General features: G+C 38.6%; 2 protein-coding genes across 2 annotated transcripts; one reads left to right on the forward strand and one right to left on the reverse strand.

Annotated features, from left to right (window-relative positions):
* Positions 1-4,661: 4,661 nt before the first annotated feature.
* Positions 4,662-59,898, reverse strand: ngfb (nerve growth factor b (beta polypeptide)). Its single transcript, XM_041783428.1, has 3 exons — positions 59,762-59,898; positions 10,811-10,965; positions 4,662-7,192 (listed from the first exon to the last, which is right to left on the reverse strand). Exon 3 carries the CDS (start codon positions 7,179-7,181, stop codon positions 6,576-6,578), a length of 606 nt encoding a protein of 201 aa, XP_041639362.1. The 5' UTR covers positions 7,182-7,192; positions 10,811-10,965; positions 59,762-59,898; the 3' UTR covers positions 4,662-6,575.
* Positions 59,899-132,620: 72,722 nt separating this feature from the next.
* On the forward strand, positions 132,621-135,005 carry LOC121507090 (potassium voltage-gated channel subfamily A member 3). Its single transcript, XM_041783240.1, has one exon. It carries the CDS (start codon positions 132,621-132,623, stop codon positions 134,169-134,171), a length of 1,551 nt encoding a protein of 516 aa, XP_041639174.1. The 3' UTR covers positions 134,172-135,005.
* Positions 135,006-144,179: the final 9,174 nt, after the last annotated feature.

A 144,179-nucleotide genomic window follows, 5' to 3' on the forward strand; every position in this document is an offset into this window, starting at 1 on the left:
AAAAAGCTACTTCACATTTTATGGCATTCACTGCATGACTATGGGGCCAGGATTGTAGACAGTGTACAGGATGGCTAAGATAATGGCATATTGCACACCAGTTTTGAGAAAGATCTGACCAATCATGTAAAAATGAGAGATAATGATTCCGAAATAGCTAGTTCCTTTTTCTATGGCATTTACTGCATGGCTATGGCGACAGGGTTAGAGGGAGGTCTCAGAGGTTTGGATTACAAGATGGCCGAGGTACTGAGATGTTGTACACCAATTTTGAAGAAGATCTGAACAATCATGTAGAAATGAGAGATAATAATTCAGAAAAGCTACTTCCTGTTTTATGGCATTCACTGCATTGCTATGGCAACAGGGTTGGAGGCAGGCCTTAAAACTTTGTATAGGATAAGAAAGGTAATGGGATATTGCACACTAATTTTGAGGAAGATCTGATCAACCATATAGAAATGAGAGATAATGATTCAGAAAAGCTACTTCCTGTTATATGGCATTAACTTCATGGCTATGGCGACAGGGTTGGAGGCAGGCCTTGAAATGTTGGAGTATAGGATGGCAAAGGTAAGGGGATGTTGCACACCAATTTTGGGGAAGATGTGACCAACCATGTAGAAAAGAGAGGTAATGATTCAGAAAAAGCTACTTTTATGGCATTCACTTCGTGGCTATGGCAACAGAGTTAGAGGCAGGCCTTAAAACTTTGTACATGATGGCAAAGGTAATGGGATATTGCACATTGATTTTTAGGAAGATCTGACCAACCATGCAGAAACAAGAAACAATGATTTCAAAATTACTTTCTTTTGAATGCAGTAGGGACTGTCACAAAAATGAAAAATGTTCCATATGAATGTGTCCAGACTGGGAGTGCTATCGTAGCTGTGAAGTCTGGTGATGATTGACATAAGGACTGCAGAGTTATGATGAATTATATTTTTGGAAAAGGGCCAAGATTTGTCCTTAAACTTTGGCTCTATGTTGTGGCACCATCCTAAGGTGAAAACTCGAGCTTTGCATATTAAGATCTCCCACTTGTCTAGAATAAAGGAAAAAGTCTGGAGTCAGTCAAATAGATTCCCTCTGAGGAGATGCTTTGGATTCGACAACCCTGATTTGGCCTAAAATTATTAAAAATTTGACCTTTATTATCTCATCTCATGCACTTTTTTTTTTTTAAAAGACAGTAAATTTGCTGTGTTTGTCTGGACATGATACATATATGAACCAATGTTCATGCATGCAGCTTAAATCATTGGGAGAGACTATCCAAAAAGGCTTCTGGGGAGTGCTTTGGCACCAGTTCTAGATGCACATGCAAACAAAACCCCACCAAAATATGTAAATTTTCCATATGTGTGCAAATTTTGGTGACTTTTAGGACATGTCAGTCTCCCTCAATCAGCAATTAATTCACAGGAGAATAATAATTCCTTCAGTTTCAGTAGGTTCTTCACTCTGACGTCAGAGCTCAGGCCTAATTAGACATTGAGCACCCCTATATTAATGAAATGGAATGATCCTTCTTTTATAAGCAGGTAACTGACCAAAAGACTGGTAGCTGTATGAAACCCTTGTTATGTAATTATCTGTGGTCAACCTATGTTCTCATTTTAACACCTAATCCCAATACTCCCTAATCCAGTTACTGTCAGATTTGAATAAGTGTTTGAGCCTCTGACCACTAGAGGGCAGTGTTAGCTATCATTTTCAGGCAGTGTTGTGGAGATGACTTTGTGTGAAGTAAACATTCAACAGTAAACTAAACAAGACGTCTCTGATAAACAGTATTTACAGTTGGCAGGTACACGGCTTAGAAGGAAACACTTGTTTTTAAAAGTCAAATTTTCCACTAACATCATCTCAGCTGCGTCCTTGTTTCTGTTTCCACTTTACCTCCGAGCTCTCTGGACTCCCATCAGACATTTTAAATGTCAGCACCGGTACAAAATCAGACTTAAAAATATCTCTACTGATTCTGGGAATGCCTCAAGTAGATTTTTCAGTGCTCTGCTGAAACTGAAATGTCACTGCAGAGACAAAGAGGGCCATGATATTATCAGGCTGAGTTAGCATGAGAAAACAGAGCGTGCGCATCTTATTTGTGTGTCTTTTTTTTGCACATTAGCTGTAGAATAGAGCGCAGGAGGAAAACTCATCACAAAGCCAAAACACCAAATGAATTTACAGTAAAATGAATCCATATGGGTCTCTGCTCATTTTTCCATCCAGGCCAAATAGCTCAACAGTGTTTTCTGCAGGAACGACAGGCCAACAGTCCAAACAATAAATCTTCATAAAACACAAACAGTGCATGTATGTAAGTGTTTAATAAATAACAAGATCAACAACAACATTTTACAAAACTTTTGCTTATATCAGACCTGAGTCAAACTGTGTTTCAGTCTACTTGCAGAGGGCTGTGCTGAAGGAAAATAGAGCAGCGGGGAGAAGAGCTTGATAATTAACGGGAGCGTGTTGTGATGTTGAAACTCTCAGCAGTTGTTGCTTTGTTGGTAGCTTAGCAGCAGTTAAAGGTTTAAGATGGGTGAAACGTGTGCTGTCATGCAGTTTTTAAACACAGAGGACTACTTTAAATCCTTCTCCTGTCCTATAGGAGCCACCTACATGCCAATATAGATTTAAAAAGATCAAATTTTTGGACTTAAGCTCTAGAGGCTAAAAGATGCCAAAAAATTGTGGCACTCAAGTCTAAATGATCAAATAAACCCTAGGCTGGTATATATTTGATTTGAAAATGTTTGCATTGGTTCTTATAGGTATATTTCAAGCTGCACTTTCAGCTGTATCATAATCTGTACTAATAAAATACCTGAAAGTGAGGCTATGTTAAAGATACAGGACAAATTTACAGAAATAAAAAGGAAAGAAACCAGGCACTTGTAGCATGAATAATGCCCTTTTTATGAAATGCATTTATTTCCCTGTGTTTCCCAGGAGCACCCAACACTGTTTCACATTTCTTCTACTTTGGCCAGAGCAGCCAGTCATCCCGCTTTGTTTTAATCTACAGAATTACAGATTTGAGTGATTGGTGACAACAGTAAAGGAATTTTTGTGTTCTTTTGATTTAACTTTGCATACAAAACATGTCAAACTCTTCTTAAAAAAATATATGACACGTAGTAATGTCTAAGTAAAGATTTCAGGATTAAGCAAAATTTTATTGTGTTGAAAATGGGATTTATATTCTTGTAAGCTGCATCACAACCATAAGGTCCTGAAGACTGCAGTAAATACTTTTTTCATTGCCTTGTTTTTATGTTAAACTTCTTAAAACTACAATTTTGTGTGCATGAGTGGGTGATGAATGTTATTCTTGTTGTGTTAGAGAAGCACAGTAAATATATCTTTTATGTTCGTATAAATGTAATCCTTAATGATAAATAACTTGATAACTAAAGTAACATTTATATTTTACAGTAATGGTAGTTAAAGCATGTGATTAGATACAACTTTATTTATATTTTGCATTTTTGAGGGTTTGAAGCTCTGATGGTCTGCAGAATCATACTTATTGTACATACTTTGAACCATGATTAAAACTACAGCTATACAACTGTGACACGTTTGTAGGGATATTCTGCATGAATATAAATAAGGTCTTAAGGTGTTATAATTTTAGTTGTGCCTTTTCATAAAAAGTTTGAAAACTGATGATTTAATCCATATTTATCAGTCTTTTATTTCAGAATCAGCGTCTTAATTTTCAGAACTAATAATAGTATCTGGGGTTAGAGTTTGCAGTTTTACATTAAAAAGTCAAACGTTGTATCTTCTTTTCCGAGGTCGAACTATTACCCAGACATACGTTAGCATCCTGTATCTGCTGCCCTTGTTCTAAACAGAAATATGATCACAATTAATCATTTCTACAGTGCATCGCTATGTGGATGTGGATGATTTTGCATCAATATAGTGACAGACTCCAGCTGCATTTTCAGCTGCAGCTGCAGCTACAGTTTATGTCAGGGGTGTCAAACTCAAGGCCTGGGGGCAAAATCCAGTCTGTGGTACAGTCATACCTGGCATACAAGATGATATTATAACTGGCCCACTGTAATGAGGTTTGCAGATTTCCTCAAGAATAAAAATATAAACTTAACCTTGATGTTTTATTATATCCTGGTCCTAAAAGTCATAAAAATGTGAAAGGAGAGAGTGAAAATAATTACATAAAGTCAGGTTTATGGAAAAATAAAATTAATTTGCTTTCATTTCATATATTCAATTTTGCATCTCACAGTTATGACTTAAACTTGTAGTTTTGACGTTTAAATTCATATTTTGACCTTCTAGATTCAAATTTTATCTCATATTTTGATCTTTTCAACTCATGATTTCAAATTCTATTTCATATTTTGATTTTTAAAACTCATAATTTTGAATTTGATCTCCTATTTTGACATTTAAATCTCATGATTTTGACTTTCTTTCTAATATATATTATTTTGATTTTTAATTTCACCTTTTTAACTAATAATTTTGACTTTTTTATCTTAGAATTTGATCCTTTCAATTTATCATTTAGACTTTTTTTAAGCTCAAAATAATTTATCACCAGTTTTTTTTTTTTTTAAATAAATAATTACTGATGAAAACAAGGTTGACAGTTTATAGTTAAATGTTGACCGTGTTAGGCTCTCAGGTTAGACCTAAATTCAGAATCCGGCCCCTGCTGTGATTGAGTTTGACACCCCTGATTTCTGTGTTTAGGTTTACAGAATAAAGACATTTCTGTCGACATTAATTCCTAAAGCACTTTTCTGAATATCAAAGAGAGACTTCATGTTTATCTGACATTTTCACTGATGAAAAAGTGGCTGTATGCTATAACACAGAATATTGAGTATGCAACCCACCATAATGTGTTGTGATATTTAACTGAATCAAGTCGTTGATGTAATGCTTGTAATGAGGGCTGTCAGCATCAGTGCTTTAATCGCAATGTAGTTGAGGTCCACGACTAATTTCTTAAATGCATTAATCACATGCTTTCAGCACTAAAGCCACTGCAGCATCTCCCTGCAGCCACAGTGATGTAAAATAAATCCACCACGTCTCCTTGATGCCGATTTCATTTAAAAACTCACAGACAGCTCAGTGGACATGTAAAGTCACCTGCTTCTTGCTATATCAAGTATTTGACTTTTTCTTATTTCATTTCCAGTCCATTACAAGTTCCTTTTTCTGTGGTTAAGTTCCTGTTGAAATCTTTCATCAACTGAAACTCCTCATTTCTTTCAAAAACCAAAGAGGATCGAACCTTTGAGGTTGTAGCCTTGACTCTTTGGAACTCTCTTCCTTTTAGTTTACGCTCTGCTGCTTCAAATGAGGTTTTGAAAAAGCAGCTGAAACACATCTCTTTAAAATGGCTTTTGATCAATTGATGTAATGTTGTATACTTTTACTAATTCTGTCTTTTATTCTTGCTCTTTGTATGCATTTTTGCTGTTTTATTATTTTGTTTTGTAAAGCACTTTGTGACTTGCTCTGTGAAAGGTGCTGTAACAAATAAAATCGACTTATTTAATAACTTAAAAATAAAAGCAGGTCTATACCCAAACAGGAAGTCATTTACCATTAGTTTAAGACAGTAAAAAATGAAACAAAACTATTTTAAGATACAAAATAGTGGCATTTAAAAATGTAGCAAGAGGGAGGTTAACCATTATTACCTAAATAAATTCTCAGATAAATCATGATTAGAATTTTGAATCCTTTAATTCCCAACCTAATTGTTATCAAATCAGATCATGAAACCAAAGAAGGTGCACAACCCTACCTTAAAGTTTATGCTTATTCTTTGCCATAATATGTTTTTGCTAATGCTTCCCTCCCTGCAAACATTATTTTCAAAAGTTTCCTTTTTAGGATTTCTTAAACTATAAATTCACTGATAATGCTTTGACTTATGTCTTGTTGTCAAATTGATGCAACAAGACCAGAGACGCTCTCTTTTTTGACTCCACATTTTCATTTCCTTGTCAAAAAGCGCCTACATTACCCATAATGCAACATCAGTTCAGTTGAAGAATCAAGTTGCGTAATGAACTTGGGCATGAGCTGCTTGCACTCATGAGAAACAGGATACAGGAGTTATCTTAGCTCACGTTTTTTCTCAATAGCCTGACAATTTTCTAACTTGTAATCTCAAAGTGACTGACATGGACGCTCCCCAAACATACTTTGATGGCTAAAAGTGACGGAGTTCCCCTTTAAAGTATGATTATCAGAGGAATGAAAGATGAGATAATAAAAGACTTCAAAACTACAATCATGTCAGACTTCCTGTAAACTAAACCTGTCATAAACTGCAGCTAACTGACAGATGCTAGGTGCCTCAGCAGCAACAAGCCCTCAGTGTTTTTACTCCTATACAGCTACGAGCTGCAGATACTGTTTGACCCAGGCCTGGTGTTTATACATGCACTTCTGATACTTTCTCATATACCAATAATTTATTTTGTGCAGAGGCTGGTGAGTACATCTGACTTTGTTCTGGTTTAGTGATCCTGTCGGTGTGTGGTTTGTGTTTAAAGTCTTCACTGTCGCCATGACTTTCGGCTCAGCACACAGACACAGGCCACGTTTATGCGTATGAGCCTCCAGGCCACTAGGTTCTCAAAGGAGGTCAGCGCTCGCACAAAAGTGTGAGAGTTGGTGCAGTAGGAGTTCCAGTGTCGGGCATCAATCCCCAAACAGCCGGAGCTGCCGGAGCGTGCGCTGTGACACGTCGTTTCAAAGAAGTACTGCTTTTTGTTGACATTGTTGATATTCACGTCCGGCAGCACTGTCACCTCGTTGCCCGAGATGTCCGTCGCTTTGGTTTTGTTGCCCACCCACACGCTGATGCTCTCACACACGGAGTAAACCCCTCTGTGCTGAGGCTTTCCCGCTCGCCTTCGGGTCCTTCTGCCGGGACCTTGTGATAGTCCGGGGTCTGCATCAGGAGGTTGAGCGCTGAAGAGCACCCGCGGGGAGAGGTAGCGCTTCTTGGTGAAGAGTTTGGGGTCCACTGTGGGGATGGAGTTGGGGTCTTTACTTGGATCCTGCTGCTGGGTCGTCGTGGCTGCACAAGAGTCTGCTCCGATGGCGGCCACAGCCCGGGCACTGAAGAGGAGGAGCAGGACCAGCATGGGCGACCTCATGGGCACACAACCTGAGGGGGTCAACAAGCACAGAGAGAGATTAAACTACTGATATACTACATCTAAAACACTCGAGTCCAAGAGAATTTAATTGGGGGGGGGTGATGATTTTCCTGAATTTTACTGTATCATATTGTATTGTGTTGTTGTATCTCATCTGAACATATTATATCATATACCAATGTGGAATTCTACTTAGTCGCATCATGTCATATTGTATTGCATCTTATCCTATAACATTAATAATATCATATAACGATGCAGATTCCACCCTGGCCAAGGGACAATGGACCAACACTTTACCCTTGCAGGGCTCCTTGAGGTGGCATGGGAGTTTGCTCGATGTGTTTTGTGTATTTGGAGAAAGAATACGACCGTGTCTCTGCTTTTTGAAGATGATGTGGTTCTGCTGGCCTCTTCAGCCAGAGACCTCCAGCTGGGGCTAAGTGCAGACACAGGATGACAGTCACCACCTCCAGGTCCGAGGCCATGGTTCTCTGCTGGAAAACAGTGGACTGCTCCCTCTGGGTGGGAAGGGCCCCAAGGGAAGTAGTTCAAGTACCTTGGGGTCTTGTTCATGAGTGAGGGCAGAAGAGACCGTGAGATCGACAGGCAGATTGGTGCAGCCTCTGTGGTATTGCAGACGTTGTATCACGCCATTGTGGTGAAGAGGGAGCTGAGCCGGAAGGCAAAATTCTCAATTTACCGGTCGATCTCCGTCCCAACCCTCACCTATGATCATGAACTCCGGGTAATGACCAAAAGAACAAGATTGTGGGTTCAAGCGATCGAAATGAGATTCCTCAGGAATGTGGCTGGGCTCAGTGAGGAGCTCGGACATCCAGAAGGATCTAGAAGTCGAGACCCTGCTCCTTTGCATTGAAAGGAGCTAGTTGAGGTGGTTAGGGCATCTGATTAGGATGCCTCCTGGTCGCCTCCCTGTGGAGGTCTTCCGGGCACGTCCAATGGAAGGGGACCTCTGGGTAGATGCAGAACTCACTGGAGGGATTATATATCTCATCTTGCCTGGGAACGCCTTGGATTCCCCCAGGAGGAGTTGAATAATGTTACTGAGCAGAGAGATGTCTGGTCTAGAATAATCCATCCCCTCCCCATCTCTCTTTCTCCAGCTTTCAGAAATGTGTGCTGAAACAAGCCGTTCTCAGATTTTCCCCTAATTATGTCATGTGGGGAGTTAGCCCTGCCCCATTTCCTGAGAGGGGCAGAGTCAGACAGCTCATTAACATTTAAAGCCACAGACACAGAAACAGCTAGCTCTGAGCAGGGCTGAAACAGAGCGGTTTTTAGACATAAAAAAACCCAATACTGGAGTGTTTTTTCAGCAACAAACTTCACAGGCATGTTTTGGGGATCTCTGAGACCAATAAAAACTTGTCTTAAAGGGGTAAAATATGAGACCTTTAAGCCAAGTAAAAAGTAACAAATAAATACAAATTAAACATTTTTAATTTAAGATCAAGACTGAGATTTAATTCAACTTAACTCCTTCTTACAGTTTAGCAGCTTTAATCCAGCTCAAAGATACTCCCCAGTTTTCCTTGAAGTGTTAAGGTGAGACATGTAGAACAGTGAGATTAACCTTAACAGGTGCATGCATGCTGCAGCCTCATCTTGTTTGCGTCACAATAACAGTTTATACACTAGATGTTAACATTAAAGTCTGCAGCAAAAGGAAGCAGTGTCTCCTACTGGAAGCTCTTCTGTCATTGTGGCTCATTCAGGTAAGGAATATTCTGTGCCATTGCTGCACGTCCTGGCTGTATGACCATAAGGGGTGGGAATCACTAGTGGCCCCACGATACGACATTTTCCCGATACTTGGGTCACGATTTGATAGTATTGCTTTTAAACATTTTGCAATACTCTGAGTATTGCGATACCATATATTGCGATATATTGTGATCTATACCATTTTTTCAAAGCTGCTTTAGCATTAATCTTGCCCTCATGTTTGTCATACTTCTGCAGTATTTTATTTCATGTCACACTTCTTGCAAACCTCATGTGTCGGGTCCATCTCATTCATGCCCCGCTTGCATTCCCATTGTCCTTCCTCTGGTTATTTTTCCTTCATCAAACTTCAGTATATACTAGCAATTAATTTGAAAAAAATCGATACTTGGTTTGATATATCACCAGACAAAATATTGCGATACTATGCTGTATCGATTTTTTCTCCCACCCCTAATAGTAAAGCTGTGAGCCTAACTAGACCATTTCTAGCTGTTATGCTGTTTTAACTGTGTTGTTTTGTTTTCATTTGCATGGTTTTATAAATGAATAAATTGAACATGAAGCTTGAATATCCATCAGCTTCGGGAACAGTCCTCTTCTTGATTCCAAAGATTTAAGCTGAGCCCCTCTAAGCATGCAGCTTTATATGATCCTCAAACCGTATTCAAGGACATGGAAAAGGAAATCCAGGAAATGTTCCTTGGTGAGAAGAAAAAAAAAGTACAATTCTTGAGAAACAGAGCTGATTCCTCTTTGTGAGACACAGAGAATATCAAATAAATGAGCAGATGTTATTTATCTGCAGAAAAAGGTGTCACATTATAAGAGACATTGTTGTGACGTCCCGTCACTTTGATACTGCTCTCCTTTCATCACACAGTGACGGCAAACACCACAACACAACATCTGTCTCTGGTGGCTGGCACAGACTGACAGGCTGTGTTCTGTATTTATCAGAGTACAGCAGGCGTGTTAACACCTGTAATTCCTCCGCTCTCAGGCTCCGTCAGGTCGCTTTATTATACGCTGTGATGGCCTCAGGTGGCAAGATGGGCGCTCATGGATCACGACTGTTGGCACAACAAATCAACAGTGAAATTCCAGCCTTCAGTAGAGACCGTTTAATGTCGATTACAGCAATAAACACTTGTGAGGTCTGCCCAGCTCAGATTAGTGTCTGTCGTCACCCCTGCTGCTCTGCTCGAACACTTAGTATGGTGAAACATCAATAAATCATCATTACCGGATCAATTTTAACATGATTATTTTAATTCCTATAAACAGATAGGAACATCACAGTGGAGGATGCTGTTGTCTCTTCTTTTCTTTTACATTTTGTGCCCATTTGTACCACTGCAGGGCAAACAGGAAGGTTGCAGGAAACAGGAATTTCAGTGGAAAAAACGATAAAACAAAGACAATGAGAGGAAAAAAAGGAAGTGAATGAGCACAGATCCTCCCAAGTGATAACATCTATTTTTTCAAAAGTGAGTAACAGTTTTTAATGTAGAGAAACTAAACTAAACGGTGACACCTCAATGAAAAAGACTAAAACTTAATCTAATTTTACTATTTACACTTTTCTTTAGTTTGATGAATGTTTGTGTTTTGTAATAAATGCCTGGTAAATAAGTCTGCAACAATCAGACAGCCTAAATAAAAATAAATAATTATCTCTCTAATTATTTAACCCATATGCATCTAATCTCAGGCTTAATATCAGAATCATTCTGATATTTTATCATCACTCAATCATTCTGAACCATTCTAGCACTTTTTCTTGGCCCAGCACTTTATATATTCTTGACAGGCAATAGTTCCAAGTCCCTTTTTATGCATTGTCTTCTTTTGGACATACAGAGTTGTCTCCTTACCTTCTCAGTGTCTCGCTGTGAACTGTAGCACCTCAACTCCTCCTAGAGGACGTGATCAGAGCTCTCTGTGGTCTGGGCTCCTGCCATCAGGCCCGGCTGTGGACCCCATCCCGCTCCCCTCTGTATGCCCTCCTCTGCCTCGGCTCGGTATCCTGCTGAGAGACAGGCAGAGAAAGTGTTTCACCCGGCTTGTAAACCCACTGTAAACACATTCTTTGTGAGGCCGATACTGGAAGAGAGACTTAATGTGTTATTACCAGAACCTAGCATGCTGAACATACCAAAACAAAGCAGCAGACCTGCCTAATGTAGGTTATCTGCAGTGGAAACTGTGAGACTTAAACACCCCTGTCTCTTCAAAGACAGATATATAGCAAGACAATTAAAGGTTTAATGGTTATTTAGGAAAAAGTAGAGACCAGACCATTCAGGAATTTTGTGTGTGAAGCCTTATAAACTGAACACAAGAGTTAAAAAATATGTCAGCATGCATCAGAATATAACGGTTAGTGAAGTTTTCCTATATTGATTTCTGCATCCGCTGTAAGCGTTACTTTGTGCTATGATAAAACCCAGAGCTTTCAGAGTGAGATAATCCATCACAGTAAAGCAGCAGCGGTGATTTTGTTTTGTCATTTTGTTTCATCATTCTACCGCTGATCTCAAGTGTGCTTGACTTAAGAGTCAACAGACAGTGTACACCTCTCTTAGTGTCAATCATCTGACATCTCCACAGAAACAAAGTCCTCAAAGCTGTGATATATTTCCTGAAACATCTAATCTTAGGAAGTGTAATCATCTTGTATAATTTGAGATATCTTGTTGCAGCCTGGCTGAGGAAGACAAGGAAGTGAATCAGTAGGTCATGGCTGGCTTGCAAAATGAGAGGAATGTCAAACATATATAAATAGAAATAAATGGGCTGTAAATCTACAGGACAGCAGTGTACACCTTGAAAATATGCACTGGCACAGGAAATGCTCCTGTTTTATGGCACTTCAACAGCGGTGGTCTCTGGCTGTCAGCAGCTTTAAACCTGCCGTGACCTTTTTAGTCAACAGATTGACTGTATTTTTATACTGTACTTTTATTTTTTGTGCTCTTTAGCTGTTTTTTTAACCAGTCACACATCTTGCGGCAACACAATGCACTCAAGAGGCGACAGCGAGCTCAAGTAGAGCATTTCGGCGTTGCAGAAAGGTTGGACATATGCGGTTAACTTTGTGGCTCATATCCTGACCAATGGCATACATTCGGCAGACAGCACCAGATGCCAAACGCTTGTAACACTAGTACCACTCATCTTTAACCTTGTTGCATATGTGAATTACTTTTTGTTGTACATATGATGTGATATTACTATGTAGATGAGGTATCTCTGTGGATTAATAACTGTAACTGACCATTCAGGGCAACTTGCAGTGCTAGTGTTTCAAGTTTGTATGTCCATCCATACGGCTATTCTTGTGAATGTTATATCTTAAGAATTCTTTGAGGGATTTCTTCCAGATTTGCATAAATGCCCACTCCAACTCAAGGATGACGTTACGAAATTTTGAAAGATGCAGATCAAAAGTTGATGTCCATGGGCCTCAGGTTCATTCCTCAACTGAAGGAGAAGTGACTGGTCAGACTGGCATAATATTGCCTATATAGTGACCCTTGAATCCAATGTGGGATTGCTCTCTCTCTCTTTTTGGTTCTTTTTGTGAATGGTGGCTACAGTGACGAGGTAAACTCTGTTAGCTGGGATAAGCATTGCTATGAGCTTATTGTTATCACTGGCAAGGATACATTAATAAGACTACTTTAATCAGAAGGATAAAGAGGAAAACATTTTTACACACATTTTCATCATGCATTAATTTACATATCCCTGGTGTTGATGGTGTTTTTTTTCATAGATCACTGCTATTGGTCAACCTTTACATCTGCAAGTTGCCTTTAACACATTTTAAAGCAATAAAAGTGTCAAAAACATGTTGACTTTGACTTAACTATGTGGGAAATACATACACAGACACAAGTAATATGCAACATGGAGGTGGAAGGTTGATGGTACCACTGTGATGGACAGCTGGTGTCTGGCACAGGCCCCTAATGGTATATGATTGACAATAGTGGTGGGCAATTCATTGAAAAATAATCAAAACTGACATTTGGAGCCTCTGACATAAACCTAGCCTGTCAATTATTTCAATGTTTTTTCTTGTAATTCTCTCTCAACTAATTCACAACCCCCCTTAAAAACAAAATACTGGCCGTGTAGTCATGTGACAGGCAGCCATGTGTCACAAGGCATGTAGCCTGCCAGAGAAGTAGTAGTCACATGACACTGCCCCATCCAGTCAGCTAAAACTCAAACACGGAGCCAACTGCCCAGCATGAGCAGCAAAGTTATTTTCTACTCTCATACAATAGTATGAAAATAATTTATTCGTTGGCAAGAAATATTTTCTACTTTTCTAGGAAAATGTGATGTAAAAAAATTATCATTTCAGCTGATGTATGTTTTGATTTTAATAAATAACCATAATTGTTAATCGGTGCATTTTCCTTTCAGTTATTTGTTAAATTAAACAAATATTTACAGCACAGAGTCAGATAATCGTAAATCAATCGTAATCGAGGTGAAAAGTTCAATTAATCGTGATTTTGATTTCTGCCATAATCGCCCAGCCCTAATTGACAATGATAAAAGCCACAAAAAGTTTAGGAAAAAAAAAATGATCCAATGTGTGAAGACCTTAATGTGATACATTTTGAAAACTTCCTCCAGTATGAAATTAGCTCTCCTTTCATACTTTTTTCCATCCCTTAAACTGTGTAGTATTTCCTTTACCCCCTGTTTTGTTCCTGCACACTCTTTTTATGTGTCCCACTCTTCCAGTTGTAACATTTTTCATTGGCAAACCTGCTGTCTTTGGCTTGGTGGTTTTCTCCACCGCATCTGTAGCATTTTCTAATGTCCGGCTGGGGGTTTGATCATGTGGTGCTAACCTTGTTCAACGACCCCACTGCTCTGATCAATTTACTAGGTTCTTTCATGCCACAGTGTCTCTGTTTGCTGCCTCCATTGTTATGCAAACTTGAGCACTTTTTCCAAAGTCAGTCCATCCTCCAACAGCAGCCTCTGCTGTATCCTGTCGTCATTTATGCCACAGATCGATTCCTAAACATAATTTTCAAAGAAACACCAAAGTTACAGTCCTGCGCCAGCTTTCTCAGTTCTACCCGAGCGGCAACCTCTGGTTCTGAAAAATGAAGCTAATGCGGAAGTGCAAAAAATTGCAATAGTGCAAGTGTCCACTTGAGGCTGGCTGCAGGAGCACTGAAAGTCTCATCTAAACACCTGTTAAACAGCTGGTTTTTACACTAGATATAAACTGGTTTACAGCCTGGTTAAAAAACCAAACGTGTCTCATTAGCTAATGTCTTAATGTGTTCTCACTGTATGGGGTGAATTTTTTTGTATCACATTGGTTTAGATTACGTTTAGGAAAACCCTCACTGCTGACTGATTGGCACGTCTCATTTGATTGACAGATAGCTCGACAGACAGAGACTACGTTTCTGTCAACCAGAAAGCTAGCTAGATTGTTGACAGGAAGTTGCGCTTAGTGGGCAGGCCTTTATGTTGATCCAAAGTTCGGTTGAGACCACGATTTCAATATGGAAGCCGCCGCGGATTGGCTTCAAGAGCTGTTGGAGTCCGCCTATCATAAGCAGATGGCTGACGTCACACAGGGTTTGTCCAATTCTTTCTACAGTCGATGGTTCAACCACATAATCATCCACATTTTGCATATTACTCTGGTGCCCTCTGCTGGCACTAAGGGGCATCAACATTACACAGTCACTTTGTGAAGTGATGACATTTTAGAATTTTATAGAAAATCTGTACATATTTAAGATATTTTTATGGCACCAGTTTTGAATCAGTACATCCAAGAAGTCTTCTGAGAGGTATTAAGGACCATTGGAGCAACAGTGTGGCACGCAAATCATCACAGACACGCCGTAAATTATATGAATTGGGAAGCGTGCTGATTGTTTGTATTAGTTGGCTAAGGTGGCATAGCTAAGTAGTTATTCAACTGTGAAAAGAATATTTTGCGGGGAGGCTCAATAAGACAAGGGTAAACATTAAACATATAAGACATATAATGTGAATGGAAGCCCTAACCTCACTGTCCACAGAATCCATCTCAGCAATGTTCATCGGTACCACTTACTCCATAGCTGACTGTACTCTTTCTTGTCAATACTTGTTTCTAAGGCATATGCAGCAAACTGTCTTCAGTGTGAGTCAGAAGTCCTACTCTGCTTGCTTCACATGAGATAATCACTCAGTCTATCTTAGACAGAGCCGCTTAGAGCCAGTCCTGTCAAGATGAACGGAGCAGATCAACTCAGAAAGGAAGTCAGACACCAAAACACTCAGGGAATCTGGTCAATTACAAAATATAACCCATATACAGCTGATCATATATTCTGTCAGGATATAAAACAAAAGCAAATGAACAGCAAATCACCCTCAGAAAGACAATATAAAGAAACTACTTGTTTGTTTGTTGTCTTTTTTGATTCCTGCTTGAACTTGTGAACTCATGTTCCAGCTACTCTGGGCTCCGCTGTGCTCCACTATGCTTTAAAACAGTCAGAGTTTAGGAGGACATGCACCGTCAGATGGAGCAAAACCACAGCTCTGACGGATCCTGTGGGCTTCAGGGGTCAAAGGTCATTTTACCTGCATAGCAGAGGATGTGCTTCCTGCAGGTGAAGAAATTCAAGTTGCCAACGGCTATGATGGTGCACTTCAACACCTCCATCACTGAGTCCATCCTCACCTCCTCCATCAGTCTTCTATGCTGTTACTACAGTGAGGGACAGGATTACCCTGCAGTGAATCATCCGCTCTGCAGAGAGGGTGATTGCCTACAGTCTTCTATCCCCCATGACCTTTACACATCCAGGACTCTTAGATGTGCAGGTAAAATTGCAGCTGACCTCCTTCACCCTGAACATGGACTTTCGAGGCCTTCTCCTCTGGTGAGAAACTGCAGTCTATCAGGACCGAAACCTCACGCCACAAGAATGGTTTCTTCCCCTCTGCTGTTAGCTTCATGAACAATACTCTGGCTCTACTCCCTCGCCTCACATGACAGACTCTCAATGAGCCTAAGACCCAGCAGACATAACAAATGCATTATTTAACAGACTTTATACCTTACATTAACACACCAGACTCAATCCTTTCTGTTTACTACTGCTGTTTCTGTTCATTCCTTTAGAAATTTGCACAATAACTTAATAACTAACAGACTGGCACACCTATGGCTCCTCCATTGCACCTTCTGCACATACTCATTCTCTTCTTTATGTTCTATGTATCTATGTTCTAATTTTCTCTATTGCAATTATTTTTTTTATTATTAAGCCCAGGGTCCCTGTCAGCAGAAGAGCTACTGTTTTTATTGCCTGTTGCTCTTTTACAGTAAATCGTCTTCTGTATTATTTAGTCTAATTCCTTGCAAATGGAAATGTGCTTGGCAATAAAATTAAATTTACTTATCTTGTTATCACAAGATAACAGTGCTGGTAACTCAACAATAATGAGCTATTTTCTTAAGATCTTCTGACCTCCAGAAAACAACAAAAGTTAGTTATTCTGGGAGGACAAATGTTGTTGTCCTAAGACAACGATACATATGTAGGTTGAGTTTTGGAAAAAGAACATTTACTTGTTATTATGAGAAAATGAGGTAAACTATAGCATAAACAGTAGATGCATGTCCTCTTGGAGCTTCCATAAATGTAAAAAAATAGAAATATAATAAGGATATTGCCAAGATCAAAGACACAGTAGTAATGTTTTTCTTTTTCTTTTGTTTTTTTAAACAATGGATATTTGAAAATGTGTACATTCAGGGTTAAATACATTCAGTTTAGGCTGAAAAAGAATCACGTTCCTGCTGTGTATTACTCACTACGGGTACATAACAACTAGGGCTGAACGATTTGAGGAAATGATCTAATTTAGATGATTTTTCTGTGATTTAATATGCGATTATTTTTTTTAGTTCCTCATCCTATGTATTTTCAACAAACACAAGCAAAACATCATTCTTTTTTTAAACAGCAAAATATGAAACCAGGGTTGAATCATTTTAGAAGAATACTGATTTACAATTACTTGAACTCAAATTACAAACTCAATATGAATTGTACTGAAGGGAATAATAATACTTGTGTCTCATTTTGATTATGAAAAATTAACAAGGACATGATTTTTTGTATTTTTTTTTAAATCACATATTGATGTTTACATGATATGTAAATCAACATCTCTGCAGAAAAAATAAATGAATAAATTAACTGATATATTGACTGACTTTTAGGTAAAATAAATATTTTTTTATGCCAAATGCCTACATTTTCTCTTGTGTTTGACCATGAAAACATACAGTTGTCTAACAGGTCTGATAATGTATGAGGTGTGCTGCTGACCTCTTGGCCAGGTCACCCTTGTAAAAGAGATCTCAATCTCAACAGGTTTAATCTGGTTAAGTAAAGGTTAAATGTAAAAAAAATTTGCCCAATAATAACTCTTCTTCCTGAATCAGTGGTTAGGTGGGCTAAATGCATTAAATCAATACAACACAACAAACATCTACTACTGACCTTGGTTCGTACCTACATCTTTTGCTGATGGTCAATGTCTGTCTAAAGGGTCGATATATTCCAATACCGATGTTACAATGATGCATACGTGCATCCCTAACTAGTGCTATAACAACAAATAAACTGTCATACATACAGAATAAGTCTCTGTATGCAGTTATCTTTGAATAAAATTGAATAAAATTAATTTGAATAGAAACACATATTATTTCAAACATCAGATTTCTTTCTTGACCTTGAAAATCTAACACTCATAAGTTGCCAACTCACTATTAACTTTTGCAACGCTTTCCACCCGTATCACAGTCTTCATCAGTGACGGAGTTTGACTCTGTTGTTGTGGTGATGGATTTGTTGACATCCAACATCATAAGCACTTTCAGATCATCTGTCCCAGGAGAAGTCCTCAAAATGTGATGGATGAGACTGTAAAAGCTCCTCAGCATGCATGTCAACAGATTACTCTACACAACCACTGAGCTAACTCTCTGCTCTCTGTGAAGTGGTTATAAAGCTGACTGAAAGCTGTAAGAGGACTCCAGTCTCTGAACATGGAGCCTGAAAAAATATCCACTAATATCGACACCTCTTTTGATATCATGGCAAGAAGTTCAAGATAACAAATAGTTGATCATTTCTTGTTTTAAATTACCAAATTTTGGAAGAAAACTCTTACACACTGTCTTTATTTCACAAATATGTTGAACATTTTTGTACCAATCAATTTGTGCGGTTTCGTCCTCACAGCAGCTCATTGATAAATATGACTGAAGACCTTGAACTTCTTGTACTTTTAAACACTGAAGGTCTTTATAAATATGGTGATTATATTGTTCCAAAATACATAGTAAATCTGAACAGTTCGGGAAAAATAGCCTTATTGGGATGATTTTTTTCCTGTGTTGCAATTGGGATTTAATTTGCAATTATTTTTTTTGAAATCCTCATTTTGTGTATTTTTCGACACACACAAGCAATAGTGACTTTATATTCCAACCATCATAATATTAGCTAGATCTACCAAGAGCTGAATAATACTGGAATAAAATCTAATTGTGATTATTTTAATGTTTATTACAAATTCTGTATTGACTGCTGTTTTATAGGTAGTGAGCATTTTATATATTTCCCTTTTATATTAAGAAAAACACAGAAATAAGGAAGTATATATATATTTTTTTTTTTTGCATTTTTATGCTCTAAATAATACACTTAAATGTTTGCATGATGTCTAGAGCACATCTAAAGAAATGATCTGAGGTTTTAAATATTAATATTAGTTTTGAAGATACATTAAGATAATCTGAAACTTTTTTAGTAACTTCAATGGTGCTGCTAGTTGACTTCAGCAGCTGAAATGATCCAAACTATATAACATCTATTCTAAGCATCAGTTAATGCATTAGAAAAAGCACAAAGAAAGCACTTGTAGGAGTCGTTTAATGCAGAATGCCTATGGCTGATGTACAAATCAGAATGGAAGTTAAGACACCATGTCTGTGCTTTCAACCTTTTATTGATGTGCTATTACTTTGAAGCTGCTCAACAAGAAAACTGCCATATCATTTGATCCAAAACCACAATCTTGTTAATAGAAAACAAATGTCTTACTATTTCCAGGATCTAATTTTGGCCCTCCACACACAGCTGTACAGTAACATCTTTACTCAGTGGTGAAGAGACTTGCAGTCAGCAGTCTTATCCTGGGTTGAGAGGAGAATAGCAACATTCTTTCAAGCTACTAGGTGGGCTACAAATATGCACATAACACCGCTGCACAACATTAGTGTGCACTGGGGCATCTCACATGTACTACTCATTGAGGCTTGAAGCAGATGGGCTGCAGCAGCATACGACCACCTGATGACTGAAGGGTGGAAATATGCTGCTCTGTCAGATAACAGGGATGGATAGTAAAACAGTGAAGGGAAGGAAGTGCTACTTTTTTGGCATACCTTATGCAGTTCTCTGTATATTGATGCTTTCAGCCTCTAACACCTAACCCAATAAAACACCACTGGGGTGATGTTGGACAGGGGATTTGCAGTAAATGTGCCAACTATCACACCACAGGAATAAGCATGGACAAGATCCAGGTGGAGGACTTCCAAAAGCTTTTGAAAATTGTAACTGGGACAATTCGGGTTGTTCTGAGGTCATTCTGTGCCTCTCGATAAGCGAGAAAAGTGCAGAAAAAAGTGAAGTTTGTATCTGCTGCTAAAAATGTAACAGCCTTACAGTTTATCATGGTGCATTCTGCTTCGTGCCTCAGTTTATTACTATAAGCTGAATAAGAACCATATATTTTTCAGACTGACAGCACAGCACGCCGCACTTACTGACTCTCTCTCCGCGGTGCAAATAATAAAGAGAGAATTTTCCTACATTGAAGTCAAATACCAGTCTTCTGATAATTGATTTATGGGTCTTTGGGATAGCAGAAAATCAAGGCAATCATATTTTTGGAGTGGGCGATAAGAACTGTGTACGTTTAGCACCAATAAATGAATACGACGTTAGTTGTATATTTTAAGTAATGTACTTAACTACATGAAAAAAATACTTAGTAAAAAAATAAATACTTAAAGCTACAACAAGGAGGTCCAAGCTTTCTGCCAGTACCATCAAAATGACCAGTCGTTTGGCTTTCACAATCACACGACGGTCAGTACATGTGAGAGAAAGATTCCACATTTCCTCCCAAAAATAAATGTTGCATTGTACTTTATGTTAGGTAACAATTTATGATAAACAACCAGGTTGGAGATCCATATTTAGGGCCAGAGCACTGACCTCAGAGCGAGGAATCTATAGTATCTGTGGGCATCAGCACACGAAGTTGGCATTTTCAATGCTGTCTGCCCATTTCACTCTGTTTAACTCTCACTTTTTTGCCCATGCAAAGATGGCGGCCACGTAGTCTGATAGCGAACGCGGCATCTACGTCTTGATATCCATGTCTTCAACTGTGAACTACGTCTTCAACCGTCACATCTGGCCAGAGAAACTGTGTTTGGATGTTATGGCTAACTCCCACTTTTACAATGCAAATACTACATCTTCTCTTCATCAAGCAAGGTAAGTTTCTGCTGCTGCTAACATGCTAACAAGCCTATGGGGACTTCTTGTTTTGGCTTTGCTAAATAGTTTGTCTGCTTCACATGCTTCAGTGGCTGTTTTGGCTTCTGCTGGGTACAACTATCCATCTTGTACAATACAATATTTTCCTTTGTATAAAATTAAGAATTCTTTCTTTGTTTACAGTAAAATTGTTTTCCCATTTTAATGCATTATGCTTTTTTATCTAGGCAGTTTATCATGAACTCAGTCAACATGTTTTACATGAAGCAATTTTTTATTAAGGAAGTCTACAAGCTGCCAAAACGAGATAATAAAGGGTCTAATAGCATTAAGAGAGAGAACATTCCTGACCATTGTGCTTATTGATGGGCTACACTGATTTTGTAGCATTTACTCTCTTTTAATAGCTTGTTCTTATCAGCACATTTTCCATTAAAGCCCCTGTGAGAAGTTTTCAAATGGTTATGTAACCTAAATGAATACTGACGTCTTTGTGACCCACAAAAGGAAAGGAGACCTTCAACAACTGAACAATGTCTCTATTTCAGTTTTATAATGTTATGGAGCCTGGGTTTGTTGAAGGTGGCATTGCTGTTTAGGCTGTCTCCATGTTCACATGGATGGTGAGAGCTGGCATAGAAGGGGGTGGGTCTGGGATGCTGGAGATCATTGTTCAGCCCTCTGGAGGTGTCATAGGACTAACTGGACGAAACGCTGGCGAAGGAAGGTTGCCACTTGACAACCCTGGCAAAGTGCTGGTTTCTTGCTACCCATTAGAGATGGGCGATACCTACAGTATGTTTTTTAATTCGATATGATACCGATACTTTTTGATGTAATTTTATCGATACTGATACCGATACAGATACTTTTGAAGAAAGAATAAAATATTTGGCTTGCAAACTTTCAAAAATTACACATTTCAGGCAGTTAAAAAGGTGTATCAAGGTCATTCAGAAATTCATTTAGGGGGGAAATTCAATTAAATTACAATGTTTAAGCATGTAGAAAATAAAATAAACTATAATCATAGCACAAACTTGTATATAGAATTAAAATATCCACAACATAACCAATTTCTTTTCTCTTTAAAAATTCAGATAGAAGGGTTAGCCATCTATACCCACTAATTTTAAACAAAAATGTAAGAAATACAAGTCATCAAAGATTTTCTTGAAAATATTTATCTTGTTATGTTTCTACAATTTGTTCTTTATACATTTTATAGTATTGGCACATGTTTTCAGTATTTTTTATGTTTTCTTACAATTTTGAAATTTACTGAGGGACCACATTGATTGAGAAAGACAGCCAGGTTCACATCACAGACTATAAAATGACTTCATATGCGAGCAAGTGGAGTTGCTGAAATCTGTTACTCATTAATGATTGGTCCTCAAAGTCACATGGTACGGCAGGATCGACATGTCCGATCGGTCCTTAAAGCCATGTGACACGGACAAGTAGGTAAGGCATGTTTGATTGGTCTCTGATTGGAAAGCCAAAGCAGTCTGGAAGAGAGAGAGGCAGGGAGGCACCCGATGGAGAAGCGGTGGTGAGACGTATTTTATAGTACTTATTTGGTATCGATACTTTCATAAAGGGATCGATACCAAAAGAGTACTTTGTAAATATCGATACACTGATACTTTAGTATCGATACCCCCACCACTGCTACCCATCAGTCTGCACAGTTGACTTGTGGAGGAAATTAGTAATGGATTAGGGTTCTCTTCACTGAGCACTGATCCTTATAGTAGGCCACAAGCATCTGGTGTTTATTCCGAATTTAGTGCCTGTAACTTCTGCCACAGGGTACATATGGACCAATCCTACAGCTGATTTGTGGGCGCAACCATCTTGAGCAGCCGCCATTAATGCGGTGGAACTGCAGTGTCCACTAACACCTGTTGGCTGTGACAGCAGCAGATATGTTTGGAATAAAAACGTTACAGAAGCACATGGGAACTGTAATCGGAGGGCTAAGACTGTAGTTATATTTTACAAATTAAATATATTTTACCCATGTCTCACATCTATTTTAGAAATACAGTAAAGACGTGAATTTAGGTCTTGAGTTCACGCTAGACTCTCATAGCTGACCGACCTCCATAATTCCACTCATATACAACAAACGGACATAGCCAGCATTAAAAGCAATAACAGACACAAACACTGTGATTCAGTATCATGTCAAGACAAAAGCCTCATATTCTAGCCAAATATTCTACACAGAAAACACAAACAAATCGCTGTACCAAACCGCTAACCTGCAGCAGAATAATGTCAGACATTGTGCCTCAAACTCTGCATTTTAAATTAACTTTGTTGCTCACCTAATTGGTGATTTTAATCCTCATAAGCTGATGTATTCAGCTGCAACCGCTGTCAGCTTACGACTTTAAAATCCAGCTATCCTGGTTCTTGGAATAATTGAAGAAAAAAACGTCCCCTGTTGACAGTTTAGTGTTGTCCTCTCCTTGTTTATCCCTCCAGCAGCTGAAGTTATGTCTTCACTGCTGTTAGCCTGCTGCTAGCCCTGATCATGCTAACAAGCTTCATGTAAACAAGTCTGTGCTGTCCTCCACATCCAAAAACATCTGTGCCTTCCTGCGTGACTTAAATCCGTTTTAAGCACTGTCCCATATTTTTGAGAATTTGCCACAGCTAGATTTACCTACATTAAATTTAGTTTCAAAACATTAAAAAAATTCAATTTCAAAGAAAATTAAATTAAGTTTCAAAGCAAATAAATTAAATTTCAAAACATTAAATTCAAATTCAAACCATTCTATTAAAATTCAATATCATTATTCAAATTCAGTTTCTAGTGGCACAAATCTCAGCCCATACCTGACGATCATGGGGGCGTAGACCGACTGGAGCCTCGTCGCAAAAAATTATTTGTCTGAGTAGTCGGCATGTGTGTGGTGTCTACACAATTCATTTACTGCTCCAAATCACATCCTAGCCTCTCAGACCCTGAATCGTAAATATCAAACATGTTTGATATTTACAATTCTAGGTCGTAGTACCGCTGACAGAGTACCCACAACAACCAATGAGAGCGAGCACACTGCTAGCGTCACCAGATGAATCATTCGTACTTTCACCGCTCACAACCATAAACACAACTGTACCTTACTTCCAGCCAGGATTTTGTCCCGAGTCTTTCCCCTGTTTAATGATTGTTGCTGCACCTGTAACACATGCCAGGACAGCCTGCTGTGGAGAGACAGCAAGGCAGTATCGACAGACATCCGTGTTCTGTTTTTGTTTTTTTCTGAAGTCACGTGAAGTCGTATGCAGGTCGGCAGGTGTGTGGTTTCCAGTGATCTGACGGTCTGGCTGAGTCTTCTAGTGTGTGCGTTCAGAGGATTAAAGAGGAAAAATCTTTGGAAATCGTCCTGAAGTCTGTGGTCTCTCACAGTTTTAAAATCATTTCAGATTAAAAATTGTCTAGTGTTTGGCCGGACTAAGTTGTCTTTTTATCAAGCAGCCACATTGACTGTCAGGAAATTTATCAGCAATTTCCTTTTCACAGCTTACTGCCAGACATTTCCTGGTTCCAGCTTCTCAATCTGAAGGTTTGTGTTTTCTGTGAAAATAAACCAAATACCGTTTTGTCAAGGATTGTTGGTTTGGCCAGACAGGCAGTATGCATTTAAGTGCATTCTTGGACTTTTTAATTTTTTCTGATATTTTGCAGACAGACAGGCAGGTTGGATAATTACTTTTTAAAATAAAAATTGTTGTGGCTTGTATCCTTCTGCAACTGTGCAAATATGCAAATATGTGTGGCAAAAAAAACACAAAAGGAGGACCCAAATGCAGGCAAAATAAACTAAATTTAAGCAACAAAAATCCAAGAGAACCTACAACATCAAGACTAGGTTAAAACCTAGTATATGGCTGACTGCAACTATCTGGGATGCCTGTTGAAATGCCTGACTGGCACCTTAAAGTATATACAGTAGCTACATGCTGTCCTCTCTCTGTCTGTATCGCTTAACAAAACTCCCTTTTACACTAACAATAAAACACTAACTGTTAGTGAATGGTTTAGTTTAGTTTTTTTTTTTTTTTTTTTTTTTTTTAAGTTTATTTAGTGTATTTGTGTCAGGGACAATGTACAAAAAATTTACATTAGTCTCAAAAGAGAAAAGATGTATTGTACCAGATTTACCTTGCTAGCTTATTTCCATCTGTAGTCCCTGGGCAGGTAAATATTTCTTATTATTTATTCCAAAAATAAAATAAAAACTGCTGCAGGTTTCATGAACATTTCTAATTCTCACAGAGACAGATGTGTAAGGGTCTTCATATGTGTAAAATTAAGCTCCTGGACTCCTAAGTTACTAATTTATCTGTTAAAGATCCTTATCCATCTGTCTCTGGTTCTCACTGCCTCAATAAACATTACTTAAAGGTAGACTATGCGGTTCTTTTTCCACTAGGTGTCGTAGGAGAGCAAAGCCTTGAAAATGTAAATAAAGAGGAGTTTTTGAAACACCTCCGCCACTTTGAAGCCTCCGCCTTTAGCCACTTTAGCTTCAGTTGACCCTAAACACCGATCATATACAAGTTTATATGTAACGTTCAAGGCAACCTTTACTGCTACTATCTTTTTTCAGCTGCAGTAAACCATTTCACGAGTTCTTCTTATCCTGGCCAGTTATGTTATAGCCTCAATTAAACATGAAAACATCAGCTTCAAACAAGACTTGGGTGATTTGAGATAAACAAAATCTGAGACACTACCTGGTTTGAGTAGAGCTACCTCCGTCTGCAGCCTCCATTTATGAGCAGCAGGCTAACATTAGCACGCCTAGCTTCCATTCATTTTTACCCGACATTTATTTCAGCCGCGCTATCACACTCAGCGTAAATGTCCAACCATTAGAATAGTGCTGTGTCAATAAATCAACACTGGACTGAGACAATGCGCACAATGAATGAAAAGATGTAGCCTACTTAGGCATCCACGAGAAGCAAAGCCAGTTCTGAGTCATGCGAGAGCTTTTTGGCATTGTGTAGGGCTCGCCACCGAGGAAAAGCAAGTCTGACATTAACTCTAGTTTTTCCTCTCGCTTTGTCGGAGGGTTTCCTAGACAAATGTTGAGGCTTTTTAGGTGAAGGGGAAAGAAACATTTACCTGCAGCAGCTCTGCTGCCCCTGGGGGCGCATCTAGGAGGAGGGGGGCGTGTGCCAGAGAAGAAGGTTACCGCCCAAATCCGGTCCGGACAGAGTTATAAACATCCCATATGATACTGTACTCAGAAAAACATTTACATAGCATATGTTTGATTTTTATTACATTTAAGTGTAAAATGTAAGATATTCTACTTTTAAAGCGGGGTACACACATAAGGATTTTCTAAATCTTCAGAGATTTTTAATCTGTTAGAGACCCCACACATAAAGATAAACAAATCAGGCATTGAACAGCTTTGATCGTACTGTGTATGGTGTGCTCCGATAATCTCAGCACAGCACACACATCGTGATTCTGTCACACCACCGATCTAGAATCTTTTCTCCAAGCCAGAAATCTCGCGTGATCACACGTGATCTAACAAAAACGAAGAAGAATAAACATAGCAACAACACAACACGCAACATGGATGAGGACACACAAGAGGAGGGAAAGATGGTGTTCTTGGGTATTGACTATTTTTAACGGAAAAATCCCGAACTAAAAAAACTAACTTTATGATGCTTCAGCAGGTCAGTCATGCTTATTTTTATTTATGCCTGCTTCCTTGTTCCTCAGTCAGCTCGCTTCTTGATTGGCTACATTCCTTTCCACGTCACAATTTCCCCACACTTTCCCCACACACATGAAGATTTTTGGTCGTAAATTTTGAACAAGTTTAATATTTACAATCATCAGCCTGGCCGTTTGTGGAGCCGATTATTGGGACAAATTCATTCTTAACACGTCTCAGACCACAGGATAATCTTATAGGATAATCTTATAAGACATAAGATAATCGGGCATTTGCCGTCGTTGGTCGGGAAGGGGGAAAATCGGAACAAAAACAGCCCGATTATCTTTACGTGTGTACCCTGCTTAAAGTTTCAGGTGATTGCTGCTGCACAGCAGAGGGGGTGTGGTGCAGCAGAGGAGAGTGTGTTAATTGTAGACACCTGTGAGCTGCGTGAGGGGAAGAAGGGAGATATCTGGAGGGACTGTGAAAGAGACCAGAAGGAGTGCAAATACAAAATAAATAAATAAATAAATAAAAAATAGGGTAAAGAAGTGATATATCTGCCAAAAGTTGGAAAAGAGAGCACATAGGAAGTCCAGACTGGGTGAACAACTAGCCTTTTTACTTTGGAGCATTCTAAATATGTGGACCCTGAAGTCCTGGAGCGGTGTGAGATCCTCCGTCTGTGGTGGCACTGAAGTCTTCTGGTGGCCGGACTACCCTCCAGTCTTGGATTGTTAACCTCCTGATCCTGACTCAGACTCTTCTAACCGCAAGTTTACCCCATTACCCTCTCTCTCACACCTATCTTTCACCTTTTCTTTCCCCTACATTCCTTGACACACACAACATTTTGGTTTTGGCTGAAGAGGCTTTGACCATTGAACTTTGGGTTTTGATTTTGTTTGAACTTGAGGATTATTTCATTTGGTTTTGCTTGAACTTGGGGGGGGGGGGCATTTGATTTATGGACTGTTTGCACTTGAGGAATGCTTGATTTATGTATTGGTTAAGTATCGGGAACACAGAAATTATTTTGTTTGTGCTGCGGGGCATTTGAATTCTACTGAACTGTTGGGACATTTGGGGCATTACCTGAGCGAACTGATTTATGTTATAAACTGATGAAATGCATGGAGAAATTTGCCTTCATTGAAAAGTGTTGGGTTATTGTACTGTTAATCATGTCCTTAAAGGATTAATGTGTTCTGTTATCCTGTGTTCTGGTTAAAGGAAAGACAAAAGGAATATAACCGATTTTGGCCTTCATTACTTTTGTAGCGGAATTGTGGTTATTTTTTACTTTAGGCCTTAAATATATTTTCCCCATAATCATATAGTATTGAGGGAATATTTACCAAATATTTTGTCAACGTAGCACACACCCCTGGCTCACGCGGGCGACAAAGAGACACACAGCTAGAGCACACACACACACACAGTGCTGGTCCTCCATGGTCAGAGAGGAGCTTTAAGAGGAGAAAGTTCTGGTGTTTGTCCTCCAGTATTCTGAAACTTTTTCCTCAACAGATGGAAGTCTGAAGTCTACCCTACAGACATGTTAGCGTGTTTATCAGTGTAGGTGTGGGCTCAAGCGTTGTGTTTGTGTGTGTGTCACTCTTATGCAGCATGAAAGCAGGTGAGGATGAGAGGAAAGCAGCTGACGCTGCTGCGTAAAAGACGCATGAACAGTCGAAGAGAAAGGTACGATACGAGAAAGATTGACAGGGAGACAGGAGATCATGATGGAAAATCTTAAAACCGAAGATTGTGCAGGAGTCTCAAATCACGAGTCCTAATCAAGTACAAGAACAGTGGTCCAGGTCGGAGTTAACTGCAGCGGTCCTACAGCAACATCCAAGCTAAAAGCTAGCAGCTAACGCCGGACAATATTGGATAAGCCCACCGCCACGATCAGAAAGCTGTGCCATAACAGACCGGGAGCAGAGCAAGAACATTTTTTTCTGTCACAGAAAGCTTTATGTGTTGCTCTTTGCACTTGTTTGGATGAGACACGTTGTCTAGTTCAGACAAAAGGGCTGCTGAGTCCCAGCTAATGACAGGCCTGCTAGAGTCATTAGCTGAGACACAACTCATTACCTGTCATAGTTCTTAATCCCTTTTCTCCAAAGTGTACAGACGGGCAGACATTTTGAAAGTTATCCTTCCTTCATATAAGTCCACATGACTTTCTTCTAAGTTGCAGAACTGTAACTGAAAGACGTTTATGCGACGACCAGTGAAACACATCCAGCTACCTAGCTAGCACCTATGGTGAACAGAACTGTCGTTTAAAGATAAAAGGTCACCACGGGTCACGCGAGATTACAGAGGCTGAGCCAGAGCATGGCGGAACAGGCTATGAAAACAAGCTGCAGAGCCTCAATGAACCAACCTCTAACATTAAAACTGGTACAAAGACCAGTTTGTGCTGCATTTTTACAGATCCAGGGCTCCGTGGACCCATGCACTCAGACCACTGACGTCAAGATCGGTTAAATGATCCATATCGGATTATCTTTACACCACTAATGTATATTTATTAAAACACTGATGCTTAAGACAAGTCCGAAGAAGAGCATTCTGGCTCGAAACATCACCTGATGGCTAATGAAGGCCTGACACAGGACCTCCTTGGTACCCTATCCTCTGATGTGCATGTTCCACCTTTTTCTAAATTTTTCTAAATTTTTCATTTTTTTCATTTTTCATTTTTCTAAAATACTAATCATGCACCACAGTAATCGCAGAGGGCCATACAATCTCGGTAAGCCTTGCATAGTGAACAAGGTAATGACTGCAGTCATTGCAGTCAAAAACTCGTGCACAAGCAAATTTAGCAGCACACCATGTGCCAGTTTGGTGGCACATGGTGTGCCATTAACCTAGCACAGCAGATGGATATGCCCGTTTCTGTGTTTTTCACTGGCAATCCATCTTGCAAAGCTCCCGTCCCGGTTAGAAAGTGGCAGGACCAATCAGTGACGAGGGGCAGTACTTTCAGGCTGCTAAAGCACCAGTTTTATCAGAACTTTCTTTGTTAAAAGAAGAACAAAAACAGCAGTGAGTTATTTTCTTTCCAGAAATGACAAAAGTCATGTACTGACATGTCTATAGTCGCCATGGTTCATGTTATGCAGTTCTGTATGGAGTTTAGTCCTCGGTAGGGGTGCAGCTTGGTAGCAGCTACGTCCAATGTTTTGTTGCTCTGATCGGCCTGTAAAGATGCGACAGACAGAACGTCATCCAGTCACCCCCAAATTTTTTTCAAAGCTTCTGCCCTTTCTCAATCGCAGTCTATGAGTGGTTTTCCAGATGGATGCGTGAAGGATGTGTCAGGTTAGTGTGCCATAAGAAAAGGCAAACGTCTGAAAAGGTACCACTTTTTGGGGGCAGATCCAGAAACTCAGACATAACGCAGTCACTCTGATTTTATCGTCCTGATAGTCCTGAAAGCAGAGGCCACCCACAACCACTGACCTACAACTCATTAGCTCTAATGGAGTCAGTTTATTGAGCCCCGTCTTGGATGACTGACAAGCATCCTGTGCTGGCACACAATCCAATCTGCAGACCACGAACAATCTACCTCCCTCTGAAAAACATGGCAGTGGCTTCATTCATATGGTAAAAGTCACACAGGCTGCTTTAGTAACCTGATCCATCTACAGGCTGGCTCTCATTCAGAGAGGAAGGGAGGCGCAGGTGACTATCTGAAAGCCACCAATGGGCTTTGAATGACATGCCGCTCATTACACTGCTGTGGTCACAGGTGCACAACTGAAGTTTAGCTTTGCCTTTGTGCTGAGCTCAAGCCTTCCTGCTTCAAAGTTCCTCGACAGCACACAAAAATGTTGAGATCCAAAGCAAAGGCAGAAATGCCATCATCGTTCCACTGAAGATGATAGAAACCTCCTTTTAATATTTTGTTTGTATCACCAGACTGCCTTCAAGTGACATATCAGAAACATATTTTAAACTGAGAAAACATGACAGTTCTTGAAATATAGCTTCAGCCTAAATTCAGAAGTTTAGACATTTCTAAAAAACAAAATCTTGTCATGCTTTAGCTCTGAAGCAGTGATCACCAGCCCTTTGATATTAACAGCAAAAGCTAGATCTGCCAGTACTAAGACAAAATAACTAATATTCACTTTTCAGTTGATACCATTTAATTTGTCCCACATTTAAAGATAATGATTTAGATAAAACTTTCTGCAAATTTTCTGCAAGAATTTCATCAAGTAATAAATACAGCCAAACATTTTGAAAATAATCCACATTTGCAATGACATAATGTAGAGTAACACAAAGCCGATCTCAGGAGATCACACTTTCTTTTTTAATGAACCATCAGTGTTAAGTGTGAAACAGTGTGAAAAAGTAATACATTTTCATCTGTTTTTACTTTTTTGTCATACTATGGCACCATGTCAGACTGTGCAACACAAAGCTTGGCCTGTCTTGGTCAACAGACCGGCAACACTTGAAGAGTGATACTGACCAGTCATCACATGCCGTCATTATGACTGTCTTTGTGACTGTTTAAGATCATGATAGGAGAGCTCTGTGTGATGCTACATAGCTAGAGCTATGCTAGCTTCACTTGGTGTACACAGAAAATCCTTGGAGGGAAAATTTAATTGTATAATGTCACTCTGATAGATGACAATACAAAGATAGGGAGCAAATGTCCTGTTGGTGGGCGTCTGGATACACAACTTTGACATCAAGTCAGGGTGCCAAACTAGACAGAAGATGCAACATAAATTCTGAACACCAGTCTTAGTATCAAAGGTTTTGGGGCATCTTAGATGCATCATTGACCACACTACTAAGGCTGGCCACACTCTAGACAGTTATTCAATCTGAAATTATTTTAAAACCATAAGAGACCACAGATTAAAGGACAATTTCCAAAGATTTTTCATCTTTAATCTTCTGAACGCACACACTATACGAGTCAGCCAGACTGTCAGATCACTGGAAACCACACACCTGCCGACCTGCCAATGACCTTGTGTGATCACGTGACTTCAGAAAAAACAAAACAAAACACAAATGTCTGTCGATACTGTCTTGCTGTCTCTCCACAACAGGCTGCCCTGGCAGACATTACAGGTGCAGCAAAAATCATAAAACATGATTCCATCCCCCGGGATGAAATCATGGCTGAAATTAATGTACAGTTGTGTTTATGGTTGTGAGCGGTGAAAGTATGTATGATCCGGCTGTGATGCTGCCCCGTCTGCTCTCCATGGTTGTTGTGGGTAATCCGTCAGTGGTAACCTGACATCCCAGATGGATTTGTTTCACACATGCATCTGGGAAAGCTTCAGTAGGAAACATTTGAGAAAAGGCAGAGGATTAGAAAAAAACTCAGTGTGATTGGATGAACGTGGGCCAATAAGAGCAACAAAACACGTGACGTAGCTGCTATCAGGCTGCACAGCTACTGAGGAATAACGTGAAACATGGTGACTATAGACATGTAAGTACTCGACTTTTGTCGTTTTTGAAAAGAAAACAACTCACTGTTGTTCTTTGTTCTTCTTTTAACGAAGAAATGTGTTCAAGTACTGATAAAACTGGTGCTTTAGCAGCATCCACGCTAATGTCTTCCTCCATAACTGCACCAGCTCTTGCTGCTGCTTGTTTATGTGATGACTCTGCTGCGCCTGAAAGTACTGCCCCTTGTTGCTGATTGGTCCTGTCACTTTCTGACCGGGCCCAAATGGTTCAGATGGGAGCTTTGTGAGATGGATTCGCCAGTGAGAACCACGAAAATGGGCATATCCGTCTGCTTTGCAAGGTTACGTCAGCGGCACTATGACCAAACATGTTTGTTATTTACGATTCAGGGTCTGAGAGGCTAAGACGTGATTTGGAGCAGTAAATGAATCGTGTTGACACCACACACATGCAGACTACTCAGACAAATGATTGTTTACGACGAGACTCCAGTCGGTATATGCCCCCACGATCGTCGGGGGAGTCAAATCTTGGCTAAAATTGGGCTTAATATCCTGTAGTGTGTGGCTGGCCTTAGACCTAGAGCAAATTGGCAGTTTAAGATCTGTCTGAAATGTCTTAAACTACCAGCAGATGGCAATCTACAGGTTGGTGACACCTGCTCCTACAACCTGGCGTCCACATATGTGGAAATCACATTTTTGGTTGTCTGCACTATAATACTTAATTCTGTGTAACTGGAACCTGATGTACACAAATATGGCCACTTACACTGCCATCTGGTGGTGTCAGAAGAGAAAAACACCTCACAGAGTAATTTCAAGATGGCAGCAAACACATCAGTAAAGTCAGGTGGCCACTCCCGACCAAAACGTCAAGGAGGTAAGAAATCTAATAAAATTTAATCATCAGTTCTTATTGAGTTATGCATAATACTGTTATATGTTTGATATGGCATGCAAATTTGACAAAGGTTTCTAACAGTAAAAAGCCACTACGCCTCTAAACTTGAGGTCCACTTTTGTGGACAGCAGGACTTAGCTTTGTTGAAAATGTAAATATGTTAGCTAAACGTTAGCAAAAGATTTAAGTGTTAAAATGTAGTTTGGGAAGATTTAGTTAGAAAACAGTTGTTTACAACAATATAAATTGAAATTGCATGTATGGTAAATAACTTTACATTGATTTTTATTTAACTTTTCTCATGATATCATTTGCAGAGTGTATTTCTCTGTGAAAGGCATTGGAAATGATACTGGGGACAATTTCTGGGGACAACTCAGAGGTAGAGGAGTTGTCTGACATTGATGAGCCCATCGAAGATGCTGATTACCATCCTCCACAACAGGAGCCAAGCAGCAGAGAGGAGGAGAGTACTGGGGATGAGGACCCCATTCCACAGCCCACTGAGGTCAGCTGGGGACGTAAGCATTTCTGTCATGAAACTGATGGTAGACCAGTGATTATGTATAGTTAAGCATGTTCCACCTAATTATCACAGTAACATTGGAAATGTAACATGCACTTATACCAAAGCCCAAGATGCACTGTGTTATGCCATTGTTGTGAGAGGTTAATTTACAACACCCATCTTCAGGTTATCGTTCAGACCGAAGCATTGCCATTTTACGCACTTCAAGACATCAGACTCAGCAGGTTGAGTCTGAAAGCTCAAATGATGACCCTGAAGAGCCAACACTAGGACAAAGCCTTCAAGGACAACCCAGCAAGCAAGGTACTTGTGTCCAATGTATGGGTGCATGTGTAAACTTGCTTTGCAATAAAGAGTATTGTAATTCTTGGAAAAGCCTTTTCCTAAAGCTACTGACTTAATTGCAACAGATGATTGTAGTAAAATTGTTAAAACAGTTTTCCAACCTGATGCCAAGAACTTAGATTCTGGATTTAGAAGTTCTAATTCTGATTCTGATTCTGCAGGACATGAAGTGCACTGAAGGGCTACTCAGTTGACACCAAACCTAGCCCAGTTTGAGCCTGAGGAGGAAACTGAGCAGGACAGGGAAGGCTGGACGCCACTGGACTACATGAACCAGTATATTGACAAAGCTATGATGAAACCTATTGTATACTGCTCCAATGCCATGGCACTGGCTAGGGTACCCACTCAACACATCAGTTGATGAGATGTATCATTTCTTTGGTGCCTCAATTTTGATGTCAATTGAGGCACCAAAGAAAGCAATATTAAGTCTGGAAATAAAAGAGACTTGCACTTTATTACACAATGGTGTCTTGATCATGTTCTGAGGAATCTCAGACCGAGTGTCCACATATGTGGACATCTTTTTTTCAAAAATAGCTTAATGTTCAAAGGTAATATCTGGTTATTACATTTATTGGTTCCTCCTAGCCCCAAATAGCTAGAAGAAATCTAAAATACAATCCAAACCAAAGCCCGGGTCTTAGGAGGTTAAAGTGTTACTAGATGAAATGTAATGCGTTGAAATTCAAAGATTAAGACTATTAATTCATTCCATTTATGTGAAATGTGTTTGCACTGGATGATGCTGAAACCATGTATCTTTAAATAGTGATTTTTTTGTACAATTTTAATCTATTATAACATGTACAATTAAGAAATTCATATATTTAATTTATTTTTAATATTTTTAAGGTCACTACTGTCTGCTTGAAGATTAAACTGTATAAGGATAATAATGAATTCAAGTTAAATTTAACCCCAATTTCAGTCTTCCTTGAGCTATCCTTTTTATTTAAAAAAAATGACCCTCCTTTCTTCAAGCTTGACTTTAAATGTTATTATCAAAAACTTTGGATCTCAACTGATAAGGCAAAAGTCCATGTTGTAGCAAGATGCTGTCTCATGAAAACCTGACGCCATTAACACTGAAGTGGTATTCAGATACAAATCCCCCTGCTTCTTAAGGCCCACCTGTTGACTACTCGTAAGGACAAGGGTGTCCAAACATTTTTGACTGAGGGCCACATCCAGAAAAATAAAAACGAAGACTGGACCACTTTGGAACACCTCACTTTTAGTGTGTTTAAGTTAGTAAAATGGATCTAATGTACTTTACAGGAGTGTTGGTGCTTGAAGATGATTAGCACAATATTCTTCATAAACCAAAGCAGAACAAATAATGCAATTCAATTCTGGTTGTCAATATGTCTACCATTTACACTACCATCTCAGTTTAGACATCACAAAAAGACCGCCAATAAATTTGTTTTGTTAAAATTTTTGTTTACAGAATTAGCACAGCACCACTGCCTAGAGTTGAAACGGAGAAGTACAATACAGTCAAGCTCAAGTTTCATGCTCTGATGTGGACCATATTTCATTTTAATTCTAGAATTTGCTGCAGGCCAATAAAAATGAACCACAGGCTTTCAGGCCATAGTTTGAACGCCCCTTCTCTCAAGGATGGCTGTTTACTTTTGTGATGTTTTTAGTCAAAGATCCAAATTGCAGTTTTCTTGTTTAATAATGGTCCAAAATTCTGTTCCCTGTTGTTAGAAGTAGTGATTGGTCCAGATGCTACAAATGATGTTTGTTTTTTAGTCATAGTTTGAATGTAAAAAGACAGTTTAAACTGTAAAGATTGGCGTTGTTTTTTCATAGATTACAAATATTCCTGGGAAAATCTTTTTTGCCTGTAACCTTACATAACCTGACAGTACCTTCTAAGAAAGTAAGCCTGTAAAGCATTTCAGTCGCTCCAGTTGTTACAGCTGTCCATGTTCTGCTTCTTGAGCTGCTCACATCTTAATTGATCAATGGGAACGTTAATTACCCGTGCAGGCAGCGCTGCAGGGATGATTTCATAGATGTACATCAGGGCTGAACAACAGGGTTACTGAAAAATCTGGCATTCCAGTATCTTTCCTTTGTTCAGTATGTTTTGCAATATTACAAAATAGAGAAAAATATCCCATATAAACGTAGTGAGTTTATGTAGGTTAAAATAAAATTAAACTCTATGTCAGAGTTGATGTAGGCCTCCATAAAATTTAAATTTCAATAATAAAATCAAATCTGATTTCATTTCTAGTCTGCACAATATGATAAAAAAAAGATAGTTTAGTCTAGTTTATTCATTGCACATTATAAAACAGATAAGAACAAATATAAAATAATGAAAGAAAGCATCACACAGTGGAGGTTTGGAGGTTAGAAGCCAAAAAGGCTTGTCGAAATGCTTTCCCCTGATATAACAAGAGTTACTCTGGGCAGCAATGCAGGTTAACTAAAAAAAAGAGCCATAACAAGGACATTTACAACTACATTACAACACTGCGATTGCAATTATCATTACGATATGATACATAGTATATGGTATCATGAGTCTGCTTGCATTGTTGTCAATGAAAATGCAGACAATAAGTGATCATTTTGAAGCATGTATTTCTCACTGGAAAAACACAATTACTAAGAAGCATTGAAAAATACAACACCTGAAGGTTTTTTGTTAAATGAAGGTTCTTGTACAAAGTGCAGCAGTGACACTACTGTAAACCTAAAGGTCTTTCTGTAGGCATTTTTGTAAACTTCTCAAGTACAACTTGATACAGTAAATGCAGCCTTTTATGCAATTATGTAATTGCACAGCCTAAAATTGTGATTTGATAAATTATGCAGCACTAACAATAATAATGTTTTGTATTTTAATAATGCACTTCATCCAATGAGAGCATAGCCATCACATGCTCTGCATTCAATAAGTAAAATGAACATATGCTGACCATAGAAGAGAAGAAACAAGTGCATACATACATATTTTAATAATAGTGATAAATTCAGACTTCTGCCATGTTTTTATGCAGAATATTGCAGTGCTTATGTTGCAATACTTTATCATTTCATGCCTAATATGCATAGATGAACAGACAAAGCTTATCTCTAACTTGAAAATTGTGTCCAGTCAAAGTTAAACTAGGCATAATTTTGTTGCTATAGCAACAGTAGAAATGTTTTCTTTCCTGAGGCTATTTTTTAGAAGCACCACAGAAAGTAGGTAGAAGGAAAAAGTGTTAAAATTATTTGATAACCACAGGAACTTCAAAAATGTAAGACACAGCTTATGCACAGCTATAGTCTGCTTTACCATGAAACAGAGGAAGACTTTAATACAGCCACCAACGACTGTTCCTCATTACTGAAATACTTCCTGACTGAAGTCCAACACAAAAAGGTGAATAACAGTTCAGCTCTCATTCATACTCCCATTGGAGGAACGCTGTTCTCTCAGAACTCAGATCTTGCATCAGGCAGCCTTTGTTCAAATCTGAGTCTGTTTGACAAAGATCTGCGCGCACCCACACACACCGACACACACCAACACGAACCAGCCCACAGCACAGCAGCAGGTGATGGCTGGTAATGAGCTAAAGACACTGAAACACAATAGGAGGAAAATGTGTGGAAAATAAAACATAAAGAGGCTTGTCCTTCACCAAAACAAAGATGTTCTTATATAACCTTCTTTCATAAAATAATTCTGATACCTTGAGTGATGGCTGATATCAGTGCAGCCTCTGATAGTTGAGAAAATTGAAGAGATATAAAATATTGAAGAAAACATTGAAATTGAGAAGAAAATTTTACTGCCTATCAGCTATACAATGCTGATGTATGATGCTTCCCAGTCACACTTAAACTGGAACATGTTGATTTGTTTGCAGACTGATTGATTCTGGTTTAGTGGTTTCTGATCAGTGTACTGGTTGGCATACTCGTCTATCCTTATATCCTCCTGATTACAAGTATTAGAGGTCATTACTTACACAGGTAAAGGTATTAGAGCAACTTTGCATTGAAACATGTTTTCATTGAGTCGATAATAAACATAATTTTTGCCCATCCATTCTCAACCAAAACTGGTAAAATAAAGCAGATTGTTCTGTGGCATACTGTCTAACAACACGCCAGTCTAAAAGCCCCTCTGGTTTATTTCTGGTAAGATTACGATGCATGGCCATCATGCTTAAGATGTACAGTCAGTAGTTCCTGTAGAAGTACGGTGACATTAAACTTCAGGAGCCTTCAGTTCCTCACACAGAGCCTGGTGTTCAATGTTTCCCATGCAAATCTAATAATAATTTTACTTCTTTTTCTCACGTTGCATAACCTGACTTAATTCTTACCAAGGACCATGATCTTTTCTTCCAAACACAATGAAATACTTTTGCTGCTGCAAACAAACCAAACAGTTTCACAATGTTAATGTTGTATTTGTTTTACATCCAAAGCCATTAAAATGCAGATTGTTCTCAGTAGGCTTCTTTTTTAATCTAAATATTTATGTGGCCTATTTACTTCTGCTGACTTGACTGTGGAGCTCTCTGCTCTTTCAAAACTGATGCCAGTAATTTTCAACAACTGGGCCACTGACCAAGCCTGTTGTATTTTAGGACTTCAGGCTGAGAATTTCTTCTGCAACAGTATCGCTTAGTATGCTTATATACACAGTAAAACTGAGCCATGGTTATAGCTTGATCAGGCCGTTTAATTGGACTACCAGTGTCCAAGCAGCAGGGGGGAATGGATTTGTTGATGGTAGTATGAAGTATATTTACCCAGGTAGTAGTGGGCCTTCTTCCACTTTTATAACAAACAAGTTAGCAAGCCACAGACTTGTTGTCTGCCAAATGGTGAAAACAAAAGCAATCTGTACACAAGAGTATTAATTTAGCACTGTCATACTGTTACGACCATCTCGTTGTGGGTAAAGGAAGTAACATAAAACCAGATGTAGTTGGTAAATTAAAGGTATTTATTACAAAAGTAAAATTGTGCTTAACAAAAGTGAGGCAAAATCAAAGGAACGACGAGTGCTGTTCAACTAAGAACCAAATAAAACAGCGCCTAACTAGTGTTTTAAAACTAACTAATTGGTGATACAAACTGAACATAACTCCTAACTAACTACACTAACCAACCAAATCTAATAACAAAAGAACAGCACCCATAAACCTAATGTGACTAAACAAATTACAAAACCTACATGTGAGCTGGTCGTAACACATACTATGTAACTAGTCTTTTTTGTTGCCTAAGCATGGGCAGGACTGAGCTGGACAGAGGATTATAAGACGTAACATGCAAACAGTGTATACTGGTCTGCCTAAAAAAATTACAATATCATGAAAAAATTAATTTTTTCCCCTGTAATTTATTCAAGAAGTGAAACTTCCATATCGTTAGCCTCACCACCAAACTTTCAGGGAATGTTGGGATAGTGACAGGAAGGAATCGATTAGTTTTTGGTCATGATCCGCGCACCCGTTCGTTTTTTCTCTGACTTTGAAATTTTGAACACCATAGTAATCAATGGGAGCATCAGTTCGTCGGTGGCGCTGTTTAGGCGTGGGTCTGCCGCCTCAGACGGCCATTCTAGTTTATATTGTAACAGTAAGTCGACCAGATGTGTGAACAAGTTTCTTCAAAAAGAAAAGCCACAACAAGGACTACATAACAAATAAAAGTGACTTAATAGATGAAAAGATAACAATTATTAGATGACTTAGGCATATAGTCCTCAGTCCACTCCTTGTGAAGTTCCACTAAGTTCTTGAATCTGCTTTGTTTGACAGTCCTCTGAAGGCTGAGCTCATTCCTGTTTCTTGCACACTTTTTTTTTTTTTTTTTTTTACCACACTTTTCTCTTTCAGTCAACTTTCCATTAAACTGCTTTTATACAGCACTCTGAGAACAGCCTGCCTTTTCAGCAGTGACCTCCTGTGGCTTACCCTGCTTGTGAAGGGTGTCAGTGACTGTCTTCTGGATGTCTGTCAGGTCAGCAGTCTTCCCCATGATTGCGGTTCCGTGTAATGAAGCAGAATGAGAGAATGACGGCTCAGCAAAACTTGGACTTTTCCACAATATTCTAATATTTTGAGAGGGGATTTTAGATTTTTGTGAGCTGTTATCATCAGGAGAACTTTGAACTTTTTGAGATGCAAGTGTACATGCTGGAGTAAGTTGATCTCTGACAGCTTTACCTCTGTGTTCTTCTGACTCAGAGAGGTTTGACTTTGGTTGGACTAACAGGCTTTCAAACATTTTAAAGGACAGTTTTATTTGAAATAAAACAATAAATCAGCTTTGTAATTGTACTGACTAGACTGCAGCTCAGGTTTAGGATGTGGTCAATAAATGTCAGTCATGGTCAGTTTTCAAACTAATATCCTTCTCATCATATTGATGAAATATCAAAGATATCGCTTTCATTCCAGGATGTTAGCCTGTGTAAGAGTGAGTTTGATTTTATGTTTATTTTCTTCTGACAGAATGAATAACTACTTCATTACTGAGATGTCAGTATGAAGTATTTTAAAGCCAATATTTTAACACTACTATGGAAACAACCAAATACCACAATAACATGATGTAACTGGATAAATCTGTTGTAATTCAACATACTTTTTAACCACAGTCACATGTGTTAATAGCTTGCACATGGTTATCATGGCATGATGCAATGAAAAGTGAACATTAAACATTACAATGTTCAAGGCCTTACATGCAGCACATTTATGATTACATTTAAGCGTTGCTTCAAACTGCCTCAACTTGTCAAAGAGTCACATAGAGAGGAAATGTCTTGTTTTGTCTTTTGGCAACTAGTCAAAGGAAACTCGTTAAAGGGGATAATTGCACAGAATTTCCCATTTTTCTCTCACTGCTATCCTGCTAAATCTAGTTGAGGTAATTTTCTGTTTGACCGTTATCAGACAGCTAAGTGGGACCCTGTTTTCTAACAAAATAGGACCTTTGCTTTTGAAATGGGGTATCTGCTGGCAGTTGGTCGTGATTCGAGGCAGATGTGTGAAAGTTTACTTGGCGCACGGCAGGTCCAAACTCAGTGAAACCAAAGATCAGGGATCACCACTCTGTCTGAGCTTGAAGATTAGACTTTAAAAGCTTTTAGTGATGCAGATATATCACAATGAAGAAAGAATTTGATTGCAACATCTGGATGGCAATTGCAGCCTTTGTTTCCTGCAACAGGGTCCACAATCTGTAGAAATTATATCTGAGTTTTTATGTTTACAAGCCAAACATTTCCCAATAGAGGACTTAAAATACTTCCTGTTGACGGCTAGGATTATAGATGCTTCTCCAGACGCACGCTACAAAATCTCCTGAACTGCAAGACCGCGAAGATAAGTGAAAACAGCAAGAGAAAGAATGTGTCATAAAGAGCTCAACATCTTTCTTTACGTTTCTCGAGCTCGAAGACACAAAACACAATCACTGACTGTGACAGAAACAACCACGCGAGGATGGTAAACGCAGATTTAACAAGGACAGTTTCATTACTCACTGATGCCTGTGTTTGGTCTCAATGCACTGAAGAAACACAGCTGACCCCAGTCTCCATACAACACTGTAACCAAACACAACACAGAAACAGGCCCCACTTGGGTCCGCCAAATTACTTAAATACACTCTTACAACACTGACTTGAGGGGTTCAGCGTGTGTGATGTTCTCTGTTTTCATCATCTGGTGGCACATGCTCAAAGCGGAACACAGCGGAAGTTTAGTTTGTGATCAAACCTTGGCAGAGCTCCGTCTCCTGAGATGAACTCTATATAATCATTCAGGTCTACATGTGAATCGGATTTGGCACACTTAAAGCTGCGCTCCAAAGCAGCCTCTGTGAACTGTAGCTGTGTCAAACTCTCCTGATGATAATGGTGTGTGTTTTAAAAGATTACAGCCAGTTCAATAATTGGAGGACGTTCAGCAGCAGATTCCAGATCAGATATGGTTTTCAACACTTGGACAGAGTAGCTGCTTTGATTTCTCTTAAGAAAATTATTTGGCCAGACGTTTTTTTATATCCTCTGGTGTTCAGACTAGACCTGTGATGACACTTTCACTGTCAGGTAAAAAGTCATGCAGGTCCTTAAGAAATAACTGCCAGACACGCCTTTGACATTTCAGGAATTCTGTTGGAAAACATTTCAGCCCGTTCAGTCAAATGTTGTGCTTTGCACTTGTCATTTAGGGTCCCCATGAGTCCTGGAAAACCTTGAAAGCAGTTGACAATTTTCCGGTCATAAAAAACACATGGAAAATGACGTATAAAATAAAATGCACCTGACAGTCTTGTGCTCTCCTGGAAAATTATTTAAACATCTGCCTGATTTCATATCAGAGTTTCGTAAAACACTTAAAATGATCATCTAAAAGGGCCAGAATATGTCAAGAATCATATCAAATAGTGATGGTAGTTCATGGACAATATAGTTTTAAGGATAAGCTACATACTGTAAAATCTCCATGTGTCATCACACAGTGGCATACGGGGTCTAGGTGACATAAAAACTGTAGTAGGTATATGCTGGATTTTGCCAACATCCATTTCGCCAAACTTTACATTTTTCAATATGAAGGAAAAAGCGGGTCCACTTTTTTATTTTAGTGTTGTTTGTCTTAAAAACAAGACAAACAACTTGGGGCCGACCAATTATTGAGACCAATATTTGTTTTTTTGGCAGATTATCGGTACTGGGATTTTATTTTAACAGTAATCAATAAATTAATTCATCATAAAAAGCGCTACTTTTGCTCCACTGCAAGGTGTGCCTTTCTCTATTTCCACTCTCCACAGTCTCACCAAATGTCCTGCATACAACACAGTCGGCTTGGCTAGATGTTTCATGAGTGCAAGCCAACCAACACTTAGCCTGGGGGTCACTGACACAGAGGGCATGTGGAACCACTTCCTGTTTTCCTGCTTCTATTGTATGTTGCTCTGTGCTGTTTTTCTCATGCTGATAGAGCTTGGGTTAAAATGTTTTATATTTCTGAATTCTTTTGATAATGAAATTTCACTTTTGCCACATTAAGTACATTGTACATCATAATAAATCTGTGTTGTTCCAAATATCAGTTATCAGTCTTATGGACTATTAATAATCAGTATCAGCTTGGAGAAAACAATATTAGCCAGCCTCTACAAACAACAGTGGATTTTACAGTTACTTAGCTGTGAAACTGACTAAAAATGTTGTAAGGCGTCTGTATCCCTATTCAGCTAAACGCCCTTTAAAATAGCCTTTAACCAGCTAGTCTAAAGAGGATAGAATAGTTGGAAAACAGTCATATTCATCACAGGGTCGTTGTGTCAATTAGTATGATGTGAGCCTAATATACTCTGTGGAGCATGGCTAACATTAGCAGCTAGCTCCGCCAGCCTTTATTCCTCTTTGCAGATTACGTTGTGTTTTGATATGTGGCCTCTTTTCATTTTGGTTGAGAAGTCTAATGTAAGTTCAACCCTCAACAGCCTACATACCACTTTATTTCAGTTTTCTACTTAAAAAAAGATAAATTTCCACTATCCTCTAATGGGAGGTGTGTGTAAACTGGAAATTTAAAATTGCACTGAACCAAAGGTAGCAGACCTTTTCCTTGTAACATATCAGAAATTACAAACATAAAGATTTCCTTTTTCCCAGAGGAACAGCTGATATTCTGAATCTTGCTGTCACGTGCTGCATGTCACAGTTTCACCTTTTTGTTCCTGCTATTTCACAGAATTAACTATGTAAATTATCATCGATTATCAATTATCTGACATTTATAAATAGATTCAGAATCTTCCACCTCCACATCACGATGCATCTAGAATCGATTTTTTTCTCCAACTCTACTAGACACTAACTACGAGCTTCTCACATTTACGTGGTACAGTGCCGGGCAGTGGCCATTAACTGAAGCTACATTGGCTTAGAGTGGCAGGAGGTTCGTTACAGTGTAAAAGAGCATTAGACTGGAATTTCAAGCCCGTATTTAAAAAAATAATGATAGGTAATTAGTTTCACCCAGTTTTAAATCTTTCACCAGCTAATTTGACCTGTGGATTTCACTGTTTAACCACGTGCATCCTTAATTCAGACCTTAAACTTAAGTTTCAGCGCTTTTTAAAGTTTTAGGAGTGGTTATGAAAAAACAGCTGTGGTAGGTCTGTTGTTTCTGTTTAAAATCAGACAAACGTAATAAACTCTTAGTAAACTTAGGACACTGGGAATGCAAGCAGGGCACAAATGGGATGGACATGACACCTGAGGTTTGCAAGAAGTGCTACATAAAAATAAAATACTGCAGAAATACGACAAACATGAGGGCAAGACTAATACTAAATCAGCTAAACAGCAGCAAAATGGTATAGATTGCGATACATAGTACTGCAATACTCACTATATTGCAAAATGTTTAAAATCGCAATAATATCGAATCGTGACCCAAGTATCATGATAATATCATATCCTGGGGCCACTAGTGATTCCCACCCCATCTTTTAACACAGTCCGCTGAGGTCTAAAGTAAACATCTGCTGGGCTCTGACTGAACTATAACACAGGTCAAGCACCAGAGGAGGTTATAAACCAGCTCTAGAGAGATTTTCTCAGAACATTCAGTTTTGGTCTGGCTCATTAAATGGTCAAGGCTTTGTCTCACCCAGCCCTCTCTCCTATGGGTGTGAAGCTGTGTTGTTCCATGTCTGTGGGTGAAGATATAGGTGAGGGCAGGTGTTTTTATAATGACTCATTGTGATGTCACAGTAGGCGCTGACTCTGAACACATTGTTAGACTTTTCAGACTCTGGCAAACCATGAACAAAGGAATGGGTTGGCTTATTAAACATTTTAGAGTAGATGCTACAGATTCCCAAATATAAGTGCAAACATACAAAAAAAGTTTTTTTTTCATGATAGATCCCCTTTAATGATCAGCATTTTAAAACCTGTATCTGAACAGTTCATCAGCTAACACCCAGAGGAATATAAGAGGCCCAGAGGCCAATTATATGTAAAACAGTGCATTTATTGGCATATGGGCATGATGCAGTCCCATCATACCAGTTGAAATGTCTCTGAAATGTAAAGTTCTGGAAAATTATTTTTCAAGAGAGGACCCTGTCTTTAATGCTGTACATGTCTGTCGTGAAGGGCGCCAGTCCAATCAGCTTCAGATTACATTTTTTGTTTTTTCTTTCAGTCTGAAAATATGACCCACACCATATTAAATTGTGGTCAGTTGTGTTTGCAGTGACTTCTTTTTACCCAGCGTCCATAATGCAGTTTTTTTAAACAAATGAAAACCAGGACACAGAGGGGCAAAAGAGGCCTTTAGTGGGTTTTTGTGAAAATAACATTTGTGAAAGAACTTCATCTTAATTTCAGAAGCTTGATTCCTCTGGTTGTTTGTCCATTTGTCTTTTAATTCCTCCCTTTACAGCCTTTTTCACACATGCACTACAGAAAATTCCAAGAACATTTTACAACAGGGAAGGTTTACAGCTGCTCCTGAAATGTTCCTGGCTTGGTCACATGAACCTCAAAGTGAGACTTTCCCAGCAGGACTGAGGGGGTGTCTCTTAGAGAAATGCCTCACTAGAGCCCTTCCTACACAGCATTATTGACCCAAATACTTTAAATTTAAGTAGTGCTCTATGCACTATTTAATAGGGTTGTTCCAATTCTGATACCAGTATCAGAAATCCATCCGATACTGTTTAAAATGCAGGTATTAGTATCTGCGAGTACACAAGTTTTTGCACCAATCCAATACTGTCTGGTTTAGTTTTAGATTTTGCCTCGTTGTTGTAACAGATTGTGTTATGTGTTCCATGAGTTATGAATGGTTTGTTTCTTATTAAAAAAAAAGACAGTAGGAAGTCTTACAAAAATAATGGTTCACATGTCAACCAAAGAAGTTACATTTTCAATGCATACTTTAAAAACAGGATTTTCTATTATTATTAGAGGAAAATAAAAATTAGACTCCAGTGTTCTACCCACACATATTGGGCTGAAATAATTTATATATGCACAAATAGGGACTGAGAACATACTTTAATAGAGAAATACAAGAGTGAAGGTGATGCTAACATGGGGCGCCTAAAAAGGTGGGGGTTCGATGCCTTGCTTAAGGGCACCTTGGCAGCCCTCAGTAAGTATTATGGCACCTCTCCAGCTACCAGACAAATTTCCATAACAAGACTTGAACCAGTGGTACACCAGTTCCAGACCCAAGTCCCCATGGACTAGGCAGCTGCCAAGCCTTTAATAGAGCTTATGGCTTCAGATAATTTTATGAGGTTTTATAAAACAACAGATGAAACTTCCAGAACATAATGCTGGTGACCATCGAGATTATGCAAGAATTGTCTTACAACATCATAAATCAAAGTCCGAGGCTTAGTCTGAAGATTGGTCCACAAACCAACATTTGTCATTTGGCCAGTGTCTCCAATTTCTGTATGTGACATCTCATGACAATCTGGTGGAAGTAACCAAATATCTGCTGTAATTGTTGGACTGAATAAGTGATAGTGGTCAGTGCATCCATCCTTTACTTGTGATATAATATGTCAACAATATCTGGGAATTTGATCAAATATTGTTAATGTTTATTTTCCTGTAAGCAAAGCGTTATATAATTGGCATATGATCAGTGTATGATCACCACGTTCTTGTCTGCATTTTCAAGACTGCTCATCGGGCCATAACACGATCTGCAGAGAAACAAAGCTAGTGAAAAACACATGCATAGATTTAAAATGCAACTTGATTGGTTGGACAAGACATACAGCCTTGAGGTGGCAATTTAAGTTTGGATATGCTTTTGACTTTAGCAAGTGTTTCCCCCTTTTTATCCAAAACCTAATCCCCTGTGAGTGCCTGTAACAATAAAACAGTCTAAAGTCAGTCTAAACTTTCTCTATGTTTTGTCACCTTGTGGAAAATCAGACTGTTTCCTCTTTTGGCTGATGTTTTGATCCATGCTTTGACACTTTGTGGCAAACTCTATCCAAATTGATTATTTTACAGGCTTGGTTCACGAAGCATATGATTATATCATCATTTTACGACCAAGCAAACAGCGCCTCACAGACCCTCCAACATCTTCTGCAGCTCTTTTTCCACTGCAGCTATTGTTTATGTCGCTGAAATTTTGCTCATTATGGTTACACCTTCTCCAAATAAATTCACCCCTGCTGTTATATGACGGGCCATAGAAGTGTTGTTGTGTACGTAAAAATGCATACGTGGTGACTTCTGTTCCAAGAAAAAAATCTGGCTGTTTGTATCCTGTCACTTTTAGCGGTTGTCTGGGCGGTTGTAGCCTTATTTGTGTTTACAGCCTCTAATCTCAAGAAGTTTCCTTTCAACAATTAGTTTGTCCTCTAAAATTCTGCTGACTCAGGCTAATTAGTAGCTTGAAGAAGTTGGGTTGGATTACAAATTAGGATGTTGGACAAGGCAGTTGTTTAGGCTTAAAAAGCATATTTAGATGAGAAGTTGTCCATATAATACAGTACTGTGAAAAAGTTTTCCCCTTCTTGATTACTCAGATATTTTGCACATTTGTCCCACTTAAATGTTTCAAACATCAAACAAATTTTCCTGTTAGACAAAGATGATTTGAGTAAATACAACATGTAGTTTATAAATGATTATTTCATTTATTAACGGAAATAAACTTCAAAACCTACCTGACCATATGCCCCCAAATCATATATTAACTTAGAAAAAACACCTTTTTTTGGGAAGCTGAGTTTAAGTTCACTAGCACACCAAGGGCTGATACTACCAGACCTACTAAATTAAGAAATCCCTTAAATAGAATCTAGGCAAAAAAATCTCAAAAAGCAACACATCATGCCAGGATCTAAAGAAATTCAAGAACAGATGAGAAATAAAGTCATTGACATCTGTCAGTCTGGAGAAGGTTTCATTGCAATTTCTAAGACTGTAGTGAACCATAGTGAGAGTCATCATCCACAAATGGAGAAAACTTGGAACAGTGGTGAACCCATGCAGAAGTGGCCTGCCAACTAAAATTACTCTAAGAGCGCATCAACGACTCATCCAGGAGGTCACAAAAGAACCCAGAACAACACCTAAAGACCTGCAGGTCTCCACTGACTCAGTTAAGGTCAGTGTTCATGATTTAACAATAAGAAAGATACTGGGCAAAAATGTCCTCCACAGGAGAGTTCCAAGGCCAAAAACCACTGCTGACCAAAATGAGCACAAAGGCTCGTCTCACATTTGCCAAAGAACATTTTGATGATCCCCAAGAATTTTAAGAAAATATTGTGTGGAGTGACAAGACAACGGTTGAATTTTTTTGGAAGGTGTGCATCCAGTTACATCTGGCATAAAACTAACAGACCTAACTAACGGAGAGATAATGTCCAGCCATCAGTTTGTGACCTCAAGCTAACTTAGGTCATGCAGCAGGACAATGATCCAAAACGCACAAGCAAGTCCCCCTTTGAATGTCGGAAAACAACAAAATTAAGTTTTTTGAGTGGCCTAGTCAAAGTCAGGACTAAAATCTAATTGAGATGCTGTAGCATGACCTTGGAGAGGCCATAATAACCCTCCTGTGTGGCTGAATCAAAACAACTCTGCAAAGAAGAGTGGGCCAAAGTTCTGCCAGATCAAGTAGTAGCATCTAAATGTGCACAGTAAGTCAAACCAAATGTCATTAACCTTGCTCGTCAGCTCCAATACTACTAGTTGACTAAAGCCAATTTTATTAATTCAGACATGATGCTAGTCAAATATTGTGACTGACTCTGGCCGCATGATAGCTATAAAAGCTGTTCATGCTTAAAACCCTCCTGTGTGACTAAATTAAAACAATTCTGCAAAGATGAGTGTTCTAAAATTCTTCCACAGTGATGTGAAAGACTCATTTCCACTTATGGCAAATGCTTGCTTGCAGTTGTTGCTGCCAAGGATGGCACAAGCAGTTATTAAGTTCCAAGTTTTCTCTATTTGTGGATAATGGCTTTCACTGTGGTTCACAGAAGCCTCAAAGCCTTAAAAATGGCTTTGTAACCCTTCCAAGGGATTTCTTGATTTAACATGTCTAGCAGTAATCAAGCCTGAGTGTGGCTAGTAAAACTGGACTCAGTTTTCTGAAAAACAACAGTGTTAATCACATTTTATTCATGATTTAACAAGGAGTGTGGCAATTACTTTTTCTCTTAGTAGGCAGGCTTGGATGGCTTTTTTCCCTTAATAAAACCATAACTTAAAACATGTGTTTTGTATTAACTCGGGAGATCTTTTTCTAATATCAAAATAAATTTTATGAAGTGTTTTAGTGTGACAATTAGAAAAATAAAAGAAATCAGGAAGGGAGCAAATACTTTTTTCACAGCACTGTATGTGAACTAAAGCCATTCATTTGCAAATGTCCCTTCTCATGATGCCGTAGATGAAGAGTTACTTGTATCTGAAGCAGAGAAGTTACTCATGGATGGACGGGTCAACAGGTCAAGTTGTAGTTGGCGTGCAGAGAGAGTGAGTCACAGTTCACTTACTTTGTGTGTGGCCTTATTGTAACTCTCACTCTGGAGATGGTGAGGTACTCCCGCTAGCACTTCACTGAAGAGAGGAAGTACAGCTCAATCACAGGCACAGGCTTGTTGGATCTCTGCTGCTTCCACTTTTTATTCAACATTGTGATCTGCTCTCTTCAGCTGTAACTCCTGAATGTGTACTAAAGACCTATATCAATGTCCACTCTAATATCACTCACAGCACCAGATCTGAATCGTTACATACTTGTTCCCTAATGCTGTTTTTCTTTCCATGATGTGTAAGTGGGTACCATGTTCTTTGAACTGTGCCTGAGGCTGTGAGAGATGATGGGACATGTCTGTGTGGAAGGATAGATGCTGATGCAATTATATATGAAGGCTGTCTAATCTGGTCTGATGCCAGTGAGGGGAGGATTAACACAAGCTTCTCTAAATGCAGGCAATTACAGTCCTGTGTTTTGGGGCTGTGGGACAAGAGGGGAAATATCTAGCCATCATGAGATAGTCTTTACAGTTGTCAAATCATTCCTCATGCTCCTACTTGTGCCTCTGGTTTCTTCAGCGGCTACATGGTCGTCAAGAAAGCGCCTGATTTCTCCTTTGTGTAGTATGCTTTTGTAATACCAGATCCTCTCAGGATTTACTGTCATTGAACCATTTTTCTCTTTAAAGGAATTGTGGCAAAAATAACTGAACATCCCCGAGGTGGCAGCCCAAACATTTTCTCATTTTCTCCTTTTTCCCCTCATAATTTCTTGTAAGCTGAGACCCCTTCTCAGTAAGTGCACAATGTTGATGCTCGCTTTTTCTGTTCCACACTTCTGGGAATCAGGCAAAAATGGAATTTAATCCAAAGGTCAGGAGGAAAAACAAACCAAACCAGTTTAAACACCAAAAGCTCAAGTTTGATGTTTCACAGGGTGGAAATATTTTTTTCATGTTGTGAGCCAGATGAGACAGCACTAATCTGATTTCCTACTGGATTTGGCCTGAGTTCAAAACAAATTTACCACAAAATTGCTTACCCCCACATTGCGCATACAGTGTTAGTGGAAATTAACTTTGGTTGTCTGTTCACTCATTGAATGGACCAACTATCAGGTCTTACACCAAACCATTCATTCTCTGAGTTTAGAGACTTCTTTTAAAACACTTAAATGTAAATCCATTTAGAAAGGGCTGAGCATCTCCAGTCTGTAAGGGGGGCAAGAAAAGTGTTTTAGGTCATGCAGATGCAAGTGCAAGATAGTGACACACAGTATTATCGGCATGATATGAGTATCAGCAAAAAATTTCTGCAGACATTTACAACTGATATATCAACTGTAAATATCAGACTATATTGAGTGTAATCAGCAGCTGGATGTTTGAATGTGTGTTGATTTTTAGGCTGGACCAACAGACCTATGTCAAATGAAGTCCTGTTCTTTGTTGGCCCTCATTCCATCAGTTTAAAGGTTTTTTCAGGACTAAAGTTTAGGTCTGTACTACATTTATATATATATTGGTATCTACATCAGTATCAGCTAGAATAAATTTGCAAATATCAGCATAGTAACAAAAATCCAATACCGTGCATCCCTACTCAAAGACGGAGCAGATAAAGTATAATATATAGCCAGTAGGAGTGCAAAGGTTCATGTGTTTGTACTGTATTTGTTCAGTACAGGCCTCTTGGTACGGTACAGATGTGTACTGAATGCATATATGTGGAGTGAAGCTCATATACAGACAGAAAACCAGAGAACAACTCACTGCCCTGGCAACCACACAACCACAGCAAATGAGAGCAACAGCCTGAGTATTCCCAGATAAAAGGGTCCTGTTTAGGAACACTTTGTTTCCCAGCAGTGCTAAAAATGTTCGTTGACAGTTATCCTCAGATTTCACACGGCTCTAACCTCTTTATCCACCAAGATGGGCTGTAAAAAGTTCTCCTAAACTTTGTAGTACACCGTATTCCACATTGTTATGCAAATTGGATTTTAGTGTCATAAACATTCAGTTTTTTGTTTTTCATTTAAACTCGTGGATGGTATTGTGTCTCAGGGCTCTCTGGATCACTGAAATCAATCCCAGACACCTGTGATAATTAGTTTGCCAGGTGAGCCCAATTAAAGGAAAACTACTTACGTAGGACGTTCCACTTTATTAAGCAGGCCACAGGTTTCAGCAATATGGGAAAGAAAAAGGATCTCCCTGCTGCCGAAAAGCATCAAATAGTGTAATGCCATGGACAAGGTATGAAAACATTAGATATTTCGTGAAAACTTAAGTGTGATCATCGTACTGTGAAGAAATTTGTGGCTGATACAGACAAGTTCGTGCAGATAAAGGCATAATGAGGAAGGTTTCTGTCGGACAAATTCATCAGATTAAGAGAGCAGATGCTAAAATACCATTACAAAGCAGCAAACAAGTATTTGAAGCTGCGGGTGCCTCTGAAGTCCTACCAACCTCAAGGTGTAGGATCCTCCAGAGGCTTGCAGTCCGGCATAAACCTACTATTCAGCCACCCCTAATCAAGGCTTACAAGCAGAAATGGTTGCAGTGGGTCCAGAAATACATGAAGACTCATTTTAAAAACAGTCTGTTTGACTGATGAGTGCCGTGCAACCCTGGATGGTCCAGATGGAGGAGTAGTGGATGGTTGGTGGATGGCCACCATGTCCCAACAAGGCTGCAACGTCAGCAAGGAGGTGGTGGAGTCATGTTTTGGCCAGAATCATGGGAAGAGAGCTGTTAGGTCCCTTTAGGGTCCCTGAAGGTGTGAAAATGACCTCAGCAAAGTATGTAGAGTTTCTGACTGACCACTTTCTTCTATGGTACAAAAAGAAGAGCAGTGCTTACCGTAGCAAAATTATCTTCATGCATGACAATGCTCCATCTCATGCTGAGTCATTGGCTGCTATGGGCATAAAAGGAGAGAAACTCATGGTGTGGCCCCCATCCTCCCCTGATCTCAACCCTGTTGAGAACCTTTGGAGCATCCTCAAACTAAAGATCTATGAGGGTGGGAGGCAGTTCACATTATAACGGCAGCTCTGGGAGGATATTCTGGCATCCTGCAAAGAAATTCAAACAGAAACTCTCCAAAAACTCACAAGTTCAATGGATGCAATGGTGAAGGTGATATCAAAGAAGGGCTCCTATGTTAACATGGAACTCGGCCTGTTAAGATGTTTTTGATTCAGATAGCTTTTGATTTCAGTAATTATGACCTCCTAGTGCTGCAAATTCAACATATTACTATTTTCAGTTCTTTTCAACCTATAAAATGTTTTGAAACTCTGTTGTGCATAATAATGTGGAGCAGTGCATGTTGAATTTTTTATTTTTGAAAAAAAAATCGATATCCTTGGGAGGTTTGTTTAACCAAAATTTGAATTCTGCTCAAACAATTGATGACTTGAAAATTATACTGTTGTTGCATTGACTATTTAGGAAAATCAGAGAAAAATGTCATTTGCATAATAATTTGGAACGTGGTGTAGGTCCCATTGGTTATAAAATGAATCCAGTGCTGAAGTCTGGGTTGAAATTGGCAGGATAGACGTTAGTTAGCATACTTAACAAGCTAACTTACGGTTGTATGATGATATGTTCAAGTTGGCTGGGAAATTTTAGTGTTTAAAGAATGGGTATATAAATATGTCAATATATTAATTAAAATAACCTAGTAATTCAAAAATGTATTTTTTTGTATTTTTATTAGTTGAAGACCTTTTGGATGGAGGTTGCAGCATCATTGATGATTTAAATGTAATTTATTCAGCCTATTTATTTTAATACAGTAAAAACAAAAAATCTGTTATTTTTTCGCTTTAATTACTGTACTGAAAACGTACCGAACCGCAAACCGAGATGCTGAATTTTTTCGGTACTAGTTACACCCCTAGTAGCCAGGCCTTGACATTATTGCCAGCTACCCCACCAAACGTGGGTGGATATTTGCTGTGGCTGGTACCAGAGTGACTCCAAGTAGCCACATTAGCAGGTTAAACTTATCCGTATCACAAACTCTGCTTTATTCTAACTGTGCTTGGCTGTAAGTGGCAGTGTTTAATGAAATGGGAACTGCAGTAAGGTCAATCTGGGGGAAATTTTCCCTCCCTGGTTGATGAAGGATTAGGGCTTGTGAAAAAGCTGGAGTAGGTAGCTAGTAGGAATGGGTGGTCATACAGGACTACCATATCCCGGGGTATTTAAGAATAGTCATGACATTGCCTTAATTACCACAATGAAGATGTTGCTTTGTGATGAGCGCATTTTTACAATAAATGCCTTAAGAATCTGTTTCCTCCAGCAGCACCACTGCCTTGTATGAAAATGCTTTAAAAATTATAAATACATTTCCCACAGCAACATGAGTTTAAATACATTTTAATTCTTCTTTCTGTGTGTAGATCTGTGATGAGAAATGATGAAGTTTGGGCTATCTATAACCAAAAGAGCTGTAGCAGCAATGTCAAGCACAATTAAACTGCAACAGTTAAAAAAAACAAACAAAAAAAAAACCATTTAAACCTGTTTTGATCCCTTTTACCTGAAATGCAGATGAAATTTACTGGTACATTTAGGTTATTTAAGGCTCTAAAGTAGTCTATAACTCATTAATAAACTTTGTGTAAAGTAAAATTGTGGCAGGGCGATGCTTGCCAAAGCTGATCTTGACCAGTTTAGAAGCACATGGAACATAATTTCACATTCTTAGATATTGTATAATAGTTGTGGATTATCATTTCTCATGATTCCCCTAAACAATGGGGGTGAAAGGAGTGCATAGGAAGTGTTACGCAGAGAGAGAAATTTTAAGTTTAGACTAGTCTTTTTGTCTAAACTGGTTTTAAAAATCGTCCTCAAGGAACATCCATAGTTCTAACTCAAGAACCAGATCCCATTTTTGTCAGTCGTTTTGCTTTTATATCTTGTATACTACGACAGACCTCCTTCCAGCAAAGCTAAACCGAGCTAAGCAATAAGATGTCAGTTGTCGTGGTAGCCACCTAGAATGCATCAGTGAGTGCATCAGTGTTGAATTTCCCCTGTGGGATTAATAAAGTATATCTCAGTGTTGTTTTATTACACCATGTGTCTATACATTGGCCATCTCTCTTCTTATTCGTTGCTTGTTGGGAGATAAGTATCAATGAGGGATATCAGCAGACGGAAGCCTGCGCACCCTGGTTCTGCTCAGATAGACCGTAGAGCATCTGTAATCTGTCTAATCTACATCTGTTCATCCACCTGTGGAACAGATTTCAGCAGCAAGGAATGCTGGGCTGAGGTTTTTTTCTGATGTACATTTCTGTCTCGCATACCAGAAGAAACACAAAATGATCAGACAGACAGTAGAAAACTTTTCAAACTGAAAGTTTTGTAACAGAGTCTCATACCGAATAGACAATAATCTGTTCATGTATATGAAAATGTTAGGGCAGAGAGAAATGTCAAATACTGGTTTGGCAAGAACTATCAGTCATATATTATTTCCACTGGACACTTTCCTACACTTAGATGTCTTTAAGCCTTCTGTCAGATGCCGGCATTAAAACATCGGACACAAACAAAATGATTTATGTAAATCTGTACAGTATCATTCAGTACACATTTTCAAACGGCTTCAGTCATGTGGGTCTTTGTATGAATTAATGATTGGTGTTTCTTCTGGATGGAGTAAAATAGGCTTTAAACAAAGATGACAGATAGACGAATCAATGTAATTATCAATCAAAGGGTACTTATGTTTGGACAGAATTTATATTTCCATATGCAACCAGATTTTTTTGTTAAATATTCTCTTTTGATGATGTTGTACCTTTTCTGTTGAGATCACAAAATTAACTACTACTTGGTGGATTACTATGTGTAAATTGGTTTGATTTTTTTGTTTACACTTTCATTGTCAACAAAACCAAAAGTCCTTGGAAGGCGCTGCCTAATATTTGTTTTCAGGGCCAATACCGATACCAGTTGTTTGTAGTTCTTGACAGAAAAACAGCCAAATTAACAATTTAGCATTACTTTAACACAAGCAACTACACAAAGCAACTCAGAGTGGCTCTCTGCCCTTGTTTTAATGAAGAAATGTTGTCCAGTTCTCACAGAACTGCTGCCAAAGCTAAGTCTGAGCTAGTAACTCCACTAGCAGCCATTGTATGTACCCATTCACACAACAACTAACCCCTTTCCTCCCCGTAATTCTCACAAACTCACACCGAAGCAGGTCGGAAGAAGAGCATAAAACATCTTTCCCATCATGAAAAGCTTTTACTGTTGTTTTCATTCTTAATTTCATACAGAAACATGGTCCAGTTCTGGTAAAACCAATGCTCTACTACAGCTACATCCGAGTCAATCACCACACTGGAGGCAATCACTGCAAATGACTTCGAGTCCAAATATATCCCGCCCATAGCTACCGCCTCGTTCTCCTCAGATGACACTGATTGGTTGGAACAGTTTTCAGTTTGGCACCAACGTTGTGGACTGAAGCTTTTTAAGTTGGACTTGCCTGATAACAGAAATGGAGTCTGGCAAATCCAGATGTGGGTATCAGAGAGATGGTGTAAAACCTTGAAAAAAGGCATAATACCCTCTCTTTAAAGGTTTTAAAATGACAGTTGAAGGAAAATAAATCATTTTCATGTGTTCAAATGTAATTACATGATAGGGAAATGTAAGTCTGGGTGAGAAATTTCGGTTGAGTTAATGTCCTAGCACTAGGGATGCATGATATTACCGGCAGTATATCGGTATTAGCCGATGACTACAAGGACTTTTTTTAAGATAAAGAATGACAAAACTTTGTGCCAGGGAAAACTCGTCAACAGCCTCTACTTAAGTCATTCAACAAAGCTAAAAAGTACAGCAGAGACCACCCAAAGGTAAGGAGCTGAATAGGAGCCCCGCTATGTTATACCTAGTGGGCGCTTATAGCCTTACCTGAACGGCAAAGCTTCATTTTCAGTCACGTAGAGGAGCTCCTCGTTAAAGCTAAACATATTATTAAATATACCCCAGATATATGGACGTCAAGTGTCCATCCTGCATGTTGATCCTCACTGCCTCAGTGGATAGATGAGGATTTCACTCTTTAAAAGTCTGTCCTACCCTCACAGGAGTTCTCACTCAGCAGCCATAGTTGCAGTCGCTTTTGATAACATGTTTTGGATATGGAAAATAGAGATAAAGAACGTACATGTTGTGCTAAATGACAGTGTGCGAAATATGGCAAAAGCAATGACGGACTTCTGTGTGCCAGGTCTGCAGATGTGGCACACACTCTGCAGATATCCTGTCTCCAGCATTGGAGATGTAGGTGTCACTGTGTTGTTACAGAGCTGTTTACAGTGAAATGCCCGTTAAACTTGGTTTCTTAGTTAGTTTGGGCTGTTTAAAGCAGAATCAGGAGAGCTACCTCAGTTGAAGTTTTATTTCTGTCTTTCACCTTGAGTCTCAAAAATTTAAAAGCGTATTTAAGCTCTGAACTATCAGAATCTGTCTCTTTGTTGGAGAATCAATCTACTGTAATTTCCGGACTATAACCTGCTACTTTTTTCCCATGCTTTGAACCCTGCGACCTATACAACGATGCGGCTAATCTATGGATTTTTACATAGATTAGTTACAGCTAACGGCCACTAGGGGACCTTCTAAATCTATGGATTTTACAGGTTACGGTCCCCCACCTTTAAACTCTATGGGCTCTATGGCCGGTCCACATCCCCCACCTTTAAGAGGTGGGCTCCAGCAGGAAATGCTGGAGGCCGGAAAAGAGTGAGACAGGCAGTTCGCGTGAGCAACGAAAGCAAAAGTGGAACTAAATGCAGTACAAGAGGCAGAACAAGAGCAAGACAGACGTTACGAGAGCGAGACAGTTTGCGCAGAGGAAGTTTTCATGCACAAACCCTCATTATGGAAAACAAATGAAGAAATGCATATGATGCAGCTTTTACGTTAAAGGCAGTCGATCTGGCTGTCAAAGAAGGAAGTAGAGCTGCTGCACGTACCCTTGGCATCAGTGAATCAATGGTGAGACGTTGGAGACGCCAGCGTGAAGAACTGGCTCAATGCAAAAAGACGAAAAAAGCTTTCAGAGGTAATAAAAGCAGATGGCCCGAACTTGAAGACTTTCTTGAAGATTGGCTGAACACACAGAGAGCAGACGGCCGAGGTGTTTCCACCGTGCCACCGTTCCACCTGCGGCTTATAGTCCAGTTCGGCTTGTATATGTACACATTTGTTTTTTTCCCTAAATTTAGCTGGTGCGGCTTATATCCTATGCCACGAATGTGTGAAGCAGTCTTTCTGATGCAGTTATTCATAATGGGCTATTTAAAAAAATAAAATGATTTTTTTTTAAATAAGTGAAATAAGGAGAGTGGTCTGCAGGGTTTTGCCAGCGTTAATCCTCTCCAAATCACCTGTCTCATAAAATGCATATAAATTTAGGGTACTTTCAGTATGTTCTGATAAAATCCATCATTAAAATAACAGAAATTTTATCACTTTAAGCACTGAAAAGGTACCTCTGTTGTTGAGGCAGCTAACTGCTTCAGGGACAGAGCGTCTACATGAGTTCTGCTCTTACCACTGAGGCCCCTTCAGCCATGATCTCTTCATGAAACTGTCAAAGAAAATGAAAACTTTCCAAGAAAAGGAAACGGCACACTGTGACACCTGACAACTATGTCACCCTTAGGTGATAAACTCAACTTCGAGGAAGTCCTGATAACTGATAATAACGCTCTGTGACACTGTTCGACAGAGCTTACGGCTCAGTTTTTCAACTTTCAAAGTTTCAGCAAGACATGTCAGCTAAGGACGAGCAACGGGAAAACACCTCCCAGCATGCACCTCCACTTTAATATGCACCTTATTCTGGACATTTCAGACACACTTAAATACAGAACTATAAACTCAGCATATCAGTCAGATAAAGAGGAGCATGCATGTCGACACATGTGGAGTATGATCTGTCATCTGTAAATCAAATGTGTAAGCATACAGCTGATAATAAAAGAAAAAAGATCTTATTTTCAAAATTCACATACTCGGCATACTTGACATTGCGTTCTGGATATCATATTTCTCATCTGGCCTCTCACTGAATTTCTGCTTCTGAGGCTTCTCTTTTTATTATTAGATTGTCTTTTGTTTACTGAGTTTAGAAATAAAAAGCCTAATTGATGAATCACTGTTTTGTAATGCAAAACTTTCCAGCATAGATTTCAGAAAGTTTAGTTTCATAAAGCGGTGTGTTTAAGCTTTCTTGAATTAATGATTCTTTTATTTAAATGCAAACAATATGAAACAATCATGCAGGGCTCCCTTTTTTGCTGCCAGTAGTGCAAGTTTTACCGCAACTGCCAAACTGTGTGCTCAAGCTGCCTTTGAAGGCAGCATGGAGCATCAACCGCACAGAGAAGGGGCCACTGCTTCAGAGATGACTCAAAACACTGGATGACAATGTCTGCAGAGAGAAAAACGTCCTGGAACTCAAACTTCTATGTAATGGAGGAACATTTGATAGTCATTAAAAGACTGGACCAAGCACAGATGCAGTCAGAGATGCACTGGAGGAAGAAAGTTATATCTGACTTCAGTATGCCCCCTTTTCTTTAAAAGGTACCTTTATTCAAGCATCCAAACCAACATCCTACTTTAAGCCCACCCCCCTCTGATTTCATCACTGTCTTTGTCATTGTAAACTGACTACTGCCTCTTTTGTGTGAGAGCAGAGAAGCCTCCCTTTTGATAGTACTGTATTTTTCATGCAAGGTGATAACAGCCATATGGTTTAGTTTAGAATGAGAGCCATGTTCCAATATTTCCCATGCAGCTTAAATGCAGACCCTCTGTCTGCAGACGTTACGCCTAAATACTTAAAAATGTTAGAGTGGCTTGTGCTTGGGTGTTATATGTCTTTTTTAATGATAATGTTCTATTCAGAAGGGAGCAATTATTCCATTAAGATAAAACAAATCGGTCAAACAAAAAATAGCCATGAACCCCTGTTCCAAAATAACAAATAAAAAGTGAAGTCTCTTATCAAAAGAGCACACAGTCTCCCCGAGTTTAATCACCTGCTATTATGTCAAGAATGCAATAATTTGTTTTAACTCTGTGGCACACATAATTTGGGAGAACTACCCCGCAGCTAGCTCCTCGGTTGCCAACTCAACATGCCATACAATACAAGAAACTTTGCAGGAATGCTTTGAGAATTTAAGCTAGCCCAGGGAGAAGAGTGCAGGTCTGATGGGTGCTATTGTAACCTGATGAGCCCTGAGGCCAAGCTTCAACAGTTTCAGAGGGGATGGAGGAGATGATCAGCTCACTGTTGTGGCTGATCTTCAACCCTTAAACCCTCAACTGTCTGCTGCAAAACCACAAACGTTGTTATGAAATCAGCAGGCAGCTTTGATGAAATGTGAAGACAAAAGTGTCAAAATGCTGCATTTAAAAGACTTCAGCTTTGCTCTTAACTACTTTTCTCTTTTTAGATCTTTTACTATGATTCTAAAACATGTTCCCTTTGACTTGAAATTAGTATAATGCAATGCCAGCAATGTCTCTCTACATCTTTCAAGTTGCATTTGATACATGAAGTCAGAGTAAGTTTCATGCAGTAATTGTAAAGTTAAAACAGTCCTCTACCTCTGCACAGGCTCTTCTCTCTCCTCTGACGTCAAACTCCCAGGGATTACTGATAAATATTCCACTTTGTGTCTAATTCCACAAGATGCCAGGAAGGAGGAAAACAAATTCCTTGTAGATTATCCCAAACAGTCCTTTCTGAGTCTTGCACTTGTTTGAAAACTGTTCACAAAGTAAGGGAGAAGCGTCCCAGAGGCTGCAGACTAGTTCTGACAGTGTGACTGCTGCGGTCCTAGTGCCTGTCTCACTACGAGTCTACTGCTAAAGCTGGTTATTCACTTGGTTGCATATCTGAGTACAGCTCATGTTCAGGAAAGCTGCCATGCTATTTTTACTCTTCTCATAGTAAGTTCTAGTTTCTATTGACCCAGTAGTTGGTTCACCTGGAGTTAATCCACTGCTGTGAACTCATTTCTACTATTTTGGGCATTTATGTCTTTATTTCCACAGCACAGTAAATCGAGTTGGAAGCCAAGGAGAGAGTTGGGAATGACAAATGGGAAAGAAGCCTCAGGCCATATTTGAACCTGGTTTGGAAAGGGCAAAAACAGGCAGAAAGAAAGTGGTGAAAAGGGTTTAAAATTTGACTAAAATGGGTTTTGAGTGGCAAAAATGTGCCAAAACTGGCAAAATTGGTCTGGAAAACGTGATGAAAACAGGTAAAAATCTGGCAAAAATGGTTTAAAGTGGCAACAGTATAATTTTTTAAATATTCTTTGTTTCTTTAAGGCATCTGGAGACCCCCTCACAGTGTCTCACATCCCCCAATGGGGTCCCAACCCAAGGTTGAGAACCACTGGATTAGACCACTTTAAGCTAAGCTTGGCTCTAGGTACAACAAGTTATTTCTGTCAGTTGGTCCATAACTCTAGTCCTCAATAACAACTTAAACAAATAAGCATAAAATCCAGCCATATCCATAATTTACATCCTGATCATTTGCCTCAGTAACTTTTCATGTAGCATCCTCCTCATTAAATATTTCTGTGAAAATATTTATTAACTCTTTCTTAACACTGCCATGATGTTTGAATTTATGGTTTTATGTAGATGGTTTCCACAACTATTTGATGATCTGGTTTAAGCATCATCTTTAGGAAACTCTCCAGTGTCATACCTTTAAATAATTTAGTTTATACCCTAATATGTTAATTTCAACATATAAAAGTAGTGCCAAAGTCTGTCTAACAGCATAATGACTTTCAACAGGGAGAATTCACAGAGTGCCTCGGTGCCCTGTTTTTAGGACAATGTAACTCTGGCAACTTTTGCAAAGCACTTTAAGGCAATGAATCACAATCCAGCCTTCAGCTAAGAAGAATCCAGCTAGACTGTTTTACTGCTGTTTGATACAACGACTGAGGTTAAGACAGAAAAACACATGACTGTGTCAGTCATCCTTTTTTGCATGTTACATATGATGGACCACAATTTTTGGCATTTAGCTGGGCATCCTATCGCCCAAGCCCACCCACATGATTCCTTTTTACATCATATTTTGTTATCGTTTTGATTTACAGCCCCTGGAGGTGGAATTTACATTCTGTGCATTTAAAGAGTTGGCATGTTAGGTTTGTATACGGGGTTTAAACTGTAACAAATGAATATTTGCACATTTTTTCTGAACATCTTAAAATACTTAGGTTAACAGCTGAAAACAGAACTCACAGAACTGCACCTGCATGGTTGTTGACTCTTCATATTGTTGCTGTTCTTCAATCCTTTTGATACAGTTTAGACTGTTTTTCTTCCCATTCTTAGTGGGTATGGCGATGCTAGTTCTGCACATTGGGTGTAGCTCTACAGTAGTTTATAATAAAGGTTAATATTGATTTTTGCTGCAAAATGGTTTTAGCCGATACCAGTATCAATACAATATTTGAATTTAAACATAGCACAAAAGATGATGACATTTGTGTTTGGTAGATTATTTCTTGTTGTGTCAATGAAACTTGGCAATAAATCTCATACTGTTAGAAAGTCTGTTTATTTTCCTTTAAAACAGTGGTAAGGAACATGCATTTGTGGGATGAGCGGCAGAGCTGAGTATGTGGGTTGTGCCCATGAAAAATTTCCCCAAACTTTCCTGCCAATGTCAAACAGCTTGTTCTGCTGTTGTTGTTGACTCTTATTTGAGCTTCTGGTGCCCTCAGGTGCTGACAGTCAGATGCCTGATTGTCATCATTGGAGGTAATCTCCACGCAGAGAGATATTGAGATGAGATTCTGCAACCAGTGGCAATCCTGTACCTCCACAGTCTGGGACGAACTCTATCCTCCAAGATGACAAGGCTTGCCCCCACAGGTTGGGGTCTATTAGAGTCTTCCTTCAGAATTTGGGAGTGGAGAGGGTGGAATGGCCTGCCAGCAGTCCTGACCTCAACCCCACTGAACACTTGTGGGAGCTTGGGTGTGCTTTTTATGCCAAAGTGACCAACACAACCATGTTGGCTGACTTGCTACAAATGCTGGTTTAAGAATGAGCTGCAATCCCACAGCAGTGTGTGACCAGCATAAGGAGGAGGTGCCAGGCTGTTGTGGCTGTGTTTGGATCTTACACACTACTGAGACTCCTGTTTGTTAAATGAAGACACTGTTAAATTGCCAATATGTCTTATGTATTCAGACTTCAATCCAATCCACTCCAAACAAGAGTCAATGGCAGAATAAGTTAGGTATGGGCAGAGAAGATTTGGCTAATTTTTCATGGGTGCAATCCACATACTCAGCTCTGCTGCTCATCCCACAAACGCATGTTCCTAACAAATGTGGCACCATTTAAAAGAGAAATAAACAGACTTTCCAACAGTGTAAGATTTATTGCAGAGAAATATTTTACCAAACACAAATTTCCTCACTTTTTTGCTATGTTTTGTTTACACCTAAAACTTCAGTCCCGAAACATGATACATGATATAAAGTTAGAGAATGAATAAATTACCAGATTTTAAAGGGTAAGGAATGATGATGAGGTGAAGCAGGTCCGTTGGGCCAGCCTAAAACTCTAATAACTTGTCTGTACAGTCGATGTTAACAGCTGATAAAGGCAGATTATTAATAATATTGGCTGAGATTTGCTGATACAGACATCACACCAATAAATACTGAGCATTCTTAACAATTTCTTTTCATTATATCTAACCAAAATAACAACTGTATTCTTTAATAATCTCACCATGATAAGCATAGTCTTTTGCATAGAAGATGGGCATTTTTTTGTGGAAATATGTATGCAAATGTCTTTAAAGATTGAATACATTTATTACTCCTGCCAAATCAGTCTTTATTTGAAAACACTTGAAATGACTAATTGAATTAACCACATACGACATTTTCTGTGCTGAGTCTGGAAGCCCACATGTGGCGTCTATCATTATTATTTATGACTGCAGACACATATTCTGGCTATAATGTAAGACACTGAAAAGGCGCTAAAGCAAATTGTTTTTTGTCTCTTGACAATTTCCCTTGAGTGTTTTTATTTCAAATGATTAGCCTGTTTTGAACCAAACTTTTCTTGTTAAAAGCAGCTGCAGATGTTACACAGAGACAGATGTTTATGAGATCATCTTTTAGCAATTAATTTTGATGAGAGCCCTTCCAGTTATCTTTCATTTCTGAAGCATTCACTGGGCTGATATTGACGTCTGTGTCAGAGGACTTCTACAGCTTTTATTCTGTCGTCCTACAGCATACATGCTTATTTCGTCACTTGAGTCAGTCCAGGTGTTTGTGTTCCCCCAAATTGGTGAAATTGTTCAACTTTTTTCAAACTTATGTGATTGTCGACACCAGGTTGTACATAGTATAGAGTTACAGAGTATTTGGAGAGTGCATGGTGCTAATGTTTCAGGAAAAGATTTGAGCTTGGAGGTGAGACGGCATAAACTAATCCAGGTGTGGAAAAAAGTACACATAGAGATCTGGGTGTCCTTTTTCTCTCATCTCAACTCTAACACAAGGTCACTGGAGAGTCTATGTTTTTTGTTCCCCTTTCCTCATAAATTAGATAATGGTTGAGATGTTTTTTTTTAAATAAGGGCTTCAGTGTGTTCGTATTTATGTCACTACCACTTTCACACATCTGGATCCCAACAGGAACACATGGAAGCAAAATGTTCTTACCATATTACACGAGGATTGTACTCCTGGCTTTGATTATTGCTCTGAACTCTTCATGGTACGGCTGGTATTTTAAGAGCGGTCATGGCCATGTTTTAAGAAGCTGCCTTCTTGTTTTCAGCCTGTAGTAGCTCTTGCGTGGATTAAACTCAACATGCCTTCTTTGAATGATTGTTGCCTAGAGAATCCAAAAGACCAGACACAGAGTTAGTGTTGGAAGTTTCCTTCTTTGGCACCACAGGGCTTTGGGGATTTGAAACCGGGCCTCCCACTCATCTCCTGTAAAACTCGTTTGCAGGATCCCATTTAGGCAGGACCAGACTCCTCTGCTGTTCATCACACATTTTGGACATCTTCAGTCATGGCCGGGAATTAACGTAACAAGGGAGGAAACATGACCGGGAATATCTGAGGTGGTTGTTTTTGGAGACAGACAGCTTTTGTTCCCAGGCCTCAGATGTGATTTGAAGCCCACAGGCGTTTAACCTGAAAATATTCTTGAGGGTGTGGGTCATTTTAATGTTAGTCTTGGTATTGTAGGATCTTGTGTAAACACAAACAGTGTTGAAATCAATTTGGCAGTAGCACACAGATGGTCCTCCTCCATGGGAAAGTATGAGTCTCATTAATGAGGAGCTTATTTTCCAGTAACTGTTCTGTTGTTTGAAGATAGGGACGGGGATACTTTTTTAACTTTATTTTATAATCTGTGTAATGGGAGCATACTGATGTCTGACAGTCTCTGTTTTATAGGGCAGGATAACTTATTCAGTATGTGCTCTTATATGGCTTATGTTTATCATAGCTCTCAAGAGAAGAATGATGAAGGACCTGTAGCTAAAAGGAAGTGATCTTTTTCTTACGTTAGCCTTACTGAAAACAAGGAGAATGTGACATTCAGAAAAAGGTAAAACAAGGATTTAACAAACATTTGCATCATCCTGTTAATATCTCATCTCTGTGATACAAAATGTCTTACCTTGTGTTGTTTTAATTAAAATCATGTTTTAATTGTTCCCAGTGGGGCAGAAGTAGCAACATGTTCTGACTCCATGTCCTGGAAAATAAGATTGTCAAATGTTTTACTCTTCAGAGCCACATGTTTAAGAGTTAGAGTGTCTGAGCTAATGATTGGTAATAATGAAAAACACAGAAACTTTACCAAAAAAAGACCTTTATTTAATGGCAAAAGTGTGTTGGAGAGGATTGAATCCAACAGGAATTGCAGACAAAAGCCTGCAAAACAACAATTACATTTCCAAGGCTTGCCTTTGCAAGTGTTTTTACAACTTTAGGCAGTGTACGAGGGGTGTTATGAGACACTTGGCTCATGAGATGTGATGTGACAAGACAGGGAAACAGAGGATCAGCTGTCCTCTGTTTCTTTACCAGCTGCAGCGCAAACTATTTGAGAGTGTCAGGGAAAATTACAATGGGCGATCCCCAGTTCAGTTGGACTACTAATGGGATCCGCTGCTCTGTGTCTATGCACCTTGTTAATATTGTAAGACATTTCTCACCTCTGTGAGAAAACTCATGATGTTTCAGTTTCGAAGGATCACATCTGGGGATGGAGATCGAAACCTGGGTCCGTACAGACCCGGTTCTGTGTTTTTCAAAAATCCAAAAATCAATCATGTTTCAGCTTATAAATACTGCTATCGAATCTCACAGGCTCTGTGACATAGCGTCATTTTAAGATACAACTGGTGTTAAAAATACACCAGTTCTTTCAAAGTGGATTATAAACTAAAAGCACATCGATAGTATGCATCACCAGAACCCTTCCCATGTAGCAACAACAAACACCTGACAAGACAAGGAACATTAAATACATTGTTTATCATCACAGGGAACAACAGACAAGTCATCCTGAGTACAAATTGTTTAAAGTAACAAAAGTTACCTAGAATTTTCACAGACTTATCACAGCTGGTGACCTGGGTGTACATACACTTATTGTTGAGAAATGAGGTGTTTCGACCTTCATCCTAGAGGGCAGAAGGAGGGAAAAAAAAGCTGAAGGATGGTGTTAAAAGCTGAATCTTTAACATGAAACCTTTAACAGTGCATTTATGTGTTATGAGTTGACTCCTCTTTAATGCAGGGACGTATTTATGTATGAATTCAAAGAAGAATAAATAGTCAGACATAAAATCCAATTACATGTTGCAGCTCTGTCCATGGCCTAAGCTTCAAAATGTGACGATCCTCATAACAAGTCCAGTATTAGTAAATGAACTACACACCAGGTCACATTTTCAAAGTAGTACTTGCAAAGATATATGCTTTTAAGATTTTGAAACAGTGTCAGCTTGGTTTGGTCAAGGCATAGAGGTAGTTGGGAAAAGCTCAGCATTTTGGTTTGGATGAGAACCAACATATGCAGTTAGTATTGTAACCAAGCTCTACACCACACATAACTGTCATATATATAACTTTACTAACATACATGTACTTCTGCTGCGCCATAACAGATCATCCATGATGAGACATATTGTACATTTTTGTATGACATAATAGTGGTACTCTCCAGGTACTCCAGCTTCCTCCCACCACCAAAAACATGCTCATTAGGTTAATTGGTGACTCTAAATTGGCCGTAGGTGTGAATGTGAGTGGGCCTGGTTGTCTGTCTCTATATGTCAGCAATTGAGTGGTGACTAGTCCAGGGTGTATCCTGCCTCTCACCCAATGACAGGTGGGATAGGCTCCAGCCCCCTCTCGATCCCTAACAGGATAAGCGTTATAGACAATGGATGGATGGATAATAGTGGTATCAGTGATAAAGCCTCTTAGCATCTACCAAGCACTAAATGCAGGTAAATTTTGTTAGATGGGTTATGGGCCACATGGCTTGTGAATGTGAATCAAAATAGTCACTTATAAGACATCTGAGTTTTAAACGTAACACACAAGTAGAGCCTCTGTCCCTGTAGCTCTTTAAAAATCAAGGATCAAAAATGCCCTTCATTTTTTGCAGGGATAAATGCTGTTGCCTACAAGCTGCAGTAGCTGGTGAAATGTTGTTAAGTATTTTTCTGTGCCGTGTATAGAATATATTGTTGTAAATTTCCTTTAAATATAGTGAGGCTGTAATGCCCACCCCTAATATGTACATGATATAACAAAAATGTTAGTATAAAGGAGGTGAAGCTCGTAAATGAAGTCAACAGTGTAACCAAGTCTGCTAAATGGAAGTCCCATGTCTGTTGGACCTGCATTTTACCCCTGAGCCCATCCTGAGCAACGTTGCATTCTCTAGACTACATGCTGTATTTGATGACTTGGAAATGAGAACAGTCTGGAAGCAGATGCAACATCCCCCATGCCTTTACGATGACGCTTTGATAGTCAAGCTCATGTTAGAAAAATTAAAACCAGAAGCAGAATAAAAAATAATACGACTGGTACTAAAACTGTTAACTCCCTTCCAGACCTAAATGAAGGTGCTGCCTAATTCTGTCTGAACTACTAACATATTGTTAGAATGGTGTTACGGGGCAACCACAGATCAGCTCTTCTTGTAAGGAAATGCTTTGACTCTCAGTTTCTCTGAAAAAGAAAACGTGCGCGCTGCTGTTAAGATCCACATCTGGCCTTCATCAGCCACATCAGCCCTGAACCAGCGTTTGAAGAGACAGCTGACTTCGTGGAACTGAGCAGGAAGTAAGGGCTTAATCTTGATTCTATGAAACATTCAGATTTGATTAGCGCAAAGATGCAGCAGAGAGACATGCGAAACAGTTCATCTTTCTTTGTCAGATTTACCTTCTCTGTTCGACAGTAGTTGTATTACTCATCAGTTAGGATGCCAGTTTGAAAACATGAGTGCTGTCCTAATTAGATAAGCAGGAGCTGTCCTCTCTTCTGGATGATTACAAAACTATATTACACGTGAAATAGCCTATCTAAGTAGCCTCGGTTAACTCTGACATGTGCTGACTCCAGAAAATTAAAGGTAAACCTAAATAGTTAGTGCTTGCCTGGCTCAAAATCTAAGTCTCATTTTAGACTTATGATATAAAATGCTGAATTTTTCATATCAACCTTCATCAGTCAACTACCAATACTTCACAGGATGTAAGTAAAAGAAAAATCCAGTTTTTTTTTTAACATGAAATCTCTCTTGTAGAAATAGAACTCTTGCACCATATTTCTATTTTCTTGTTGTATCATGTTTTATTGCTGACTGGGGTTTGGACTAAAAATTTTAAAATTTCGTTGCACAGTACTTGTATTCTGCAATGACAGTAAAGGTTTAGTCTAGGTTTATTCTATTCTAAAATTTCAATACGACAACACATTTCCCGTCCTAACTGCTCTGATGCAATTACTCCATTGTTGTGTCAAACATAGATAATCTAATTTTCAGAGAGTAAATAGATTTCACTGCTAGTTTTTCAGCCAATGTCACCACTTCTCCTCATTGTGGTGCTTTTGCACGAATGAGGTCAATATGAAATGCAAGTTAGTGGCCAAAAATTGACGGCAGCTTAAAGAAGAAGAAAAATGTGCTGAAAGAAGTCATTTGACCCCCAATGATCAGAAATTGCGTTTTATCATCTTATGATTCTTTTGCAGTCTAACAGTCAGTGCAGAATCACTGCTACAATACATAGTACAATGTAATACAATTGAAGTCATAGACCTTATATGTTTGATTGCATATTACTCTGCAATTTCCAAGCCTATAGTTGACATAAATTTAAAAATTCGGACCTCAACATTGTTCAGTCTGCTGTAGCTGGCTTTAATGCAACAAGCAGTATACTTGTCACAGATTAAGTATTTTGTGTTATCAATTTTAAATGACAATATAAATTCAAATTCTTCAGTTTCTATCATTATTGTCATGGAAAAGTGCAGAGATCAGACTTGCACATGGTGAGATTAATCCCTTTAAAAAATAAGCATGTGATTTGTTGTGCACATTTAATATAGTATCAACAGTGTGGTTCACAGGAAAAAATGTATACATTTTCTCCACAGTAGGTGTGATTATCAGCAATAATGTCAGAACCATCCAGAGTAGATTTAGCACAAGCTACATGAGTGTGAAATGATAGTATATGCACCTATAGAAGATAAAAAAAATGTGTATATCAACCTTCTTTGTGGTGCTTTACAATACATCTAATCCCAGTCACAAATGCAATCATGATATCAGGCTGTGCAGCTACATAATCACAGAAAAGGCTGCAGTTATTTTTAAGTTGTACTTTAAAGGTTTACAAAAAATCCTGCAGAAAGGCAGAAAGTTTACAACAGTGCCACTATTGCACTTTTTAGAAGAAGCTTTATTTCATAAAAAGGAAAAATTTGGTACTATGTACTAGTACAGTACTAAGAAAAACTCCAGGTTTTGTATTTTTATACTACTTAATATTGTTTTTAAATTGACAAAAGCACACTTCAAAACTATCATTATTCTCTGCATTTTCTGTGATAACAGAGCAGGAAGACTCATGATACCATTTATGGGTTATCAATTGCAATCGCAAACAACTGCTATAAGCTCCTTCTGCTTTATAACTACTTGATCTGTTTCTGCAACACACAAAGCACTTTATTCTATGAACTTTAAACCATGGGTCACATTTAAATGATTGCATTTAAATATTGATCTGTGCAAAGTTTTTCTAAGTTCTTAAGACACAAACCTAACACGACATAAAAGTGCCTGTAAGCAGCTCTGTGTTGACTCTTCTTGACTCCAGGTTGTTTAATCTGATTTAAATTCAGTCTTAGAAGTTCTCTACTTCCTCCTCTGAAACAAAGTAAGCTCTTTTTCAGATTATCTCAAGCAAATTGAGCACCTGACCTGAGGTAGAGATCTGACAGAGCTGCTCTCAGACCACCAGCCTAAACCAGGCTAAGCATGTGACCTCTGACCTCCAGTCCATACAGTCTAGATTAGCCCAGGGCAACAAGGCAGATAGCCTTTCAGGAAAAGGCGCCCTGACTCAGGGGGACAATGGTTGTGTTGTCTTTGACAGAGAGGATAATTTCTGCTTTGGATTCAGTTTCTTATGGAACAGAAAAATTCAAACAATTTCACTGCAATTATGTCATAACGGTTGAGTTTTTACCTCCTACCAGTATAGTTTCCCCCAACAATGTTCATCTAAATCTCCATTTATTCTTTGCTGCTCTCTCTGTTTTTGTACATTTTGGCCATCACATTTAAAATTGATGACGCCAGTTCTTGAATGTGTGGTGATGATTTGTTCAAGCCCTACTGTATTTCCTGTTCAGCTTTGTCTGTTTCTGTTACAATTTTCCACACATCTGTGTTTACAGCTGTGTGAGGATGATCGGGGGATTTATCCTCTGTAGTTAGTGTTTGTTTATAGAGGGTTTGTGTCTGTGTTGCTTCTTAAGGACTGACCGCTGACAGATGAAATCTCATTTACCAGATTTGCCAGAAGGATGTTGAACTGAAGTTTCAGCGTGTCAAACCAGGACAGAATTTCACTCCCTTCATAAAATGTAAATGACTGGTGTCAGCTCACATTAATGTAATTTGCTGTTGTTGGGTTCAATTTTCATGCATCTCAAGTCTGAAGTTCTCAGTTCAGTCTTTTTCCAAGTTTAAAATGTTTCCACAGTAGAAATTCAAATTTTATAACCATTTATTCAAAACTCTGATCTGTGGAGATGTAAAACCTTGTCATAGTGGAAAAACTGGTCACTTCTGACAAGATGTTAGTCCTATCTATCTGCATATTCATACATCCTAGGGGTGCCCGATAACTATCGGGCCGATAATTATCAGGCTGATAACAGGAAATTATTACGTCATTCCGATAAGTCCGATATCATAACGACGAGCCCCGATAACACATATACTTTTGTCAGCATGGCAGTGCTGGCGTTCGTTTTCTTTTTCACAAGACTACACATTCTGAAACGGCAGGTGTACACGACCCGCTGTTAAGCACCAGAGAAGAAGAGGAAGCAGCCCCTGTGCTAAAATGCTAACAACACAGTGGCATTACTCAGTATTTACAGGGAGGATAACTCGACCGTGTGTGTAGAATTTGCCCTGCAAAGGTCGCAAAGAGTAGAAAGAAGTCCTCGACGGATCTTAGAAGTCACTTAAGAGTCATCATCTTCACGATGTTAAAACGAAGCAGCAGCAGCCACTAGCCTCAGCTGCTTGCTTCTCCACCTCAGATAAGTAAAAGCAGTTTCCCTGGCATCCAAGGCCTCCAAATATTCTACACTTCAACCAGAAGATGGCGCTTGATTTCTTCTTCTAAGCTGCTATTTCGCAGCCAAGATTAACAGAACAGCTTAGATCTCAGTGAAACACTTCAGCTGGTCATGTTGGTGATGAAACACTGATGTAAATTGCTATGGTGCATTGTATCAAGGTGTTTCTGGCCACTGCCAGAGTGGGTTTTGACAGAAAATAATTTAGGCAATTGTTTGGACATGCGTTTAGGTGCTTCTGTGCTAAAGAGTTATTTGCAATTGAGAGCATGGCTGATATGACTGACAGGTGTGTGTTGTAGCTGTTAACCAGGAGGCTTGTGTCCTTTTTGCCCATCACAAGTTCACCACTGATTAAAAGATTTTTAAAATCTAAACTATTTTTTTTAATGTGAGACCCCACTCATGGCAACACTGAATGACAGATTTAACTGTTTTGTTCTCATAGAGTCAGATGTGCAACAAGATCACCAATGCAGCACGCCACACATGAACAGAATCATTCACCAGCAACCAGTCTTCAGTCTCAAAACTCCAAACCTTGCATGGTCAATCATGACTTTAAAGTAGGGCTGTCAATAGATTAAAATTTTTAATCGCGATTAAAAAACACACAAATTTTTCACAAATTCCATAGTTAACTCAGGATTATTCGCAAATTAATCACACTTTTTTGTCTATTCTAAATGCACCTTACAATACTATTTCTCAAGATTTAAATACCCTTATCAACACAAGTGGACAAAAATGCTTTCTTTAAATGTTTGTTCATATCAACAACCCAAAACAACAACAGATAAAGTCCAGAAAATTCTCTAGTCTGAGCTCAAAGATACTGAACGCTGCAAAAATATGCTGAGAGCATAACAAAAGATGGAGATCCTGACCTTAATGTAACATTACTGAATAATACCACAATGTAGAGTCAAACTTTAGACTTCTAGAAGTTAACTCCTCTGTTCTCAGCAGCTGAACACCAAACAACAGATCTCCTCATCCCACATGGACATAAAGAAGTCAAGTCTCTGCTGAGAGCTCAGCAGTAAGGCACATCTAATGGTGTTTCACTGTTCTGATGTGAGTAAGGTGGACACATCTGCCCTGCTCAAGAGAAAAAGCAAGTAATTACTTTAAAAATGTCTGCTATTATTTATCATATTTTTACTTTCAAACTAAAAAATTTAGTCTAAATGTAAAATAAATGCTGACAGTAAGAAATGACTGAGAAATTTTAAGGTGTACTAAGAGGACTTAACGATCTTTTCATTCTTCAGATCATAGAAGAGCTACAGATTTAATCTAACACCATTTTTTTCTTCCTAAACAAAGGAGACCCACAGTCTAATAATGCTTTCAGCTTATATTATGATACTCTACAGAGCTCATTCACTAACCTCTGCTCTCCTGTCACACACCAGCCTCTGCTGCTCTGTCTCCTCCTCCTCATGATGCAGCTGTACATTCACTATGCATCAGACAATCTCCTGCAGTGTCTTTGACATTTTTGCAGCATCTTGATTGACTGTTATTTAAATTTGGCGTTTATTCACAGTTCCAGTCGATCGTTTTAGTAAGTTTCGTTTTTTCCGAATACTTTCACTTTCAAGCAGGAGCTGCGTGGGGATGAGAGCGGACCTTTAGGAGACGTGATCGGACCAGTCAGCGGTCAATAGCGACGCTGTGGTGCCGGTTCATGGCAGATATAATAGCCTAAATAAATGAATAAATCATACTGGCCCAAAAGTGCGTCGGCACACCGGGAAATGCCCGATATGCCAGACTGCGAGTCCATCCCTGCAGAGTTGTCTGAGTGTCTCCATTGTAAACAAATCCAGCATGGCGAGGGGGGCGGCTCTCTGCATTAGCGGTGTGCATGGCCAGCGAGTGGTGCGGGTTATATAAGACTACGAACTTCCTGTAACTCCGTTCATGTCGACAGTAGGAGAAAATAACTTCAGTCTTATCTGACATGATCTGAAAGCTGAAGCTGTCATTCAAAAGTCTCTGTCCTTTATCCATTTCTGCTCGGTTGTGCCGCATCACGACGGCGCCGCTTCCTGGTCTGGCAAACTACGGGATGGGTCGAGGGTCATACAAAACGCGCATGCGTTAATCGTGCAACAAAAAATTAAATGGCGTTAAAAGTAATTTGAGTTAACGCGATATTAACACGTTAAATTTGACAGCCCTACTTTAAAGTAAACAAGATAATGTGTGAGCTGTTTGCTACTTGCTTCGTCTGTTGCCGAAGAAATTTGGATCCAACTCCCTCCCTTTAAATTTGACTATCGTGGCTGTGTTTGTTGCACTTCCTTCTGTGATCAGCTTGCGACTCCTTTACTACTCATTTGTTCTCCATGTTCCCAAAAACAACACGATTTCCGATCACCAATGTAAACACGTTGAATATTTACGATCTAAAGTCAGAACAGCTCTTCAGTGCAGATCAGAGAGGTAATGATCACTCTTAACTCGGGATGCATGATCGTGGATTTTTGCCAATGTCTGACATGCTGATATTCTCAAAATAATTGTAACCGATACTAGGGCTGGCCGATTATGGCAAAAATCAAAATTACGATTAATTGAACTTTTTACCTTGATTATGATTAATGAACGATTATTCCATCCCCAACCTCTGACTCTGTTTGTTCTGTAAATATTTGTATGATTTTAAAACAAACAACAGAAAGAAACAGGCACAGATTGACAATTTATGGTTATTGAAATTTTTGAAATCAAAACACACATCAGCTGAAACCAAAATGTTTTTTGTAAAAAGTCACATTTTTCCAAGAAAATGGGAAAAAAAGGAAATAATTGACACTGCAGGTTTACATCAGTTAGAGGCTCTAAATGTCTGTTTGGATTATTCTTCAATTAGTTGCCCAGCTCTAACTGATTCTGATATCAGTGCTGATATTTAGATATAGTTCAGATTCAAAACTTTAGTCCTTAAAACACAAAATTTAAGATTTTAGGATGAACAAATTAGCAAATGTCATTTCAAAACACCCTTTAAAGTGTAAGGGATGATGATGAATTAAAAAAAAGAGTTGCAGTAGGTCTGTAACCTTGCAAAGCAGGCAGATACGCCTGTTTCCGTGTTTCTCACTGGCAAATCCATTTGCAAAGTTCCCGTCTGAACTATTTGGGCCCGGTTAGAAAGTGACAGGACTAATCAGCGATGAGGGGCAGTACTCTCGGGCGCAGCGGAGTCGTGACGCAAGAAAGCAGCAACAAGAGGCCGGTGCCGTTACGGCGGAAGAAATTAGCGTAGATGCTGCTAAAGCGCCAGTTTAACAGAACTTGATGACATTTCTTCGTTAAAAGAAGAACAAAGAACAGCAGTGAGTTGTTTTCTTTTCAAAAACGACAAAACTCGTTTACTGACATGTCTATCGTTGCCATGGTTCGCTATGCAGTTCTACATGGAGTTTATTCCTCAGTAGCTGCACATGCACACCTTGGTAGCGGCGACAACGTCACGTGTTTTGTTGCTCTGATTGGCCCATAAAGATGTGACAGACAGAGCGTTCATCCAATCACCCTCCGAGCTTTCTTTCAAAGGCTCTGCCCTTTCCCAAACGCTGTATATCTTCCAGATGCATGTGTAAAACAAATCCATCTGGTGTGTCAGGTTAGTAGGTCTGTTGGTCCAGCCTAAAACTCCATGAAGTTATTTGTATGTACAGCCAACATTACAGCTGATATAGGTCGATTTTTATAGCCAAAATATGCCATATTGATAATTCACTTTTTAAGCTAATACAGTATCTGCCAATACTGATATCATACCCATAATATTGTGCATTCCTACTCCTAACACCCCTAACACCACAGGACAGTCTGTCAAGATAATCCTAAAAGTCCTGGGACAGTCAGCTTGTACTGTGTGCCTGGCTCTTTTTCGAGTCGGCATTTCCAATACAGCAACAGTGAAGTCAGACTTTTCTATGTTTTATTAGTCTATGTTCTAAACCATCAAAAAATAAAACAATGGTTGGCTAGGAGACAGACAATTGCTAAGAGAGTATGCCTTGGAAAATGGTCAGCAACCATTTAAAGTATTGCATAAATTGCAGCTAATGGGCTAAAAAAACACCACAAATCCCTTTAAGTTCTGCCAGCAGTATTTTACTCATATTTTACTCTCATACACAGTCCATCAAAGTATAATTTCAGGAGTGTCACTGAGCGATGTAAAACCCCTGGCACTGAGATCACAGTCATCATCAGTGCTGTTCTGCCACAGTGAGAGTCTGAGATATAGTCTGCCATTCACTCCAAGCCTCTGTATCTCCATGTTGGCTCTCTTCCCACCGCTGATGCCCTGCAGCAGTGATTCAGTGCCTAGCAGTTTGTGCTGAAGGCTAATGTACTGAAGCAGTGGAAAACAGAGTTTGACAGAGAAGTCTCCTGTCACATTTCACATATTTGTCTGTCATCCAGCAGGAATGTCTCTACTGAATAAATGTGTCCTCATACGGACATTTTGGTTCAACCTGAATTACGTCTCTAGATTTTGCCAACCATTTTCTCATTAACGTGATAAATCTTTCACGTATGTCCTTTAATTTTGAATGCAGCATGATCGGAAACATACCGCAGTCTGTTTTAAGACCGCATACTTGGTTACAAATGCTGAGAAGTCCTTTAAAGTGGTTAAAGAATGAATGAGTAACGGAGGCTGTCTGCAGTCTGTGGCTAACAAGGCTGTAATAAATACAATAAAAACTTTATGTGCAACCTCAGATCTATACATTTTTATTTGTTTGAAAACCCTCATTTATTCTCTAACAATGCCTTAGCATGGAATTCTCTGATTAGACACAGCACAAGGACTTCCACTGAGCTCAGCCCACCATGCTGACTAAAAAAACCTCCTTCCAGCTTAATGTTAGACTGCCATGGAGAAAATGTGAAGAATTGAATCAAAGGTAACAACCCTCCTTTCCATGCCCTCTCTCCTACCTGTCCAGGACCTGTCAAGTCAAAGATCGGCCCCTGAAATTAAATATGGCTGAGGCAGGACGCTTTGTCCGCTGGCTGGAGAGTTTTGACCCCAGGGTGGGATGTTACCTATTATACTGTCGCCCCAAGGCACTGAGCACCCCCTCCCCACTATCACGGCACACACACGGGGGATCAGGTGACCCTCCAACCTTTTGAAACTGTGTATGTGATCAAACCTTCCGCCTCTGCTTAGGACACATTGAGAGAAACAGGCCTGTGTCTCTTTACAGAGAATTTTCCTCCCATCATGTTGCAGTTACAGACACTTGGGATGAATACAGTAAATATTTTGGAGCCAACAGTGTCCTTCATTATTTTCTCTCTGCTTAAAAACTCCAAACACTGAGAAAAAGGCTATTGTGTCAGCTCAGCTGTTATATAATTGCAGCCAACTTGATTTTTTTATTGAATATACAACATGTTCAGTCCATTTGTTATGGCTGTTGCTCTCAGTCGCCTGTTTTTTTGCCTGTTCATTGTTCTGTTTTGGCTTTTTGAGCTCCTGTTTAACTGTTGGTCTCTATCTGTCAGTAGAGGACATGTCTTCCATTAGTTTAGAAAATGTTCCTCTTGATTGTTTGCGTGCATTTCTTACATAACAGATTGGCAGTATGGGATCTTTCCTTGACCTCAACTAAATGTTTTTGTTAGTTACTCCTTTCCATACTAGAGTTTTTTGTCAAAATACTTTACCTAATCATAGTTAATACTGTCATGCACATGCAGTTTCATAATTTCTCTCTAGATGCTGATTTCTCAGAGCAATTGTTGAGCGTTGAACCAAAAGTAGCTCTTCTTTTTTCACACTTAATTGTTTGTATAATACACACTGTGTGTGTCTCACTGTGATTATTTTCTATTTTATCAGTCTTCTTTTTTTGGCAGTGAAGATGCCTACTGTCTTTCAAAATGTAGTCAGACTGGGAATCTTGGGGTAACTCATGATACATTATGACACAATACAAAACAATACCCAAAACATGGTCTGCATTAAAAAGGGCACAGTGATTCTGAAATAAGAAATAAATGCCATGGCAGCTCATTGATGGGAATCAAGAACCTGTTCCAACTGGTTCAATCCATCTTAATTATTTACATTTAATCATGATTATTCCCTTAAAAATGTCTCACTTCCATGTGCCTTAAAAAACATGTTCTTCTGAGAGGCAGCCAGCGCGAACAAGAACAGAGAAGTTGAGGAAGTAAACATTGCGGACAATCAAAATGGGCAAAAGTGGTCAAAAGTGGGGTTTCATTCCTCAAAAGAATGACACAAACAACACGACCTGTCTCATCTGTCGAACAGTGATTCCCGCAAAACATCCATCTTTTTGCACGATTTCAGTTTATTTCTATACGTTTATAGATCTAGGATCTAGGATAGTTTTATATTTAAGGCAGGGGTGTCGAACTCAATCACAGCAGGGGCCGGATTCTGGATTCAGGACTAACCTGAGGCCCTAACAGGGTCAACATTTAACCATAAACTGTCAACCTTGTTTCACCGGAAATAAAATATGGAAAAAAAAACTTAGCTTGAAAGAAAAGTTTAAAGGCTCACAATCTGAGAAGGTGTAAATTTATTGGTTCAAAAAGGTCGAAACATGAAATTGACAAATAATGTTTTTAATGGCAAATATATTAGAAAGAAGTAAAAATCATGGGTTTAAAAGGTCAAAATATGAAATACATTTTTTAATTATGAAATTAAAAGTCAAAATAGGATTCAAAATTTTAAATTGAGTCTAAAAGGTCTAAAGTCTAAAAGTCTAAAAATTTTTTCTTTTTTTTCTTGTTTTTTTATATTATAGGATGTTCTCTTCCCAAACACTTGATGTTTAACATCTTTTATTGAAAACTGTTTACTATAGCCAGTAAATGAAGTGTGCTTGTCATTGACTTACATCTTGTTCTGTGTTCAGAGAGAAAGAGACTCAAAAAAACTTGATTTGTTAACACACCGATGTAGTCACCTTAAACAAAGTAACTACAGACTTTTTGTTGTAAAGAGCCTGTGGTTAATGGTATGTTTATCAATGATTTAACTTATTGTTAGCTGTGGTGTTGACAACTGCACTGTAGAGCTACAGCATTTAAAGCTGCTTCTCTGACCTCTTTTAAAGCTACAGCCCACTTCTTTGAACCGTGGACTTTAATGGAACCAAGTGAGTCATGAACAGAAACACAACTTTAACCCTTTGAGGGTTAAGCTATTTTCTAACCACTGTGTCTCGCCTGGACTTACTGTCATAAAAAGCTTGTAAAATGTCAACCATGTGGTGCACAGACAAGCTCTAAATATCCTTTTTTAAGACAACCTGGACTTTAAGAATATGTGTGCTACAGTTATGTCATTTGAATTAAAAAAAGTTATAGGACTTTAAAGACCTTAAACTTAACAGAAATTAAAACTCAAAGATTTTATGTGTGACACACAGTATACAATTATGGCTAAGACATTTTTTATGCACAAACTTGTTCTTCCATCTGTTGGGGACAAAAAATCTCCAATGTTTTCACACTTTTACAAAAAAGTCCTTCTGTATCTTTCATTGGCTCTATTTGTGCCATTATTGAAAGCGTTCCTGTCTGCAGTGGCACAGAGGGCCACATCACAGCCTCTCTGTCTCTCCATTATGAGCTATTCTCTGCAGAGTAAAAGTTGCTGACTTTGACAAAGCATGACGTGATGTCAGATTAGCCTGCCATTGGTTGGCACAGCCTATCACAAAGCATTCTGGGATACAAAATAGTATTAAGCATTAGCTGCTGCAGCAGAAACAATAAAAAATGGATTTAGACATGGATAAATAGATGTGTAATATCAGTCTTACTGTTATGGATGTGATCTTTAAAGAGATATTTTTGGCACTTAGTAAAATAATATTGTATATTTGTTCCTTTAAACTTTGATGACTTTTTTCTAAGGATAAAGGTTCTGCTTTTGGCCATCAAACATAAACCCTTTATGTGTAATTCCTCCTTTCATCTCTAATCACCTGACCTAATCTAGCATGAATTAGAGTCACTTGTAGCATGTAAGCCAACACGCATCTTAGCTTTCAAACATTTGGCAGTCTGGACACCAGATGTGTTTGATGTATATCAAGATAAATCCCAACACGGCTGCTCAAACAGTCTGATTATAATATGTTCTGAAAAAGTCACTGAGTTGCAGATGGAGACTTATGGATGTAATGGTTCACTCTGGGAATTTATAGCACCCAGCGGTCATAAACAAAATGTATGTATGTTTTTCTAAGGAATAATAAGTCGGAATTGAAATAAGATCCAGGCAGGTGCTGCTGCTCTCTGAATGTAGAAGGAATAGATCAAATTACAATATGTCCATTATTCAGCCTGTAACCTTCAGGGACTATTTAGTCTGAAAAATGAACACAGACCTCTGTGCAAGCGCTTAACTACAGATATGTGTCCTTGACTTCAGAGACTCTGGGCCCTCAGGTGGCAGTGAGCGTGTGATTTTCCCTCTAAACATCCTTAATCCACAGACATACTGCAGGGTCAGTCGGCCACACTAGAGGGTTCAGAACAAAGAGCACCACTCAGCTTTCTGTCGTTTTCAATTAATGTGTCTACTGTGTGTTTGAGTCCAGCAGCTCTACTCCTGAATGTCACCAGAATTAAAACAAGATGGCAATGAGCACCTCAGTGTCTGCCAGGAGGGTGAGCAACAGGGTCAGAGTCTATCTGCTGCCCTCCTGTGGAGGGAAAGTGACATGTGACATTACTACACCAGGTTCAAAAGAACCCTGCAGATTAAGATATTTTGGCTTCATTAGATCATCAATAATGCCTTTTATATGTTCAAAGAGACACCCTAGATGTCTCCATTTTGATTTAATTTATTAAAGAAGTTTTCATGTATGCTGCTATTTTTGTTCAATGCAAATTGTTCTCTTACTGTTCTCCTTTCTGCAGTTTTTCTTATGGAGTGTCAGCCTTAAAGCATTTTAAATATTGTGCAATTTTAGAGAAGAAGGCAATGAGGAAGAATTTACTTTAAAGTAGAAGAAGTCGAGAACAATCAGAGAGATATGAGAAGAACAATGCAACCATTTGACACCACTATCCAAGCAGCACTGAACAAAAATAGCAGCCTGCATATGAATCTATTTCATTAAAATTTTCTCTGAACATAGATGGCATTCATGTTAATCTATTAGGTTAATGTGTCCTAAACACACACTATAAATTAAGCCATCAGAAAGCTCTCTATTAAAACAATAACAAAATATGACAAGTACATTTAACCATTTCATGGATAAATTTCTCATGATGAGGGAGAAAAGCTGATTAGGAGATACATGTACATGGATTGCAGGTTTAAATCCAACAGAGGTCGTATCCTGAAGTAGGCAGGGTGTTTTTCCTGTCTTTTGACCTTTTGCAATGAAAATGCATCTTTTTAAAAATTTCTTCTTTGGTGAAGATTTTTAGAAACAGAGATTTGGACTTGGGTTTGTCCTCTGCTCGATGTCAGGAGTAACATTAGCAACATTATCACTTCATTTACATTGCATAAGGACTGAACAATATATTCTATTTCAACCCTGATGGTGATGTGCACAAGTGCATCAGTCACATCACAAGGACACGAGAAAGTTTCTGTGCTTTTGTATTTTAGACAATATTACACATTTTCTCGTGTCTGAATGTAGCAAATGCAACTCATACAACTTGGGTGTTTAAAGGTAAATGGAAGGCAGTAGACGTCCCCAAATGATGACTCAGCACAAAATTTGTGCCTATTTATCATATTTTCATAGCACCAGTTTTGAACCAGCATGACTGAGAAGTCTTCTGAGAGGTATCAAGGACAAGTGGAGCAGCGGTGTGGCATGGAAATCAACACAGACAGACATGCCACCAGTTATAGTAGCAAGATATCCACCCACTCATCTTAAAATTGTTTTTAAAGTTTGTTTTATTTTCATAGATGATCTTCATCCTTTCCTCTTGGTAATTCAATGCATAGTTTTCGTTCTCTGCTTTTTTTAAATCCTCATTTATGTTAAAGGGATATTTCGCTTTGCTGTAGTAGTGGAATTAGCCTCCAGTGATTTCTGTGAAAGTTGATCCTGTGGTTATTACAAGCTCAGAGAGATCGGCGGCATGATGGCTGTAGATGGGGATGTTTTATCCACGTATTTTAAACGAGTTTCACGAAAAAATGGGCCAAGAAAATATGTTGACTCGCCTGCACGCTGTGTCGAAAACATATACAAAGCACTTCATTTCTCCCAAAAACATATAAATAACACCACACCAAGCTAAAACAAAGAGCATATGAGCGATTTCAACTTGAGTGATGATGATGTGCCGTTTACTGTGGATACAAGAGGATATTTGTATGAACTGGAATACACCGAAGAAGAACGTGGAGACAGAATGAGAGTCAGCGGGCTGAAAGAGAGAGCCAAGAAACTTCATTCGAAGGTTTTGAGCAGGAGAGATCCCGAGCATGGGCTTGTATTTTCCACACCTACGCCACCAGCTAACTTGGGATTTCATATTATCTTTGTTTTAGCTTGGTGTGGTGTTATTATCCCTGTAGAAGCCCGCAGACCCACAAAGCTGATCAGAGGATATCAGTGCGCCATGGAAGGAGACAAAATGCCGAAAGCTGTATTGTAAATTAGTGCCTGACGAGTGTTTTTTGGGGAGAAATGAAGTGCTTAAGTGCTACGTTTTCTACACAGCATACAGGCGAGCCAACATATTTTCTTGGCTCTCTTTTACTCAAAACTTGTTAAACTATGCAGATACGTAAAACATTCCCATCTACAGCTATTATGCCGCAGATCTCTCTGAGCTTGAAATAACCATGGGATCAACTTTGACAAAAATCACTGGAGGATATTGCCACTACTATAGCCAAGCACCTCATATAACCCAACTTAAAAAAATCCAGAAATATCCCTTTAAAATCTCACCAAACTGCAAACATGGCCCAACTTTTACTACATACTCACATCCTGAGTATAATATCTGCTATGTTTTGTGAATAGGGTAGGTGTTTTATGAGTAGGAGTACTTAGCCTTGATATCGGTATCGATAACCAATACTGGTATCGGTATCTGTAATAAAAGCTTGTGTGGATGGGATTACTTATGAAAACAGAGGGGGAAAACTTCAATACCTGCCTTCCTGTGGACGAGGCCAGAGTGCTTGATTAAAAATGGTCTCTTAGCCGAAGATCTGGCACAACTGAGCAGCATAAAGCATGATGGAGTTACAGCAATGGAGCAGCAGCTTCCAGTGGTGATTCTCACTGCATTATGTAGCAGTCTTTAACCTTACATGCTGCGTTTTCATGGCCCTGAAGAATAAGTCGTATCTGTCACGGCAGCTCCACAAAGACAGCCACCATAACAAATCAACACTGTAACAGTTATAAAAATTACAAAATTTTCCAGTTTTGAACAGTGTTAAAAAATTCAAGGAAATGAAAGAACATTTTTTCATTCGGCCATTTCAGTACAACCAGACGTACTGCTCTTTTATTATTTACCATGTGCTATTCCCTTTAGAGAAACACCATCAGAGTTGTTGCCAAGGTTATAGATTAATGACTGTTGTGTTTAAAGCTGAATTAAATTATCCCACACATTCATTAGTAATTCATGCATCTTTTATTTTGTTTCACTGATCTGACACCGTAATCCAGCACTGTTATATTGTGAATTAAATTAAATGTTTGCACGACAAGACTAAACTTGTGTTCATTAACTGTTATGAAAAGGGAATTTGTAATTTAAATGCTTAAATTAATTATTTTCTTGTACTATTTTCTCATGTGTTTCTCTCCTTGGCACCCTCTCGTAGCTATACAACATAACACATCCTGTTTTGATGCCCATATCCTCAGAGGAGCAGCGACAGGGCAGGTACGCCCGTCCAACTGCTCATTAGAGGAACGAGCAAATGAACCCTCTCAGGGATCTTCTCACTATGGCAGACCAACAACAACATAAGCACAAATGTGCTGCAAGAAAACTGTGAATTATTAGTGGTTGATTAAGCTTTCTTTGTGAAGGAAGGGCTGCCTGGATCATATGTGATGAGCCAGAGAAGAAGACAAAATGTCAGCAGCAGTAGTGGCATGGCATACAGAACAAAACCCCCCAGGGCACTAGTGACTTCATCTCTGTGACAGTCCAGGCTGGAATGCATTATGGTGTGAGTGCATGTAGACATGGTATAGTACGTATCAGATCACAGAGACTGATTGTTCAGATCAGACAAAAGCTTTACAGAAAGCTACTTCAGAGGGAATGCTTTATTCATGCTCATCCATAAGGTATTCCTGCATAATAATGATTGCTATATATAGACAGTGGCATGCACTCCATGCTGCGCACAGCCTTTGAGGAGGGTAATGTAGTGTAGCATGTAGGATGCAGGGTTGTGAACGTAAACACCAACAGATCATAGGGTGTTTGTCAGTTTGTTGTCTTATTGCATCAGCTGCTGGAGCATCAAAATATTTCAACTGAAGCTGTCAGAATTAAGAAACTAATCTGTTATTTCAATGATGTACAGTGTTTAAAAGAACCAAAGAAACTTTTAAAATATGATATATAATTTAAAATGGACTGGCATAGCAGAGGAGTTAATAGGTAGATCTTTTAGTTTCGTTCAAAACTCCACATTCTTAATTGTACAATCTTAAATTCTGAGGTTATAAAGTACTGTGCAGAACTTTGAAGCACGTTTGGGCCAAATATTGAGGCTAAAGTAAGGCATAGATGTGGTAGGCCAGCCACCTGAGGGCAGGAAAGAGGATTGACACAACTTCAGTTGTACTCTGGATGTCCTTACATATTACCCAGGGCATGGGAAAATAATCTGTTGAAAAATAACAATGTTCACAACTTTAGGGCGAAAAAGTTCTGGATGTTAAGTAAGCATGGGCTTAGGTATTCTCCAGGTGCGTCGTGGGGTAGCAACAGGCTCGTTGTTGTGCTGTGGATGTCCCAAGGGCCAGAAAACCACCTGCAGTCTCTGCACGAATCACCAGGGGTGAAAAGGCACGGACCAAAGAGATGCCGTCGAGCTTGACCCTGGCTGCTGCGTGACACGTGGACATGCCAAGCTTGACTCTGGCCACCTCCAGCCCTTGGTTTAGGGTTAGGGATTAAAGTGCTAAAGTGATACTTTTATACGGTGCTGATGGCTATAAATGTTGTCTAAATCAATACTTTTGAGAGAAAAAAATATCTGTTGAAAGTCAGCGGGACAATAAAAGCTGTCTGGATATCATAAATAATTGGCAGAAATATCTTTAAAAGTTGCCATTAGAATGTGGGATAAGAAAAGAAGACTGGTGTAACTCCTTTATATAAGAGGCTCAAGCAAAATTCATATTCTAGCGTTGCGTCAAAGACAAACAGTCAAGTAAATGTATCAGTCAATGTGATTTTTTCCTTGGTAGGACAATGCAAACAGAGACGTTACTACAGACAGCAAAATAATTTAAAGGCATTCATGCTCAACTGAAATAAAGTGAGTGCACCTAAATCACAAAAGTTCCACAATGTGTTTCTTGGCTTTTATTTGGGCTGGCTGGGTATTGAAAAAAAGTGTTGATAGCTGTGATGTGAATCAGTCCGGTGGGTATTGGATGTTTTGGTACCAATACAATGCCGATACTGGATTTCCATTCTCATCCCAACCTGGGTTGTGGCACACTGGGCCCTGTGATGAATCCGTAGTGCCTTACATGCCTAAAATGTATGCACATGGCTGCATATCAGCTGTAAATATTGGCAGAAGTTATTACATCTTTAATGTTGATATTTAACTTTTATAGCTATTACCAATAGCAGCAAAACATTCAGACAGCCCATCATCATCGAAACACACAGGAACACATACAATTGACATATATTCATAAATAAATATAGCACATAGCACACATGTTGTTCATCCCTTGAATGAATAAATGATTGTTTAGATGGTGATGGTGATTTAGATGGTATGCAAATGGAAAATTAAAATGAATAAGATTTTTATCTTTTCCCCTTGTATTACTGTGGCCACTGTAGCTCAGTAAGAGGAGTTTGGCGTCCTTCTGTCAGAAGGTTTTGGGTTCAGTCTCCAGCTCCCGCAGTCACATATCAATGTGTCCTTGGTTAAGTCACTTAACCTCATTAGCTCCCACTGCCAGCAGTGACGAGTAAATGTGTATAAATGTATTTGAATGAGATTAGCGAATACTGATGACCAGTTCTTCATAGTAACTTTTGCCATCAGAGTGTGATGGAGTGAATGGGTAGGTGGGACCTGCGTTGAAGGTTGTTTTGAGTACTCAGGTGACTAGAACAGTGTTAATTTTGGCAGCTATTTCTAATTTTAGTCTTAGTTTTAGTCTTCAAATGACATGTATTTTACTTTTAGTCCCATTGTACTCATTTCTTTCTGTTTTAGTTTTAGTCGATGAAAACTCAAAATCATTTTAGTCTAGTTTTAGTCCATGAAAAGTCCTCACATTTTAGTCTTTACTTTTATTCCAAGCATTTATTTTTTTGCCTAAATCTGGTACAAAATCATGGTAGTGTGTTCTATGCACTCTGCCAAACCAGAGGTCACTGCTTTCTACAGCTGAGAGGCAGAACAGATACAGCTGCATTGTTTTTTGACAGATTTACCCACAGTGGAGAAATATCATGGATTTTGAATGTCAGACGAAAACTACATTACATTTTAGTCTAGTTTTAGTCATCTTGATGAAAACTAACCTTAGTTTTTGTCAGTTTTAGTCATCAAAGATCTATTTTTGTTAGTCAGTCTAGTTTTTGTCATGGAAAAAAAGGCTGTCAACGAACATTTTTAGTCATAGTTTTAGTCGATGAAATTAACACTGGACAAGAAAAGCGTTATGTTAAGCTTAAGTCCATTTACCATTTACCAGATTAAAGCCGTTTTTGGTATTTTACATTAAAACCTTGAATTCTTATATGGTAACAACCCTCCAAACCCGAAGACCGTAATAATTATGAATTTATGGAGCCATTTTCAGAGTTGATTGTTGGATGGAGTTATTTTGTTTTAAATAATTTTGTTATGTGTAGATTATAAATAGTAGCATAAATACTGATACCCATATTAATGCTTTAGCCAATTTCCTGATGTTTTTTTTCAATACTACTGTTAGACTAACACTATGCCAGTATTTTCTGTCTTCTTTGATTCAGTCATTTATACTAGATAGACTAGACGGCATCAGTTTTCGGTCAGACACAACAGATTAACATCGGCTACTGACATCCGTTAACGCCACTCTCTTTGCTGATGGCTCATGTTGGTCATCAAGGCCAATATGGACCGACACGCTGTTAAACCAATGCGTCCATGCATATGGTAAACTGCTGTTGCCCCTTCATGATGTTTTTTGTTGTTTTAATGTCTTTATTGCAGTTTTACTGGACAAAGTACATTTTTATTTGATGTCATTTTAAAGAACCAACCATCCTGTATCATCTTGCAGTCAGATGGCACCCATGTGCTTAATTCATTTCTCATTAGTCCCTTCAGAGTATTCAGGAGGATGGAGCTTGGCTAATAATCTGAGAAAAAATGAAAGGCTCACTAAAGAGCTGATGTTGGCTTTGTCTGTTCTAGTATGGGCTCCTCTGTGGCGTTGCCATGTTGGTTCATCATAGCCAGCATCAATGAATAAAGGCTTCCTCTGAAGGAGACAACACAAATATTCTTCTTTTCAGGTGACAAGTGTTCATAAGAATATGCTTTTGTTGGGCCATTAGTCTGCCAGTTTTTCTCAACTGCCTTTAAAATTTGGTTTAAATCAATGAATGAAGCTCATAATGGTATGTTCCAGTGACTCATGGCACACATACAGCTGTAGAGAACACACAGTGGTATTGACTTGTTCCTGGGAAGAGTGAAGGTGTTTATTGATGTTGTCACGACTGTAAGTCAGCGAAGCTCCTGGGAGATCAGACAGGGATAGATGAACAAAGCAAGCGGCTGTGACATGGGAATGGGCTCCTCTCCTCTAACATTGATTTTATTAAACTATACCTGTAATGAAATCTGCTTAAAAATGAGCTGAACTGTAACTACTGATGTAGTTAGTTTAAATACAGATGTCAAAACATAAATAGTGTATTGTATTGTATTTGGTAGAGGAATGTTCCTCACAGATGTACTGTCTACTTTCAGGCACACTGAGAAGTATTGGTGTCAGATGCTGTAGAAAAGGATGAAGGACTTATCTGATTCTGAACCCTGAGTCTGAATTTCCCACATTTCCCTATTTCCCCTACAGTTGTGTAACTGACAGTATCTAACATCCTGATGTCCATCACAAACTCATGTCGGCAGGACATGTGGAAAAATAAGTACGAGGTTTTCTCTGGTTAAATTAAAGTTAAATAAAATAAACAAACATCATAATAAGTTTGTCAAAATTTTAGATATTTCAATACACATGTTTTACAACAATAAAATGCCCCTAATTTTAACCCTTAAAGCCTGTTGTATCATATTTGATCCATACTTCTATTACACCTCTATCTAATCAAAATGATCAATAAATCACTAAAATAAAATTCTGAATATAATCTGATAAAAGATAAAAATGCCCTCAAGTGGATAATCAGTTACCAAAAACACCTAATGTATCAAATGAGATACAGGAAATATATATGATACATTTTATGGAATTTTAGATTTTTTGGATTTCAGTAGAAAGTGAAAAAAACATTTCAGTTAAAAAAAAAATATATATATATATATATATTTTTTTTTTTGGCTCTAATTTGTGTATTCAAGCTTTAAAGGGTTAAAGATTAAATCCACACTAGTAGAGCCGATACTGAACATCTTTGTCTCCATTTTTAATCAATATTGATGATTTTTTGCCGCTAGCTTGAATGATAATGAATGCTAAAAGTCATGTTGTTTTCCCAGAATGCTTTGTGATTGGTTGTCAGCCAATAGCAGGTTGTTCTGTCATTGTGTCGTGCTGTTAATGTAAATGTAGTTTATTTATATAGCCCTTTACAACACCACACAAGTGACCAGGGTGCTTTACAAAAAGTAAATTAGCATTAAAAACACAAAAATAACAGCATTTATAAATACTGACTAAAAGGATGAAACAGTAAAAGCACTACTAGGTATTAAAGCCATCCTGAATAAAAAAAAAAAGTCTTAAGTTTTGATTTGAAGAGGTCCATGTCAGAGATATCACACATATCAGAGGGGAGATTATTTCAGAGCCTGGGTGCAACAACTGAAAAGGCTCTGTCATCCCAGTGTTTATATTTAGACCTGAGCACTTCCAACAAAAGTTGGTTAGATGACCTCAAAGCCCTGCCATGTTGACGAACAGTTAAAATCTCAGATAAAAAGGATGGAGCAAGACCGTTTAAGAGCTTTAAAAACAAAAATTAAAAGTTTGAAATCAATTCTAACAAACTAGAAGCCAATGAGGGGAAAAGAAAACAGGAGCAATGTGCTCTTGTCTGGTTGTGTCTGTTAAAAGACATGCTGCTGTTTTTTACACAAGCTGAAGGTGTTTGTGTCAAAATGCCCATGCTTAAGCACACAGATTATTATGAATAGCGCATTATGGAGAGAAAGAGAGATGGAGAGCCTGTGATGTGGCCCTCTGTGTCACTGTTATTTAATATTTATCAGTAAAACTTATAATAATCAGCAGGAAAAACAACTTTAAGTGTGCATTACCACTCTGAGTGAGGCTAAAATGATGTGCTTTTCCACAGCACAGCTGATCCAGAAAGTTTACGCTGGTATTTGATTGGTTCTCGGTAAAGTAAAGACTAAAATGTCAGGACTGTAACTGACCTGAAATGATTTTGGGTCTAAAAATAGACAAAAAAAAAAAAACTTTAGATTTAAAACGAGCAAGTTTTAATAACATTCAAGACATTCTTAATCTTTAAAGACTAGGACAAGATTTAAAATAGTTGCCAAAATTAACATTGCCAACCATGCACATTGTAGCATCAGCCTTAGCCTCCTGGTTAACATTTGCCTCTTTAACCTGGCTCCAGTCAGCTTTGGAGTGGACCGGGGAAAACAAACTTCTGCAGGTTGTAGCGTGGATGTACACACTGACATTACTGCCTGACAGCTGATTCCAGTTTAAAAAGAGGGGGTTCACATTTTGAAACAGGCTACCATAAATAAAATGTCTACTTTTTGTTGCTTTAACACATGATGATTTATTTTAGGTTTAAAGTAGAAGTAACCATTGCTTAAATTTAGGATGGACCATGTCTTTACTAACTTTATGGGACCCTCCATAACTCTGGGCCCCAGAAAGTTTAACCCTTTCTTACCTCTTTAAGGGCATCTTGTTCATTTAGAACAATAAATTACTCAATATTAGGTGCCAATATTTTTTTTGTTGTTGTTGGGATATTAAAAGATATTATGATATTGTGTGAGTTTAATTAGTGTCATATCTAAGTGGAAAGTTCTGGTATCATGAAATACACACAGTAGTCAAACCAATGATAAGCCTGATCCTGTTATCCTTTTTGGAGGACTTGTTATTGAAACACTGCTGTAAACCCAAAGCCAAGCCAGGCTCCTTCATTAAATGGTTATTAATGAAACAGCTCCTGTGACTGCACAGTCTCAGTCTGGTTTGGCTCCTTTCCATGAACCCACAGAGTTTGTTATTTATTCAAAAGTGTTGGACCAGCCAGATGTTGCTTTCTAGAAAGTCCTCGCCTAGTCGATACTGAATTTGGGAGGCTGATATCAATATTTTAGATTTAAAAAATCAATATGTGCCAGCACTCTTCAACTGTATGCAACAGTGGCACTGAAAATTATTCACTTAAACCATATCTCTGCATCTTTTTTTACACTGTAAACATCAATACTAATATAGCACAAATCAGCCCAAGTTATATGGCCTTCTAATTTATCCTTCAGGCTCTGATAACACAAGCCAATTAAGTTTTTATGGCCTGGTCTACAGTGTAACCAGACTTGACTTTACAGTCGAGAATCAATGGAGTACTGAGATGAGGATTTTGCCTATAGGAGCGGTTTTCATCACAGGGAATTGCCTTCGATTCTCCAGGGAAACTTCAAAAGGAAAAAAATGTACAGAGTGTTGGCTTGGCAATCTGCCTGCTGCATCAGGTGTAGGCAGTAAACAACTGTGGCTGTCCTCAGTCTCTGTGCAATTAGAATGGTATATCACACAACTATTCTTAATACTTGTTATAAAACAGATTATAGGCTCATAAAAAGAAACCAGGATTTAATGCTTTAAGGCTTTAGAGGAAGAACACAACCCCATATGTAGATTTGTTTGTAAGTTTTGACGTCTTTTTTTAGTGCTTCATTCCCCCACAGCTGTAATCTTGTGCGTCATAGATCACCTGAAGCCAGGAGCAGAGTAGTCTGGCCTCCTTGTGACGGGTCAGAATATTTATATCTACGTCCCATCTGCACAGGGATTGTTCTCCTTTTCATAAATCATTGAGCTAAGGCAATTGCACAGACAGGAAGGAGTGCGACCTCTGCTTCGTGTAGCAGGAGCAGCCGCTGTGTCCAATATCTGTTCTGTGTTTGTTTAGTGAGATGTGCAGCGAGAGAACAAATGTGAGCGGTATCAATCATGACACATTTAAAGTCTGAGCGGATGTTTTGAATAAACGTGTCACTTCCTGCTGTCTTCATTTAGTGCATGAATTACTGTATCTGTGAGAGCGTTCTGCAACAGCTCGCTCCAGTAAATGAACGCTGCACGCCTCATTTTGATCACTGTTGCACAAATATGTCTGCTCAAGATAACAAGCTGGCTTTGGGAAATTATCATTGATGGTTTGTGTTTGCCTGGTTATTAAGTAAACTGCACTCATGGATATTTCTTGTAATTCACTGTTGAATATTTTTTTTAAAATATCCTGATGAAACATTATGTTTCAAATATTCATTCTCACAGAATTTTTGGCTTTTGAAAAGTCTCAGCCCAAGAACATTACTTCATGATGCTAGTTTGAAAAGGATTCCTCTTTCCCTTTTATTCCAGTTGTAGCATTAAAAGCACTTTTCATGTAGTAAACCTGTTAAGTGCTGCTTAATTGCTCTTGGTCCAGTTATTGAACTCTTAGACCGGTTTCTGACTGGGTGTGTGTTTGCTGCGTGATAGCTGCTGTGAGTGTCAGCTATGGCATGGCAGGCATGTGTTTGGTGCATCTTGGCTATGTCTCCCTGGTGTCACAGCCCTGTCTTTCTTTCTTTGAATTGGTTCATTGTTTAACTGTGTATAAACGCACAAACCTTAAGTAAAGCCTTACTGTTTGTCTCGCCTGTGGCTTATTCTCCCAATGTGAACATTCATATCTGTTGAAACAAGGTAGATATGGCTCCCTATTAATCATTTTCCTATCTGTTTTGACTGAGAGATGCTTGTGGTCAAAATACCCTTTAAGGACAAAAGTATTTGGCTGCCTGCCCATTAAACCAACAGATTCTGTGATGACCTTGTATTCATATACATGTACTTTAATATGGAGTTGGTGCCACTATTGCAGCCATAACAGCTTCCGCCATCCTTCAACAGCTTTCTACAAGATTTAAGTATTTCTGTTCATTCTGTAGAGGACTTATGAGGTCAGGCACTGATGTTGGACTATAGGGCCTTGCTCGCAGTCTCCATTCCCCTACACCCCTAGGGATTGGGATCGTACATTTTTATTGGAATTGATACTGTTGTTGATACTCTTGATCAATCTGAGATCTAATCAATGCCACTAACGATACTTTTCTATATTTTGAGGTAAAGCCAAAATGAGGACAAGTACTTACAACAGAAGAGGTAAAAACTGAATTGTGTTTGAGTGAAAATGTCATAATTCAGTCTGTAACATCTATTTTATATCACTCAAATACAAACAATATCCTCATATTCACAGCTGCATTTATTGAAGTTTCTTGTCAAAAACTAAAGTTTCCTCTTTTTGGGGGGGACATTTGAACATACACTATATTGCCAAAAGTATCTCCTGCCCTGACTCACATATAAACTTAAGTGACATCCCATTCTTAATCCATAGGGTTTAATATGATATCGGTCCTCCCTTTGCAAGGTGTTCTATCAGGTTGAAGTCATGACTCTGTGCAGGCCAGTCAAGTTCATCCACACCAAACTCTCTCATCCATGTCTTTATGGACCTTGCTTTGTGCACTGGTGCACAGTCATGTTGGAACAGGAAGTGGCCATCCCCAAACTTTTCCCATAAAGTTGGGAGCATAGAATTGTCCAAAATCTCTGGGTTTGCTGAAGCATTCAGAGTTCCTTTCACTGGAACTAAGGGGCCAAGCCCAGCTCCTGAAAAACAACCCCACACCATAATCCCTCCTCAAGCCAACAGTTGAAGGTACTACATTCTGGTTTAATTTGATGCACAATATTGCTTTTAGTTTATTTTCCCTCCTTGCAAGAACTGATGTATGTTTTTACACCAGTTATATCTTATAATGATGTTACATCACGGAGCTTGTGAGACTTATAGCAGTATCGATAAGCCAAAACGTTATTGATTTTTGGGTTCTTGAAAAATACAGAACTGGGTCCTTATGGACCCGGGTGTTTATCCCATCCCTATTTACCACAAATGTACTTTCATTGTATCACAGGAAGTTTCACCCATATAATAATCTACGTTAGAATGAGGTGGATATGGGACCAAACAGGGGTTTCTGGACTTTTGGATTCAGTCTCAAGTGGACACTTGAAGACCTGCAATTTTTTTGCACTTCCATAGTGGCTTTATTTTTCAACATTGGGGTTGCTGCTTGATCAGTCACCAGTCACTTTTGCATACAGTCATGTGCTGGCTCCCACAAAAAAGCTTTAATCTGGAGTTCAGAGGGGGTAATTTATAAATACACAGCAGACTTTACTTTGAAGAAATGTTCAAAATATACTGCAGGGTACATGAGAAATATTTCCGTTTTAGTCAGTAACATGAAATCTCTGGTTTTTATATCTGGAGTATAAACTCAGTGTAGCCTTCATGAAATACAAGCTCATACAGATTTACCATCAGATCAACATTTTCATGTCAGCAGTTCCTCATAGATCCATTACTGCTGACTAAAGAAGCATATCTGATTAATAATCTGCCTTATTGGGGGAATCATTGATTTTTGTTCATTAACAGTCTCATATGTGAGGCCTCATATGGTGATCTTTACACTCTTTCCTTGCACATCTGTTCTACCTGTACCAATCGGCTGATTATAAATCGTGACTTGAGTTTAGGATGAATGCCGCCTCTCATGGATGTGAGGATTTGATACGCTGTATCAGCAGTGCTTATGATGAGCTCATGAAGTGGATCAGGTATAGGGTGTGACGTGACCGTTCCAGATTAAATATAATTTCTTTTCTCGTGTCAGTGTGAAATTCATTGTTTCTGCTTTCGCTGACATTCACTTAGACAGAGAGGACAATCAAGCCACTGTTTAGTTCCACAGCAGCTGGAGCTCTCATTACCTCCAAATTAAAAGAGGTCCCTGCAAACAGACTGGCAGATTTCACTAAGGAATAAAGCACCATCAGATCAGTTCTGCATCCGTCCTACACACTCAGTGTATTTTCTTTTTGCCACCTTTGTCCAACCTGACTTGAAGCTGTTTTTTGGCACTTACTGATGTTTTTCCTCATGTTAAGATCCTTACTTTTGTTGTACTTAGCTCTGAGATTTGCTTAATAAAAATGTAGACACTGTTAGTAGCAGGCAAGGAATTTTCTACAGATAAGCTAGTGGCATGTACATGTTATATTTTGCAGTGTCTTTGGAGAGGAGGTATATTTTTTTATTGAACTATAACACCACGGTAGTGATTGTGCTCTTTAACATATTCAGTTTAACATGGAATAGGGTCCAATGCAGCCTGAGCATTTTTATGACTCATACAATATCTCTAAGATGATACAATTACTTCACAATCAGTAATTATTTGAAAAAGGAAAGAACCCTTTACTGATTAATTAGTTGATACATCATAGATAGCTAAATATGCCCAATACTTCTCTGGCTCTAACTTCTTAAATGTTTTTATTTACTTTTCTTTGTATTCATGTCCATCACTGTGGCTAGACAAAGAAGTTTAAAACAGTCATATTGATTTCTGAAGTAATTTGAGTGGCTTAAAATTTTTAACAGGCTCATTTAAAAAGTGCCACATGCATGAGAATTTCCTCAAAAAGCTTGCTTGTGTCATCCATTAAAAACAACTACTACATAGTGAATGTGGAGTAGTTTGGGAGACAGAACGCAGAGCTGCTAGCAGAGATAATTGTGGTTGATCACAGGTAAGTGGCACAAAGCATGAACATGATACAGCAACAGAACAGCAGATTCCAGTTGCAGTTCACTCTTCCGTATTTAGCAGTTTTTGATGTATCATCTGGTGTTTCTATGACGATGATAAACCCAACATTTCTGTCATGGCTATGTTCCATTTTGACTATAAAGATTAAACATTTCTCTGGTTTTAAATGTAGACATTATGGTGGAAAATTCTACGAATTATTCTTTTAAACTTCAGGAAATTAAGTTCATTCTTAGATGATGTTCTGGCAGGTTTTATTCCCCCTGCAGGCCACTGCTAAACTTTGTCAACCAGCTCCTCAGCAGCGAAGTGTCCTCACAGTGGTCCACCTTCGGCCCTCTGCTCTGTGCCCGTCCCCCGGCTACACGGCCAGTCTCCTGATAAGACCACATGAGCCTGGGGCAGCTTGAAACTGCAGGTGGTGGATACTCACCTTTTTATCAGCCATATTGACTTCAAACCCACGTTCTTCATCAGATCAATAACACAGCCTGGATGTGAGCAACTGTCAGCTTATCTTTTTTATTTCCCCCCTAAACTTGTGCTGGGCAGTGAAAATGACTGCTGTAATTTCTTATGATTTTTCTCTGTTATTATTAAGTTGATTTACCTATTTGTATCCTTTCCCAAATGCAACTTGTGCATATTTCCACCCACAACTGTTGAGCCATTATGAGGGACAGTTTATTAGCTAAATGTGTTTCCACTGCAAAAAGTCAAACTTTTCACTTTTTGATACATCAGCTCTTTCCACTCCTCCAAGCATAAAAACTTTTTATGATGTCTCCAGTATGTTTTTTTTTTTTTTATTTGCTGTGTTTCTGGCAAAGTAGTTTAAGCACAAATTGAAAATGCAGCTATCATTCATACTATGGAGCAAATCTCTGCCTTACCAGTCCATCAAAGTAGTTCTACCGCCCACGCTCTGGTACAGCCCTGTCCATAAGAGCCGCTCCATTCTGCTTCATTGGAGATCTGCAGCAAGTCAGTTTTCAGTGCCAGCCACTACCAGCATCAGTCCTTGTAGAGCAGATAGATCAAACAGCCAAGAAAACGTGTCAAGTATCCAGTCAATTTCAAAATGCAACATGATCCACTCCTGATCCGAAACATCACTATAGTAATGTTACTTCTCTGAATTTTACATGAAACCACACATCCTTTGTAGAGAACACACACTTCCTAATGTCAAGAACGAAGCAGTAAAACCATGGAATCATGTTGAAATTAATGTCAAATCATCACTATATCAACATTACGTATGTATGTGGAAATTACAGGTAATTCTCCAAATATCACTGGGGATGCGTGCTATTAGCAAGCTAAACCGTTCAAGCAGGATCACTTTGTAGTCAAAACTAGAATTACATGTCCAGCAAACCAACTGTTACCAAGCCCACAATCACGGTCAAACACTTTGTCTAACCAGTAACACAGCCACTTGCATTAAGAACCACTGTAGTTGCTCTTAATGACCTCTGCCTTGCTACCCTTCACTCTGATATAAACAGCCACAAGTCGATAGCATCGATAGCATCGATAGCATCTCGCAGCATCGTTTAGTACATCTTTGACTTAGACAATGGGGATAAAGTTGTCCGGAGCAGTGATTTTCAAATGTGTTTTTGCCCAAGGCGCACCAATGACTAAGCCAAAATCTCGAAGCACACCATCTTCATATCAATGTAAAATAGCTTTTTAACATGCTCTACCGTATCAGTAGTTGATGTGTAGTTGTGTAATAATGTGTGGTTGTTCACATTTACAACACAGTAGCAGACAGACCCTGCTGTGCCACTGAGGAACTACTCAATTACACAAATACACGTTTAAAAATTATATTTTTGCAGCATAAATTTCAGCCAAAAATTTGTGTACTTGTTATTTGCGATTTTGACACTGATCCAAATTATGTGCAGTTGAAACAAAGACACAGCAAGAAAATACCATATATATATATATATATATTTTTTTTTTTTTTTTTTTTCTAAAAGACGGTTATTTTTTTAAATAGATATTTTTATGATTTATGACAGGGTTTATAAACAATCTTATTGTCAAAGTGGTTATCATTATCATTGATAATATCAAAAATGCTATTGCATACACATGTTAAAGTATCCTCACTTGTTGCATAGTCAATATTATTGTTATTATATGCAGGTTGTACAAATTCCCACGGCACACCTAGAATTGCCTCAAAGCACACCAGTGCGCCTTGCCACACCATTTAAGAACCACTGGTCTGTAGGGATGGGCAATTAATCGCAAATTAGATTAAATCGCAATATGGCCTGCTGCAATTTTCAAATCACAGAAGGTGCAATATTTCTTTAACTTGAAACTGGTGTCTAAATACCAGTTTAAAACATTTTTACAACAGAAATGTTATGCATTACATATCAAGCAATCATTCTAGTTGCATATTTTTAGAATAGTTTACAAAAAAATCCTATTTTCTCTATTTTTTTTTTCTATTTTTGTTTTTATGTCATATATGAGAATTATATTAGAATTACAATCGCTCCAATTTTCAAAATTAGTTGAAGTCATCACAATTAGATATTAATTCAGAATTGTCCAGCCCCAGTTTAATCTAATATTAGGTTGGTTATAGTATTGAATGGATTACTGCTTGTTTTTGTTGGAAAATACATGAGATGAGGAACTTCAAAAATAATCGTATATTAAATCGCAATTGCAATATTGGGTTAAAAAAAAAAACAATGTCATTAGATTATTTTCCTAAATCGTTCAGCCCTACTGGTCTGAGGCTGTCAGGTTATACTCAGGTATAATCAAAGCTTTGAGTGAATGTGGACATTGACCTGTATCAAAGACAGGCAGTTCTCACACTGCTAACATTAGCCACTTTTGTCAATCAGTCAATCAATTCATCAGTTAATCAATCATTTTTTGTATAGCACTAATTCATAACCAAAGTTGTCTTAAGACCCTTGACAAAGAGGGTGGGTCTACAATACTCTCTGTTGTGGCCTATTATAATAGACCAGTGTGAAACATTATTATAATAAAGATGATACCAATAATAATGAAGACCAGTGTTAATCACCATGTACAGCACTAGCAGTCCTTAGCCCCGTTACAGTGGTGACATAAACCTTCCCTCTCATAGCAGGACTGTTGAGCAGACCAGACTCTTCTTGACGGCCCTCTGCTGAAGCTGCAGTGGGGTTTAAAACTGGTTCTGTAAACAAGTTTTGCTTCATTTGTAAAGTTGTTTTTATAATTGCAGTGTAAATTTGGATTACTTGGTTGACTTCAGACTAGTTCTCTGCAGAGGAACATCACTAACTACCACCCTGGTTATTCTGTGATGTATGGTGTCCATATTGGGCTGAGATGGGAGGGAAGTTAACTGAGGGAAAAGGATGTTCTATTTAAATGCTGAGAATATCCTGGACATGCTTTAATAAGAATATATTCATTTATTAGTTCGTATTTTACCAAATGTTTTCCAATCCTAATCCTGTGCGTGACATTCCACACAAACACACCAATTACAAACCAATCCTTTTAATGTTGTCTGAAGTAATTGGCGTTATTCCTCTCCCTTTTAATCACTGCCACCCAATCAGTACAAACAAACTTCATAATAGAGCCAATAAACAAAGACTTCAGCAGGATTTATGGGCACACTTTGGCACCGCTCGGCCTGTCAGCAGCATCGGCTGAATTGATTACACCGGCGGTGATAAGTAACACACACAAATAAAACCATTTTGCCTGCTGTGAGTTTCCAGATATACTACCCATTTAAAGCCAAAAACAATACATTAAGCTAATGTGCTTATAATTAGAGGCAGCTCAGTGGGAGGAAAGCAGAGCTTTTAGAGAGATCCATGTGTGATTTAGCTCTGAGGATTGCTCGTGTCTCTTCAAAGGCATCGTATGTCTAATGAGGACTCTGGCTTTGAAGTGTGTCCTCATAAAGCTGCTGCTTTGTTTGCTTTTGTTGGGGGTTTTAGAAAAGATGAATTGCTCGGCCATTAACATCACAAAGAAATGAAGGAGAACCTTAGTGCACTGCTGGATGATTGGATTTGATTGTGAGGATTTGGTGGTGGTAATAACCCCTTGAAATAATGTTATATGGAGTCCAGCAGCCCCATGCTCACTCTCTGCTCAGAGTATGCAACAGGATAAGATAAGGCACCTTTAAAAGGAAAGAGGTGTGCTATGTTTCATAATTCTTCTGAGAAGTGCACTATTATTTAATTAGCATGCAGTGAATCCTACAATTACCCTGATTGAATTTTCCCCTTTCTATCTGTGAGCTAACACTGGCTGCCTTTATAAACTGGGTCTTTTCCCACAGCTGTGCCCGGCCCCTCTCATCATCTCCACTGACCTGGATCATTACCTCAGCCAGGCCCATCACAGCGCTGTCGGTAAATATTTCAATGCAAACTGAAGCCAGAGGAGAGTAAGTGGTCCTGTGGCACAGAGTCATGTGAGGATGCCGGGGCTATCACCGTCTGTATGTGATGGTAGTTTTATATCTGCAGACCCTCGTGGGGATGCTGAGAATGGTTTAAGTTGTTGCCTTTTGGAAATGTTCTCTGCTGATAAAGTTTATTGGGTGTGACTGTTGTGGATTGCAGCAGAGACCAGTTGAGATTCTTCCACAAATGTCATCATGTTGTGTTGAACTGAGTGCAAATTGAAAATAAAAATTGAACTTTGCAGTCGGGTTGATGTAACATATCCTTGTCCTGTTGCAGTGATGAAATCAGGAGAATTAATGCAGCTAAACCCCACAGATGTATTTCATCAATCATCATCATTATATTTTCATTCTTTGATATTCTCAGTCGTCTGTTGTAAGCTGATGTCACTGCCTTCATTGAAAGTCAAAAGCCAGCTACATGCTGTGTTTTTGTTCATTGTGAGGTAAATTTCCCAAATCTATCAGCCATGGTGGCCTGGGTCATTAAAAGTATCACAGCAGAGAAAATTGTACCGGAAAACAGTAAATTATTACGCAACTTCTGTTTCTCTGCTCTGGCACGGAGCCAGGCACCTGTGCTCTGATCCGAAGCTTTTTTTTTTTTTTAAATCTGAGAGGATTCTATTTCTCATGTGTGGGCGTGGCTTCACCTCATTAAACAGACACGCCCACACAATCCTAGAGCAGATTTTACTGCCTCATTTTTCATGATTTTAAGATTAATTTTACAAACTTGGAGATGTTTTTCATGACTGGAATTTGACCTGGTGGTCCATAACACAGTGGCCTGTTATACAACAAAACCTAATATACAGATTTTTTTTTTTTTTTTTTTTTTTATCACATTACAGGGACTTTAATGTAAGAAGGCTTGCACTATTTCAGAAAAATCTGCAGTGTAAAGGGTAAAGGGAGCTTGACAGTCTTTTAATCTATCTGCACGATCATTGGCTCATACTTACTCATTGAAAACCTGTTGTAGATCGTGTTTATGAGGAACAAACTCAGTGGAGGTGAGCTGTAAACTTGCAGATCTGTAGGCGTCATCTAAATAGACTTCAGGCCAGGAACAGATTAGCAATATAAACATTACATTACCAGCAATATAATGTTAATAACTTTACTATTTGGGAACATTATATTCATTTATTCCTGTGTCTATAAGTGTCCTAAATAGTAGCAAATAAGGCAGGATTGGCACAAGACTTTCCTTTGCAGTTTTGCACTTGTAATCCAAGAATATAATGCTAATTGCTTAATAACTGCTTAATATTACCAAAATATCACCTGTTGCCAGCATTGTAAATATTTTCAAATGGCCTTCAGCATGTAGGTTTTGGATGAAAAACACACTTAGATTGTAGGAGCAGTCCAGATAGGGAGGGGCACACAGAGTGTTGCAGAATATGTTATTCTCTGATTATTTGACAAATAGCTTAGAAACAACATATCCTCAACTTGATACAGAGATGCAGGAATTTTGTATTGAAGTGCCGCTGAGAGTGTCCCTGCTGCCTCCCGTCAAAGCATCAGCTCCCACGGTCTGTTTAATTCACCAGTTGGTTAATACACTGTATTTAGTCCCTTTTTTAAATAAAAATGTCCACATTGTGGTTAGTGTCTGTTACAGACATAGAGAGCAGAGGACAGAGAAGGCCATGTCTTCTGGCCATGAAGTCTCAACCTGCAGACTTTTTTTTTTTTAACTTCACCTTAGTAAACTAGAAAAGCACTGGGAGCATGCAGACCTCTGCCATTAGCCCTATCTCCCAATATCCTTTCAACTATTCCTGGATCCATCCCCATGTGCCCCTCACCATGGCATTCGCCGATTACTCCCTCCCCGGTGGGGTGGAAACACGGTGAGGCAAAGCAATGGCTTGCTACAGGTGGACTGTCATGGTGGAAGCATTGCCTGCTGGTACCAACAGATGCACTGACAGACTCATCCATGGTCTCACTGGATGACTGGAAGTCATGGCAGAGGGTGAATATTCCTCTATTCCTCCCAGCATTGTTGGTATTCTCTCTACAGTTCGCTGTCTTTATCTCTCTTACTCTCCGACTCGTCTCCTCAACTGGATGTGCGTCTTTCAAACTCTATAAACTCCAAAACTTTGAATAGAAACACACCCAAAAATGCTGCTGCGATTGAAGTTACTTATGTCCGCCATCTCCTGGTGTAAAGTGGTAACAGCGCAGAGATCCGCCATTAGCCCTATCCCCCAATAGTACAGAATCCTTTAAAAAAAATCCTGAATCTAGACGATGATCTGGATCACTACCAAAATCTAATCAGTTCTTCCTTACGTCATTCCTGACATTTCCTGAAAATTTCATCAAAATCCATCCTCAACTTTTTTGTTGCTAACAAACTAACAAACTAACAAACAAATCCACACGATCACATAACCTCCTTGGGGGAGGTTTAAAAAAACGCTACACGCTCCTGATATACAGTATGCTTGTAAACACACAGTGTGTGCTGGAATAAGACTTCAAAGTACAGTGGCTATGCTCCCTAATCTCAGACTTTTTATTTAGTTTATACATATTTGTAATGCTAGTAGCAGTGATTGCAAGATCTACAGTAAATGAACTTCGATTTGTGCTCAATCAGAATCAAAAGATGTATTATTTTTGCCCCAGAGAGCTGTAATCTCTGCAGCTTTCTCCCAGTCTATACAGCAGGTGTCTGTTTGGAGTTATTGGAGTAATAATGATGCTGCTGTCATTGTGAGATGGTGAATAACAAGCAGCAGGAACATAATGAGAGCCTACCTGGAGCTACAGACGAACATTTGATGGGATAGCAACATTTCCCAGCAGACAGTCACATCATTAGCTGTGGTTGTGTGGTTGTTGTTTTGTGTCTCCTCTCACATGAAAGCATGTGTGCGATCTCTATTTGCATATATGCATGTGAGCATTCACATGTGCCATCTGTTTTCACTGTAAATGATGCACACTGTGTTCAGATCTTCACTCTCCTGGCAGGAAATGAGAGTCAGAGAAGTAGGATATCTTTAATCCTGCTTTGCATTACTTCCTACCCGTGTGCATACAAAAGCATGGCGGTGTGTATTTGTGTGAGCGTGTGTGCGTTTTGCTGCTGGGGGAGCTGTGTGTAGTGGGCAGCAAGCTGTGAAATTTAATCTCAGAGTGTTTATTTCACACTCTGGAATACCAGGGAGGAAAATTCCCATTTCTTTATTCAGGCTCTGGGAACCCCCTTTTACAGTGGTTACCATGGTTACCAGCATGCCAAAATACCATCAAAGCTATGCCACCATCTGTCTGCATGCTGATATTAGTTATTTCCCAGTCTTCTATATAGAATACAGTAGAGGTAGATAACAGAACCTACAGGGATTACAACCAATCTCTCCTGCTGTTTTTTTTTCTCATTTTCCTCATTATCTCCTCCTCTTCTTCACCTTCCTCCACCTCTACCTCCTCCTCTCTAACCCACACTGACAACAAATGAAAGAAATATATGTAGAGAGAGAGAGAGAGATGGAGAGATGGATAGATGAATTGATATTGTTACTCAAGTGCTCTGGTAAAATCCAGATATCTGCACATTCAAGGTCAAACACAAATCATCATGACTTTGTTGGACCTCTGTATCCTATCTCAGTGCAAATTAGCATAAATGCCTCCAGTCAGAGCGATACTGGGTTGAGGTACTGTTTCTTGCACAGAAAGCAATGTTTTAAAAAATGTTAAGTATATTATTAATACGATTTCCAGTCGATGAAAGACCATTTCCACTTCTTGGCAATAAATCTCATGCTGTCGAAAAGCCTGTTTGTTTCCCTTTTAAATGCTGCCACATTTGTAAGGAGCATGCATTTGTGGGATGAGCAGCGGGGGTGATGAGTATGGGGGTTGCACCCCTGGAAGAAAAGCACCAAGAAACGGTTGGAGACAAAGCACTGGAGAGTTCTGAAGTGGCCGGATCTAAATCCCATTGAACACCTATGGAGAGATCTCAGAATTGCTGTTGCAAGAAGGCCCCCTTCAAATCTGAGAGACTTGGAGCAGTTTGCAAAAGAAGAGTGGTCCAAAATTCCAGTTGAGACATGTAAGAAGCTTGTTGATGGTTATCGCATTTTAGTTTCTCCTGGGCAATTTAAGGAAATGCTCTTAAATCATTTCACCTCAGTATGTGATTGTTTTAACTGAGTATCATTCTTCTTTTTGTTTGTTTTTTGGTATCTCGACATCATTGTAAATGAGGGAAAACTTAATGATTTTCAAGACTTAAGTAAAGGTTAAATGAATTGAAAATGAAATAAAATAGGAAGCGATTGGTTTCACTTATTTTTTCCCAAGGGTGCGCTCTTCTTAGATATGTGAAGGTGGGGGGGCTCAATGGAAAAAAAGGTTGGGAACCACTACATTAGACTATATATCACCAGACAATTCACTGATCTGACTCAGAAACTTGGATGATAGTTTGCGCGTTATATGTTTTAATTTTTGTTGCATGTCTGGCATCTGGTACTTCCATCTTAACCTGTCATCTCTGTGTTTATGTACTCTTCTTTTCTTCTGCATTACCTTTGAAATCTTTACTTTTTGGCCCTGTTTATACGACAGCGTTTTGCTTTGTTTTCCGTTTTCGTTTCCAAAAAGTTCCACTTTCAGACAGCAACGTTTTCAAAACTATCTCCGTTTACACAAGACTGTGGGAAACACCATAAACTATGTAGTATACATGCCAGGCCAGTAGATGGCCGTGTGATTTTGCAATGTCCAATATTGCCTTCGGCTGCCCTTCGACGTTGATGGGTCGAGTCAGAATCTGGTGAAGGCATGAAATACGTCTCCGCTGATTTAAGTGGTGGTGAAGTAAATCAACACTTTGTTGTAGAAGTACAGTTAAATTCAAAAGAGTGAGGAGCACGAACAGTGCACTGGTGTCGGTCATATTTGTTTAGTTTTGGGCGTTATGCGTTATAAACCTACTCGCACATGGCTACCGTATTTACTGCAGCCGCAGTGTGCATGTCCGTTTTCAGAAAGTGCTGGTTTCCCTGTTTACACAGGGACAGGGGTGTTTTGCAAAAATTCCACTCTGGAGCCCGTTTCCAAAAGGTTTCGTTTTCAGGCACCAAAACGCTGTTGCCATGCAAACGGACAGCCAAAACGCTAGAAAACTTTTGCGTTTTCACTTGTAAACATCTGACTTTCTTGGGGCAGGGAGATCAGCGTTGTCTAGAAACAACATAATCAGAAAACAAATAAACTTGTATTTCCTGTCAAACACAGATGGGACAGAACACCCCTGACGAAGCCAGTTGGCTGTTGGGGAACATTACTGTCTACAGTGAAACACTGCTCGAATAATGATTACCCATCCCTAAAGAGTGGAGCTTGTATGATCTAGTTAATGTCCCTGTACGTCGGTAGTTGCAGCCATAAAACCAGCCTGGCCCACGGGAACATTCCCAGTTCTCCAGATTAGCCACACAGCCTGCCTGCATGTGGATAAAAAGATGAAGTATGCGCCCACTTCCTTTAGCGGAGCATTGTTTTTGTTGTAGTAGGAGAAAGTGACTGTTCCATAAAGACAAAACTGGGTGTAAACGTGAGTCACATAAGCGGCATTCAGATACAACTCCTATAGTCTTAACAGATAAGGGAATTTCCATGCCTTTCAACCAACAAATAAGCGATCCTGCTGCAGAAGAGCATCAGAAAGCAACTGATTTTAATTTGAAAAACTGATGTTTTTGCTGGTTTTTATTACAAGCATTTTGTTTTTGAGAAAGGCAGACATCATTGGATCATTCAGCTCCCTTTTAATGAACATTGCCAACAATTAAAGCAGGAACAAGCTAAGCTGTAAGAAATAAAGAGAGCAAGTGTTAGGAGCAGCTTGGTTTGCTGCCCGCTCTCTGCTGAAAAGGGAGAAACAAATGTTTTTAACATTACATTGTTTAATTTGTTCTTTTTAAATTGAAATAAATCAGAAAAAAGCTTTAAATATGACTGATAGATATTTTTTATGCATACCAACACGCTTAATTCTTAAACTACTGCCATCTGGTTTCTTCAGCCCTTAGCCATTATCAGGATACTCCTCAGCCTAGCAGCACTGTAGAGTAATATATCTTGATATTGGGTGAAAAAGCTTTCTTATGCCCCTATCTTCTGATGTAGAAATGTTTTTTAATTTTGATATTTCCTCCTCTCGTCAAAGTAAACAGACATTGTGTATTCTTCTCCTCTGAATTTTCCTGGAAAGGTCAGTGTGCCTCTGGGGAACTTTAGTCTGGCATACATAACTTACCTCTAAATGGCAGTTTGGCAGCGCTCGCCAGCTCAATAACTGTACCCATGTGCATTTACTTACAGTGACCAGGCAGGAACCATTAAATTGGTCAGACGTTCTACATGTCAGTCAGCATTTGACTATCCACGACCTTTCTAAGTATCTCTAGCTAAATTACCGTATCATATCTTACATTTGTCTCCTCAGATGCCGCTGAGGGAGACTCATACATCCCCAGGCTCTCTGTGGATAACATCAAACTGTCACATACACAGGAGAAGTGGATCAACAGCTGAGAGGACCAGAATGAAATCAACATATGTGTTGTGTTGTTTATTGCGATAACCATTTTGATTGAGTTCCTGCTCCTCTCCATCCCGGTGATTCCTGCTGTCACATTCCCAACAAGCCGCTCTGACATTTCTCACAGTGATTTGGCAGCGACGCTCTCACAGCTCCAGTCAGGAGTTACATTAGTCAGCCCATCTGCTGCGTACAAACTGTGGTTCACACTTCAAAGATGTGTCTCACGTCGGATACTTGGAGAAGTGTGAACTGATAAGATGTAGAAATAATACAGCAGGCAGATGTTTCTGAGACAGGTTCAGGAATAAAGGTGAAGACAGAACAATTGTCTTTTCTGCTGCAGCTACACTGATGACCCCGCTGATCAGATTCTGATAACTGATCACAATTCTCTGTTAAATGCACTCATGTTTGCCTTCTTTAGGTCTTCTGCTGTACAGTAACAGCTGCTTATTGATGAATTAATCTGAAAAGTCTCAGAAAATGAATAGAGATCCAGTTTATCAAAGCTGAGTTGTGTCAGATAGAGCAGTATTTCCCAAACATTTTTTATTGGAGACCCCCCAGAATCCAAGATAGAAGAAAAAGTGACACAATGTCATCAAAATCAACATAGATTTGAAATTTTTCACTGATAAAAACCTAAAAAAAAAAAAGCCTATGCATGCTTTTCTTATCAAAATACCTATGTATAATAACCAGTGTGTATCTGTTGCGTCCAGTCAACTGAATGCCAGCATCTGTGAGACATAACTGCTGATTCAACGAAGAGTTTTCTGTTAGAATGAATCACCTGTTGGACAAACAACGATCTGTCTTTATTGTTGCACACAAGAGAAAATGTAGGCATCGTAGGACTCTTACACCAAAAGAAGTGAAGAAAACAGTGCTCTCAGTATCAGTAAAGTAACAGTACAGTTTTGCACAGTACTCAGTAAAGTACTATTTTAAACACCTGTATTGGCTGTCAATTTCATTCTTATATTGATAACTTTTTGAATACCTTGAACTTTGGGTAACTTTTTGGTTTTCTCCATGGAAAGTTGACAACAATCCCTGAATTAGGTTTGGCACGTCTCACACATACTACAAGGGTTTGTGTAAATGTTTTCTAAATATTTCTACTTTAACCCTTTCATCCCTAGAGGCCCCATATCTGGGGCTTGCTCTCCTCTGACGAAAACCTTTAAAAGCAGTCTCAAAGTCCAACGACAGAGTCCTGTCACACACTGCTTGAAGCCCACAGATCATGGCAAACTAACAAGCACAACATTTTCCACCTAAAGAAAACACAACTCAGACCACAACCAGGAGAATGAAAAGATGTCAGAAACTACAGTTCCTCTAAACACAGTACTTTACTGCAAACAAGGCACCCTCAGTACTTTTACAATATTTCATGCCAGCAACACAGGAGATAGGCAGAAAAAAAATCAGTTATCCTTTTTTCCATCTTTATTTTCTCAGTCCCAGTAACTTCTTCAGGGATTTTACACATCTGCTGAAATCTGTAAAGAGTTGTCTTTACATTGATGCCAAGCTGATTCATGTAGACTTTGTCATTGCAGAGAAATACTCAGTTGTATTTGGATATGTCATTTTCAAGCTTGAACACTGAAAAAGGGCCTTGGAATGGTAAGGCACCATTAACCTCACTTATAGTGGTATGCACAAGTTTTGGGCTTGTAGGTTGCTGGGGGGGGGGGGGTGATGGTCCATAGCCTGGGGTTGGATGGGTGTCATGGATTTAGAAAGTCGGACGTAAACTAAATGACCTTTTAGTCTAGTTTTAGTCGTCTTGACAAAAATTAGAATGACTTTAAGTCAGCTTTAGTCATCAAAGATCTATTTTTGGCTAGTCTAAGTCTAGTTTTGTCATGGAAAAAAGGTAGTCGACGAACATTTTTAGTCATAGTTTTAGTTGATAAAATCACGCCATAATCAGGGCCTCCTAGCAATCCTACTGCCTACCTGGAAGGTTTCCTGGACCATCTTACTCCCTACATCTATCCCTAACTCTGCTGAAATGTATGGATTTTGTTATTTTTTGGGAGATCAGTTTTCCCATGCCCCTGGTAACAAGCACAGACAGCCAGAGCCCAACTGGGGTTGTGTCAATGTTCCTGATGTGCCCACTGCTGGCTTACTTGCCACATCTTTGTTTCTCTTTGCCTCAAAGAAGTTTGGAGGTCTGTAGCGATTGACTCTGCAGAAAGTTGGCGACCTCTGTGCACTGTGCGCCTCACCATCCACTGACCCCACTCTGTCATTTTATGTGGCCTACCACTTTATGGCTGAGTTGCTGTTGTTTCCAATCGCTTACACTTTGTTATAATACCACTGACAGCTGACTGTGGAATATTTAGGAGCGAAGAAATTTCACGACTGGAATTGTTGCACAGGTGGCATCCTATCACAGTACCACACTTGAATTCACTGAGCTCCTGAGAGCGAGCCATTCATTCACAAATGTTTGTAGAAACAGTCTGCATGCCTAGGTGCTTGATTTTATACACCTGTGGTCATGGAAGTGATTGGAACATCTGATTTCAATTATTTGGATTAGTGAGTGAACACTTTTGGCAATATAGTGTATGTGGTTAAACCAATGATGATGATTCCCAGTCTAGTTTTTGTAGCAGTATTGAATGATAATGATATTGATTAGAGGTCCTGCCCACCACTCGCGTGCAGTATTTGAAAGCCTTTTGCTATAGGTGAGTGACATGTGCAGTGTTGAACTAGGGAAAACTAGGAATAGCAACACCTTCAAACACTGTGAGAGAATGCAAAAGTTGTTTTCATTCCCCCTTAAATTGATAGTGCAATTAAAATGTAGTAGCAGCTCTTATCATTGTGAACCAGAGTGAATTTTAATTCCTGAAAGTTTTTGGAGAAATAGTTGATCAAAGCTTATTGTTATTCAAGTTTCGACTCTGACTGTGATTCTATTTAGATTAAGAGAAACAACAATTAAAGCGAGACGCTCATTGAATTGAATCTGTACGTTCCTCTCTCAGTGTCTCCTGCCCTATCCTCTCCTTCCCATCAACCTTTTGACTAATTTAATGGCCATACTCAATCTACAATCAATTCAAGTAACTCTATTAGCAACCAAGCCCATACCTGGAGTCTCTCTGCTTCTGAAACTAACTCCTCTCAGTCTGACATAAACCAATGATCCAATGCTCCAGGGGGTCTTTCTGCGTGGCCCCACCAATCCATTACAGTGACAGCATGTCATGCAGGGGCCACAGAGCTCGCTCTCCCCGGGGATCTCTAATCCACCAGGCTGGATCTTTTCCCCAACACACGCCCTCCTCGTTGCCAGCGACCTTCACATTTCACTGCAGGGATGCCGTTCGGAATAACAACGACACATGCTCCACGTCTCATGCTATATTTGGTGCTGTAATTCTTGATACTGGCATCACACCCCGTCACATCCCTGAGGATGGTGTGGGGCTCTTGCTCGGGAGTTGTGGCTGCAACCTCAAATGCCGACTGGGGCCCGCTTTTAGTCAAGAGAGCTGATGAAAATTCACATTTGATTCTCTCTGTGTTTCCAAAGGTCAGAAGATGCTAATCAGAAGTATTTATCATTCAGTTATGGGTTTCCTGTTTCTCCACAATCATTTCTTCTGTCGTTCTCTGTCTACATTTGCGAGATATTGTTTGTCTTGGAGAGTCTGTGTTGTCTGGCCTCTCTCTCTCTGTGTTTGTGATTGTGAGTGACACGGATGCAAACATAATTATCTACTCCACTATATATAGCCGGGCTGGTAAATGGCATGTCTGTGTTCTGTGTGTTGGTTTTTGGAGTGCAACAACGACATAAAGGCTCAGGAGTAGATGAAATGCTGAGATGAATTCCCTCGCCATCCTCCATGTGTGTCACGCTTCTCTTATGCATCGCCGTGGCAGCAGCTGCTTGCATTTCCTTGGTGGTGAGACGGACTTAGTGAAGCATACAGCATGTCAAATCTCAAATCTTAGCACAAACACAACAAATATTCTGACCCATGTACAAAAATATACTACTGCGTCCCAATTCTTGCACACCATTAAGAGGAAAAGTTTCAAAATAAACTTAAAAAGAGGCAGAACAGCAAACACATTATTCAAATCACATCCTCAGATTGTTAACTGAGTTTGTTACGTCTATTCTTTCTAGCAACTTAGGTTGTCAAAACTTTCAGTACGTGATAATTTTTGATAAAACGTGGAACAGTTATTAATTCAAGTAGTATCAAAAATTACAGAAGCTTTAAATAAACTACTGACTTTTAGTGATGTTTTGATGGTTTTTTTGTGATGACTGCACTATTATTTTAAGAGTAACTAAACCCTCAGACTGCTTTTTTCATATGAAAACCTATATGGGGATTGAGTATAGCACTGTTGATCAGTACTACCAAATCTTGATATTTAAACCCATATTTGTGCTTTTAGGGGTAATTGGGGGTCAGGACCCCAGGTGTTCATGGGATGCTTTCAAAAAACAAAGAGACATATAAAATGATTTAAGCTGATATATTTTATCCATTATTGTTAAAATATATCTTTAAATTCAGTCCAAAGAAATGAATCCTTGATCAGTTTGATTTGTGCTTTAATGTAGCTATTGTGTACAAAAACTCCTTCAAATTTAAATTTGCACATGATGCTTTGTGCATCATTATATGCTTTAACCAGCACATTCTCTGGCAGTGTTATTTTGGGGGTCCCAGCCTGAAAAGTTTGGGAACCCTCGTTCTACATGACCATATATCGTTGTTTTACACTCAGGTACACAGCAAAACCTGCCACTCAAATTAACACTGTGCAGGATAATACTGACACTTTAACAGTGTCAGTATCCACACCACAGAGCTTTGATTTGACTCTATTTGAAGAGGTAATACCTTAACACTAATGAAGTGTCATTATTGACTCTGTGGAATTAAAGATCGACTCTGTCACACATGAAACATGAGCAAAGGAATCCAGGCAAGGATCACAGTCTAAAACACATATAAATACATACAAATACACCTGAAAACATCTGAAACACATATAAAAACACCTGAAAACATGTAAAATACATATAAATACACCTGAAATACATACAAATACACCTGAAAACATCTGAAACACATACAAATACACCTGAAAACATCTAAAACACATACAAATACACCTGGAAACATCTAAAACACATACAAATACACCTGGAAACATCTAAAACACATATAAAAACATCTAAAACACATATAAATACACCTGAAATACATACAAATACACCTGAAAACATCTGAAACACATATAAATACATACAAATACACCTGAAAACATCTAAAACACATATAAATACACCTGAAATACATATAAATACACCTGAAAACATCTGAAACACACATAAATACATACAAATACACCTGAAAACATCTAAAACACATATAAATACACCTGAAATACATATAAATACACCTGAAAACATCTGAAACACATATAAATACATACAAATACACCTGAAAACATCTGAAACACATATAAAAACACCTGAAAACATCTAAAACACATACAAATACACCTGGAAACATCTAAAACACATATAAATACACCTGAAATACAAACAAATACACCTGAAAACATCTGAAACACATATAAATACATACAAATACACCTGAAAACATCTGAAACACATATAAATACACCTGAAATACATACAAATACACCTGAAAACATCTGAAACACATATAAATACATACAAATACACCTGAAAACATCTGAAACACATATAAATATACCTGAAATACGTACAAATACATCTGAAAACATCTGAAACACATATAAATACATACAAATACACCTGAAAACATCTAAAACACATATAAATACACCTGAAATACATATAAATACACCTGAAAACATCTGAAACACATATAAATACGTACAAATACACCTGAAAACATCTGAAACACATATAAATACACCTGAAATACATATAAATACACCTGAAAACATCTGAAACACATATAAATACATACAAATACACCTGAAAACATCTGAAACACATATAAATACACCTGAAATACATACAAATACACCTGAAAACATCTGAAACACATATAAATACATACAAATACACCTGAAAACATCTGAAACACATATAAATACACCTGAAATACATACAAATACACCTGAAAACATCTGAAACACATATAAATACATACAAATACACCTGAAAACATCTAAAACACATATAAATACACCTGAAATACATATAAATACACCTGAAAACATCTGAAACACATATAAATACATACAAATACACCTGAAAACATCTAAAACACATATAAATACACCTGAAATACATATAAATACACCTGAAAACATCTGAAACACATATAAATACACCTGGAAAATTCTAAAACACATATAAATGCATACAAATACATCTGAAAACATCTAAAACACATATAAATACACCTGAAAACATCTGAAACACATATAAAAACACCTGAAAACATCTAAAACACATACAAATACACCTGAAAACATCTGAAACACATATAAATACACCTGGAAAATTCTAAAACACATATAAATACATACAAATGTACCTGAAAACATCTTAAACACATATAAATACACCTGAAAACATCTGAAACACATATAAATACAACTGGAAAATTCTAAAACACATATAAATACGTACAAATACATCTGAAAACATCTAAAACACATATAAATACACCTGAAATACATACAAATACACCTGGAAACATCTGAAAAACATATATAAACACACCTGAAATACATACAAATACACCTGAAAACATCTTAAACACATATAAATACACCTGAAAACATCTGAAACACATATAAATACATACAGATACACCTGAAAACATCTAAAATACATATAAATACACCTGAAATACATACAAATACACCTGACAACATCTGAAACACATATAAAGACACCTGGAAACATCTAAAACACATATAAAAACACCTGAAAACATCTAAAACACATACAAATACACCTGGAAACATCTAAAACACATGCAAATACACCTGGAAACATCTAAAACACATATAAATACACCTGAAATACATACAAATACACCTGAAAACATCTGAAACACATATAAATACATACAAATACACCTGAAAACATCTGAAACACATATAAATACACCTGAAATACATACAAATACACCTGAAAACATCTGAAACACATATAAATACATACAAATACACCTGAAAACATCTGAAACACATATAAATACACCTGAAATACATACAAATACACCTGAAAACATCTGAAACACATATAAATACATACAAATACACCTGAAAACATCTAAAACACATATAAATACACCTGAAATACATATAAATACACCTGAAAACATCTGAAACACATATAAATACACCTGAAATACAAATAAATACACCTGAAAACATCTGAAACACATATAAATACACCTGAAATACAAATAAATACATCTGAAAACATCTAAAACACATATAAATACACCTGAAAACATCTGAAACACATATAAATACACCTGAAATACAAATAAATACACCTGAAAACATCTGAAACACATATAAATACACCTGGAAAATTCTAAAACACATATAAATACGTACAAATACATCTGAAAACATCTAAAACACATATAAATACACCTGAAAACATCGGAAACACATATAAATACAACTGGAAAGTTCTAAAACACATATAAATACGTACAAATACATCTGAAAACATCTAAAACACATATAGATACACCTGAAATACATACAAATACACCTGAAAACATCTAAAACACACGTAAATACACCTGAAATACATACAAATGTACCTGAAAACATCTTAAACACATATAAATACACCTGAAAACATCTGAAACACATATAAATACATACAGATACACCTGAAAACATCTAAAATACAAATAAATACACCTGAAAACATCTGAAGCACATGTAAATACATACAGATACACCTGAAAACATCTAAAATACATATAAATACACCTGAAATACATACAAATACACCTGACAACATCTGAAACACATATAAAGACACCTGGAAACATCTAAAACACATATAAAAACACCTGAAAACATCTAAAACACATACAAATACACCTGGAAACATCTAAAACACATACAAATACACCTGGAAACATCTAAAACACATATAAATACACCTGAAATACATACAAATACACCTGAAAACATCTGAAACACATATAAATACATACAAATACACCTGAAAACATCTGAAACACATATAAATACACCTGAAATACATACAAATACACCTGAAAACATCTGAAACACATATAAATACATACAAATACACCTGAAAACATCTGAAACACATATAAATACACCTGAAATACATATAAATACACCTGAAAACATCTGAAACACATATAAATACATACAAATACACCTGAAAACATCTAAAACACATATAAATACACCTGAAATACATATAAATACACCTGAAAACATCTGAAACACGTATAAATACACCTGGAAAATTCTAAAACACATATAAATGCATACAAATACATCTGAAAACATCTAAAACACATATAAATACACCTGAAAACATCTGAAACACATATAAATACACCTGGAAAATTCTAAAACACATATAAATACGTACAAATACATCTGAAAACATCTAAAACACATATAAATACACCTGAAATACATACAAATACACCTGGAAACATCTGAAAAACATATATAAACACACCTGAAATACATACAAATACACCTGAAAACATCCAAAACACATGTAAATACACCTGAAATACATACAAATGTACCTGAAAACATCTAAAACACATATAAATACACCTGAAAACATCTGAAACACATATAAATACATACAGATACATCTGAAAACATCTAAAATACAAATAAATACACCTGAAAACATCTGAAACACATATAAATACACCTGAAAACATCTGAAACACATATAAATACATACAGATACACCTGAAAACATCTAAAATACAAATAAATACACCTGAAAACATCTGAAGCACATGTAAATACACACAATAGGAAAACTCCAAAAGCATCAAAGTCTGAAGGATGCCATGGCTGATAAGGGACAGGAAAGAAGAAGTGGGCATTTGTATTCCGGCCAAGTGGCAACCTCCAGTCCTGAAAAATGAAGCCAAAGTGGAAGTGCAATAAATTGCAATACAGGGAGTGTCAACTTGAGGCTGGCTGCAGGAACACCAGAAGTCCCATCTGAACACTGGTTAAAAAGCTGTTTTTATACTAGAAATAAACTGGTTTACAGCCTGGTTCAAAAAAACCAAATGTGTCTCATTAGCTGATGTCTTCATGTGCTCTCACTGTACAGGGCTCAATTTTTTTGTACCAAAATCATTAAGATTATATTTAGGAAAAACCTCACTGCAGACTGATTGGTGTGTCTCATTTGATTGACAGAGAGCTTGACAGGCAGAAGCTATGCTTCTGTCAACCACGGTCTATAGTTCCAGTGTTAATTTCATTGACTAAAACTATGACTAAAAGTGTTATTGATGGCCTTTTTCTATGAGAAAGACTAGACTAAGGGCCAATACCATTTCTACCCCTTAACCCCTGCCCTTAGCCCATTCCCTTCGTCTACCCCTTCCCCTTGCCCGTTGAAACAGAGTGGTACGGGGTAGGGGTGAAAACCTTCCCTTAAGAATGGCACACCACTTGATTGCTGTTCATCATCACATATTGCCGATAAACAGTGTGTCATCAGAGGTGACTTTAAAGCTTTGACCATTTTGTTCTGTTCTCCATTTATTTATACAGTTTATAGCTCTGGTTTACATGTGTACATATCAAAAACAAAATAAAATCCTATCCCTAGTATTTAAAGATTGAATATATGAGAAAACCTAATATGTTTTTGTTGATAATTATTTATAAATGTTGAAAACGTTTACATTTACACGCCTCCTACGTTGTCCGTTGTGCCATTTCACTAGTGAATGCAGTGCAAGGTGGGAAACACATCATACCCCTTGGTTTCAAGTGTGATCCTGAAAAATCTTCATTTCAATGGCTGTGTAGCCCTTGGCCCTTAGCCCTAGCCCTCGATTCAAAAGAGAACTGAGACACCCCTTCACCTGACATGAAAGTGCAAAACCAAGAGGAAGGGCTAAGATAAGGGCTAAGGGTAATGGGATTGACCATAAGACTTGCCAAAAATAGATTGTTGATGACTGAAACTGTTGGTAAATCTGTCAAAATACAATGGACCTGTATTTATTCTGCCTCTAAGCTGTAGAAAGCAGGGACCCCAGGTTTGGCAGAGTGCATAGAACACACTATTGTGATTTGGTACCAGACATAGGCCAGAGACTAAATGTTAGCACTAAAAGTTAGGACTAAAATGTGTGGACTTTAAGACTAAAACTAGACTAAAATGTTTTTTGAGTTTTGTGGACTTAAACTTGACTAAAACCATAAAGGGTAGAAATGACTAAAATGTGACTAAAACTAAAATACATGTGATCAAAAAACTAAGACTGCTGTCAAAGTCAACAATGGTCTTTTGGAGAAAGAAGGAAGAGGCGTATCAGCCAAAGAACACCGTCCCCACAGTGAAACATGGTGGTGGGAGGATTATGCTGCTTCAGTGCATCTGGAACTGGAAACCTTGTCAAGGTGGAAGGAACCATGAAGAAAGAAGGATATGTGGAGATTTTGAAAGAAAACCTGAGGCAGTCAGCAACAAGACTGGGTGAAGAACTACCTTCAGAAGACCAAAGTAAGCATTATTGATTGGCCTTCACAAAGCCCTGACTTAAATCCCATTGAAAATCTGTGGGGTGAACTGAAAACGAAGGTACATGCCAGAAGGCCATCAAATCTGGAGGAGCTTGAGAGATTTGCCAAAGAAGAATGGGCTGGGAAGTGGTTTTTGAAAACAGTACTGATATCATTTGACTTTTGTATCAAAGTTCAAAAATCTGATGTTGAAACAGCTAAAGCATTGTCGATGCTCCTGTAGCCACACAGGGTTAAAAACTATCTCATGGGTGGTCTAAAACTTTGGTCTAGATATAAAGCCTTTCAGCAACTATCTGATAGATTGGAATACATTTCTTGCCATGTAGTTATCTAATGGCTTTTCCTGTAGCATCACTGGTAAATCAAGTTTAACCTGTCGAATACATGAAATTTGTAGGATTGATTGGAAATAAATTGTCATCTGGCTTTAATGATTCCCAGTGAGTCAACCCTCATTACTTTGGTGATCCGCCAAGCAGCTCTTTATTGCCTTATTCTTTACATCTGCACTAACATCTATCAAGACTGGAAGGGATTGGCCGTAAAAATATCAGTGGTGCACGTTTTGGTTTACTGTTTTGTCCATATAAAAGATATTAATTCCATAAAATAGAAAAACCAAAGATAGATGAAAGATCATGGTCATCTTTACATTAACGACAAACTCTAGTCATTACCAAACACTTGTAAACAAAAAAGGTTCCAGTGTACACATTACACATTTGGCTTATCACTGTAGTTTTACATAACTGTGACTTGCCTTTTTATTATCTAATAAATTGATAGGGACATGTATCAATATTCTGTTGATTCGCTGGGGTTTGTCAGCCCAGCTTCACTTAACTTGCTATCGACTGAAAGAGAAATCAACTGTTGCTCTTTAACCCTCATTTAGCTGCTTCAAACGCCGGCACAAAATATTGTTACATTATTTATGACCTTGGCCTTCACCTTGACTCATGCTAGCTGTGGCAGCGGACAATGTGAGAGTGTAATGATTCTGCCGTGGCAGGGATCACAGCCAATGCATGAGTGATCGATGGACGCCGCTCTCTCTATCTCCCCCTCTGTCTCTCTCCCTCTCTCCCTGCCTGTATTGATCAACCAGTGTGTGCCTGCGAGCCAGACAGGAAAAAAAAAACTCCCTTGCTCCTCATTACTCAAAGAGCGGTTCAAGCATTGTCACTCTTGATGGAAACCAGCCCTCTTTTCCCGGGCACGATGCTGAGGAATGAGGGACACCGTTAAGATCTGTTGGAAGGGATTATTATGTCAAATGCCCTCGTCTCCCTTCAGACTATGAGGCACAATGTCATTTATAACCTCACTTAAAATTGCAGCTTCTGCCAGAGTTAATAAGTCATGTTTAACTTCTCAGACTGATAACAAGTCTATCTTTAGCTCCAGAGGTTGGAGCACATAAAAGCCAAGTTTTATCCCCAGCTAGTAGAAAACTATGGAGAAAATGGATAGATGACCTTGTTGAATAAAAACTCTACTAGGCATTTATGAATGCATGTGAGCCTGGATGTAGGCATGTGTAAAACAGCCTGTTACCAGGGAGTGATCTCTTTTCTTTATAAGGACCATAAATCACCTGTGGTGTGCAAAATAATAGGCCTAGCATCGAGCTTGGCACCTCCTCTCCCACTGATGGTATCTGCATGGGAATAATAATATAACACAGCCATAGCCGGCACCTCCTCTCTCTCTTAAACCCACAGAGACATAATCAGCCACTCTCATAAAAATACCCAACCAGGAGGCTCTTTAGCTGCAAATCCTGATGCTATAAGAGCCTAAGGTTGGTTTCACATTAGGGACCTGGATCTGAGCATACTTGACCCCAAAGTCTGGTTCCATTCAGTCAACGTGAATGCAAGCATACTGTACTCGGACGTCATGCCCAAGTCTGCTTAAAGAGGTGGTTGGTTAATGTGGATTTGGGCATGTTACATGGAAGATGTGAACATAACCGGGCCCAAGCATGGCTACAGAGCTGTAGTGCCATTTCTAAATAACTCAAAAACTGTCATTTCTGAGAAGCATCGGCCCATTTGGTCCTCCTAGCTGCACCCTAGCTGCAAAGTAGCCTGCAGGATGAACACTGTACCACCACATACCACCGCCTACTGTATCAGACAGAATACATATGCTCTTCAGTGAATGATGTTACGTATATAAAAGCAGGAAAGCAGGAGAGGGGGAGCAATCATGCCCAGGCATGATCCTAAACAATCACATCTAATGGGAAAATACCCTAAAGTTGTCAAAATTGTCCATACTTGGATGCTTTTTGATACCACAGGTTTTTAGCTGATACACTTTCTATTATATAATTCTCTAAAAGTACCAAAGCCTTTAAAATCTTCAATTTGTCAGTCATATTTAACCAAAAGCTGCTACAAGCAAAATAGATGGCACTGTCTAAGTCAAACAAATGCAGTCCAGAAGTTTTAGTGTCAAATAACTGTAGTGGCTGTTTGTCGGGGGGGAAAAAAGGTACCCAAATAAATTTAACTTGTATCAGACATGAAACCGCCACTTATGCACCATGGGGATGTAATGTATGCAGGCAAAGAAGCTCATTCATTACCTCCGCCAAGGAGGTTCTGTGATCAGGAGGTTTGTTAGTTAGTTTGTTCGTTTTTTTGTTAGCAACATAACTCAAAAATTTATGGACGGATTTTGATGAAATTTTCAGGAAATGTCAGAAATGGCATAAGGAAGAACTGATTAGATTTTGGGAGTGATCCGGATCACCGTCTGGATCCAGGAATTTTTTAAAGTATTCTTTACTACTGGGAGATAGGGCTAATTGCAGAGGTCTGCGCTGTTACCACTTTACACCGGGAGATGGCAGATATGAGTAACTTCAATCCCAGCAGCATTTTTGGGTGTATTTCTATTCAAAGTTTTGGAGTTTACAGAGTTTGAAAGATGCACGCCCGGTGGAGGAGACGAGTTGGAGCGTAACAGAGAGAAAGATAGCCAATTGTAGCGAGAATACTCACAATGCTGGGAGGAATAGAGGAATATTTGCCCTCTGCCATGACTTCCAGTCATCCAGTGAGACCATGGGTGAGACTGTCAGTGCATCTGTTGGCACCGGCAGGCAATGCTTCCACCATGACAGTCCACCTGTAGCAAAGCCAATGCTTTGCCTCAACGTGTTTCCACCCCACCAGGGAGGGAGTAATTGGTGAATGCTGTGATGGGGGCACATGGAGACGGATCCAGGAATTTTTGAAAGAATTCTTCACTATTGAGAGATAGGGCTAATGGCAGAGGTCTGCACTCTCCAAGTGCTTTTCTAGTTCAAAATGCTTTACTTTTCACAGAGCAAGCATGCAAACAAAGGAACAAAGAGGATCATAGCTCCTGCTGCCTCACTCACACTGGTAAAAAAAAACAAAAAAAAAAAAACAAAAAAAAAACCTTAGGGCCTTCCCAGTGCATGCGGGTCCTCCACCCACCCTCGTACCCATATCACCTCAGGAGTCTGCAGTGTTACCCAATCACCCAGCTAACTAAATTACTAATGATGGAAAACCAAATATACTAAACAAATAATTAGCAAAAATACTTTCAGAAATATATTCTAAATGAAACAAACAAAAAAAACATAAAATAATCCATTGAAAATTGCTGATTAATTATGAGAAAATCTCTGACTGCAACTGTACACTTCCCTAGACAATGTGCATTTATCGACAAACAGAGGGTGGCAAGCTAGAAAGAGGTAAGAAGCAAAAGACGATTTATTGACAGGCAAGGTACAGTAATACTACCAGCAGGGCCAACAAACACATTTAATCATGATCCATCTCAAAACTCACAAAGTTAACCCAGATTAATCTTCCTCTTGTTGATTTTGATTTGCACTATTTTGAGATTAAGACTGTTTTTGAAAGAGTGTCAGTCACAGCTGCAACAGAAGTGCTGGTTATCCTTCAAATAGAACTTGAGGTATGAATGTGAAAATGTCAGGAAAACTAGCCCAGTTAACCTCACCGGTACATACAGTTTCACTGTACATTTGAATACATAAATACCTTGGTGGGGTGGGTGGGGGCTTGTATAATGTCATTCTGAAAAATGATGATTCAAAGATAAGGAGATAATGCTCCCCTACTGGTAGGAATCAAGATCCATGTCTTTGATATCAGGTCAAACTAGACGACGATGCAAGAAAATTTCTGACATGCTAGTCTCGCCATGTTGCTTCGGCACTGTCCTCTTCTGTCTTGCACAGATATGGTGGCTGATTTGTCATCTTGTGCCATAAAGCTGTGTGCAAGAGCTGAGTGCCTGTTGCCAAAGCTGCATAGTGCTGAAAGCAGGCAACAGGAGCACTCTGTGGAAAGGCTGTAGACATGAATCTTCCTTTAAAACTGCTAATGTAATGTGGAGAGATTGCATATTTTTTCCTCAATGGCAAGAAGTTACACAATATTTGGTCCCAAGGACTGTTATTTTTATTGCCATGTTATTAAAAGAGCTCCAGATATCAATAGAATCACACTGAAATTCAAATCTGCTGTCATGACAACCCTGCAAGGGTCATGGAAGTTTGAATAGGGCAGTAGACAAAGATAACAGAGCTAATTTCAGGATAGTTTCTGAGCTAATACACTCAGTAAGTCTGTGTTTACAAGGGTAAATACTGCCTGTAAAGCCCAGAGGGATTTCAGTGTACTTTATTTCGTCTATTATGTTGTAACTGGAGAGAGAACTGGATGAAAGAAAAGGAAGAAACAGAGAAGGAGCCGGGGGCGTTCCGGTCAAAAGCTGTTTGATCATGAGTGTTGTTGTTAGAAAATGAAAGTGCCTCTCCTGCCCAGGGTCTAAGCTTTATATCCGTCCTTTTGTGTTGAGCTGATTCTTCTTGGTTTGATAAGTGGCCTTGCAGTCCACACAAACCTCACGCTAACGCACACGCTCAGCGCTCGGCTCCCTATTCATCCTGATATGTAACATGTTCATTCCTCAGCGGGGAATGTGAAAAATAGTCTCTGGTCGACTCGCTTCTGCACGAGTTTGGACCGGATATTATATAACTTCTTCAACTTAACTCCTTTCTCTTTTTTTTTTAACCAAACTCTTTATGTTTTGTTTCCATGGAAACCGAGACAAGACAAAAACTTCCCTATCTTCCAGAGAAGCGAGCGCTGACTGGGAGGTTGTTAGTACAGCAGCATGATTTTTTATTTTAGTGCTGCAGAAACGATGTTTGAACAGGTGTTTGTATTGATGACAGCGATGAGGAAGAAACAGTCACCATATAAAAGCTAACAGACCAACATAAATCCATACATGTGTACATTGGAGCACACAGCGCTCTGCTGTTGGTCGTTTGAAAACAGATGGAGGAGACGATCAATGCCAGTATTGACAAGTCTGTCTTTAACACCAAGATTAACATTTCCAGTATTTACTGCAATGCATTAAAGGGAACTGCAAAGCTGAGTTTAAAAAGGAGACCTCTGTGTGACACGTATATTATCTGAAAGACAATGTCATATATGGATTATGTCAGTATTATGCAGATCTGTAGGAAATAGCCCCTTTTAACTAAACCGATTTTTTTTCTTTAAAGATTTATTTTAGGGCGTTTTAGCCTTTAATGGAGAGATAGGACAGTGGATAGAGCTGGAAACAGGGATGAGAGAGTGGGGATTGACAGGTGGTGAAAGAGCCACAGGCTGGACTTGATCCCAGGCCGCTTGTGTACATGGAGCGCCACTTAACCTCTGGGTCGTCTGCATCCCACTAAACCAATTCTAAATGTGAAAATAGCTACACATAGTCTACAGATATTTAAATTCTTGATCAATATTAAACACGGTTTCTTTGTCCCCTGAGAGCTACTGTAGATTTAAAATGTGTTTTTCTGTTGCTGTAATCCAGCCCACTGTACTAGAGCTATGGCTGGAGAAGTTCTACCAACTTAACAACTTTATGCAGTTAGACAAACCCAGACAGCTTAAATATACATATAATGCTGAATTAGTTAAAATACTGCAGCTTAAAACAGCCTGTGCATATACTGAGTAATGAATGTTAATCCAGTAGTTATAGTATCAGTGAGTACTTGGATTCTTATACCCATCCCAAGCACACACTAGATCTGGGGTCATCAAGTACATTTGCACAAGATTTAGTCTTGACAGAGACTTTGGGGGCCAGACTTTCAAATAAATACAAATTAAATAAATATTTTGTTCTGATTAAAATATTATAGTATTAGTATTTGTATTTTCTGTCAAAATGCAGGAAATGTTTAAGCATTACCAGTAAGACGTATCCATATAATCAGTAATGCAACAGGCCATGAGGAAACAGGCCAACCCACAGAACTGTCTGAGCCCCTAAAAATCACAGAGAATGGTCCTTCAAAACTGTGATTTAGCACCAACATTACCTCATTTTTTACACTTTTTAATCCCTTTTCACCACTTCATTTGGCCGTTTCTGCAACATTTTTTTCCACTCTGAACTCATTGTTGATCATATTTGCTACTTTTCATCCATTTTGCCACTCTTTAACCCTTTTTTGCAACTTAAACAGGCTGATTGGATTGGAATTTTAACCAATTTTTGAAACTGTTTGCCCCTTTTTTACCCTTTTACCAACATTTTAACCTCTTTTCACCACTTTTTCTGCCAATTATTGCTCCTGTGTGCCACCTTTTATCCTTTGTCACTACTTACCAAGCTATTCTTGCTATATTTTGCCACTTGTAACCCATTTTTTAAATACTTTTTGCCCCTTTTCATTACTTGTTTGCACCATTTTTTGTCACTTTTAACTAACTTTAAAACTTTATGCCCCTTTTTTTTCCTCTTTTACTAATTTTTGCAACATTTTAACTTCTTTTCATCACTTTTCCTGCCAATTTTTTCTCTTTGTGCCACTCCATGACCCATTTTGGGGGGGCCTGATATGGCCCTCGGGCGGCCTGTTGATGATCAGTGCACTAGATGATTGGGTCAGACCATAATGATTACTACTTTGATTACTAGATACTACATCTCACAGGAACTTGCTTTATGACAAGTGACCTCAGAAAAAAAAAAGGATGACTGACATTGTCAGCTGGCTGTCCTAGCATACGTTCTGTTTTGCATCATATATATATATATATATATATATATATATATATACACACACACTGTATAAATGGAGGAAATGAACATGATTGAGGTCAATATGAAGGAGGTTGTTCCACATTATTAAGCAGGGCTTAGGTTTCATGCAATGTGTGAAAAAAGAAAGATCTTCCTGCAGATGAAAAGCCTGAAATAGTGCAGTATTTTGGATGAAAACACGAATATTTCACATAAATTAAAACTGATCATCGTACTGATAAAAGATTTCAGTGTGACTCAGACAGGTTCGTTCAGATTAAAGCGTATGAAGGAAAGTTTCTGAGCAGCTGTGAAAAATCCACTGATGAGCAGCAAACAGGTATTTGAAGCTGCTGGTGCCTGGAGTCCCAAGAAACCCAACTAATCCTAGTCATTGCCAATTATGTAGACTTTTTAGGAAATAAAATCATCAAAAACCGTATGCATCATAATTTGAAACACAGTGTGAACGTCTCCTCTTTGCTTCCATGTTTGTGAGCTGTAAAAGTAAACAACATCCAGTTTGGGATGGTTCCCAGTCGGCGCGTTCTCTCTGGTTATTGCTGGTTTTTCAAGAGGAGAAGAAAACTAAACAGTCATCACACAAAAATGTCCTTTAGGGCTCTCTCATTCTGAGCGCTGGTACTGTACGGATCAAAATGAAGGTGTTTCAGACCGTGAGAGCAGAGAAAGCCCCATAAATACACGAGGTGCATTTCTTCCACAATAAAGTTTTAAAAAGACAGTAAACACCAAAGGAGATTCTTCTAAATAGTCTATCGATAAAAATAATTCAAAGAATGAAAGATTTACAAAGTATTTAAGTTTTTTTCTGCTTTATTTAATACGGATTCACAAACTACAAGTATCTTGTTGGCCTGGTCCTTTATTCTCAGGATGTGAAATCTAGGGCTGTAACAAGAAATAAAACAATCATACTTTCATTTGTATTTTATTTTCTCAACCTTTTTAATATCCTGTCTGTCCAACAGCCCAAAACCAAACTGTACTCTAAATTTATTCCATAAAAGTAAAGAAAAACAAAATTTAACTGCATAAAAAAGAAATAAATACCTTAATTCTTTTTTTATTTTATACTTTATTGTGTCAATTAGTAGTGTTAGTTACATAGAAGCACATCTTATTGTCACAGATATACATTGACACATTTTCCCATTTTAATTTTTTTTTACATTTAAATACCTTGATTCTGAAGCATTTAAATTTTGCTTGAATTAATCCTTTAAAAAAGGATTTTAAAAAAACTTTCAATATTGATGTTTCAGGCACATGTACCAGATAAATGTTGGACTTAAACTGTAATTGAAGTTCTTTTATTTTTCTGACTCATTGAAAAATTCTAATCTGAATCTAGTCCTCTTTAATTGGTACTTCTTGTATTTCACGTGTTTTAATGTCTTTGAGTAGATATGATGAAGTTAATAATCTGTCATCTCTATTTTCTTGTATCTAACTGGAACCAGAATTTAAATAAGCTCTTAGTCTGAAGTGTTTGTGTTTTGGCTGTGGTGTATTTTTAAGATTATGTAGAGGCAGACTTTCAGACTGTGAGGACAATAAGAAGAGAAAAGTGAGAAAAGGTCAGTCCCTTTCTGGCTGCTGGGAGGAGATGAGACAGAAACAAAACTGATAATGAACAAGATATCATGAAGAAGTACAGGACAGGAGAGATAAGTCAGAGCTGAAGTATTAGTTTGAAGAAACCGTTCTGCAGTTTCACCGGCTAGCTCTCCCACCACCGTTATTTCACCCAGGGGAAATTCAGTAAATGGTCCAAAACAATGCAAGAAGTTTGGTAACGGTCAAGGCTCCTCTCTTATTGTGTCATGACGTAGAAATGCACTGATTTGGGAACCTCTGGGGGGATGTCTGCTCTGAGGTCTAAATATAAATAAGATTTGAAAATACCTACTGGATTCTTCATGCAGAGGTCTTCTGGTTGTTTTAAGTGTGTGCCGGCTTGTTCTGTTAAGATTTTATCACTAAAATAATTCAAATTGTGGCTCCAAGAGGAAAAGGTTGGGAGGTTGCCAATGCAAATAAGATATGAAATCCCCAAAACCTGTTCCAGCTCTCTTTTGTGTTTATGTCATTATTGTTGAGATTACTTCTGGCTTTTGTTGAATTTATTCTCATCTTGCTATGGCTTTATTAAAGAGAAGAGCAGATAGAGTCAGAAAATCAGGGAGAGAGAGAAGGGACGACATAGAGAAAAGGAGATGCAGGTTTGACTTAAACCCAAGCCACACGTTTGGAAGACTGGAGCCTCTGTACAGCCGGGTACACACTGAACAGTCTGCTTACAGGAGAAAAGCTCGTCCTCCATGAAAACAATCTATCTCAGCTGGCATAGCTCACGTAGCTCTGTTAGCGGTGTATGCTACACAGATAACGGAGCTACATGGTTAACCAGGCTACAGCTAAGCTCCCAAAGCAGCTAAGTAAGCTAGGTATCTACGTTAAGTTGGCTTTAGCTACGTTTGCTGAAGTTTGCTACCTTGGCTTATGTACTTATGTCAGTTACGTAACTAGCATAGCTATGTTAGCTTTAGCTAAAGCTTAAGAAGCTTTAGGGTGCTTTCACACTAGCGGCCCAGTCCCGGATCTGAGTGCACTTGAGCCCAAAGTCCGGTTCGTTTTGGCTAGTGTAAATGCAAACGAACTGTGCATGGGCACCACTTAGGAAGGTGGTCTCGGGCGCGATTCAAGTGGACTCCGGCATTGTTCTGATGAGATGTGAATGCAACCACGCCGGGATATGGGACAGAGCGTCGCATCAGCTTTTTGACATCATCATACAACCTAAACTTCTCTTCACAGCATGGCAGTTTGTTCACATTCTGTGTCAATAAAAAAATAATCAAAATCCTGTCAAGAAACGGTCCGTTGTGACTCACCTTACAGATGAACACAAGTTGGAGTCAAAGGCAATAAAAGGTGATTTTAAATCATCCATGGCTGCAGGATGGACTTTTTTGGCGGTCAAAACAAAAACAATCTTTGCTCAGGTCATGACCCGAGTGGTTGCCATGGTAGCTTCTTCTTCTTTGTCCTCCTTGGCGGGGTTGTAAACCAGCTACATGCATACCGCCACCTGCTGTTTCAGACTGAGTACATACGCAAGGGGGCCTTTTTTTCATTATTTTATTCATCAGTATTGACAGCATCTGTGTTCTATCAGCCTAAGGGTAAAAGATATTTAGGTTTGGGACTTACAACCTGACAAGAAGTTAATATCACATTTACACATGGCACACCTGACTCATGCAAGCATCACTTTTTAATTATCTTTACAGTCCCAAAGAAACAGTGAGCAGGATGTTATATGTCATTTTAATAAAAGTATGGAGCACTTCTTGTAAAATTCAAGGTGGCATGTACAGAACAAGCTGAATGAGAGCACATTTCAACAACCATAGCCATGACCCAAAAAGCTGTTCATCTTATTGATCCTGTGCATCATGGGAGAGGGAGGGACGTTTAAAAAAAGCCCTTCACTGGATTTTTTTATCACCACGCCCACAGCTACAACATGAATGAGCAACATTTTAATGTAACACGGGACTTAGATAAATTTAAAGCATCATCTAGAAAAGCTGCAGTACAACAGTGAGGTCATTTCTGAGACGGATACTGGGTTATGGCTCATCCCATCTGACCCAAACAAGATCACTGGTCTTTTCTAACACAGGGCCACAAGAAGACTAATACTCTTATACCAGCACCCTGACTATCTCTATCCTGATTTGGTTCCTAGTCTCCTACCCTGACATCCTCACTTGTGTATTTTTGTGAAATAAGTGGCTGAATCGTGCATATTTCCTTATGTTTTACAGAAGTTTAGAAAGTCTAATAACATAGAGCGGATTCGGAAAGTATTTTTCAGTTTTATTTTGTTACCACATTCAACTTGGCTTGTCGTGTCGTCACTAGCTTTCATTTGGAGTTTTTTTTTTTGCCAAACTCCAAGCAGACTTTCATGTGTTTTGCATTGAGGAGAGCCTTCCGTCTAGCCTCGCTACCATTAGCCCGGGTCAGTAGAGGGCTGCAGTGAGGTCTGTCCTTCTGGAACTCTGTGCCGTCTTCACGCTGGATGTCTGGAGCTCAGTCAGAGTGACCATTGGGTTCTTGGTCACCTCTCTTACTGCTACACCTCTCCTCCCTCAATCGATCAGTCCTGGTCATGCCAAACTTCTTCACTGGTCCTTAGATAATGGGTTCATGTGACTCCTAAACGAGAGCGTTTTTCATGGGTCAGGATGAGGCCGAAGTGTTACCTTTCTTTCTGTGTGCAGTGGTGTGTATGTATACTGTGCATACTGACTCAACCAAATGCTTTTCAGAGAAACTTACTTAAGGAATTCTTACAACTGTGTAAAATGAGACAGACAACTCTAACATTAAATCAGCTATCTATTAAAGACGCTCATATGTGAATCTGCACAGTTACAGGAAAGTTTGGGGGTTTCTCCTAGAGGATGGGTCAGACATCAAACACTTCATCTTGCACTTTGTGAGGTGTATTTTTGTGCTCCCGTGTGTCATGAAACTGCATTTCACTTAAGGGAATTTCATTCCTTTTAAATAATAGGGATGAATTTTGTATTCCAGACAGATTTGAAGAGCTATAATCCACCTTTGACTTCTATAAGCAGGAAAAACTGAGCATGGAATGAGGCGGTTATATGAAGAAGACAATCCATTGAACTGTAGCCTCTAACTTGTACCACTAAAGTCTGCTTTTCTCCCATAAACAGATTTCCTGACAGTGAAGGGGTTTCCCACGCCCTTTAACTTATTTTTTCAGACAGTCTTAAAGAGCTCATTGGGTTTTTAGATCAGTGTCATCCGCTTTAAGAGGATTTTCTAAGTGTATTAATAGTGGCGGACTACATGCTGCCATATTTGGATAAAAGAGAGGCTCAGCTCTTCTTTTTGGGTCTGACATGATGGATTTAAACCCTCTTTTAAAAAAGAGAGACTGGCACAGTAAAATAATAAAGCAGCAGATAGTCTACTAGCCTTGAATCCCATTAAAACTCATTAACCCGGGAGCACGTGCTCCTAAAAAGCAGAGACAGTGACGGACGTCTTTGATGAAGCCTGTCAGTATGAATTACAAACAACACTGATTTTGTATTTCCGTCATTAATCTGAGCTCTAACAAAGGCTGACAGCCGAGAAGCTCCTCTCAGCCGAGTCCACCACCACCACATGGCGGGAATGATTTTTTTTTTCCTAGTGGAAATGAGGTTAGTGAAGCTCGAAGCCCCTGTGTTGTGGTAACAATGTAAAGCACGAGCTCACACATGGACTCAGCGCTGCTCGTTTGCAGGAAGAAGCGCGCGCTGGTCTGGACGAGCTGGCGCGCGCTTGTTTTCAGCACCATGGAGAGCAACAGCCGCCCAACCGAGAGAAATCCAGCAGCAGGAACGGAGAAGCTCCGTTTTCCTGCCCTGGCTTCGGTTTGGGAATGTGTTGATGTGCACGGAACAGCCCCCGAAAAACACGATTACATCAGCTGCTGCTTCTGTGGGGGAAAGTGATGTAAAGGCTGCTGACAGCTTTGTTGTGTCCGTGTCCACAGTGGGAGACACGAGCATCGACTTGTTTGCGGACACAGAGGAAGCTGCTGCTCAGCGTCTTTATGTTGTTTTTTCTTTTTAAGTCACGTAAACGGAGCACAGAGTCAGACTACAGCTTTATATCTGCTCTTATTTAGGAGATGTACGGAGGCTCATTCATGCCAATGACAACAAAGAAGAAAAACAGGAACACTCAGCATTACAAGAGAAACATTATCAGTTTCAAGTCGTTATAATGACAAAAAGTCATTTGAAAGTAAAATGTATTAGGTATTTAGTGACATTTAAAGCAAAAGTCATTAAATAAATGCAAACATTATGATAGTGTTAAGTATGATTTTTGTCTGGTTTGACTTTTAAGCCCACAGTTTTTACTTTTTGTCCCATAATTATGACTTTATTTCATTTATGACTTCTCACAATTGTAACTTCGTATAGGCTATCTTTTAAATTTTACTTTTCATTCATGATTTCTGCTTTCCATTTTAAAAATGACTTATTTCAAAGTAATGTATTTTGTCTCCTAAAGCTTCAAATTTTTGTTTTATCATTTTGACTTTTAATCTTAAAAGTAAAACTTTGTATCTCAAATAATGCCTCTAAATCTCACATTTTCAACTTTTTCTCTCTAACTTTTTGACCCATTATCTAAAAAGTATAATATTTTAACTTAAATATTTTCTTTTCCCCTCAGATTTGTTTTATGTCCAGTGTTGGGGTAATGCGCTACAAAGTAATCCGTTAGAGTACTCAGATTACTTTTTTGGTGTAACCAGTAATGTAACACGTTAGCTTTACAGTTCAAGTAATCCCGTTATTAGTTACATTTTCATAAAAGTAATCCATTACAGAAAGAAAAATACCAAATTTCCTCTCTCTTTTGTGGCTTCAAAAAGAGAGAAAGAAAAAAGGAAGCTCTTTGAAGCATCTGCTCTGTTTGTCCTTCTCTCTTCCTGTAGTCACGCTGGCCCGTAGCACCGTGCCAGCGGAAGGTAAACATTCTGTGCCAGTGGTTCCAAACCTTTTCCAACTCAGGGCCCACTTTTAAGTCTCAAAATTTTTCGCAGCCCGCCTCCGACCCCGTAAATACGAAGGCCATATAATGCATTCTCAGAGCACTTTTTTTTATTGAAGGTTGAACCTAAAGGACCGAACTGAAAACAGGAGAAACATGTTGGAAGTTCCACAGGCGCTAACACAGCTTCTGTAACATGTTGTAACAACTTCAGTATCACAGTTTTCAAGGAGTAACTGAGTTTTAACATTTAAAACACTATTCTGTATATTTTTATTTTTATATAATTACTCCCACCCCCAAAAATCAGACTATTTTGGAAATGATTTGGCAGCCCACTTGCAATACCTTTGTGGCCCACCAGGGGGCCGCAGCCCACAGGTTGGGAATCACTGTTCTATGCCATTATGCGTGCATTGTTAGCTTGATGAACCGGTGAGCTGACAGAGAGGACAGCAGAACACAGGAATTATCCCCATTATGATGGATTTTTGGATAAAAGGGACAAGAACAGCATCCTGGTGAAACGTACGTTTTAAAGCTCCGTTTGCTTTCATTCAATCAGCTGTTCAGCTGTTCCAATTACGCGCTGTTATCACACACAGCGTTGGAGTGATTCTGTCTGCCTCTGCTCAGCTTGTTGTCTGATTGTGAGCATGTTAAAGAGCTGTAAAGGTTTTCCTGTCTGTCAGCGGTGTTGTCAGGCTGTAGAGGTTCGTTATCTGTAGTTTTTACCACCAACGAGTGGAACGAGTGGCTAAAGAGTTTTAATATCTAGTGACGCAAAAGTACTTGTTACATTTAGAGGAAGTAACGCAGTAACGTAACAAATGACTTTTCTCAGTATGTAACGCAGTAATCTAACGAGTTAGTTTCAAAAGTAACGCTACCCAATGCTGTTTATGTTTTATAATTTGGACTTTTATCTTAGAAATATGACTTTATTTCTTAAAATTATGATTAAAATGAACTTATTTTGACTAACAAAAGGACTTTTTATCTTTGAGGTATGATATTTTAGCTAATAAATTTGTTTTTAATACTTTTTGTCTCATTTCGACTTTTATCTCATGACATCAAGTTTTTTTCTTGTAATTTCGACTTTCTGTCAATAGTTCAAACTCATTAGTTCCACTTTTTGTCTCAGATTTAAACTTTATTTTCAACATGACTTGACTTTTTATCGTTAAAGTATGAATTCCTTTCAGGACTTTTGCCTAAAATTTCCAAGTTTTTACACTTAAAAGAATGATTTTATCTCAGGACTATGACTTTATTTTACCATAGCTACTTTTTGTCATAATTTAGATTTTTTTTATCTTAAAGTTATGACTTTTATACCAAAATTATGCAGTTTTACCTCTCAATTGTTACTTTTTGTCTCAAAATTTCCCGTTTTGATATTGTAATTTTTGTCTTTTATCTCTAAGGTGTTCATTTTTGTCTCCCAAATTTCTGAATTTTAACTTTTTCTTATGATAATTTATAGTCATTATTTTGACTTTTCTCCTTTTTTATCTCAAAGGTTTTATTTTTGATGAGATACTTTGACCTATTACCTTCAGAATATGGATTTGTATTATAATGTTCATGTTTGACTCATGTTTGAGGTTATGATTTTAACTTTTTATGTCATAATTATAACTTCTATTTTTGCTACGTTTTATTACATTGTTCCACATTTTTCCCTCATAGTTTTGACTTTTATTAGTGCTGTATGATTTACTGATAATAATGTGTGATTGGGATTATTCTTGACAGTGCTGAGATTGATATATTATATAAATGGTTCAATGAGGTTATCAAGTCAAATTCAACAAATAGAGATAGTTTTGAAATGGGATTTTCTTAACTCAAATATACAACTACTGAATAGCATAAAAACCTGGTTTAAACAGTACTGCTTTGAAAATACATTTGAATTTTCTAAAAAGTCCGAGCTTTCCCTTTAGTGAAAATGAAGTTTAGTGGCATTGTTGTAAACTTGAGGGCCTTTTGTTGCATTTTTAACCTTTCAGGTTGAAAAGGAATGTCCTTTTTTTGCTTAACTGACTTTTTCTCACTGGCCTGAGTGGGCTTCCGTACATGTCAGATTTACTCGCTCACAGGAAAAAACAATCCAACTTCAATCAAACAGGTGTGGATGTGATGCCATCAAGTGTTTGTTTTGCCCTCACACTTGACTGAAGGTGCGTGCTCGACATTTGCAGTGTCAACTTTCTTTCCTATTGGGCGGCTGCGTGGACGTATGTCAGACATATGCGCGCCGTGGGCGGGTGTCGACGTGTTTGTAAAAAAAAAAAAAAAAAAAAAAAAAAAAGGAAAAAGGCGGAGGGGAGTGCAGCGGCTCAGTGTGTGGATAGGCGCAGATAGGTGATGGTTAGGAGAGATGTGAGTGGCGTCGGCCACGGCTCTCCAAAGCTGTAGGCTTTGGCTGGGAGAGGCGTGGCGCACTCTGCCCCTCTGGACCCAAAACCACCTGTATGGATGACCAGAACTCCAGTGTGATCCAGACGCCCTCGCCGACAAGGAGCAGGGGCAACACCGACACAGAGAGCAGGGGTGATGAGGTGGAGAGGGGCGTCATGACGGTGGAAAACATGCTGGAGGAGTCCGCCGTGCTCTCGGCGCCTCACCTGTCCGTGGATCGATACGAGCGCAGCCGCCAGGGATGCTGCGAGCGCGTGGTCATCAACATTTCGGGTTTACGCTTCGAGACGCAGCTGAAAACTTTCAACCAGTTTCCAGAAACGCTGCTGGGGGATCCGAGGAAAAGGATGCGCTACTTTGACCCACTGAGGAACGAGTACTTCTTTGACAGGAACAGACCCAGCTTTGATGCCATCCTCTACTACTACCAGTCAGGGGGGCGCATCCGGAGACCTGTCAACGTCCCCATTGATATTTTCTCCGAGGAGATCCGCTTCTATCAGCTCGGGGAGGAGGCCATGGAGAAATTCCGCGATGATGAAGGGTTTATAAAAGAAGAGGAGCGCGTGCTGCCCAAAAATGACTTCCAAAAGCAGGTTTGGCTTTTGTTTGAGTACCCTGAGAGCTCAGGGCCAGCCAGAGGGATCGCCATCGTTTCAGTGCTCGTTATTTTGATTTCCATTGTGATTTTCTGCATGGAGACTCTGCCTGAGTTCAGGGACGAGAGGGACCAAGCCACAGTGGCACCCACGGTCAATGGCACGGCCCCCCACGTGCCGAGCCCATTCACAGACCCCTTCTTTGTCATAGAGACCCTGTGCATCATCTGGTTCTCCTTCGAGCTGCTGGTCAGGTTCTTCGCCTGCCCCAGTAAAACTTCCTTCTCCAAAAACATCATGAATATCATCGACATCGTGGCCATCATCCCCTACTTTATCACTCTGGGGACCGAGCTGGCGGAGAGGCAGATCAACAGCGGCCAGCAGGCCATGTCTCTCGCCATCCTGAGGGTGATCAGGCTGGTGAGGGTCTTCCGGATCTTTAAGCTGTCACGACACTCAAAGGGACTTCAGATTTTGGGTCAGACCCTAAAAGCGAGCATGCGAGAGCTGGGTTTGCTCATATTCTTCCTCTTCATCGGAGTTATCCTCTTCTCCAGCGCGGTTTACTTTGCGGAAGCAGACGACCCCACGTCCAGCTTCAGCAGCATCCCAGACGCGTTTTGGTGGGCTGTGGTTACCATGACTACAGTGGGATACGGGGACATGCATCCGGTGACCATCGGGGGGAAAATAGTGGGGTCTCTGTGCGCAATAGCAGGCGTGCTGACCATTGCCTTACCCGTGCCAGTGATTGTGTCCAACTTCAACTACTTCTACCACAGGGAGACGGAGGGAGAGGAGCACCCACAGTACGCGCACGCGGACAGCTGTGAGCACCTCCCCTCTGAGGAGTTGAGGAGGTCATGCAGCTCCTCGTCCCTGAGCAAGTCTGAGTACATGGTGATCGAGGAGGGCATCAACAGCGCCTTCAAACAGCCCAACTTCAGCACCGAGAACAACCAGAACTGCGTCAACATCAAAAAGATCTTCACAGACGTGTAAACGAGCATGAAGACTTAGTAGCTCTAATATTATTTTTATATTTAGCCACTCGTACCGTGTCAGTCCATATCTGTGGGTGAGCGCTGCGTAAATGTCCATTTTAACAAGTTTTTTTTTTATCGTTTCCGGTGAGTATTTCTCACAAGTATTAATGTGACCGAAAAGATTTACACCGGAAACGTCCTGTCAGGAGAGTCAAACAAGTTATTGTCTTGTTAAAAGCGACATTTTTTGCAGTGTACAGTGCCACTCGATGCCTACATATCTCGATGTTAAAGCGGAAGTTGTTGGTGTTTCTGATTGGGACACACGTGTAGCATAGTCTGCTATATTTGCATTTAAACACCAGTCTGAAAAAAAAACGACGTCTTTGTGCTTCGTGGAGAGAAAAGAACTTCATCGTCCAGTAACGTAATGAATAGACTTTATAGCCAAATACTGCCTGTTTAGGTTCTACTGAATATCATAACCTGTCCAAATGTCGGATTGTTATTCAGGTAATAACACTACGTGGTGTCAGTGGAAACGCTTATCATGAGTAATAAGTCGAGCTTTTCGTAAAATTGTATTTTTATTCACAACTGCCTATATAGCCTCTATTAAATAAACCAGAATATGACATGGTCACACGTGAAATGTCCTTTAATACCGATCACGCAGCCCATCCTACGGAAGCCCATTAGTGCCTCTTTAAAAGGAAAAATATGACAGTTTAGACTTTCAAAATAAATAAATATTGCACCCTATATTGAAATGATAAGACGGTATGTTATACTGAGATAAAAATTTATAATTATGAGATAGTATGATTATGATATGGTGATAAAAAGTCAGAATGCCTAGATGTAAGTCAAAACTACGGACTAAAACTATGGCTAAAAATGTTCATCGACAGCCTTTTTTCATGACTAAAACTAGCCTAAGACTAACAAAAATAGACCTGCGATGACTAAAACTGACAAAAACTAAGTATAGTTTTCGGAAAGATGACTAAAACTAGACTAAAATGTTTTCGAGTTTTCATTGCACATTCAAAATCTGTGATATTTTCCCAAGCAGGAACCCCAGGTTTGACAGAGCGCATAGAACACACTAACATGGTTTGGTACCAGATCTAGGCAAGAAAATAAATGCTTGGACTAAAAATAAAGACTAAAATGTGTGGACTTTATGGACTAAAACTGGACTAAAATGTTTGGCGTTTTCGTCGACTAAAACTAAAAAGACAGAAATGACTAAAATGTGACTAAAACTAAAAAGACAGAAATGACTAAAATGTGACTAAAACTAAAAAGACAGAAATGACTAAAATGTGACTAAAACTAAAAAGACAGAAATGACTAAAATGTGACTAAAACTAAAAAGACAGAAATGACTAAAACTAGACTAAAACTAAAAAGACAGAAATGACTAAAATGCGACTAAAACTAAAAAGACAGAAATGACTAAAACTAGACTAAAACTAAAAAGACAGAAATGACTAAAATGTGACTAAAACTAAAATGCATTTCATTTAAAGGCGAAAACTAAAATTATAATATCTGCCAAATTTAACACTGCTATGAAATAGTTAGTCATATTTATGAGAGAAAAGTCAGAATTTCCAGATAAAAAAATACACAATTATAAGTTTAAAAAAGTGAAAACTATGAGAAATCAAAATTCTAAAGATCAAAAATGTATAATCTCAAGAAAAGAACAGCAGGAACCATGCGATAAAAAGTCAACATTATAAGATAAAGCATGATTTTTTTTCTACATTTTCCAGCCCAGGATCCAAAGATGTAAGTCAGCTCTGTAGCTTATTCTGGCTCAACAGCTGTGTTGTGCATGGACTGGTCAAATAAACTAATAATCAATTTCTGGATAAAAAGTCAGAATTATGAAATAAAAGTCAACATAATGATATCTTTAGTCATCCTTATGATAAGGAGTAACAAATATATGACACAAAGAGTCATACTTTTGAGATAAAAGACATAATTGTGTGGTTTAACCCCTTAAAGCCTGTTGTATCATATTTGATACATACTTTTATGATACGTCTATCTAATTAATAGGATCATATATTACTAAAAAAAAAAAAAAGAACTTCTGAATACAATCTGATGAAGGATAAAAAAATACCTTCAAGTGGATTATGAGTTACCAAAAACACCTAATGTATCAAATGAGATACAAAAAATATATATGTTAAATTTTATGATTTTTTTTTCCAGTAAAAGTGAAATAAACTTTTCAGTTCCAAAAAATTTGAATTTTCAGAATATAATTTGTGTTTTCAGGCTTTAACGGGTTAAAAGTCAAAATTAAGATAGCAATGATTATAAGAAAGAAGTCGAGATTCTGAGATTAAAAAGCTGAAATTCTGAGATCAAAGTCGAAATTAAGAGATGTTAAATTATTATTGTGAGATAAAATGTCAAATTTGAGATGCTGAACCAAAATTCATCCATTTGTGATCAAAAAGTCAATAATTGGATAAAAAGACAAAAGACATGCTTGTAAATTATAACTTCCAAATAAAAACAAAGTTATGAGATAAAATTCAAAATAATGACACTGTAGGTCATAATTACAATTCAGAAATTTAGAGATGGTAAGTCATACCCATGAGATTAGTCAAAATTATTAGATGAAATAAAATTATGGGATGGACAGCCAAACATGAGATAAAATGTCATATATATGAGATAAAAAAGATAAAAATGATAAGAAAGTTATTAGAAATTATGACTTAAAAGTCGTTATTTTGAGATAGTTATTCAAAATCATGAGATGAAATGAAATTATGGGATAATAAGTTGAAATTTTTTGAAAAAGAATGTCATACTTGTGAGAAAAAAGTGAAAATTATGAGATGAAATACCATAAGTTTAAGAATGTAAGTCAAAATTATGGGATAAATGGAAATTATGGGATAAAAAAAGTTAGGAGATAGTATGTAGACATGATGTAAAAAGTAATATTTTTTAAATAGTATGTCAAAATTATGAGATAGAAATGAAATTTTAGGATAAAAATGTGAAATTATGAAATTAAATGTCATACTAATGAGATTAAAATTTAAATTTATGAGATGAAAAGTAATAATCACGAGAAAAAAGTCATGATTTTAGTCATAACTATGTGAAATGTCTCATGTATGTCATTATTATGAGATAACACGTCAAAATTATGATAAAGTGTATCTCATAATTATGACTCACTTATTCATAATATCAACTTTTTATCTCCTAGTTTGACTCGATATTGTTTTTCTTGTTTTTTTTTAAATTTTATTTTATTCTCTTAGAATTGCCTTACTTTTGTTTGAAGTGGCAGAAATGGGCTTCCATATCTGGTATTCCACATAAATGGTCTTCCATATAGCTGTACCCCCATAGAGGTCTGATATGGTGCATGGCTAAAGTGTGAAGAATTGTGTGTAAGGTTACACGCGCAGTGACGTCAGGATGGAAACAGTGTGCAGGAAAAGGAGGCAGAACGTGCTCCCTGTCCAGCCTTCTTTATCGTGCTGGGCTGAACAACGCCTTGCGATGCAGTCTCCATGACAACGGTGGTTTCCCGGGTAACCCCCCTCTAATGTTGCCATGGCATTGTGTTGCGTTTTCACTTTCCAACTGTGGTTCACACCATCACCTCTGTGTCCTTGGAGGAGAGAGTTTAAGATCCGTGTTTGTTAAAACAGCAAAAAGAGCTTCATTACTGAACTATCTGATCTCATTAGGGACGAGTGGAGCGTCCTCTGCCTGTGACTGTAGGTGAGGCTTATCAGACCTGTTAAATTCTCCTGAATAGCTGTTGTATGAGAGCGGCTCCTCCTTTGTTTCACCATAAAGAGCCCCAGCTGCTCTCTGTTTCAGATGTGAGCTCCATTCTGTGAGTTGGCATGCCAACTAGATGTGACGTCAGCCACCTTTCAGCCCCTCCGGCAGCCTCCTGCACGTGCGCTGCTCGCACAAAGTGGTTAAGAGCCACAAGTGACACAAACAAACTTAAATGAGTCCTGTGGTAATTAATAACATGGCTGCCTTTGCCTCAGTGCATCTCAACAGTCACCCTCAATATGCAGGAGTTTAAAAGCATCATAGTTAGACCAAATCTTACCACTCAACAAACTGAGACCATTATTTCACTGTTTAGTTATTATATTTTAACAAACATTATTTGATCATTGATTAAACACATTACAGGACATACAGAATAATCCCATCCTTTAAAGTTCAGTTAAAATGAAAGGATGCATCAAACCTCCTAAGACACAGTCATCAGTGATTGATTGACTGTTCATATTGCTGCAGATTAACTATGAACCAGTTAAAGGTAAATTCATCTGAATATCTGTTACCCTGGATCGTCCCTATCTCTCCTCTCTGATTCATGAACTAGTTTGTGTGTCATGTAAACAGCTGAACTGATGTTGTGTTACAGATGAACTGGAGCTTTAGTCGTGTGTGAGTTCATGCTGAGCTGTTTTGTTTTTGAATCAGCAGAGGCTTCATCTCTCTGAAAATAGCCCAGTACTGCTCTCTAGTGGATCAAATGAGTCATTGCAACCAGAGGGGAAGTCAATATTACAGTTGTACTCATAATATTGGGCTCCTTTTCCAGCAGGAAACTCAATGAATCACTGGATTATTGTAATATTTCAACCAGAATACAGTTGTTTGTTCAGCCCTTTTTAATGATGGCCTCTTTTACAAACTGCTGCACTGTGATACAACAAAAATCTGCATTTTCTATTCTTAAAAGCCCTAGTAATATCAGGCACAGATATGGATGTTTATGATGTGCCTTTCATCCACCTTGTGTCACTGTATTTTAGTTTTTTTTCTATTGTATTTATCATGTCACAGGGTGTAACAGCATTGATCATTATGTCTGTTGTTGTTGTGAAATTACAGTTAAACTACTAAACGTCATGAATCCCAAACCAGTTGTTTTAATCTAGCAGGTGCAAAAAGACACTTTACACAGAGGGCAAGTCTTGATAAGTGGTTCCCAGCCTGGGGTCCAGGGACCCCTAGGGGGGGCGCCAAGATCTCAGGGGATTGCAGGGCCCTGTCTGCTCTGATGTTGTCAAAATAAGTTTTTCATATTTAAAAAAAAAAGAACCTCATGATTAGTTGTTATAGGGGCCAACCTAAAAGATGAAAACATGAGGAGGATCTTTTGATTTCTGATTAAAAAGGTCAAAATTTGGGTGGGAAAAAACCTTTTTGAGATTATAAAGTCTTGTATTTACAACATTTCAGAGTTTCAAAAGTCTTAAATTTTGACACAAGAAACTCAAAGATTTCAAGTATTTTAAATCAATTTTACAACTGTGTAAAGTAAAAAAAAATAGAAGAAACCAAATTGAAAACAGTGGTCAGATTTTGACTTTTGGGCTTTATAATCTCAAAAATTCTAATCCAGGGTTCTGGCACATTTACTGCTGTTAAAGTCATAAAATGTCTTTTTTTTTATTTAAATTAATTTTTGAATTTTTTTCTGCTTTAAATAAGCATTTCTTTTTTCCTAGAGTGGCCCTAATACACTGTTGTAATAATGGAAAGCTCTGACACAGATCTTCAGTCAGGAACAAGTCTGTATAGGCCTGTTGTGCTGGGACTTTGTCAATGAAAACAATTTCAAATGATGTGTACTTTATCCAAGTGGGTCCAAGTTGGTCCAATGGGGGCTTAGCTTTCTTAGAAGTGAGTAGGGGGGCCCTAAGGAAAAAAGGCTGGGAACCACCGGTCTAGATCAGACTCTAGTAATCTTGTTTACCAGGGATGCCTGATGTTACAGGCATGATGTTGGGATTGGCAGTTATGATAGTGTCTGCTGATGTTTACAACCATATAACTGGGTGTAATTATTGATGTCAGAGTAGGAATACATTTGTGGCGTTTTTGGCAGGACCAACAGATCTACGTACATCATTAACTCTTTGTCTTTGTTCATCCTTGAACTCTAAGGTGTGTTTTAAGATCTAAAAATGAAGGTCTCAACCACATTTATGTATTAGTATATACTAAAAGTAATTTGTCAATATCAGCATATTGTTTATCAGCACAAATCTGATATTGTGCATCTCCAATATTTACAAGTTAAAGTGTCAACAGGTTGAAACTTTGAGCAGAACCAGGCTTGTGTGGAATATCATCTGCTGAGGCTGAGTTGGGGTTGAGAGTGGATAAAATCTACAGTATGACGGCATTCTATACATTTTTCATCTTCATCATCTTCCATTGTGGTAGCAGGCTGAGCAAGTCAACCCAGACTTCCCTCTCCCCAGTGACACTTTCCAACTCCTCCTGGGGATTCGCCTGGTATTCCCAGACCTGACAGGATATATAATCCCTCCAGCACATTTTTTAGGTCTTCAATGAGGTCTCCTCCCAGCTCCGCGTCCCCGGTAGATCTCAAAAGGGGGACGCGGAGGAGGCATCCAGATCAGATGCCAAAACCAACTGGCTCGTTTCGATGTGAAGGAGCGGTGGCTCTACTCCTGGTTCCCTCCTGATGACTGAAGTCATCACCCTAAGGCTTAGTCCAGCCACCTGGAGAAAACTCATTTCAGCCGCTTGTATACACGATCCTATTCTATTGGTCATTACCCAGAGTTCATGACTGTAGGTGAGAGTTTGCCCCAGCTTTTAGCTCCCTCTTCACCAAAACAGACTGTCTGATGCTGCACCAATCCACGTAATCTCACGCCCCCTTTTACCCTCACTCATGAACAAGACCCCGAGATACTTGAACTCCTTTGCCTGAGGCAGAGACTCACTCCCCACCCAGAGGGAGCAGTCCACCGTTTTCCAGCAGAGAACAGGAGCATGTATACTTCTATGCCTGTTAATATTTTATCTGCTATAAAGATCAATTAAAAGGCCCAAATTGTTATCTTCAGTAATCAGGGCTGTCAGGTTTACACTCACAGGAATATTCTTAAGATTTATGTATTTCAATTGCATATAACATTTCTATCCATTTGAATTACTTAGATTTAACATAAACAGTCAGATAAACTTTATGTGCTGCATATTTGTCACTCTAGATCACACTAGATTTATGTTAAATCTAAGTAATTCAAATGAATAGAAATTTTATATGCAATTGAAATACATAAATCGTAAGAATTAGGCCTAAATATTTCTGTGAGTGTAACGCATTAATCTCTAAGTGGGTAAGGTCCATAACTAGTGCATTCATTTTTTTCAACCCTATTAATTGGATGCTTTATTGTCCCTTTCAGCAAAGTATGGTTAAGCCACTGCAGCGTCCCCTTGTGGCCACAGTAATGTAAAAAGAAAAAAAAAAAAAAAAACTCCACCCCTGCTCCTTAATGTCTCATTTCATTTTAAAAAGCACAGACAGTTCAATCAATAAGTCAAAAGTCATCTAAATCTTGGGTTATCAAACATTTTCTTTTTTAATTTTTGAAATTTCTTAATAAAAGCAGGTCTGTATCCAAACAAAAAGTCATTTAGCCTTACTTTAAGGCTGCACAGAAACTAGAAAATAAACAAACAAACAAACAAATTCAAAATGCAGCATAAAGGAAGATTAATTGCAATTAACTATACAAGTTCTGAGATTGATCTCAACATGATTCTGTGACTTCTCTGGCCTCACAGCCCTCTGTTTGTTAGTAAATGCACGTTGTCTATGAAGGGGAGGTGTGCCGTTGTACTCAGACTTTCGAGCACCAGAGTGCACTAAACCAAATAGAACATTCAGTACTGCTGCTTCATCTGCCAAAATACAGACAGAGTCCTGCACACTCTCCAAATTTTAGACTTTTTAAACGCAGAAAGGTGGAATTTAAATCATGATTAACAACAAAAATTCAGAGAATAGAAATTTGAGCCCTGATAGTTACACAGACACTTTTGGATTCATATTTTTTGAGTGAACATGCAATATCATGGGGTCCTCTCCATCAGACACAGAGTGAAATACTACTTAAGACTTATTTAAGATAAGAGTTTTTATTCAGCCCAGACATAAGGAATTCCACATTTAAAAGAAGCAGTAATTTATTGCATAAATATTGGAATTATTATTATAATTTACCAATTTATTTGTCAAGGACATACATTGGCAGTTTTGAATCTAATTGCAGTGCATCTGATACGATGTATACAAGACTTCTAGCCGTGGCTAATCTGCATTCCTTTTGGATGGTTAGACTTTTAAGGAAAGATACTCCTCATACAACAGAGGAAAATGGACATAAAAGACTGACAGAGCAGACAGCTGGACAAACACACAGATGCATTAGGCAGACAGACATGCAGATGAATAACAATAGCTAAAAATAACAATTAAGAGCAGTAGGTGAAATAACTAAGAGCAAAGAAATTGAAAACTGAGTCAAATATGGTGAATTATATAAAACATGCAGCCTAATGTTCACAGATTTGACTTTTTTTAACCATGTTTTGACCTTGAGCACTCTGTATGGTTTTATTTCTGATGGCAGAGTATTCAGATCTGTAGGCCTTTGACTGGCTGTTTTGCACTTTGCTGTTTTATTTTTTTATTATTTTATTTATGCATCACGTGAGTTGCATGAGTAGCATTTATCTCAGAATTAGACATACAGTATGGCTGTCATACAGATCAGACACTATCCTATAACCTCTCCCAGAGGTTTAAGTCTGATCCATTATTCTGATGTCTCCTTGGAGAAAAAGAAAGTTAGAATTTGTGAGCCTCAGCAGAAAAATCTCCATATTTACTGTTTGGATGACTTTGAGGAAGCACAAAAATGGACATGAAGGTGACTTGAAATTGGTTTTGTGCTCCACTGAGCTCTAACAGAGAAAAATCCTCCATTGTAGCATCTCCTTGGAAGTTCATGCTTCTTATAAAGCAACACTTACACACCAGACGTGGATGTATGGGTGAAGAATAGGAAAAGAGACTTAATAACAGCTTAGTGTACTCCCTAAACAAACCCAGAATGGCTCCTATGATTATCCACTGAGGCTGAGTGTCACAGGATCCTGTTACAGACTTCATGTCAGCTTTGAACACAGTTTAGATTTGTTTAGTTTAACTATATTTGTATTTCAAATGTTTTTGTCATGGTTAAATTTGGAAGTGAAGCCAATAATTTACATGCCAGACTTGTCAAAAAAAAAGTGGTCCACATGTGATTTGTTCCATTTCTCCCTCAGCAAACACAAACAAAACCTTTCAGGAATAAACACTACTTTTGAAAACTAGACATGACTCAAACTAACATGTTACTAATCTTCAATGCAGGATAATTTTACAGTAAACAGTCTAGCGTTGCCCTTGACAGATTTAACCCTTCGTCTGCTGTGGAGACTGCTGAATGTACAGATTCACCCGAGCAGTGACGACCTCCAGGGACCGGGTGGCCCTCGGCTCCAGGTGCCTCAGAAGTGCTGAGTGCTTTTGTTCCCTCTGTCTCCTCTCCTGGAATTTAAGACCTCCTTCGATGTATTTTTAACTCGGGGAAATGAAAACGAATCTGCAGGTTACCCTGAGCTGTGAATCATGTCCTACAGAGCTCAGCCTGCAGTTCACTCTGTTGTACAAGGAGAGGTAAGACTCACAATAAAGGTAACTTTATTAGACTTTAAAGCTGAATTATTACAGCCTCATGTGGCAAGGAGTTTTGCTTTTAGAGTGTTTAAATTGACAGATGAAGACTTCAGTAATGCTGTGATTTGTTTTTCTCATAAGGAATACAGGAGGGCTGTTACTTAAGATGGCAACATGATGTGCAGATAGTCTAAAAAAACTTTCTACATTATTAAAAGAAGCTGTGATTCATTTTTGTGCTTTTGTTTCATACAGGGATGCTGGGGATCACCTGCATAATCACTTCAACATTCATGCCTTAAAGGGAACCCTTTATACGAAATGATATTGTCCCTATTAGTTACCATTATTGTCTTTTATGTGTTTATTGCACAATGAAGCACACAAGATTTCCACATTTTGTAAAAAAATGTGACAAACAGATTCACTTAGGCTGCC

The sequence above is a fragment of the Cheilinus undulatus genome, linkage group 3 (assembly GCF_018320785.1).
Source record: "Cheilinus undulatus linkage group 3, ASM1832078v1, whole genome shotgun sequence".
In the NCBI taxonomy this organism is placed as follows: domain Eukaryota; kingdom Metazoa; phylum Chordata; class Actinopteri; order Labriformes; family Labridae; genus Cheilinus; species Cheilinus undulatus.

Coding starts and splice junctions, on each gene's coding strand:
- ngfb (XM_041783428.1), bottom strand. CDS start 7,181: ATGAGGTCGCCCATGCTGGTCCTGCTCCTCCTCTTCAGTGCCCGGGCT.
- LOC121507090 (XM_041783240.1), top strand. CDS start 132,621: ATGGATGACCAGAACTCCAGTGTGATCCAGACGCCCTCGCCGACAAGG.